The sequence below is a fragment of the Marmota monax genome, unplaced genomic scaffold (genome assembly GCF_021218885.2).
Source record: "Marmota monax isolate L192 unplaced genomic scaffold, Marmota_monax_Labrador192_F-V1.1 WCK01_AAM20220418_F8-fsc00089, whole genome shotgun sequence".
NCBI classification, from domain to species: domain Eukaryota; kingdom Metazoa; phylum Chordata; class Mammalia; order Rodentia; family Sciuridae; genus Marmota; species Marmota monax.
The window spans coordinates 2,254,907-2,364,421 of record NW_026694744.1 but is presented as its reverse complement, the minus strand read 5'-3'; the positions used below and the strand labels follow the sequence as shown (position 1 = coordinate 2,364,421).

At 38.5% G+C, this 109,515-nt stretch overlaps 2 protein-coding genes across 2 annotated transcripts in view; both read left to right on the top strand.

Annotated features, from left to right (window-relative positions):
* Positions 1-34,429: 34,429 nt before the first annotated feature.
* On the top strand, positions 34,430-87,574 carry Ca5b (carbonic anhydrase 5B). The gene is made up of 8 exons (XM_046424278.2): positions 34,430-34,485; positions 47,022-47,216; positions 64,930-65,127; positions 72,900-73,018; positions 74,581-74,676; positions 75,896-75,958; positions 76,937-77,092; positions 83,256-87,574. Exons 2-8 carry the CDS (start codon positions 47,075-47,077, stop codon positions 83,433-83,435), a joined length of 954 nt encoding a protein of 317 aa, XP_046280234.1. The 5' UTR covers positions 34,430-34,485; positions 47,022-47,074; the 3' UTR covers positions 83,436-87,574.
* A 3,814-nt stretch (positions 87,575-91,388) lies between these two features.
* The window catches only part of Zrsr2 (zinc finger CCCH-type, RNA binding motif and serine/arginine rich 2), a 24,300-nt gene continuing 6,173 nt past the window's right edge, over positions 91,389-109,515 (top strand). The window contains exons 1-8 of the mRNA XM_046424236.2: positions 91,389-91,517; positions 91,918-91,997; positions 94,218-94,308; positions 97,489-97,597; positions 98,152-98,238; positions 101,250-101,288; positions 101,828-101,946; positions 108,187-108,400. Coding sequence (XP_046280192.1) covers positions 91,480-91,517; positions 91,918-91,997; positions 94,218-94,308; positions 97,489-97,597; positions 98,152-98,238; positions 101,250-101,288; positions 101,828-101,946; positions 108,187-108,400 — 777 coding nt within the window. The 5' untranslated portion in view covers positions 91,389-91,479. The remainder of the gene's footprint in view (positions 91,518-91,917; positions 91,998-94,217; positions 94,309-97,488; positions 97,598-98,151; positions 98,239-101,249; positions 101,289-101,827; positions 101,947-108,186; positions 108,401-109,515) is intronic.

The following is a 109,515-nucleotide window of genomic DNA, read 5'->3' as shown; positions in this document are numbered from 1 at the left end:
GTTTTACTAGACATTATCATATGCTTTCTTTCAAAGTTAAGTGTTTGTTGGTATTTTATATAATAGTAATAATAATAGTTTTGTTTTATTAGTGATTATCATATGTTTTCTTTCAAAGTTAAGTGTTTGTTGGTATTTTATATAGTAGAAATAATAATAGTTTGTTTTATTAGTGATTGTCATATGTTTTCTTTCAAAGTTAAGTGTTTGTTGGTATTTTATACAGTAGTAATAACAGTTTTGTTTTACTAGAGATTATCATATGCTTTCTTTGAAAGTTAAGTGTTTGTTGGTATTATATATAGTAGTAATAATAGTAGGTTTGTTTTACTAAAATAAAATGGTTTTGTTTTGTGTTTGTGACTGGGCTTGTCCTATGCATTTTGGAGGGTCTGATCAGTATCCTTGGCCTCTGACACATAGGTGCCAGTAGCACACCTACAGCTGTGGCTACCTACAGTGTGTCCAGGTAATTTCCAAAGAACCAAATCGCCCTTCGTGGAAGCCTCCAATCCAGAACTAAATTAAAAAAAAAAGAAAAGGTTAAGTCTCAATAACATGCTTCCAAATGAAAAAGCTTAGTATATATATCATAATGTCATGTACACACGTTACATAATTATTATTCAATGTAATCATGATGTAATTTAATTCATATTCATGCAAATATCTCTACTTTTATATAGTATAGGTATATCAATTAAATATGAATTAAATTAATTACACTTACTAAAATATTTTAATATATCATTAGTAAATATAGTGTAGTATTAAATTTAATACAATTAATATTATTCCATTATATGAATTATATCAAAAGAAATACAAAATTGTATTTCTGACATAATAAAGAAGGTCAGAAACTAGGCACAGGGTCATATGTCACCGATGCTGTTCTCTCCATCTAAAGTCTCTTGATACATTGCTCAAACATGAATTTCAGGTTGTTTTCCATTGGAGGGCCAGGGAATACAGCTATGAACACAGCAAAGTGCCTTTGCCTGTGGAGCTTGCTTTCTAAGGGTATAGAGGCAGAAGATAAACAAGTAAATACATAAAAACACTTTGGGGTGGGGATAGAAGAGGTGGTGAGCACTCTAGAAACAGTGGGGCTGGAGTAAAACCACAAATCAAGGTTTTTGCTTGAAATTTTCCACTCATTCATCTGTGAGGTTAATAGGGCGATACATGTAAATGACATATAAGTAGGGGCTTGGACTCTGATTGCATTAACTGACATGCTTTTGGCATTTGGGGTGGGATGTCCCCTCTTCGGTGGGACTGTCCTGAGCCTTGGGCTACATTATTTATCTCCACTCTCACCTCTAATTCCTCCGCACTCTCCAGTCATGGATGTAGGTCAAACCCCTGACACCCACTCTACTCTGTCCCTGTGACTGCACACACGCAATTTCCTGGGTGGAGTCAATACCATCCATACCCAGGTAAAGACTTTATATTACTTCCTTCTCGTTATTTTACATTTAGATGTTTTATTCTTTTTTTAATTTTTTTTTTTTTAGTTTTAGGTGGACACAATATCTTCATTTTTTAATTTTTACGTGGTGCTGAGGATTGAACCCAGGCCCTCACACATGTTAGGGAAGCCTCCACCACTGAGCTACAGCCCCAGCCCAGAAGTTTTATTCGTTAGATAGCTTTAGAGTTTACCAATCAGTGATTTATTTGAAATGCTGTCCTGATTTATGATGTAGGTTTTTGTAGACATTAATCCCAAGGCTCCTTTCCACAAAACTTCTATTTCAGCTGTCTGTTAAGATCATCCAGTGGTATTAAACTCTAATAGTACAGTAACAGGTATCCACAAATCCCTTGGCACTTGTCCCTTCCAGGGTGAGGCCCAATTCCTCTTCCCTGAGTGAGAGGCCTAGAGATTCCCTTCTAACTGATACAGGTTTGGGAAGGGAAACTTGCAGATGCCACCTAGTCCAAGGGATGAAGGTGAACATAAAGCGAGGTCCTGTGGACATGATTTACCTGACACTGTATGCTCTCTCATTTCCTTCTTCAAAATCCCAATGTCTTGGCTAAATGATGAGGAAACAGCAGCCAATATCCAATTGAGAACTTTTACATAATACCTGAACAGCCCTCTTTAGAAGCATCAAGGTCATGAGAAACAAGGAAAGACTAAGACATTGTCACAGAGAGGGGGAGGAAAATAAATCCCAAGATGAAAGAGGACATTAACAGAAAATCTGGGGAAATACAAATAAAGTACTGAATTTACTTAATATTAATCTGGCAATAATTTCTTTAATTTTGATGACTATGCTGTGGTTAGGTGAGATAAGAGCCTTAGGGAGAGCTGGGTGAGCAGGCTTTTCTATATGGGTACGACTGACCCTTGGAGGTAACTTATTGCTTTGGGGACTGCCCAGAGCTTGTGGAAGTTTAGCAGCCTTCCTGGCCTCAACTAACTACGTGTCAGCAGCACTTCTCTTTCACAGTATCCTGCCCAACCAGCCATTACTGAAAGCTAGCAATGTTTCCATGTAGTTCCAAAGTCCTGGGGCAGCACTGAGACACACAACCACCCCAGGAATGAGAACCCTTGTTACACAGGAGCTCTGTATCTCTGCAACTCTTTTTTTAATCTAAAATTATTTCGGGGGCTGAAGTTGTAGCTCAGTGGTAGATCATGTGCATAGCAAGTGCAAGGTCCTGGGTGCCATCCCCAACACCACCAAAACATTCTTTTAATCATTTCAAATTAAAACGTGTGTGTGTGTCTCTCTCTCTGTGTGTGTGTAAGTACATAGACAGATGTAATTTAACAAGAGCTAAGCAGTTATTGATAAAGTTGCATGGGTACTGTAAAGTGAACTACAGTTATGACATAAAACAAAGCCATGGATAAATTACAATTTCTAATTAGCATCATTGAAAATGACATAACAGGGTTGGTCTCCTGGTAGGGGGGGTGAGGCACAGACACCCGAGTCTCCTCAATTTGTCGTCGAGCCAGAGGGGAGGAGCCGGGCCGCCACCAGCGCCCGGAGCAGGCCCAGCAGCTCGCCAGCATGGTGACCGCGTGACCCCAATTGGAGAGGGGGCGGAGCGGAGCCGCCACCCGCACCCGCAAGGTGGGCAGACCCGCGACCCAGTGGTACATGGGCGTGGTAGGAGGGGCAGGGCAGAGCCGCCGTTCGCACTTGCAAGGTAAACAGACCTGTGACAGCCTGGCGGGTCAGGCCCAGTGGCCTGCCAGTGTGGTACACACATCACCCCAACTGGAGTAGGGGCAGAGCAGATCCTTCTCCCACGCCCGGATCAGGCCCTGCCGGTGTGGTGGTCACGTGACCCCAATTGGAGTGGGGGCGGAGCGGAACCGCCACCCGTGCCCGCAGGGTGAGCAGACCTGTGACCAACCTGCAGATCAGGACCAGGGGTCCGCAGGCGTGGTAGAAGGGGCAGGGCAGATCCGCCGCCCGCGCCTCCAAGGTAGGCAGACCTGCAACAGACCGGCGGATCAGGCCCAGGAGCCTGCCGGCGTGGTACACACACCACCCTAATTGGAGTAGGGGCAGAGCAGAGTCGCCGCCCGTGCCAGGAACAGGCCCAGCGTCCTGCAGGTGGGGTAGTCATGACACCCCAATTGGAGTAGGGGCAGAGCAGAGCCTCCACCCGTGCCCGAAAGGTGGGCAGATCTGCGACCGACCAGCGGGACAGGCCCAGTGGCCTGCCAGTACGAAAGACACGTCACCCCATTTGGAGTAGGGGCAGAGTAGAGCCGCCGCCCGCGCCTGCAGGGTAGGCAAACCTGCAACCGACAGGCGGATCAGGCCCGGTGGCCTGCCGGCGTGGTACACTCATCACCCCAATTGGAGTAGGGGCAGAACAGAGCCGCCGCCAGCGCCCAGAACAGGCCCAGTGACCTGCCGGCGTGGTAGCCACGACACCCCAATTGGAATAAGGAGAGAGCAGAGCCGCCGCCCACGCCTGCAGGAAAGATACGCAAGCAGTATGAAAAGACAAGGAAAGAAAGGACCACAAGCAATGCAGGTCAACGCAACTTTAGAAGAGGTAACAGCTGCAGCAGATGGAATGTCAGATAAAGAATTCAGGATATACATGCTTCAGATGATCTGGAGTATCAAGGAAGACATTAAACAGCAAAATCAGACAATGAAAGATCACTTCGACAATGAATTACGCAAACAAATCCAGGAAGCAAAGGATCAACTATACAGGGAGATAGAGGTTATAAAAAACAAACAAACAGAAATCCTAGAAATGCAGGAAGCAATAAACCAACTTAAAAACTCAATGGAGAATACTACCAGCAGAGTAGAACACTTAGAAGATAGAACATCAGACAATGAAGACAAAGTATTTCAACTGGAAAAGAACATAGACAGTTCAGCAAGACTGTTAAGAAACCATGAGCAGAACATCCAAGAAATATGGGATAACATTAAGAGACCAAACTTAAGAGTCATTGGGATACAGGAAGGTACAGAGCTCCAAACCAAAGGAATGAGCAGTCTATTCAATGAAATAATACGAGAAAACTTCCCAGACTTGAAGAATGAGACAGAATCCCAAATTCTAGAAGCCTACAGGACGCCGAATGTGCAAAATCATAAGAGATCCACACCTAGACACATTATAATGAAGATGCCCAACATACAGAATAAGGAGAGAATTTTAAAAGCTACAAGAGAAAGGAAGCAGATTACATTTAGGGGTAAGCCAATCAGGATAACAGCTGATCTTTCAACACAGACTCTGAAAGCTAGAAGATCCTGGAATAACATATTTCAAACACTGAAAGAAAATGGGTTCCAACCAAGAATTGTGTATCCAGCGAAATTAAGCTTCAGGATGGAAGATGAAATTAAAACCTTCCACGATAAACAAAAGTTTAAAGAATTCGCAGCTAGAAAACCATCTCTTCAAAACATCCTCGCCAAAGCATTACAGGAAGAGGAAATGGAAAATAACAATGAAAACCAACAGTGGGAGGTAGGACAGTAAAGGGGGGGAAAATAATCAAAGAGGAAAACAAACCATGTTTAGTAACAGAAATAAACAAATATGGCTGGAAGAACAACCCATATCTCAATAATAACCCTAAATGTTAATGGCTTAAACTCACCAATTAAGAGACACAGGCTAGTAGAATGGATCACAAAACAAGACCCAACAATATGCTGCCTACAGGAGACGCATTTGATAGGAAAAGACATACATAGGCTGAAGGTGAAAGGTTGGGAAAAATCATATCACTCATATGGACTTCGGAAACAAGCGGGAGTGTCCATACTCATATCAAATAAAATAGATTTCAAGCCAAAGTTAATCAAAAGGGATAAAGAGGGACACTACATACTGCTTAAGGGAACCATACACCAACAAGACATAACAATCATAAATATTTATGCCCCAAACAATGGTGCAGCTATGTTCGTCAAACAAACTCTTCTCAAGTTCAAGAGTCTAATAGACCACCACACCATAATCATGGGAGACTTCAACACACCTCTCTCGCCACTGGACAGATCTTCCAAACAAAAGTTGAATAAGGAAACTATAGAACTCAATAACACTATTAATAACCTAGACCTAATTGACATATATAGAGTATACCACCCAACATCAAGCAGTTACACTTTTTTCTCAGCAGCACATGGATCCTTCTCAAAAATAGATCATATATTATGTCACAGGGCAACTCTTAGACAATATAAAGGAGTAGAGATAATACCATGCATCTTATCTGATCATAATGGAATGAAACTGAAAATCAACAATAAAAGAAGGAAGGAAAAAGCATACATCAATTGGAGAATGAACAATAGGTTACTGAATGATCAATGGGTTATAGAAGACATCAAGGAGGAAATTAAAAAATTCTTAGAGATAAATGAAAACACAGACACAACATATCGGAATCTATGGGACACATTGAAAGCAGTTCTAAGAGGAAAATTCATTGCTTGGAGTTCATTCCTTAAAAAAAGAAAAAACCAACAAATAAATGATCTCGTACTTCATCTCAAAATCCTTGAAAAAGAAGAGCAAAACAACAGCAAAAGAAGTAGAAGGCAAGAAATAATGAAAATCAGAGCTGAAATTAATGAAATCGAAACAAAAGAAACAATTGAAAAAATTGACAAAACTAAAAGTTGGTTCTTTGAAAAAATAAACAAAATCGACAGACCCTTAGCCATGCTAGCGAAGAGAAGAAGAGAGAGAACTCAAATTACTAGCATAGGGGATGAAAAAGGCAATATCACAACAGACACTTCAGAAATACAGAAGATAATCAAAAACTATTTTGAATCCTTATACTCCAATAAATTAGAAGATAGTGAAGGCATAGATAAATTTCTTAAGTCATATGATCTGCCCAGATTGAGTCAGGAGGATATAGAAAACCTAAACAGACCAATATCAATTGAGGAAATAGAAGAAACCATAAAAAGACTACCAACTAAGAAAAGCCGAGGACCGGATGGGTATACAGCAGAATTTTACAAAACCTTTAAAGAAGAACTAATACCAATACTTTTCAAGCTACTTAAGGAAATAGAAAAGGAGGGAGAACTTCCAAATTCATTCTATGAGGCCAACATCACCCTGATACCTAAACCAGACAAAGACACTTCAAAGAAAGAAAACTACAGACCAATATCTCTAATGAACCTAGATGCAAAAATCCTCAATAAAATTCTGGCGAATCGGATACAAAAACATATCAAAAAAATTGTACACCATGATCAAGTAGGATTCATCCCTGGGATGCAAGGCTGGTTCAATATACGGAAATCAATAAATGTTATTCACCACATCAATAGACTTAAAAATAAGAACCATATGATCATCTCGATAGATGTGGAAAAAGCATTCGACAAAGTACAGCATCCCTTTATGTTCAAAACTCTGGAAAAACTAGGGATAACAGGAACATACCTCAATATTGTAAAAGCAATCTATGCTAAGCCTCAGGCTAGCATCATTCTGAATGGAGAAAAACTGAAGGCATTCCCTCTAAAATCTGGAACAAGGCAGGGATGCCCTCTCTCTCCACTTCTCTTCAACATAGTTCTCGAAACACTGGCCAGAGCAATTAGACAGACGAAAGAAATTAAAGGCATAAAAATAGGAAAAGAAGAACTTAAATTATCACTATTTGCAGATGATATGATTCTATACCTAGCAGACCCAAAAGGCTCTACAAAGAAACTATTAGAGCTAATAAATGAATTCAGCAAAGTGGCAGGATTTAAAATCAACACGCATAAATCAAAGGCATTCCTGTATATCAGCGACAAATCCTCTGAAATGGAAATGAGGACAACCACTCCATTCAAAATATCTTCAAAAAAAATAAAATACTTGGGAATCAACCTAACAAAAGAGGTGAAAGACTTATACAATGAAAACTACAGAACCCTAAAGAGAGTAATAGAAGAAGATCTTAGAAGATGGAAAAATATACCCTGTTCATGGATAGGCAGAACTAACATCATCAAAATGGCGATATTACCAAAAGTTCTCTACAGGTTTAATGCAATGCCAATCAAAATCCCAACGGCATTTCTTGTAGAAATAGAGAAAGCAATCATGAAATTCATATGGAAAAATAAAAGACCCAGAATAGCAAAAACAATGCTAAGCAAGAAGTGTGAATCAGGCGGTATAGCGATACCAGACTTCAAACTATACTACAGAGCAATAGTAACAAAAACAGCATGGTACTGGTACCAAAACAGGCGGGTGGACCAATGGTACAGAATAGAGGACACAGAAACCAATCCACAAAACTACAACTATCTTATATTTGATAAAGGGGCTAAAAGCATGCAATGGAAGAAGGATAGCATCTTCAACAAATGGTGCTGGGAAAACTGGAAATCCATATGCAACAAAATGAAACTGAATCCCTTTCTCTCGCCATGCACAAAAGTGAATTCAAAATGGATCAAGGAGCTTGATATCAAATCAGAGAGGCGCCGTCTGATAGAAGAAAAAGTTGGCTACGATCTACAGTCGGTGGGGTCGGGCTCCAAATTCCTCAATAGGACACCCATAGCACAAAAGTTAATAACTAGAATCAACAAATGGGACTTACTCAAACTAAAAAGTTTTTTCTCAGCAAATGAAACAATAAGAGAGGTAAATAGGGAGCCTACACCCTGGGAACAAATCTTTACTCCTCACACTTCAGATAGAGCCCTAATATCCAGAGTATACAAAGAACTCAAAAAATTAGACAATAAGAGAACAAACAACCCAATCAACAAATGGGCCAAGGACCTGAACAGACACTTCTCAGAGGAGGACATACAGTCAATCAACAAGTACATGAAAAAATGCTCACCATCTCTAGCTGTCAGAGAAATGCAAATCAAAACCACCCTAAGATATCATCTCACTCCAGTAAGATTGGCAGCCATTAGGAAGTCAAACAACAACAAGTGCTGGCGAGGATGTGGGGAAAAGGGTACACTTGTACATTGCTGGTGGGACTGCAGATTGGTGCAGCCAATTTGGAAAGCAGTATGGAGATTTCTTGGAAAGCTGGGAATGGAGCCACCATTTGACCCAGCTATTCCCCTTCTTGGTCTATTCCCTAAAGACCTAAAAAGAGTATGCTACAGGGACACTGCTACATCGATGTTCATAGCAGCACAGTTCACAATAGCAAGACTGTGGAACCAACCTAGATGCCCTTCAATAGACGAATGGATAAAAAAAATGTGGCATTTATACACAATGGAGTATTACTCTGCATTAAAAAATGACAAAATCATAGAATTTACAGGGAAATGGATGGCATTAGAGCAGATTATGCTAAGTGAAGCTAGCCAATCCCTAAAAATCAAATGCCAAATGTCTTCTTTGATATAAGGAAAGTAACTAAGAACAGAGTAGGGACGAAGAGCAGGAGAAGAAGATTAACATTTAACAGGGATGAGAGGTGGGAGGGAAAGGGAGAGAGAAGGGAAATTGCACGGTAATGGAAGGAGACCCTCAGGGTTATACAGTGGAGGGGGTAGAGAGAGAGGAGGGGAGGGGAGGGGAGAGGTGGGGAGGGGGGAGGGTGGAGGATGGGAAAGGCAGCGGAGCACAACAGACACTAGTATGGCAATATGTAAATCAATGGATGTGTAACTGATGTGATTCTGCAATCTGTGTATGGGGTGAAGGTGGGAGTTCATAACCCACTTGAATCAAAGTGTGGAATATGATATGTCAAGAAATTTGTAATGTTTTGAACAACCCACAATAAAAAATTAAAAAAAAAAAAAGAAAATGACATAACAGATAGAAATGTGCTTTGAAATAAGCAAGATGTTTTTAAAGCCAAGAAATAAACACCCCAACATTATAAGAAAGGTCAAAACAATTAGTCCAAATTTTTAAGTATAGGCAAGGGAGAGCTACATCTATGACGGCTGCAGGCCATATCCACTGCCCCACAATATGAAGGTGTAAAAAGAGAAGAAATGGTTGAGCAGGGACACTGTTCTCTTGTATCCACTGCACCCCAGTAGACAGGTTGTTGGTTTAAGAGTCGGGAAATTAAGTGATATTAACTCATTCACCAATATTTACCAAGAATTAAGTGGAAGTCAGTATGTTTAGGAAAAGTTCCTACTAAAAGGGCATTTGAATTCCATGAATCTTTGCAAATTATCAGGTGCAAGAATTTTATGATGCTGAGACCTTTGAAGATCAGGGCCAGTGTCTTGATCCCATGAGAATATTAAAAACCAAGGTGGAAGCCCATAATTCACAAGATCCCAAAGGTCACACATAATTCTATGTCCCATCTGAGAATAGACCCAAGACTCAAGGAGGGCAAAGGACTTCTAGAATTTAGGTGACTTAAATGATGTCTTTATCAGGAGGGTCTGTAATTCCTTCCCTGCTTTGAACTTCATGGTATGCAAGCAAAGAACAGCATTTTAAATGTTATCAGCTGCAGGATGATCAGGGTGACTATCAAATAGTTCTTCCACCTGAAACAGAGCAGACTTCTCTGGGCCCTAGGATATGAGAACAAAGCCCAACTCCATCCTGTTCTGTGAACTCCTTTAGGCCTGAAGGGTGGCCCATGTTCAACTCAGTTGTGAAGAAATGAATGAATGAGTTAATTAAAACAATGGATTAAAGGAGATTAACATCTACTCTTTTTACAATTTTTCCCTGTAAGACTCTGTAAAAAACTAAATTGAGCAGGGATTGCAATAAGAAATAAGGGCGGGAAGGAAGGCAAGTGTTTACTTCCTGAGACTTCCCTAGCCAGACCCAAATATACAAAAACTATAGTGAAAGAAGAATCCTGAATAAACTGTGGGTTAGGGTAGCCAAAAGGAAGTATAAATGTGAGGAGAGAAAGTCAGTGCTAAAAAGAAAGTAACATGAAGTATTATTGCACTGGTTTAGTTGTTAGTTTATTAAGAAATAAAAGGATACCAGTTCCTTCCAATTAAAGATTATGTGTGACTAGTGACTTTTCCGTGGTTTTTCTTCCAAATGTGACTAAATGGAATGTCCTCCAAGATTTGCACACAATGTAAATCTACTAGACCAACAAGTACTTATTGAGTAAAGCATGTCTTTTAAATGTGTGTTTTGAAAGAACAATGCCAAAGGCATCACAATTCCCAATTTCAAAATACACTATAGAGCTGCTATAACAAAAACTGCATGGTATTGGCATAAAAATAGACATGCAGACCAATGGAAAATAATAGAGGGTCAGAAATAGATCCACACAACTACAACCATCTGATTCTCAACAAAGGAGTCAAAAACATACATTGCAGAAAAAGCAGGCTCTTCAACAAATGGTGCTGGGAAAACTGGACATCCTCCTCTAGAACATTGAAACCAGATCCCTATCTCACCAGATTAAAAAAAAATCAACTCAACATGTATCAAAGCCCTTAATGTAAGACATGAAACTTTGAAATTATTACAAGAAAACAGAAGGGAAACACTACAATATGTTGAAATAAGCAACAATTTCCTGAATGGGATTCCAATACGTCAGGAAATAATAACAAGAATTGACAAATGGGGTTACATCAAGTTAAAAAGCTTATGCATAGCAGGGCTGGGGATATAGCTCAGTTGGTAGAGTGCTTGCCTCACATGCACAAGGCCCTGGGTTCAATCCGTAGCACCACCAAAAAACAAAACAAACAAAAACCTTATTTATGGCAAAGGAAACAATCAACAGAGCAAAGAGACAACCTACATAAAGGGAGGAAAATATTGTTTACCTGTTCATCTGATAGATGATTAATACTTAGATAAATATAAAGAACTCAAAATATTTAACACCAAAAGAACAAGTAATCCAATCAATAAATGGGCAAATGAGCTAAACAGAGATATTTCTCAAAAGAAGGACAAGTGACCAATAAATATATTAACATCTTTATTTCCATCAGGAAAACTCAAAATCAAAAGTACATTGATGGGGGACTGGGGTTATGGTTCAGCAGTAGAGCACTCTCCTACCACATATGAGGCCCTGGATTCAATCCTTAGCACCACATAAGAATAAATAAAATAAAGGTATTGTGTCCAAGTACAATTAAAAAATATTTAAAAAAAAATTAAGTACATTGATGGAGTAAATTATGTCATATACATTTATGGATATGTCAAAATGAACCCCATTATTATGTATGACTAGAATTCACTAATAAAGAAAAACTACCCTGAGATTCCATATTACCCCCAGTCAAAATGGCTATTATCAAGAAAATAAGAAATAACAAATGCTGGTGAGGATGCAAGGGAAAAGGAACCCTTACACACCATTGGTGAGAATTTAAATTAGTAGAGCCACTATGAAAATCATTATGGGGGTTCCTCAAAAAACTAAAAATAGAAGTACCATATGATCCAGTTATACCACTCCTAGGTATATATCCAATGGAATCAGAGTCAGATACTACAGAGATACCTGCACACCTGTGTTTATAGAGGCACTATTCACAATAGCCAAGCTTTGAACTCAGTGTAGAGGCCCAGCAGTGGATGAATGGGTAAAGAAAGTGTAGTATATATAGACAATGGAGTATTATTCAACCATAAAGAAGAATGAAATCATATCATTTGCAGGGAAATGGATGGAACTGGAGATTATCATGTTAAGTGAACTAAGCCAAACTCAGATGTGTATCACATGTTTTCTCTCATGTGGAATTTAGAGGGGGAAAGGACAACATGAAAGTAGAAGGGACAGTATTAGGGAAGGGGAAGGAAACCAGGGGGAGGGGAGTAAAAGAAGGAATAAGAAGGTGGATACAATCAAAGCCTGTTATATGCATGTAATGAAAATGTCATAATAAAACCCATTATATGATTGATATGAACCAATAATTATAATAAAAGGAAGAGTGAGTTTGAGGTAATATACTACAATGTCATTAGCATAACTAAACACAAAATCTACATTTTCAAGATGATAAATAATAAATGGGTCTGATGAATTCACTTCAGTAATCACTTTGACCAAAGGTTTTTTTTATCAATAAATTATATTAAGATGTACACGAGTGGCTTTTTAAAACAAATCTCTACAAAAAAAAAAAAAAAAGGGAAAATGCTCCCTCTGTCTCAAGTGTGAGAAGCCCTGGTCTGAAGGTAATTCTCTAAGAATTGGCACAACTGCCATTTCTCATCAATGGGGCCAGAAAAAGCCAACGGTATCCAAGGGGTGGTAAGAATCAGGCTCTTGTTTCTGGAAATCAAAAGGACTAAATGAGAGCTGGGCTACTGTTTTACAAGCACAAGACCATTAATCCCCTTAACTTACGGTGAATACAAGAGCACGTTGTTCCTTTTCAGATCACAAGATTCATCCTTGAATAACTAAGCAGTGGAAGAAACCCATTATATGTCCTACACCATTTAAGAAAGAGAAAGCCAGGTCTCAATTACACTTCTAATTCTCCTGCTAATGGTAAATTTTCTAAAAGCCAATAATGAGTAAACTAGGTAGATAAACCTCCCAGTTTGCATGAGAAAGAGTAAACTTTAAACATAGATTATAGAGTCTGCAGAAAGTACTTCCAATATTTTGAAACTGCCTTGAAATCATTTTAGTAGATCTGGTCTAAATCTTAATGTAAATAGTTGAGAATACCTGGTTGTCATCTTTAGTCTAAGTCACAAGAAAACTTCAAGTAGCAAGTCCTATAAAAATGGGAGTATCAAGGCTCTTTCTATTCATCCATCTTGCATTCTGCTTTTAAGAAAAACTAGCAAATAATGAAAGAACAATTTGACATCAAGATTTGGAGCCAGCAGCAATGGTGCAGTCCTGTAGTCCGAGCAACTCAGGAGACTGAGATAGGAGAATCACTTGAGCCCAGGAGTTCAAGAACAGCCTAGGCCGTGCAGTGAGATAGTGGGACCCTGACTCAAATAATAATAATAATAATAATTTCAAGGAAATTGTCTGATTTCTGTTACACTTAGTCCATCTTTCTGTAATTTCTACCTAGGCTAATTTCTTGGGCATATAACCTTTGTATTTGCAGAAGCCTCTGACCCTAAAAGGACTCTACCCTTGGTTTAACAACCTGCTGTTACAGTCTTGAAATTGTTAATCATTTTTGAAGAAGGGGCCTTCTGTTTTCATTTTGTCCAGGGCCCTGCAAATTGCATAGCTGCACCATGAGAATTCCATACAAATTAAGAATATGTGACACTCATGCATTTCTCCTTTATGCTTCAAAGTATTTGACATATTTACTTAATTTCTTTGAAAGATAAAATTGATAGATGCTTAGCTTTTAATGAAACATAAAGTCCAATACACTCTAAGAGCAAAAAAGTAAACAACATTACAGATTCAAGATTTCAAAAACACATTACAATTTGTATTTCAAATGAGCTATCTTTATGACATATGCCTTGCTAGACTGATTTCTTTTAGTATCAGAGACCCTGCTCTCTGATACTAAACTTTTCTTAAAGGGCCAGATGCTACAGCTGTTCAGCTGTGCAGGCATGTGGCATCTGTTGGGACAATTCAACTCTGCATTTGTAGCAGGAAAATCTCCATGACAGGAGATACACAAAAGCCTGAGGGTGTATTCCAAAAACTTTTACATGTGGAGATTGAATTTGGAAATTCAGATAATTTTCAGGTATCATAAGTCTTTTTCTCTTTCATTGTCAAATCACTTAAATATATAAGAATTAATGTTACCTTGTAAGTTGTATCAGACTGGATTGGGCCTTTATGCCATGATTTGCTGATACCTGGTATACGCATGCTTTTACGCTCATGCCCAGCACACAGCAGGACTTCAGTGTAGGTTACTCAATTCCACAGATCTGACTTCCTAGATGGCAATGAAGGAAGAAATAGATGTTTCTCACACCATTGCCTTTGGCCCCTCTGTCAGTGCTTTCTTTCTCTCCAGAGGGCATCTGCAGCAGATGGTGTAGCCTTCCTGTCACTTCCGGCTCCTAATTAAAACTGGAACCTGCAGGTGCTCTCCTTCCAGCATGTCTGGCCCAAACAGGGGCGCTGAGTGTGGGCCCAGCCCTTCACCCTCTGGGCTCTGTTTCTGCCCTGCACACACTCCCCACCCCCAGCTTCATTCTGGCTCATTTAGAAGTGGGGGCAAGAGAGGTGGGATCAGACAAGACAAGCAAAGAAAGGCAAAATGCATTCTCACTGCCCAGGGCCCTCTGTGGCTCCCTCTTGCTGTTGGTGGTCCTTGTCCTGGTAGGCATCCACAAGCTGTCTATTCAGAGTGCTCCTATGGGGTCTTCGGGGAGCCCTCTGAGATCTTCTGCACTGATGGTGTCCCAGAAAAAGGTGCTGCACTCTGACTTCTTCCAGTCCCCCCCTCCCAACCATGACTTGGCCTCCAATGGTGCACCTGTGGCCTCACTCCACCACCTTGCCTTGCCCTGCAGTTGATTTTCTGCTCAACAGGCAGTGACTTCATCCAATTCCTCTTGGAAGATTCCTCTTAGCCACAGGAATGTATTCAGGTACTGACTCTTGAGAGAGTTGCCCTCTCTCACCCCATCTCCATATTTGGACCTCTCCAGCTGAGAGGCTAGTGGTCTTTTCTGTCCCACTGCACACCCAGTGACTTGGGATGCCATCCTGTCTCTAGAACCCTAGCTGCTGCTATTCTGGTGGCAACTGGACAGAGTCCTGAGAATGTCTTTGATTGGGGAGCAGCCAACCAGGAGATAATATGCCATCTCCCCTCTCACAGACACCTCCATCCTCTGATTCTATCAGTTCTCTACCTGGCTGGAGGTGGCAGGCAGAAGAGAAGAGACATCACCCCATACACATGAGCTGTGGTGTGCAATGGGCACCATCTAATCCTCATGGACCCAACTGTCCACACCCTGACTGGCTGCATTGGTGTCTGCACAGGAACCCATTCTGCCCTAAGCTCCCTGGGGAAGGGAGTGGCACTCTCACAGCCCTCTCTGCAGGCCCACGCCTGCTGGCCCTCTGATCCTCTTAGGGAATCCCAGGCTTGCCTTCTACCATCTACCTGCTCACGGTGCCCTGACCAGATCAGCTCTTCAGCAAGTTCTGCATGGATGCAGCCAGGACCTCTCTTCAGAAGTCACATTCTCTTTCTGAGCCCACCGTATACTCATGTCTTAAGTATATACCAATTCTAGATCTTGACATATGAACTGGCTTCCTCAGGAGAGAATGAGCTCTGTATCACTAATGGTAATCAAACCTAAGGTGAGTTACTGTAGTAAGGAGGGGGTCAGAGGTGGGTGAAAATGAGAGAGGATTCAGCATTCTCTTAGTTACCTGAATATCTTTAATAAGTTACTCTTTACAATTTGAATTCCTGTTATTTTTGTTTAATTCTTTGTACATTTCAGTATCTTAAGTTTTCCGCAATATTCATACAATAAGAAATATGGGGGGGTGCTGGGGTTGTGGCTCAGTGATAGCGCACTTGCCTAGCACATGTGAGGCACTGGGTTCGATTCTCAGCACCACATACAAATAAATAAAATAAAGGTCCATCAACAACTAAAAAAAAATAAATATGGGGGGATAAAAGACAACAGCCAATGTCTAAGATCCATGTAGTCAATATCTCTGAAAGGGATATTTCTATTTCTATAGTGTCCGTTTCCTGGGGCTACTGTGGCAAATACTACAGATTGAGTGACTTAAAGAACAGAAATATATTTTCTCACAGTTCTGGAAGCTGAAAGTTCAAGATCAAAGTGACAGCAATGTTGATTTTTTTCCTCAGGCCTCTCTCCAATATCTTCATTGTTATATAGGTGTCCCCAGCCTGTCTTCCCAGGGTCTTAACTTTGTGCACATCTGTATCCTAAACTCCTCTTTCTTTAAGAACACCACTCTTATTGGATTAGGACCCACTCTGATGACCTCATTTGACCATAATCACCTCTTTGAAGATCCTATCTTCAAATACCCTCATGAACTGGGAGTTAGGACTTCAACATGAGCTTGGAGGGGACACAATCCAGCTACAATTCAGATGGCACTGTGTCCACATTGCCAAGCTATTGATGTCTTCCATCCATCTGCCATGCTCAAGAGAGGCAGCCTGTGTGGGAAGCTGTTTTCAGTCCTGTCTTGCCTTATGTGGTGCTCTTCTCCAGAGGGGAAATCTGTTCATATAAGGGATGCAGCCTTGTTTACATGAGTGCATGTAGAATCCAGCCCAGCACAAGGAGTGCATCTTAAACACGCCCTGCCTTGTTAAGCAGCCCTCATTACTGTCGCTGGATTCATACCCCCCGGCAGCATGATCAGCATGTCTCTCCATTCAGGGCATCCTGCCAACAGCCAAGTCCTCCTTCCACAAGCCCTCTTCTCCTTAGAGACTTCTTTTTGTTAATCCAATCTCAGCTTAAATGGCACCTCCACAGAGAGGCTGTCCCCTGACCACCCAATCAACAAGTCTCCACCATTGCATCTCAAGGTCAAGGAAGTCAATATTTATTTTTCTTTGTCACACATATTTACCACCAGTCTTTCCATCAGTGTATAGACACCATGACAGGTCACTTAAGTACACTCACGGTGGTCAACCATGTGTTCCAATTTTGGCTTGAGAAATTTCGTGTACCATAAGCCTAGCAACATCTGTTATTTATGTCACTGTGCCTTACACAGTTTGTTGCTGCTTTTCCCTGAAACTTCACACAAGTAAAGGTATAGGTAGGTAAACAATGGTGGCTCCAAGGGATGGGGTTCTTTAGCCCATGTGGGTTTAGTCCATGCTAATACCCCTCAGTACCACTCTAATAGCCACTCCATATAAACATGAGATTTTGGTGAAAGGGGAACATGCTGTCAAAATGTAATTTCAACATGAATCCCCTATATCCTCCCCAACTATTGGCACAGGAAATCTAAAGTCAGCACTGTCCCTGAGGATAGGTCTTCTCACTGGCTACTGAAAACCAAAAGATAGGTCTCATAGTCAATATGAGATGGATGTTAAAAACTAATTTACATTGCAGTTAAACAACTCCCTTGAGTGTGAAGGAAAAGCTAGCTTTAGACAGATTCCTTTGTACTATCTTCAGACAGGAAAAGGTGATTTTCTGAAAGACAAGTAAAATTCAAATCCTCATTTTAGTTAATAATTTGAACATTCTCTTTCCTCAAAGCTACTTTCATAAATAGAAGGAAAAATAAGTTCAAGCATCGCTCTCCCCTGGCTTATTTTCCTGTTTAAAGAGCAGAATTATAGAAAGATCTTAAATCTACAAATTTAAAAATCAAGCAAGGCCATTGTTGATAAGGGTGGACATTGACTATTCAGACAGGGAAGGCTTGTTAATGGAATGCAGGAGGTAAAAATGAAGATGTTAACCAAATTTCACCCAGAAAGTGAATTTAAATTGCTTTTTAGGTCTTGATGATGATTTGACCTGATCTGCTCTTTGAAGCAGAAGGGCTCCTCTTTAAACTAAGAGCATGAACTGGCTGGTGATGGGTAGGAGTCCAGTTTTGGTCACAGAACCAAGTCCAAGCTATTTAGATCAGAACAGGATAGACACAGTTCTGGGCTGGTATCTTGCCAGTAGAAGTAACTTATGTTTGGTAAATGTGAAAGAATTGAAAGCTTGTGCATTGGGAATTACATTTTTCTACTAGAGAATTCAAAATGAGGAATTGAGTACATGAGCTGATGAGAAAATGTATCTCTCAGGAGAGGATGAGGAAAGACATGCTGAAATGAAACATATGAATACTGTGACCCACAGTTCTACTCCTGAGTAAATATCCAAGAAATGAAAAATATATATACAAGAATGTTCATAGCAGCTTAGCTACCTGCTGTTCATATGCTTGACACATAATTAGTTCTCAGCAAATTTAGGTTATTGGATCAGACATATCTTTATATTCCACATGTGGCTTCACAGGTCAAGTGGCACATATTAGTTATGTCATCAGTTCAGATTTCTAGTGTATACTATAGACTAAATGCTTGAAGCAAACCTATTTTATTAATACTTTCCATTTTAATCTATTTTACTTTAATAAAACATCAGATTGTGATCTTCAGGAATAATGTATTCAAGCTTAAGAAAATAACTATGTAGAAAGGCCCATTAATAAAGAAAGCACAATGTTATTAGAAAATTACATTTTAAATGAACATGCTAGTGCCCTACCTCCTGCTTTATCTTCCTGAGCTACTCTGACACTAAGTCTCACTTTAAAAGCATTTTCTTGGAAGAGGCTTGGTTTGGGTCATTCCTAAAGTCTGGTAGTTGTGAAAATCAAAGTTAATGACATATAACAGAGCTGTCCAATGGAACTTTCTGCAATGATGGAAATGTTCTAGATTTGGGCTGCCATTATGGCAACCACTTGATGTAGGTAGCTTGAGCACTTGAAAGAGCAGATGATAACAAAATGTGCTAAACAGAGCCAAATAAGTCCTAATACTTAATGCAACTGGAACAAACAGAAGACAAATCTACAATTAAAAGGCCCCAAGTATTCCTGAACATTTACCCTCAGTCATTTTGGATGATTTAATATTTTCTTCCCAAACTCATAAAACAGTCACAGTCCTAAATTTCAAGGCTGAGCTTGTCTGCAGATTTAGAGAAATAGAAAGTCCTTTAAGCCAAAGGCTTACACGACAGAAAACTTTTCATCTCTTATTAAGTTTCAAGGCTACATATCTGTTGACAGAGTTCAGCAGAAATAGCAGTCACCAGAAAAGACGTCACAACATTCCTCTGGAGGGGAAAACACAAGGCAAACAGAAGACGGAAAAAAGAAAAAATTCATCCTGTACTGACTTAAAGCTGCCTTACCTGTTCTGTGGTCTGGATTAGAAAATCAGAAAAACAAGTGAAACCTCATCTGAAAGACTTGGTGATTAACACACATCATTTGAGCTAATAACTCGCATTAGAGCAGACCATCTCCTATCAGTTACTCATGGAAATCTACAGATTAGTTGTTTTTTCCAAACTCTACCTCAGAAGAATGTTTCCTCTGCTGAGAGAATGGGGATCCACCCCCCACCTCTTCTGCAGCCGCCTGGTTAAGTGCACAGTGGAAGGAAGGGAGTCCTCAATGGAGGTTTTCCTTGGCATGAACTCTCCACCTTTCCAGGGCTAAACTACCTGGTTCACAGATAGGCTCTTTGAATTTGGGAAGCAAATATCACTCCTTTCTATCTCTGGGGAACAAAGGATGCACTTCCCTGAATGTCCTCTTCTGACTCTTACCTTGGCAGGTAAGCATCCCAGGACAGCTTCCACTTCAAACAAAGGGGATGGTTTTGTTTAGCCCTAGGGTTTGGCCATTATTGAAAATCCAAGTTAGTGATATGGAGCGGTGCTGCCCAATGGACCATTCTGCTTCTTTGTTTTGTTTTTGTGACACTGGAGATGGAACCCAGGCTTTCCACATGCTAGCTAAGACCTCTACCACTGAGCTGCATCCTAGCCCTAAATGAAATACCATTTGATGATGGAAATGCGCTGTGCCTGTGCTACCCAGTATGTAGCCCCTAGACATAGGTGGCTGTAGAGCACTTGAAATGGGGCTGGTGCTGCTGAGAAACTCAACTTTTTGTTTAGTAGCATTTAATATAGTTTAGCCACAGTAGCTAGTGACTGCATTGGTCAGTACAGCTACACAACTGTGACCTAGAGCTACCTACCATGAACTAGGCTCACTGGATTATTCTGCTAAGCCTCAAAACAACACCTCAGTTATTATAATCACCTGACCTGTGAGAGAACCAAGGATCTGGTGTCCAAATTGGCAGCAATGCCTTGAGTGGAATGGGTTTACTGCCTAGGCTGACTACAATGGAACCCAGGCCCACCCCACTGAGCCACACTGCATCTCCGGTCCCATAGGTCAAAACAGAAATTGCAAAAAAAACCTCAGAGATGGTCTGAGCATTAACATTCTGAGATGACCCATTCCTGTTATCTCAACCTAACTAAGGAAGCTTTTTCTCATCTCCTTCTCTTCTAGCTGCAAGGACAAAGTCAGGAAAAGCTGTACAACAGGGCTAGGGAGGCTGAGGCAGGAGGATCACAAGTTCTAAGTCAGCCTCAGCAAATTAGCAAGGCCTAAGCAACTTAGTGAGACCCTGACTCTAAATAAAATATAAAAAAGGGTTGTGGTTGTGGCTCAGTGTTTAAGCGCCCCTGGGTTCAATCCTTAGTACAATAAATAAATAAATAAATAAATAAATAAATAAATATATAAAGCTGAACCACAGGGAGGGGCTGCCCAGAGTCAGCCCAGCCAGTGTGGCAATTTCACTGTGACCTGTAGTGGAAATTTCCTAGAAGAGCTCACTTAACTACCCCACCCTGAAAAAAATGCAGACTGAATGAAGTTAACTGGGGGAAGAAAAGTCAATACATACAGAGATAGAGATTGTAACAAAGTATTTTATTTGCATCAAAGCCAGGTAGGGGACACAGAAATGTGATTCAGCAATATTTTAGCCACTCTTAGCAAAAGGATCATGTCTCATTTGCTTTTATTGAGCCAAGTACATGACTAGGATCAAAGACAACAAAATACTAAGTTTTAGTGTAATTCCTTTGAGAAGGAAATATCTTCCCCCTTTGAATTATGATTTTTTTCAATTTGTTATCTCATATGTTTTGAAACAGCAAGAGAAATCCTTTCTAGGAAATACAGAGAAGCAAAAAGAAGAAAGTTAAAAACACTTGTAATTCTACCAGCATCAATGACCAAGGCTAATGTTTTCTAAATACTTAGAACCTATGTTTTCAGCCTTGTTTTTTCCTTTGTATGTATGTGTATAAATGCAGATTTTTTGGAATACTGAAGACTGATCCCAGGAGCACTTTACCACTGAGCTAAATCCTCAGCCCTTCATTTTTTTTGAGTCAGGGTCTCCCTAAATGGCCAAGACTGACTTTGACCTTGTAATCCTCCTGCCTTAGTCTCCCTAGTTGCTGGGATTATAGGCATGCACCACAATACCCAGCTATAGATACATTTCTTCTTCTTCTTTTTTTAATTATGCTTATATCTTTTTAAGTATCTTTATTTTATTTATTTATATGTGGTGCTGAGGATCGAACCCAGGGCCTCACATGTGCTAGGCAAGTGCTCTACCGCTGAGCCACAACCCCAACCCTAGATACATTTCTTCTTAAAAACAAAACTGAGATCATACTATTATACTGTTTTGTCCTCTTCTTTATTGAACTTAATGGTGTATTTTGGATGAATTTCCAGATCCTTAAATATTCTTCCATAATATAGTTTTAATGGTTGTCTAATACTGCATTCATTTACAGATCTTTCAATTTTGGGGGGTGGGGGTTACTGGGGACTGAACTCAGGGACACTCAGCCCCTGAGCCACATCCCCAGGCCTATTTTGTATTTTATTTAGAGACAGGGTATCACTGAGTTGCTTAGGGCCTCGCCATTCCTGAGGCTGGCTTTGAACTCACGATTTTCTTGTCTCAGCTTCCCAAGCCTCTGGGATTACAGGCTTGTGTCACAGCGCCTGACAGATCTCTCAAATTTTTAAAATCTAATTTATTATTTTGGGTTTTTTTCATTAAAATAAATAGTGCTATTGTAAATATTCTGCAACCTAACCATTTTTTTTCACACGTCTATTAATAAAATATATAAATTTTATAAATTTTAACTTGGAGGTCCAACAATATGCAAAAATGTAAGGTTTTATACATGTCTTTTTTTTTCAGAAGAGTTATGTCATTGTGCATAATTTTTGCACTATAGGAGTGTCCCTTTTCCAGTATGCTTCATTGGTCCTCAAAATTCATATTTTGGCAAAACAAATGGCACAGAAGTATAAATCCTGCTCAGATTTGCAATACTGCGTTACATAGTAAAGCTGAACATTTTTACATGTTGAATGGCCATGTGTATTTCCTTCTTTATAAATTGTATATTTTATCTTTTACTCTTTTTTTCTGAAGTATTTATTGTTCTCAATTTTTTTGCACGAATTTGTACGTGCACACTTTTTGCTGATGTTCTGAGTTCACTTTTCAATTTGATTTGTGATCATTCTCTTTCATTTTCCCAGAAAGCAGCCCTGCATTTCATGTCGTCTACACATACTTTTAAGTTTCTCCCCTACTACTTTCCAACAGTAATATCTAATACTTGTTTTCATTGTATTGTAGTGGAACTAACAGAACAGGGTGAGGTCTTCTATCCTAATGGGAATGTTTCTCCTCCACAGAATCTGGTGAGTCACTGTTAAATTATGATGTGTCTTGTGATTAAAATATCCTTTTACCCCCGAGTTTACTAAAATTCTTTTTATCAGTAGTTGAAATTTAACTGTCTTTTCAGCATCTGTTAGTATGACCAATGAGTTTTTAGCATTTGGTGCAATGTACTAATAAATTTCTTTACATTCTTGGAACCCTTAAATAAACCATTTTTATTTGATTATTTTTAAATTTTTATTTGGATTGTTTTAAATATGCTAGTGGGACTTATTTTACTATTCCCCTTCCCCAGGATTTTTAGATCTGGTTTCATAAGAAGACTTGCATGTAGGTTTCTTTACATGTGGTCATTCTTGAACTTTTCTGTTATTATATACCACATAGAATATGGTACAGGAATATTTCCAGCATTTTGTCCTTAGAAATACTTTAAAAAGCATAAGAAATAAAAACTTTTAGGGGCTGGGGTTGTGGCTCAGTGGTAGAGTGCTTGCCTAGCACGTGAGAGTGTGCAACTAGAACTAAAAAAATTAAATATTTTTTTTAGAAAATGAAAACTTTTAGGTAAATCATCTGCACAAAGCATATTTGGGGTGAGTTCTCTGAAAACTTTCCATTTCTTCTATTGTTATTTTATATTTCATACTTCTTTCTAAATCTATTTAGATTTTTTTCAGTTTCTAATAATTTAATTCATTCAGATTTCCCAGTATTCTCATGATCATTATAGAATATTTCCCATAAAATACCTATATTTGTTGCTATGTCCTCTCCATATTTACTGCTGAATATGTTAATTTCTTCATTTTCCACTAGACTTGCCAGAATTTTTGCTGCTTTTTGTTATTTTTCTTGTTTTAAAATTGGCAAAATATAATTATCTTATTTAAAGTATAATTCAAGTACAATATTTTTATAAATACAGATATTAAATGGGAAGAATAAAATTATTTTTTAGACAAATAATATTTTGTGTTATTAGTTTTTCAAAGAACATGCTTTGGGATTAATTTTCATTTCTATTATCTCTTTTTTAAATTCATCCATTTAATTTGCATTTATTAAGTCCTTTTTCTAATTTTGTACTTGTTTTGATGTTCTTTTTATAACTCTGTGTTGACTAATGAATTCATTTATTTTTTAGATTTTTTATTTGTTTTTTGAAGTTTTACATGACAGTAGAGTGTATTTTGACATATCATACATATATGGAATATAACTTCCCATTCTTGTGGTTGTACATGATGTAGCGTTAACACTGGTTGTGTATTCGTGTAAAAACATACGAAAGTTATGTCTGATTCATTCTACTGTGTTTCCTATTCCCATACACCCTCCGTCCCCCCCAACCCCCCTCCAATCTGGTGAACCTCCACTTTCCCCCCTCCATTGTGTGTTAGCATCTACTTATCAGAGAAAACATTCAGCTTTTGTTTTGGGGGGATTGGCTTATTTCACTTAGCATGAGAGTCTCCAGTTCCATCCATTTACTGGCAAATGCCATAATTTCATTCTTCTCTATGGCTGAGTGATGTTCCATTGTGTATATGTACCACATTTTCTTTAGCCATTCATCTGTTGAAGGGCACCTAGGTTAGTTCCATAGCTTAGCTATTGTGAATTGACATGCTATAAACATTGATGTGGCTGCATCACTATAGTATGCTGATTTTAAGTCCTTTGCATATATGTGGGAATTAATTGGGTCAAATGGTTGTTCCATTCAGGTTTTCTGAGGAATCTCCATATTGCTTTCCTGAGTGATTGCACCAATTTTCATACCCACCAGCAATGTATGAGTGTACCTGTTCCCCCACATCCTCTACAACATTTATTTTTTACCTGTATTCTTGATAATTGCCATTCTGACTGGAGGAGATGAAATCTCAGTTTGGGGGTTTTTGTTTGGTTTGGTTTGGTTTGGTGATGCTAGAGATTGAACCCAGGGCCTTGTGCATATGAGGCAAGCACTTTACCAACTGAGCTGTATCTCCAGCCCACTCAGTGTAGTTTTAATTTGCATTTCTCTAATTGCTAGAGATGTTGAACATTTTTTCATGTTTGTTGACCATTCATATTTCTTCTTCTGTGAAGTGCCTGTTCAGTTCCTTTGCCCATTTATTGATTAGGTTTTTTTTTTTTTTTTTCTTTTTTGGTGTTAAGTTTTTTCAGTTCTTTGTATATCCTGGAGATATACACAATGATTGAAACTGCTTTGTTTGTCATTGTTATCATAGTTACTAATAAGTTATGAAGCCCTTATATGTGAACTTGCTGAAATGAGTTTATGAAGCAAGATATACAGACATGAATCCTCTGAAGTTTACTACTTTTTGTACATCAAAACAAACACTAAATTTGTGCAAGGTTTTGAAAAGTGTGAGATAAGACAATTTGTTGAGAACTCCATCAAATAAAACATTTAATCACTGAATATGAAAATCTTTTATAGGATTGGAAATCTTATACTTTTAAAACTGGCATCTAAATTTTTTTTCTTGTGGTACTAGGGATTGAACCCAGGGCCTTATGAATGCTGAGCAAGCACTCTACCATTGAGCTACATCCCAGTCAACATCTAAATTACTTAGTACCACTTGGCAGCTCTCTAGATTCAAAATTGTAGATTTTTTTTTTTAATCAAAAGTGATTTGTCGGGGCTGGGGTTGTAGCTCAGTGGTAGAGCACTTACCTAGCACATGTGAGGCACTGGGTTCGATCCTCAGCACCACATAAAAATAAGTAAATAAAGGTATTCTGTTCATCCATAACTAAAAAAAAATATTTTAAAAGTGATTTGTCACAGTTTAATTGAAATGATATTAATGTGTACAGAATAAACAACTTCAAAAGTTTTATAATAATTATCCCAATATTTTGTGAATAATAAAGAGGTAACAAAATGATTCTACAATCTTCAAGCTGTCATTCATATGTTAACAATTATACATACAATATAGATACAATTTTTAATATGAAATTTGTACTTAGATTTTACCCCCTTTAACTATCACCCCCTGCCAAGTTTCTGTTCATGACTAAAAGGCTCAGGGGTCAGTCCAGGTAAACTGGGCTAACTGGGCTGCACAAAATAACCACACAAGAGACACAAATACCTTTTTCTTTGGGGTCGCTGTGACGGCTCCTCTGACCTTAAGGGTCTACAGGAAGAGAGAGAGAGAGCGAGAGCACGCGCTGACCCCTTTTATTGAGGAGAAGCTATTCAAATGAGGTAAGGGGCCAGGTTTTAGGGGGATGAGTCTATCTTCATGATGTCCACTGTCAGCAGGTTGACTGACACCTGCGTAGGCCACACCCAAGGGCACAGTAAGAGAAGAGGACACACATAAGGCACTTCCATGGAAGATTCTATCCTAAACAGGGCAAGGGGTTATATTACAAAAGAACAGGTGAGCATAGCTCCACCCATGGGGCTGTAGCAAGACACACCCATGCACTAGACACCGTCCCTGGAACCCAAGAAGGGTGGGAAAAGCTCTGCCACATTTCTGTGACTGAGCGCCTCAGCACCCAGCCGGAGAGTGTGACTCAGTCATGTGCAAGGTTGGTCTCCCACACCCCCCCCCCTTTTTTTTGATACCAAGGATTGAACCCAGGGGCTTTACCACTGAGCCACATTTCCAGCTCTTTTTTAATTTTTTTTTTTTTTTTTATTTTGAGACAAGATCTTGCTAAGTTACTCCAGGCCACACTATGTGAATGGCCACGCCCTGTCAAAATGTCCCTTTCCTTTTTTCTTTTTCTTTTGCGAGTGGGTACTAGGAATTTAAACTCAGGGGCACTCGACTACTGAGCCACATCCCCAACCCTATTGTATTTTATTTAGAGACAGGGTCTCACTGAGTTGCTAAGCATCTCGCCGTTGCTGAGGCTGGCTTTGAACTTGCGATCCTCCTGCCTCAGCCTCCCAAGCCACTGGGATTACTGGTTAGCGCAACAGGGCTAGCTGTCCCTTTCTTAAGTAAACATTTACTGCTAGATTTCCACTACTCCTTTATAAGATGAGTCTATATGTTTGCAGTACTTTCCTCCTGGGAGCAATGGGTTGATTCCCACAAATATTTCTTGAGGAGGTAGCCACCTCTCTCTTCTTTTTGTCCTCAGGGAGATCCTGCCAGCCCTCAGTTTCCATGACATCTTCCAGTTTATTACAATGGGACTGTTTGAAAACTCCTTTAACTAATGTACCTGGCCATTGCCATATCACCATGCAATCCATTCACTATTTTGCATTAACACCTAAATATTTAGTCATTGCATGTAATAAATGCTCAAAGATTGTTTATAATAATAATAGGAAATTACAGATTTTTGATGGAAAAATGGAGTTTGTGTGGCTTTCAATGTATCGTGCGGTTCCAAAAGATTTAGTTGGAAAATAAGAATAATTGACAATAGGATCAAGAAAATTCTTGCTTAGGAGATGGGGTCTTCATAATAACTTTATATTTTAAATAAGATTGGAACAATAGCAAATTTATTAAAGACTAGGTGACATATATTCTAACTATGGGCATGAACTGGCTATGTAAGAACTGTCACAGCAACTTCAAGGGTTAGTAACATCTAGGAATAGGATTGCTCATCTTGGTTTCATCTGAGTGAGGTAAGAACTAGCTCTTGTTGCAAAATCTTGCTTAGTATTACTTTAATTGTAATATGGGTATTTTTATTTTGAGACAAGATCTTTCTAAGTTGCTAGATTTTGTGAGCATCAAGTAAGGTCTGTATGCTATGTACTTATATATTTCCTGGAACATGATAGGCACTCAATAAAAGCTAAGTATAACAATACTAGTAATAAACTATATAACATGTTCACAGTTTGAGGGGAAAAGATGAGAATAAAAGTTTGATTTGGGTTGTTTCCTCTCTTTTTCCCAGCTGCTTCAATTTCAATCTCTTCAGTACATGTAGGAAGTTATTCATAATGCAAGAACTACTTTGATTTATGGGGGAAGGGAGCCCAGAGTTACAAAGTACAGTAAATACAGTCTTCTTATTTAAACTATCATGATGAAGCTTGACTTGCTCCCTACATCCTTAAGCTTATACCATTTTAGGGTTCACTCTAAGACTAATAGTTTCACACTGAGCCTTTGTGATTAATTATCTGGTGTATTCTGTTACTAACTGGGCACTTTACACAAGTTAACTGAATTTGATCTTAGACAAATCTTCACTAAGCATCTGCTTCCTGGTTAGCACCATTTCAGTGAGCTGGGATGAGTATCTTTGAGGAGTATAATTATGAAAGTCCACAAATAAGTAAGGACAATACTAATTTTTATTTAAAAAATCTGCTGAGTGTCAAAGGAACACTGACTACATTGGATTTTGAAGCATTGGTGAGAATTTCTGGAGGAGGGGACAGTCAGACTAGGTCTTACAAGACAGGCCAACATGAGAGAAGAGGGGAAAGATGACTTGAAAAAGAACCCGTATCAACACATAAAGAACCCGTATCAACACATAAAGCACAACATTTGTATGTTGTTTGGGGATGGCCACAGCATGCGATTGGAATGGAGGGATTGGGAGAATCAGGGTGGGACCAGATGACAAGGGCTTTTACAGGCTCTGCTAAGGAGTTTGGACTTCATCAGGAGACCAATGACAGGCTAGCTAAGGTTTTTTTGTGGGTTTGTTTTTTGGCTTTTTTTTTTTTTTTTTGGTACTGGGGACTGAACCCAGGGGCACTTAACCACTGAGCCACATCCCCAACCTTTTTTTGTATTTTATTTAGAGACAGTCTCACTAAATTGCTTAGGCCTCACTAAGTTGCTGAGAATGGCTTTGAACTCGAGATCCTTCTGCCTTGGCCTCCCAAGCTGCTGGGATTACAGGTGTGCACCACTGCACTGGGCCCAGCTAAGGTTTTAAGAAAAGAGATGTACACTGAGATTTGCTTATAGGAACCAGCGCAGTGCATGGGTATGAAAGGGCCTGGGGCTGAGGCTTCAGCCATAACCAGTGATGAGTCAGGGAGAGGACGAGATGCCTCAATAATGGCCACAGCAAATACAGAAGTGAGGACAAGCTTGAGGAAACCTTCAGGAAGTGAATCCACAGAGGTTTCTAGCCATTGACTATAGGGTATGAAGAAGAGAAAGCAGTATTGGACCATTGAGCTTTGAAGTCCAGGGAAACAGAATAGATGGAAGCAACTCTGCTCAGTTTATAGAACACAGAAGAAGCAACAGAAGGGAAGGGAATGCAGTGATGTCAGCAGATGTAAAGGGTAGAAGACTCCAGAATAGGAAGGTGGGAGGGAGCAGCCCAGAGGCTCAACTCTGCTTTGTGGCCCTTGAGCCTGCTCATCTATTATTCCAACTCAAAATTTGTTCCAAAGATCCCTGTATTAAGATCTAATCTTCTGCCATTTCCACTGCCTCCTTTTCACCCCTATCATATCCTAAGAAAGTTTTCCTTCTTTGTGTGCTTTTCTGTCCCTGAGTCCTGAGGGTTTTTTGTTTGTTTGTTTGTTTGTTTGTTTTTCTCCCAATTCTGGCATCTGTTAGTTCAGGAACTCATTTTCAGATGACCTAGCACCCACCTCAAGCCCCTTGCATTCTTTTCTCACATTTGTTCATAATTTGAAACACCACAGAGAGGTGTAGAATTAGCAATCCTGAGAGAAATCTCACATATCCTTTAGTCCAGGGCGTCTGTTTACAATGGAAATGACCAGGGTCCAGAAAGGGTGGCACAAAGTTTATACCAGCTGACTCTGATTTCTAAACTCCCCTTCTCTTGCTTTCCCCTTTCATTCATTCCTTTTGTAAATTATCTGTTTCCTTTCCCTTTCTGCTGCCATAGCCACAGTGACCCTCCCCTGGGTGTTTGAAGCAGTATGTCCCACCTGTCCAAGATCCCTTGATTAGAAGGGCTCACTGTCATTGAGTGCTCTCTAACTTCCATTGTCCTTCTCCTTGGCATTTATGCCAAAGCCATTCTCACATTGCTATCTTTCTCTTTTTTAAAAAATATATTTTTAGTTGTTGATAGGCCTTTATTTTATTCATTTACTTATATGTGGTGCTGAGAATCAAACACAGTGACTCACACATGTGAAGCAAGCGCTTTTCTTTTTTTAAATATCTGTTTCTTAGTTTTAGGTAGACACAATATCTTTATTTTATTTCTATGTGGTGCTGAGGATCGAACCCAGTGTTTCATGCATGCTACGCGAGCACTCTACCACTGAGCCACAATCCCAGCCCATACATTGCTATCTTTCTTAGCACCCTAGAGCCAATGTCAGTGAATCCCAAAACTTTGTCCCCTAAATCTGGACCCAACTTGGCTTTTTTTTTTTTTTGGTACTGGGGATTGTACCCAGGGGCACTTAACCACTGAGTCACATGTATCCCAGCCCTTTTTATTTTTCAGGTTTCAGAGAGGGTATCACTAAGTTGCTAAAGGCCTTGCTAAATTGCTGAGGCTGGTTTATGAACTGGTGATACTCCTCCTTAGCCTCCCAAGTCACTGGGATTACAGGCTTGTGCCACTTCTCCTGTCCTAACTTGGCTTTTCAGATGCATCTACACTAATGCTGCCTCCCCTATCCTCTTCTGAGCCATTGAATCTGCAAGTTGGTCCCATCTTACCTTTGTCCTTTGTATGTGTTTTCACAGGATTTCTTTAACTTACATCCTGCAAGCTTTTACTTTTTACCTTTAAACATCATGGCTGTTGTTTTAGATCTAACTTGACTATCACCTCCTTTTTTTTCTTTTGTTCAACAGTTTTATAATTGATTTGTGAACCCACTTTTTATTCTCTCCTCTTGTGTTCCCAGAGCATTTTGTTCACACTTGTACATGCATCTATTTCCAACATGATTTATTTTTATGCCCTGTAAAACTGTGAGTTCCCGGAGGGCAGAGACTATATTTGGTTCATTTTTGTTTTTCTCATAGTTGAAGAATATTTGTTGAATATAATTGAATCAACTAATCCTAACCACAAACTGGAGTCCTAAGAAGCCCAAAACTATTGGGAATGAAATGTCTTGATCTATATTACACTTTTTTTTCTCATTCATGGCCAGGCAAAAAAGGAGAACCAACTTCCAGAATTTATTAAACAAAGAAATTTGGATTTTGGAATCTTTTTGTCTCCATTCTTATATTTTATTCCTATTTTGAGGTGGGACAATCTTATGAAATTAGCATATTCAAAAGGCTCATCAAAATTTTGTAGGTGAATTAATAGCATAGCTAATGTGAACTTTGATTTTTTTTCCCCCTGCAGACTAACATTATATTTTACTTCATGGAAAGTTAATCACTACTGCTTGGAAATAAAAATTAACTCAGACAAACTGAGTGTGTGTAATTTTGCCACCTTTGTATTCGTAATATGAGAACTGACAGGATAGTTTTCTAAACTTTGATGCTTAAGTGCTTGTATGTGTGTCTCATTATGTGAATGAACACCAAAAAAGTGAGTTACATACAGTAAAAGCAAGACTGGACTGAATCTTCTGATATTTCTTCTTAGATCTTCAATTGTTTTTTTTTTCCTTTAGATTTTCAATTGTTTACATTGCTTTTTTTTTTTTTTTTTTTTGGTGGTGCTGGGGATTGAACCCAGGGCCTTGTGCATACGAGGCAAGCACTCTACCCACCAAGATATATCCCCAGCCCTGTTTACACTGCTTTTGTGTGTTATGTTAAAATTTTTCCATGGTCTTGGCACATAATGCCTGTTTTTCTAGGCTAAAATTCTTACAGCCATGCATGGAAATAGGAGTTAGGAGTTCTGATCTTTAATCACTTATTTGGCCACCTGTTAGAATTTGCTCAATATTATTTAGCCCTGCCCATACAAACTTTCTTTGCCAGCTTTTATAAAGAGGTGTAAGTGGCATTGGGCCATATGCCACTTTTGTTAGATGCTCTCATTTTCATAACAGAAGTTTCTTTCATGGAACATGGGAGCTTGCTTGAAATGCAGAACTCAGGTTGTGGTTGCCAGAACCACTGCGTCAGATCTACTTTAAAATGTGATCTCTAGGTGGTCCCTATGCACAGTACAGATTGAGGGGTTCTGGATAAACCTTCAAATATAGTTGTCAGGAAAGATGTCTCTAAAGAAGTACAAGTTAGCTGAGAATAGAATGATGTAAACAATTGAAAATCTAAAGAAAAAAAAAAACAATTGAAGATCTAAGCCTTGTAAAGATCTGGACAAAGAGTGGTCCAAACAATGAGAGTAACTAAGGGAAATGTTCTGGAACCAGTGTGGGTGGCACAACTTGAGAAAGAGGTCTTAAGTCTTCTACTGTCTGATATTTATCCCAGGGAGACATCATCTAATTGCTATCCTGAATTCAGCAGACCACTGAGGGCCTATGTATTCAAGTGAACAGAAAAGTTTTGATGGTTTATAGAATCAATTTAATGCACTTTGCTTTGTCATTGTGCCAGCAGTTTCCATTGAGGGAATCTGGGTACAAGTCTTTATAACACTGAATTTCCAATTAGCTTACTGCATCAATTTTAAGAGGAAACAGGATTTCCCTCAGGACTAAAATTCAAGAAAAACTGCGCATCTATAAAAATAAAACAAAAACAAATAACCCAGTTGATTTTTATCTTATGAACACCGGAAACCCTTAAAATGATTGCTGTCTCTTCTTTTCTGTGGCTAAAAAGCTTAGGTTCAAATTTCTGTCCTGCCTTTGACAACCGTTCTGGATCTGATAGAATACAAGCTTAAATATTAATTTAAAAAAAATTTTTTAGTTGTAGTTGGACACAATACCTTTATTTTATTTATTTATTTTTATGTGGTGCTGAGGATCAAACCTAGTGCCTCACACGTGCTAGGTGAGCACTCTACCACTGAGCCACGACCCCAGCCCCTTAAATATTAGTCTTATTAGCCACATTGTTCTCCTTCCACTAAACTCTCCTCTCCCTGGTTCTGTCAAGTATTTCTTTCACCTAGTAATGTCTATATCTTAGTAATGTGCCTCAAGTAATTTATGGAAGAAGATGAGGTAGAATTATGTATATAAAAACCAACTCAGTAATGTATACAGGATTTATTTGTACCAATTTTTTGTGAGTTCATTTTTCAGACAAAAAAATGACTGACAGCTGAAACATTTTATAAATGAGGCAGAGTTCTTAAGGTCAGAGTGAGCTTAATAAAAGTGTTCTCTTGAAACTTGTTCTTTTCCTTGTGGTCCTTCTAGGGCAACACTTCAAATATTCTCACTGTCTTCAAGCCAGAAATGGAATGGAGGGTGAGAAGAAAAGAAAAACGAACTAGTATGTGATCACAAAATCTTTGTTGTTGGCATATGAAGAAACGTAAGTAGCAAAGCTTACAAAGAGAAAATTCTGATTATGTAAAAAGTAAAGATATTCAATAAAAAATTTATTGTATAAAACAGTGTACTAAGTATTATAGAAATTGCTTCCTATGGCCAAGTGGAGCATGCCTGTAATCCCAGCGACTCTGGAAGCTGAGGCAGGAAAATTACAAGTTCAAAACGAGCCTCAGCAACTTAGCAAAGCCCTAGCAACTTAGTGAAGTCCTAAGCAACTTAGTGAGGCCCTAAGCAACTTAGTGAGACCTTGCTCCAAAATAAAAATTTAAAATGGGGGGGCTGGGGATGTGGTTCAGTGGTTAAGTGGCCCTGTTCAATCCCCAGTGCTCCCTCTCCCCAATTGCTTCTGTCAAAAATGTTCCTGACAACGGGATCAAGAAGACTTGTCATAACCAAGTCCTTTTTCACCTATCAACTCCTTGCTACAACTTCCCTCCCTTTCTCATCATTTCTTTCTTTTTTCTTTTTCTTTCTTTTTTTTTTTTTTTTTTTTTTTTTTTTGGTCACATCCAAATTTAAGTTGGGGCAACTTCAGACTGAAAGGTCCTTTAAGCTTGTCTTGCTTGTCAGGAGAGCATATGCTTCATAAACATGGCTTGAGTGAATGAGTCAGAGATTTAAGAAAGCTGGTTATAACTTCTTCACGGTTTTCTCATGGACCCAGAGTTGTAAAAGGAGACAGCAAGAAGGTACTGAATGCCTAGGAAAAGTCATCAGAAGGAGACACCGGAAAATACAGCGTTTACTCTGTGCATTTTTCTAGCATTTAAGGTCGACAAAAGTCAAGGGGCTGGAAGGAACACGATTCTACAGTTCTGGTTGAGAGGATATGAAAATTGGTTGGAAGCAACACGGATCCACAGTTCAAGTTTAGAGGATATTAAGAAACTCGAGTAAATAGGACATGAAATCTAAAGGGAAAGTACACGTCCAGTGTGTGTTTCCCTATTGAGTCATCTGTTCCCAGCACATTAAGTCACGGTGTTTGGAGATGGGAGAAACCTGAGGAATGTCAGTTTTTAGACGAGACTCACTCTACAAATGCCGCCAGCGGTAGGCAGAGGGAAAGAGGTGGGGTTGGTCCTGTGGGAAAGGTAGAGGTGGGGTCAGAGCGGAGCTCAGAGGCAAGGCTCGAGGCTCAGAGCGGAGGGGCTTTGGCGAGGTGGGAGGGGTGTGGCCAGGGCGGAGGGCAGGGGCTGGCACAGTCTGGTGGGGCGTGGCCAGAGCGGTACGTAGGGAAGTAGCGGGACGCTAAAGTTTGGAGGGGGTGTGGCCTCGATGAAGGGGCGTGGCCCGAGCGTCTGGGGCGTGGCAAGCTACAAGTGGGCGAGGCTAGGACAGCCCAGTTTATGGGTCCCGGGTCCTGAGAGGCGAGCGAGCTAAGAGGTTAGTGCTGTAAGGAACCGTTCAGGTAAGGATGGGCGGCCGAGTCGAGTAGGGGCCAGAGCGGGGACAGGCAAACCCAGAGAAGGCCGTGACGCTCCCCACGACCCTCCGCCCCGCTGCTAGATGTCTCCGGGCTGGGACAGCTGTTGGTCCTGCGAGTATTTTCTGGGTTCCCCTGGGGTGCGCCGGACCAGGAGGGCCTAACTGGGCAGTCCTCTCCACCCCAGCCCTCTTCCTTCACCATGGATCACTAGACGGCCAAACCTCCCTTAGGGTTTTTTTGCACTTGACAAGTGAACACCTGTCCCAGAGCATTTGTTGGGGACGGAGGGCAATTCCTTAAGGAGGGCAAGTTGCCAGAGTTGGTTGAATCTGAATAACTCAAACGAATGTCAGTAGAGGGGGCAGAGAGAGAAGAGGGGAGGGGAGGGGAGGGGAGGGGAGGGGGGATAGTAGAGGATAGGAAAGGCAGCAGAACACAACAGACACTAGTATGGCAATATGTAAATCAATGGATGTGTAACTGATGTGATTCTGCAATCTGTGTATGGGGTAAAAATGGGAGCTCATAACCCACTTGAATCAAATTGTGAAATATGATATATCAAGAACTATGTAATGTTTTGAACAGCCAACAATAAAAAATTTAAAAAAAAAAAAGTACAGCCTATTATAAAATAGCCGGAGACGAGGATAAAGGCTACAAATCTGAGGTTGCAGTTCCAGAAACCGAGGCGCTGTAAGCTAGAACTCACTTGGCTCTTCATTGTATTTTTTTCCCCACCCCACCCCCACTCTGCCAAGAGCTGTGAACAGAATTGCAGCCGCCCCCAGAGCAGATCAGCATCATAGCTGTAACAGTGGAGAAATCTGAGCCTTCTACACTCGCAATTCTTTCTTCTGGACTTTTGTGTGTGTGTGTGTGTGCGCGCGCGCCCCACCCTAGACCTGGAGGAGAGGAACCTCCAAAATGCAAACCTTGTTGGTGGCTGAGATATATATATTTTTTTAAACTGCATTTGTTGTTAAATGCTTCTGTGCTGAAGCTGGTGGCAACTTGTTAATATTAATGCCAATGCCCTCCCCTCTTGTGAATTTTCTCTGGGAAAGTTTGAGAAATATGGTGAGTTAGTGAATACACCTTAGTTTGGATAAAACTTATTCTTTCTGAGCAACTGAAAACCACATTGCTTTCTGCTTCTTCTTCCTTTCTGATAATCTGGCCATCTCTGCCCTGCTGTTTAAAAAGTTTGCTGGGAAATAGAGAGAAGCTGCCCTGTTTCTCCAGTGAGAGAGGAGGGGTCCAGCCCCCTGAGCTGTCCCCGAACATTCCTCAGAGTGGCCACTATTTGCGAATCTGTTGGAAATGGAAAAAGCTTTCAGCTCTTTGTAGAACTTTTCTCCTTTACTCAGATAATTTTTAATAAGTACCTGGACTGGAAAGCACTGGAAGGCCAAAAGCAGCAAGGGTACAGTTCTCTGTGCCAGTACACTTCTGCCATGTTCTCCCTGAAGCCAGGCAAGAGGCTGTGACCACTCACAGTTGGAACACAATAAATTTTGAGTGAATTGTGAGTAAATGAGTGAACGTGAGCGTTTTGGAAACCTAATAGAAAAGGAAAACGTATTTCATCTCATTGGCTACAGTTAGTTGTAATATACAGAGCAATTATTAGACATGTATTTTGAAACCTTTGACTATCTCAGATTGGGATCATGTTCCAAGGAAAGAAGTGGGTGAGAGGAGGAAGCTAAGCTATCTCAGTCAAGACATGGCAAACTCATCTCAACTTTAGATTTCAGGGAATTGCAAAAGGCAATGCTTCCTTTTGATATTGGGAGGTGAGAAAACGAAGGGTCAATCTGATGAGGATCAAGTAATTTCTTTCAGTGTTATTGTAACCTTTAGGGAGAGTACATGTCTCTTTTTTGCTGCCCATTTTGCATAGATATAAGTAGTTTAATCAGGAAGAGTTCAAAACACTTGTCATATAACAAACACACAATTTATGAATGATTCTTTAAGGATTTTCAGAATCTCTGATTTTTCCATATATTTCTAAGTCTGTAAAACATTGTAGAAGGAACACATTGATCAAATCCAAAGATAGAAATAAATAATCAGTGATAGCAAAGGGTACAGAAAGCTTGGCTTCTCTGAGGCCTATTGAGCCCATGTATAAACTTAAGCACAGATTTTTCACGAACTATGGTAATGTATGATAGCAGTTCGTTGTTATGTGCTATGTCTAGTAAACATTATTTATGATTCCACAAGCTTGAACATTATGACTTCAGTGAGTAAGTTTTGAATAACTGACTCTCAATAAATTCTTACTTTTAATTTAACAGAAGGGATTGGTCTTGGACCTGAACATTAAAACACCTTGTGTATTGTCATAGGTGTTGGAAACTGAGTTTCTGTTTATTTGGATTTTCCAAGAACCTTATTCACCCCTGACCTCCAATGCCCTGTTCCTTTCTTGGATATCTTTATTCCTTCTTAGTCTATTGACATCCTTAATTGCTTCTTTTTGTCTGTCTCTCTCAGAACATCTGTAACTCTGGGAGGGAGGAGTTATTCCTTTTGTTTCTTTCTAGCTATGTAATCATTCCTGAGCACCAGAGTTGTGTTCATCAACTCCCAGACCTTTCCTCTTGCCCGGACCATTGGGCATCTCAAATCCAGTATGATAAGTGGTGCAACTACTGTCTTTTCCTTTCCTCTTTCTCATGCTAGGTTCTGTCTCTTTCTTCAGGAATTCATCCTCATTCTATCAGCATTGCTCCAGTCATAAAATCACAAGATTTTCTTCCACTTCTTTGATGGGTGCCAAGCCCTACTTTTTTTTTTTTTAATCAAACTGGCTTTTTTCTCTTTTTCTTTTTTTTTGGCGGGGGGTGGGGGACATACCAGGGATTGAACTCAAGGGCACTCAACCATTGAGCCACATCCCCAGCCCTATTTTGTATTTTATTTAGAGACAGGGTCTCACTAAGTTGCTTAGCACTTCACTGTTGCTGAGGCTGGCTTTGAACTCGAGATCCTCCTGTCTCAGCCTCCCCAGCAGCTGGGATTACAGGCGTGCACCACTACGCAAACTGGCTTTCTCTTGAGCACAATGTATCTTGCCCATCTCTACCATCGCTGCCCAGTTCAGTGCTTCGTATTCTGTCACTTGGATTATTGGAATTTCACTTCAAACTCTGGATGACCAAACCTGGTCTCCTGGTTTCTCATTGAAAACCTGTTCCACTCACAGTCTTCCCTATCTCAGTTCATGGAAACTCTATCCTTCCAGTTGCTTAGGCCAAGAATCCCACCATAATCCTTAACTACTTTCTTTCATATCTTATAGACTATATCTATAAGATATATCCAAAATCTAACTACTTCTTACCACCTCCACTTAGTTCAAGTTTCTGAATTATCCTAAACACTCTTCCTGCTTTTTTCCTTTCTGTCGCCACCCCACTACCCACTACCCAAGGTGATGTTTTTGTTTTATTTTGTTTAAAATAGGTCAAACCTAGGGCCTCACACATGCTAGGCAAGTGCTTCACCCCAAGTCCCCCCAAGGCGATTTTTTTTTTAAATATTTATTTTTTAGTTTTCGGCGGACACAACATCTTTGTTTGTACGTGGTGCTGAGGATCGAACCCGGGCCGCACGCATGCCAGGCGAGCGCGCTACCGCTTGAGCCACATCCCCAGCCCCCAAGGCGATTTTTAATAGGTCATACTGAGTTGATCTTTTTAAAAATGTAAATCAGAGTGTTACTCTTCTGTTCAAAAATCTTTAAATTATCCCCATTTCACTTCAAGCAGTAGTTCTCAACCCAGGGCAACCTCTCTCACCAAATTCTCAGGAGACTTTTTTCCCTTCAGCAGTCCTTTTTATTTTTTACTTTGAGATAGGATCTTGCTAAATTGCCAAGGATGCCCTCGAAATTGCGATTCTCCTGCTTCAGCCTCCCTGGTAACTGAGATTACTGGCATGTACCAGTGCACCTGGCTGGAGTCATTTTTTGTTGTCACACTCTAGTGTAGAGTGCATCTAGTGGCATCTAGCGGATGCTAGCCAGTAGGGATGCTGCTAAATACCCTGTAATGCAGAACAGAACACCTGTCACAACCAAGAATCATCTAGTCAAAAATGTCAACAACATAGCCAGGTGTACCACCATGTCCAGTGCACTTCAGGGTCTTGGCATGAGCATTGTCCCCTGCCTGGAATGGTCCTTCTTCTAGATGGCCATGTAATTCTCTACCTCTTTCAGTCCTTTGATCAAATTTTACTTTTTTTAATATTTATTTTTTTAGTTGTAGTTGGACACAATATCTTTATTTCATTCATTTATTTTTATGTGGTGCTGAGGATCGAACCCAGGGCCCCATGCATGCTAGGTGAGTGCTCTACCCCTGAGCCACAATCCCAGCCCCAAATTTTACTTTTTTGATGGGGCCAAATACAATACCTCTCTCCCCAATGGTACTCCAGATTCTGCTACTTTTCTTTGAATATGTTCTAATTGTCTCTACAAGTGGCTTATTTATTACATTTGTTGTTAATTGTCTGTATCTTCTGACTAGAAGATAAGTTTCATAGAGTTAAGATTTTCTTTTTTTCCCCAAGGAGCCTAGATGAGTGTCCGACATTTAGTAGATGTTCAATTAACATCTTGAAGAAAGAAAGAATAAAAGAGTGATAGCCGGGCTTGGTAGTACACAACTGGCAGCTCAAGAAGCTGAGTCAGGAGGATCTTGAGTTCAAAGCCAGCTTCAGCAACTTAGCAAAGCCTTAAGCAACTTAGTGAGACCCCGTCTCTAGATAAAAAATAAAAAGGGTTGGAGATGTGGCTCACTGGTTGAATGCCCTTGTATATGTATAACAAAAAAAAAGTTATGGATTGATGGAGGATGATTCAAAGAATCCCCTGCTTCTTGACTTGTAGCTCTACTCTTTCCCTCTCCTATCTGTTCAGCGCTCTGCTGTTAGTCATCAGAAATGATCAGTTCTTCTTCCTACACACATGGAATAATATTTGAAAGCCTTCCAGCCTCTTATTCCCCAAATTTATCTCAAATCCTCACCCAGACTCACTTTCCAATGAATCCTTTGGGCATCTACTCAGCTAACGCATTGACAAATATTAACAGCAGACTTGGAATGGTGATAGCAGACAGGTTTGGGAATTTGTTTTTCTTTTGTTTGGTCAACAGGGTGTAAAAGCAAGTCTGCAGAAGTAGGGTCCCCTGCAGTGAGGTCAGCGGACAGAGGTCCAGACTTCCAGACCACTACATGCAGGCCACCACTTGGTGATGGGCTTTGTAGAGAATGACTGAGCGAGGGAAAGTGATGTCAGGCACTCAGGAGCCTTTTCCTCCTATCCGTAAAGAGCCAATACACTTCTAGGCCACATGTCATCAGCCACCAGCCTTGGCATTGTTTGCAGACAGCATGAGTGCTGAATGGAGGTCAGTCCCCAAGGCATGAGCACAACCCTAGTGTTCATCCCAGCTTGTGGGGCCAGCTCAGCCTTCCCTCAATGCTTTCTTGATGACTGTCTGTCGGGCGGAGCCAAAGGTCATTTACTCACACTTCCTCTGAGAGTCAGGCTAACAGGCCTAAAACCTCCAAACAGCTTCTAGTGGAGCACCCTGTGCTCTGGCCACATGTGTGCCCACTCATCTGTTTGATCAGCTTTCATGGCCAGTTAGCATGCCCTTGGCCTTGCTTATCACAACCTTTCCTCTGAAGGCTGAGCCGGTACCTCCCTTCTGTTGAGTGTACATTGTACCTGCCATTAGCTTCCTGAAAATTACTAGATTATAAAAAAAGAAAAGAGTCTTTTTCACTTGTTTGCCCAGATCTCTCTGACTCTGGAATTGTTCCTTTAATAATCCTAAATTCTGCTTAGTTCAACCTCCATTGTCTTCTTCAGGCTTGATGTCTAATCACCCTACCATGTCCTCATCATTCCTGAAGTATCTCGTCTATCCCTCTGCCTTTGCCCCTTGAAAGTGTCTCAGATGCCACCCCTACTTCAAGCCTCTACTCTTTTTAAAAGTTGTTCTAATTAGTTATACATTAGAGTAGAATGCATTTTGACATGTCATACATAAACAAAGTGTAACTTCTCATTCTTCTGGTTGTACATGACATAGAGTTATACCAGTTGTATAATCATATATGTACGTAGGACCCAAGGAAGAAGAGGAGGCATTATTATTTAATGACAGAGTTTTTGTTGGGGGTAATGAAAACATTCTAAGTATAGATGGCGGCGACATTAATTAAATACATTGTGAATGTATTTAAGACTGATGAATATGTCTAATTACAATTGATTAAAATGATAAGTATTATGTACATTTTACCACAGTTTTAAAGAAAGTAACTAAAAAGAGCAGTTATTTGCTTAAATAGTTTTGGCATGTAGATTACAAGCTTTGGAGAGAGGGGAAGGGCATGGCTTATTTCATATTTATTTACACCAGTACAGTGCTGTACATAAGATAATCATTGATTATTGCTTTGATTCAGGATTGAACATCAATGGAAGAGAAGCACAAAGCTGAGGCACCTCTTCCCCATATCTCTTGTCAGGTTTTGAATTTTCATTTTAGTGTCAAATCAACTAAATTCTGATTAGTGGCAGTTGTTTGAAGTTATTGGCTTAAAATGATATTCAAAGTCATTCAAAACTGCTTTCTATTTTCTTAGTTTTGGCATTTATAGCATGGTGGCATTTTGGCATTGAGTAATAATAACTTGCATTTATCTAACCCTTCACTGCTTTTTCCAAGAACTTTCTGATAGTGTGCATTATTTGAAGTCACAGAGTCAACTTCTTACCGTGTTACTAAATAAATATTTTTCTGTTCTTCTGGTTGTAGATTCTTGCATAAGTTCAAGGGTGTGTATTATGCTTTAATCTTAAACACTTCAGTTCATATGATCCTTTTATTCTGCCATACTGCAGTTATAAATTATGCACTTTCATCTAAACATAGACTTCCAAGTTAGAACCTAAAGTTCATCATTTGAACTCTCATCTGAGATGAAGATAGTAATCCCAAGAAAGAAGTGAAGACTTTACATTAAGGGTCAGGTTGATGCCAAGAAAGTCTATAGTGTTACTGGGCTTTGGCTATTTTTGAATTTTGAAAAAAATTGAAAGTTTTCATATTCTGTAATAAATTACTACCAGAGGCTGTTTTATAAGATAATTTTTATGGAGAAGAAACTGTGCATTAGGGGGATATTTTCCTATGAGAAATATAATCATGGGTAAGTTAATACAGATATGCTGAGACTTGCTTCAAAATAACCCAGGGAGGGAAAGCAAACAGGAAGTACAAATAAAACATGATTGTCTATGAACAGGTAATTGTTGAAAAGGAATAATGGGTGCATGGATGGTTTTAGTATAGTATTCTCACTCTACTGTTGTCTCTCAATGTCCATGGAAGATTGATTCTAGAACCTCTTCAGATACCAAAATCCTCAGATGCTCAAGATATTCATATAAAATGGCATAGTCACAATGGAACCTCATAATTATGTCCAATTTTTATGTTTTTATGTATCAGTAAAAAATAAATTTAGATGGCCTCTAGATTACTTATAACACCTAATACAATATAAATGCTATGTCAACAGCTATTATACTATATTTTTAGGGAGAAATAAGGAAAAAGGTATGTATGTGTTCAATATAAATACAATTTTTTTCAAATATTTTCAATCTGCAGTTGACCAAATCCATAAATATGGAAGGCCAATAGTATTGTATTAGTTTTAAATTTTCCATAAGAGAAAATTAAGAGAAAGAAAGCAGAATCATATTCTGAATTGAGGTAATCAATAAACTATTGTTCTGTAAGGCTGCTCAGTTAATTCAGTTAAGGGAGGTATTTGAAAACAAGGTGCCATTATTCGTCTCAAGATACTATCAAGACATGGTGGCACATGCCTGTAATCCCAGCGACTCCAGAGGTGAGGCAGAAGGATCTTGAGTTCAAAGCCAGCCTCAGCAATTTAGTAAGGCCTTAAGCAACTTTGTGAGATCCCATCTCAAAATAAAAAATGGGTTAGGGATGCGGCTCAATGGTTAAGCACCTGTGGGTTCAATCCCTGGTACTAAAAAGCAAGAAGAAAAATGATACTATCAAGATAATCTCATGAATGTTTATTATGAGATGTGTTTGAAGTCCCGAGTCAAACTTTTGCATATCTTGAATATGGTACATTTTGACATACATACTTCCTCCCAAAGTGTATATCCACAAACACACAAATAAAACTATAGGCAAAACTGATCTTAATGGGTAGTGAAGTTCAAACACCTTTTAGGCAATGTACACACACTTTAGATGTCACTGGTCTGCAGACTCCAGGCAGAGTTAGTCCTGGAGGAGAGGAACCTCCAAGAGATTCACAGATGTCCTTTCAATCTTGTAAAGGCTGCAAATCTCCACCTCTGAGTCCAGCGTGTTCGTTGGCAAACTGATGCATACTCAAAGTGTGTAGGACCAGGCCAAAAGATTGGTCCAATTCTGGTCTGGGAAGATGGCTTGATGGGAGCCAGTTTGAGTTCTGCCTGGAGCCCTCAATTGTTCCTTGGAGTCTAGAGATAGGAAGTAATTTTCCTGTCTGTTTTCATTGGACGTGGCTTATGGGGTAATTTTCTCTCCTTTCACTCAGGTGGAGTCTTTTCCTTTCTAGCTCAGAAGGAGCAGGGTCAAACAGCAATACAGAAAAGAGTCAGGTCACAGGCAATTAAAAATAGGGATGTGCATAAAGAGAGAGGAAGATGGAATCACACTGTTTGACTCCTTGCTCAGCATTGATGGGGATCGTGATGTGGGGTTTTGTTTTGTTTTTTAATTTTACACTCAGAAAGAAAAATTCAAGTCTGTATACTAACTGCATCTTTAGTGTCCCCTGAGTTTCTCTTGTGCCTTGGCTCCCCATCCCCCAAGTCCAGGCCAAACTTCTGAGAGTCCTCCTTTTGACAGGAGAAGGCAGAATCTGTGAACTCATTTACTGTGTTTTCCTTATTCATCTTCTTTAAAAATAAGGACATTATTGATGTGAAATTTAATGTAAAATGAACCTCTCTTGCTGGGCATGGTCGTGCACAACTATAATCCTAGCGGCTTGGGAAGCTGAGGCAAGAGAATCACGAGTTAAAAGCCAGCTTCAGCAACTTTTCGAGGCCCTAAGCAACTCGGCAATACCCTGTCTATAAATAAAATTTAAAAAGGGCTGAGGATGTGCTCAGTGGTTAAGTGCCCAGGGTTCAATCCCTGGTACCAAAAAAAAAAAAAAAAAAAAACTCACTTAAGTGAAGAATTCAGTGGCATTTAGTAATCATAAGTGTTGTGCAACCACCTCTTCTATCTAGTTCCAAAACATTTTCATCACCCCAAAAAGAAACCTGGAGCCCTCTCAGCAGTCACTGCCGGTTTCCCCTTTCACTCTCCCCCTAGCAACCTCCAGTCTGTCTTCTGTCTCTGCAGATTTCCCCTAAGCATTTCATGTGCTTTTTTTTTTTTCCCAAGACAATGTATTTAACTTTACAACAGATGGAAAACTCCCTGATTGGTTTCAGTTGTGACGCACAGATGGTTTTTAGATTGCCTTTTGGTGGACACCCATGCTGAGCAAGATTTTTCAATCTTCAAAACACTCAAGACTCAACAGAGGTTCTGCATTTCATATTGGTTTATAGTTCCAAGTGTCTTCCATTTTGGCACAGATTCCCTTTGAGGTACAGGGACACAGACAAAGCCATCTCTTTTAAAAATGAGTTTGTTCGCCTTAATTTCTTTATGTGACAAAAGCAGATGATGATAGCATAGTCTTTAATTCTTATTTAGTCAGTAGCAGTAGTGGTGCCAGAAATTAATAACATCCCTTGTGTGTGGCTTCTTTTACTTTGGCATCATGTTTTTTAGATTCATCACATTATAGTGTGTCCTTTTTATGACTTTCATCATCTTAGACTCACAGCATCCAACACAGTGCTAGAACAAATGAAATGATAATAAATGTTGAAGTGAAAATGTGCACTGAGAGAATTCCCATCCTTGAGAGACTAGGATAGTTTATACACAGGTAAGTTCTTCTTTTAGATCAAACAGGACTTTGTGAGTCCTTCAGGTCCTATAAGTAGAAGTATGAGACTCTCCTCTTAAAGAACAGTATTTAAAAGCATATAAAAAAGTTCAAGTCGGGCCAGGTATGGTGGTGCAAACCTGTAATTCCTGTAATTAAGTCTCGGGAGGCTGAAACAGGAGGTCTGGGTTCAAAGCCAGCCTCAGCAACTGTGAGACACTAAGCAACTCAGTGAGATCCTGTCTCATTGGGGATGTGGCTCAGTGGTTGAGAGTCCCTGAATGTTCAATCTCAAGTAACTCCCTCCAAAAAAAAAAAAAAAAAATACAAGCGGGATGTGGTGGCACACACCTATGATCCCAGAGACTCTGTGGGAGGATCGCAAGTTTGAGGCCAGCTTCAGCAACTTAATGAGACTCTGTCTCAAAATAAAATGTGCTCTGGGTGTCAGTAACTCAGTGGTAGAGTGTCCCTGGATTCAGTCCCCAGTACCTAATAATAATAATGATGATGATTATAATAATGATGCAAGCAACTCATGTGGGCTGAGGGTATAACTCAGTGGTAGAGCACTTGCCATATTAGAGGCCCTGGGATCCCCAGTATTGCAATAAAGTAAAATACAAGGTAAAGCAAAACAAAATAAAAACAACCCTACAAATGGGTAATGGTACCAATTGAAAAAAGGAAAGACCTTTAGTACTGTCCCCAAACATGCAGGTAGTCACATCACAGTTCTCTATTCTTGAAATTAGAATCAACATCTTCCCCATCACCAAAGGAGCCTGCTCAGGTCCCTCATCTTGCACTCCCCGAACACCCATTGTGTATCAGGAACTGTGTCCCTAAGAAATGAAGCTATAATGCTGTGTCTCTAAGAGACACCACCCCTCCCACTATGGAGCTTAGGTGCTGGGGAGGATGGGTCGCAGTCTGCCTTCCCAATCAGGTACTTAATTGAATTGCAGTAAGCACTCTGCTGCAGAAGAGTGCCCATGCCGGGTTAACCTGGGGAGCACATGGTTGGGGGAAAGTTTAAAGCAAGTGGCTCTGGAGTCAGTCATCTGAAGGAATCAACCAGACACAGAGGTAAGGAGAGTGGCCCAGGGAAAGAAGACCATCTTCACCTGCTGCAGAGGGCCTAAGGAGCTGGAGAAACTGAAGTCCACCTGGCTGGTGGGCAAGCAGGAGAACAAATGGACTCAAAGGGGCTAGGAGCTCAGTGGGGCCAGGTCTATGCAGTCATACCAGTCATGGTCACTCAACATCAGTCATGTCCCCAACAGCTGTCTGGAGGCATCCCAAGTAATCACACAAAACACTCGAAAAATCTATAGTGGAATGAATAGGGAACCAAGAGAAGTGTTTGTTTTCAGTTTCAGAACTTGTTTATTCACTTGGGACAGGATTTTGCAGGAAAAGTGGATGAAGCAATAATGGAGCAGGGGTACAGGGCTGGTAGGCGAAAAGTGTTCAAAGTTAATATTACCAATTTCAGAACCCCATGTTGGATACCTTGCAAAGCATCATCTTCTGAGATTTTTACTGGGAGAGGTGCAGAGAGTGACAGTTCAAGAGTAACATTGTCTGTTTTTCCCATGTTCTGGAGCCATAACATTACAACAAGAATGGGCAAAGAGTCACAGATTGTATTTAAGCTTAGATTTCAAAACCACCCATGACTATTTTGGCAGTATATATTATTTTTAAATTTTTTTTATTTCCTTCCTTCCTTCCTTCCTTCCTTCCTTCCTTCCTTCCTTCCTTCCTTTCTTTCTTTCTTTCTTTCTTTCTTTTCTTTGTTGTTGTTGTTTTCAAGCAATCCAAAAGCAGATGATTGTTTTTATTCAGCCTGGAGGGAATTTTAATCATTGAATCCTTCCTATATGGAAATACCATGCTGGGTAATGAATTGGGATTTCAGGGAGTAATTTTTTGTTTGTTTGTTTAAGAAACCAGCCACTAACAGTGGTGCATGCCTGTAATCCCTGCAGTTTGGGAGGCTGAAGCAGGACGATCACAAGTTTGAAGCCAGCCTCAGTAACTTAGTGAGACCCTAAGCAACTTATTAAGACCCTATCTCAAAAAATAAAATAAAAAGGGCTGGGGATGTTGCTCAGTGGTTAAGCACTCCTGGGTTTAATCCCCAGTACCAACAGTTTTTTTATTCATGTAGATGAGGAGAATGTTTTCTCTGGGCCTCAAGTATTTGCCAGCCCTGAAAGGCAGGGCATATAAGTCATCTGGACACAGCCTAGTGAGGAACAAAGAGTTTGAAACACAAAAGTGAATAAAACTATTGACTGTCCCTTGCCCTCCCCCCCCACCTCAGGGTGTGAACTTAGATGTTTCCACATGATTTTCTTTCTCTATTGGTCACAGCTTTTCCTCTTCTGCCCTCCTCCTCTAGGTTTTGAGGTTCCTGCAAACTATTTGGAAACTGACAGAGATTTCCAGCTAGAGATGGTGGTGATGAATAGCTTGAGGGTCATTCTTCAAGCCTCTCCATGCAAATCACCGTGGAGAAGTTTCCAGGTTCTGCGGTCCACGCCAGTGAGGCCCTGCAGTCTCTACACCTGCACTTATAAAAGCCGGAACCGAGCCTGTGAGTACATTTTCCTAAAGAGAACAAAATCGCTTGTTTGGTTTTTATAACGATCATTTGTGTTAAGCATTTGTAGATACGGCGTCATTGGCAGTCTGGTGTGATTATATGTTGTAATTTTGAGACAGGGTCTTGCCAGGTTGCTTAGGGCCTTGCTAAATTGCTGAGGCTGGAGTTGAACTTGTGATCCTCCTGCCTCAGCCTCCCAAGTTGCTGGGATTACAGGTATACTACTATGCTAACTTTTCTATTGATCCTCTAAAATAAATGTGGAAAGTTCTTTCTTGGTCAGGTTTAGTATACTAAAATGGTGCAGAAATTGGACAAATAAGACGTCCAGTTTCAAATATCTTGGAATCTGATTATCTTGGGAAGCTGAGGCAAGACGATAACAAGTTCAAGGCCAGCCTCAGCAACTTAATGAAACCCTAAAAAACTTTTTTTTTTTTTAATGGTACTGACAATTGAATTCAGGGGTGCTCTACCACAAGCTACATCCCTAACTCTTTATTTTTATTTCAAAACAGAGTCTTGCTAAGTTACTAGGCTGGCCTCCAATTTGTGATCTTTCTGCCTCTGCCTCCCAAGTCACTGGGCTTAAAGCTGTGGACCACCAGGCCTCAGAACCAGCTGTTTTTATTGTTTCTTGTTAGTAATGATCTTTTTACTAAGGGCAATCCACAGAGTACAAATTATTTCAGTAAATCTTAAGTTTCTGGAAGTTGCTTTAATTTTTGCAAGCAAGTCAGTGGCTTCACACTAAGGGATATTCTAACCGGAATTACAAATCCTGGAGTTAATTCTAGCTGACTAACTTGATAGTATGTATTCTGCTGTAAACACAGAAAATCAAGTGAGCCAGAAGGTGGTCTCTCAAACCTCTGATTCTTGCCCTGGGAATACAAATTAATGTCCACATCAGGATGTTGTAGGGATTCTCAACCATGACCTTGACATGGTAGGTGGGTCATTGTTGTTGGGAACTCTCCTGAGAATGGCAGGGTGTTGAGCAGCATCCCTGGCCTCTTACCCACTAGATGCCAGTACGACTCCCACCCAGTTATAAGAACCACAAATTTCTGCAGGGAACTGAGGATGTAGCTCAGTGATAGAGCGCTTGCCAAGTATGTTTGAGGCCCTGAGTTCAATCCCTGCCACCAGAAAAAAAAAGTCAGCAGACATTGTCAAACAAGCTCTTGGGGACAAAATTGCCCCCACCATTAAGAACAGTCAAGGTGCTGGGAGAGGATGTGGGTATTTGTGGAAAGATGAGTTTGAGTTTATGGAGAGATGAAGTGGCTAAGCATAGCATTCAAGAGAAATTTTTCATGTTTTCCATTATTAAAAGAAATTGACACAAAATTTTCAAATGTGGGCTTGCATCCAGGTTGGTCTGGATTTCTGTTTGTTGTTGTTGTTGATCCTCTTTGACCCCAAATATATACAATACAAAGAATGGGTAAAAATTGAATGCTTATAAATTAGTAATGCTAATCTAGCTAAATTCAAAGGCTTGAAACTGTTTCATAAATATAATTTTATTGTATGTTTATTTTCTTTCCTTCCTCATTGACTGTATTCTCATTAAATTAAACTGGCCTGAGTCATAATAAATTTCTGGTTGTTAGGTGTGGCTTCCTACCAGCATGCCCACATCCTACTCAGACTGGCGCTCTATGACCTAAGGCTTAAAATGGAAAAAATTAGTCATATTTAGTGAGTTACCAAAGATTTCCTTTTTTTTTTTTTTTTTTTTTTACAGAAAGATGAAAGTTAAACATCTAAAGTTCTGCATGCTTTTGTCTTTAGGACAGTTGAGGTACTTCTTTTATTTCTGACAAAAAAAAAACTGCAGTGGTTTGGGGAGGTGGGGTTTCACTAGATTAATTTACCACATCATATGACACATTCTTGTTTCCAAGTTGGTAGGACAAATGACATGGTCACCATTTATTTGGCTTTTGGTATACTGCACTGTCCTGACTTGCTTTCACTCAGGAGAACATTATCGTCTTTGCTTTCTCACTGACCATTTCCTCTTCTGTTATCCTGACCCCTCGCCTACTTACCTGTGTAGACAGCACTCGTTGTTTTTGGAAGGCCGAGAATACACTGGACCAAGAACCACCTAAGATTGTTAAGGGTTAGAAACTCAGTGTTAGGACTTGCTTAGTATGGGTGAGGCCCTGATTTCAATTTCTAGCACCAAACAACAACAACAAAAACTACCACCCCCTCCCCCCCCAAAAAAAACCCTTTAGTATTACTAAATTCTACAAGTACTACTACTATGGTTACTAATTCGACTAGTACTGCAATTGTTATCATTAACTGTATTATCATTATCTTTATTTTCATCATAGGCTCAGTGCCTGCCTCAGGTGTTTAAATCTGACCATTTTAAGATGAAATGAAGCAGAGTAAGGAATAAATCAAGTGGGAGGTTGTGAAAAATTCAGAAAACAACATTGTAGGTCAGCCTTGAGATCTGTGCCTTTACCTTAGCTCCCTGCCCTCCTACCAAGTAATCACTGGCTGTCAACTCAAATTGCTGTTTGCTGTTATCTCAAGAAGCAGGCAGCCTTGTTGGGGACTTACGGACTGTACACCAGTTACCCATGATGGAAATCAAATCAGTTTCACCTAGGGTATCATCTAATGACATTTAGCCTAATCATTACATTAAAAAATTTAGGCACAAGATCTTGGACCATAGAAAAATGAATTTGATAATTTAGTACATCTTAATAATTATATATATCAAGAATACAGTCTAGGATGGAAATGGTATATATTTGTTATTATTACAATGATTTTTTTTTTTTTTTTTTTTTTGCCGGAGGACTGGGGATTAAACCCAGGGCATTTACCACTGAGCTACATCCCTAGCTATATCCCCAGCCTCCCCCACCTTTTCTTTTTTTTTTTTTGGTACCGGGAATTAAACTCAGGGGCACTCGACCACTGAGCCACATCCCTAGCCCTATTTTGTATTTTATTTAGAGACAGGGTCTCACTGAGTTATTTAGCACCTCACTTTTGCTGAGGCTGGCTTTGAATTCGCGATCCTCATGCCTCAGCCTCCTGAGCCTCTGGCATTACAAGTGTGCACCACTGACCCCGGCTTATTTTTAATTCTAAGACAGGGTCTTGCTAATTTGCTGAGGCTGACCTTGAACTTGCCATCCCACTGCCTCAGTCTCCTGAGTTGATAGAATCGTGGGAATGTACCACTGTGCCTGGCTTCCAGTGATTCTTTTTTTTTTAAATATTTATTTTTTAGTTGTAGTTGAACAAAATACCTTATTTTTATGTGGTGCTGAGGATCAAACCCAGAGTCTTGCACTCTATCGCTGAGCCACAACCCCAGCGCCCCCAGTGATTCTTAATGTTCAAGGTCTCCCTACTTTTAGAATGATGACAAACATTTTAGGATAACTTGAACTAGAACTGCAGTGTACAAAATGTAGCCAATAGCCCCATGTGAATATTTATATGTAAATTTAATTTCATTCATATATTATAGCCACATACACTTTGTTTCCACCACACTGGATATTCCCATCATCAAAGTTCTGACAGCACTGATCTATATTATAACTGAACAGTTACAATGTTGTTCTATTATTTCTCTATTTAATTTTGAAAAATACAAATAAAGCCTGGAAAACAATATTAAAAAGCCTGTCAGTGTTTTCTCAAGGAACTCTGATAATCCCTAGATAACTTACATCCAGGATGTCCCAGACTGTTGTATTAATATTCAAATACCTTGAGAAACAATGGGCCCATTAAGATCACCTTAAAATTGCATAGTGGCCTCAGAGTTACCTTAGGCTCTCTAAGACCAACAAATAACCCTGGAACTGACCACAGGAAGTTTGGGCTTTATTTTCCTGTGCTGGTCATGACATGGGTATCTTGTGGTTAATGGACTCAGCATCAAAGTGCCTTTTGCAGCCACATGCTGCAACATGGCAATTTATGATTCTCTCATTGTCCTCAACAAAATCATGTGCAGGATCCCTGCCTGCAACTGCACTAAGGCCAAAGATGGTCTTCAATTACATGAGAAAACAGCACACTCCAAGGGGGAAGAAAAGAGTCCAGTGGCAAGGCACAGGCTAAAAAGCCACTGAGGGTATAGAACGATGCTGTCCAGTAAATAAATAATGTAAGCCACAAATATGACCCATATAGGTAATTCTATATTTTCTAATAATCACATTACTAAGGTGGATACACAGATAAGATTAATTTTACTGTTGAATTTTATTTAACCCAATAAATCCAAAATATTATCATTTTAACATGAAGTGATGATAAGAATTATAAATGAATTTTTAAGTCTTTATTTTATGCTATGTTTTCAAAGTCCCTAGTGTCATTCATTATAGCACATCTCAATTTAGACACATGGCAAGTGGCCACCATATTGATAAACTCAGGTATAGAAAGTGGGGAAGTCCTAAATTTTGATGTTCTAAATTTAATTACAGAGGGCCTGGGGGTGGAAGGGAAAAGAGATAGAGAAGGTCAAATGCTTCTCTTGTGGGCTGTCTTCCTATCCCAAAGCTTCCCCTATCACAGGAGAGTGGAGAGCTGAAGTTCTAAACCTCGATTCTTGTGTCTTGATGAAAGAAAATTTAAAGTCAGACATGAAAAGCCAAGTAAGATAATTTTTTTTTTTTTTTGGTATTGGGTATTGAACTCAGGGGCACTCAACCACTGAGCCACATCCCCAGCCCTATTTTGTATTTTATTACAGACAGGATCTCAATGAGTTGCTTAGGGCCTCCCTGTTGCTGAGGCTGGCTTTGAACCCGAGATCCTCTGCCTCAGCCTCCCCAGCTGCTGGGATTCCAGGTGTGTGGCACTGCACCTGGCTAAGACAGTTTTATTAAGTGAAAGTAAAGTAAGGCTAAAGGAGAGAGAGAGAGAGAGAGAGAGAGAGAGAGAGAGAGAGAGAGAGAGAGAGAGAGAGAGACCTTCTGAAACACATTGAGAAACCTGTGGCCATAAATCCTAACTTTACAATGAGTCAATAGATGATCTTCCTTTCTTGACATATTTATTAATTGTTTTCCCTTGTTTCCACCTGCTTATTCTCAGGGTTATCATACCTGTTGTTGTTCTACAAGTTACTTGATTGTTCACTAAGGCTATTCAGAGAAGCCCCATGACCCTCCTGTGTTATTTGTTTACATTTCATGCTCATCACTAACTACTATCTAACATCCCTGCTTCAGATAATCCTGCCCCTTTAATCTGTAGCCAATGTAGGTTTGATGTAAATAATTTATGCCTTCCTTTCTCAAAATTTCATTTTAAAGTACTGTGTATGTGTGTGTGTTGTGTTGTGTTGTTTTTTTGGATCCAGTGACATTTTTCCAAGTGCTTTCTAGTCTTGGTTTTGGGAGCTTCAGAAACTTGTCCCAGGACTGCTACTTTATTTCTGACTAACACCTAACCTGCATTGGTGTGGTGGACCTTTTTGCTTCAGAGATCCTTTGGTCTCTTCCAGGTTTGGTTTAACAAGGGAATGGGTGTTGAGAAGTCAGAGCAGCTAAAGGGATGATTAAACTTAGGATAGAATTGGCAGGGAAGGGGAAAGAACTGACTTTGAGAACCTGCAAGTATTTTTTAATATTTTGAGAAACAGGTAGATCTAATCATGAGATCCCAGGAGCTATTTGGGTAAACCAGTTTGCCTGGTAGAGAGATAATGGGTGTGAGGTAAGAATGGACAACCTGGCATTGACTCTGTTTTTTCTCTATCAGTAAAATAACCATTTAGGGGCTGGGGCTGTAACTCAGTGGTAGAGAACTTGCCTAGCATGTGTGAGGCACTGGGTTTGATCCTTAGTACTGCATATAAATAAATAAATATCCATTGACATCTTAAAAATTTTTTTTAAAAAATATCATTTTAAAAAAGTTGTAAAAATATGACTATTTAGTGCCTCCTCTGTGCCTAGTACCAGGTTTAGCCCTGGAAGCTACAAAAAAAGTGCAGGACATGGGCCCCATAGGCTTGGGGTTGACACAGGCCCTTTGAGCAGATAAAGCAAACACACATTACATAAGGGATTCTGGGTGCTAAATGGTGTGAATGAATGCACTGTGAGTTTAAAAAATCAAAGATGAGAGTGGCTGGAAAAAGTGTCATCCCAAGGAGAAGATGTGCAGTGGAAGATCTCCTAAGTGGTAAGGAGAATGAAGGTATCTAAGCACAAGCAAAAAGAGCTCACTCTGTGCAGGTGGCAGTTGTAATAAAAGTGGCGCAGTCAAGGGTGGTGGCATGATAAGAAAAGCAGCAGGGGAGACAAGGGCTTGGGAAGGAGGAGGAGGAGGAATGGGATAAGTGAGAGAAGCTTGAATAGGAGCACTGGGGCCCTTGGACACAAGTTACAGGTTGATGTACAGTTGTTAGCATGAATGCAACACGGCAAAGCTGATGATTTAGGGAAACTGCTGAGGGTCAGAACACAGGATCCAGGGGTGTGAGGGAGGAGGGAGAGCCCCCAAGAGGCTTCATATGAAGTCTGGGGTTTAGGGGCCTCAACTTGGGTAGTGATTATGGGCAAGGCAAGGAAGAAATGACCTGAAAGATTCTTCAAGAAGAAATAATATGGTGATCAGTGGGGTAAGAGGAAATAAAGCAAGAAGGAGAATCAAACTGCCTTAGTGTGTTCAAGCTGCTATACAAAATACCTTAGCCTGGGTGACTGATGAAACGTTGGATTGAACCTGGAGTGCTTTCTCACTGAGCTACATCCTTAACCCTTTTTATTTTTTATTTTGCTAAGTTATCTTGCTAAGTTGCTGAAGCTGGCCTTCAACTTGTGATCCTCCTGCTTCAATCTTCCAAATCACTGGAATTATAGGCATGGGCTACCATGCCATCTCAACTATGAGATTATTATTATTATTTTGGTACCAAGAATTGAATCCAGGGGTGCTTTACCACTGAGTCACATCCCCAGCCCTTTTTTATATTTTATTTAGAGACATGATCTCAGAGAGTTGCTTAATACCTCACTGTTGCTGAGGCTGGCTTTGAACTTGCGATCCTCCCACATCCCTCGGCCTTCTAAACTGCTGGGATTATAGGCATGCACCACTGTGCCTGGCTATGAGATTCTTAATGATAGTGTTATTTTGCTCACTTAAGCCATGGTTGATACAATCACTATCTTTGTTTATTTCACTTTTTTCTACATAAGAAAAACTTGAAAATAAAGCCTGTATTAGAATACAAAACAGCTTCCTATTTTGAGGGAAAATATGAGCAACTACCAGGAAATTATTTCAATCTGCTTTTTGTTTAAGGAAGAGAAAGGGGAGGGAAGAACAAAAATGTGAGTTTATCTTTAGAAAAACAAACCCTTGGCAATGCTGGCTTCAATAAGGGGACAGTGACTAAGTCCCTCCACTTCCAATGGGGGATGGTCTAGGGTAATAAAAGAAGAGGTGGTCACAGGAAGGAAATTCCTCTGGGAGCTGAACTTGTAAACCAAAGGGCATAAATTGATGGCATTATGGTCATAAAAGGGCAGTGAAGGAATGAACCCAGTTTTCTTGTGTTAGTTAATTTTCTGGGGTGTAAGAGTTGATGATTTCCATTTCCTGGATGAAGTGGCCAACAATTAAGGATGACCGAGGGCATCATTTTAGGGACCTGATCACTATTCCAGTTCTTCCATAGTCTTCAGAGGAGACCCTCATGAACTGGCTTTGAGTTTGAATTCTCTAATTCTCAAAGTCTGAGCATCTTAAAAAAAAGGGGTGGGAAGCGCAAGCCCTCATGCTGTGTCCGTTGGAGCTTGGGCGGTGTTTTCTCCTGCTGGGTGTCGGAACCCGGAGCTCTCCAGACTTCAACACTCTGGAACTCACACAAGTGACCTTCTAGGCTCTTCTGCCTTCGGGCTTGGGACTGAGAATTGCACCATCTCCTTCCTTGAGGCAGAGGCCTTGGGACTTGGGCTCTGTCACGCCACCGGCTTCTCTAGAGCTCCACCTTCTGGTCTTCTTTTGAGACTTCTTGGCCTCCCTGACTAAGCTCCAGGGAACTTTACAAGATCAAGAATATTTCATTCAGAAGAAGATGGCCGCTGCGCACGGGGGTTGCTGAAGTGCTGAGCGTGGTGCTCAGAGCAGCGGCTTTAATCGAGATTTCGCACAGCGTGTAAGAGCTCCTTTCACCATTAATCTGTAGCGGACCAATTTGCCAAGCAGCAGGAAGAACAAAGAGATCGAAAAAGAGACGCTTGGCTCCCGGACGCTTTGCCACCCAGAGCTGCGGGCGCTTTGCTCCCATCTGCTTCCTCTTTCGCTTCGCTCCGGGCAGAAAAGGTGAATGTGTAATCAGCAGTGGATTAGAACTGACATCAGGGGCAGAGGAGATAACTGCATTGAAACCAGCGCAACAGGGCTCCCAGGAGCAGCAGACATGGCGTGTAGCCAGCATTGTGGTGAGCGTCACAGGTGAGCGCGGCCTGGCTTGAGGAAACACAAGAGAAGGCCCTAGACACTCAGGATTGGAGACCCGCCCAGTCTAGGAGAAAGAGCTGCTACACAGTGATTGGTTCCCACTTAGTGAGAGGAGAAGCTTGACCCAGTGGGCACAGCTCCACCTACTGGAAGAGAAATTAATCGAACTCTATGACTGCATTTATTATTATTATTATTATCATTTTTTTTTCTTTTTCTTTTTTTCTCTTTCATTTTCAATTTTTTTGTTGTTGTTCTTTAACTTTTTTTAATGTTTCTAATTTTTTTAAATTCTTTTATTTTTATTATTATTATAATTTTTTTAATTTTAATTTTCATTATTTTTATTATCATTATTATTTTTGTAAAAAAAAATTTTTTCTTTTCTTTCTTTCTCTATTTTCTAACTTTTTTTGAGTGTGTTTTGTTTTTGTTTCTTTTGTCTTTTCATTTCTTTTTAATTTTCTTATTCCCCCTTCCTTGAATTCTACCTGCCTACTCTCATTCTCTTTAGTGACTTCTTCCCCTCCCTTCTAATATCTTTCCTCCCAAGCATCAAATAAATTTATAAGAGTAAACAGTAACTCAGCAGTCAAGCAGAACAAGAAGTAACATGAGCAGCATAAAAAAGCAAGGAAGAAAAGGGGTACAAACAATGAAGGACAGCCTAAACATTCAGGAGGACCTAGAGTCAGCAGAAAAATGGTCATATAAAGAACTCAAGGAATACCTTAGACAGATGGAATGGAACCTTAAAGAGGATATGAGACAGCAAATCCAACAGTGAAAGAACACTTTGAAAATGAATTACATAAACAGATAAAAGAAGAAGTTAAGCATCTTTATCAGGAGATAGAGATTATAAAAAAAATCAAACAATAATTCTAGAAATGAAGGAAACGATAAACCAAATTAAAAACTCAATTGAGAGTATCACTAACAGAGTGGAGCAAGTAGAAGCCAGAACGTCAGATAATGAAGACAAAATATATCATCTTGAAAAGAGCCTAGCCAACTCAGAAAGGCTGGTTAAAAATCACGAGAGAAACATCCAAGAGATATGGGATAACATAAAAAAACCAAACCTACGAGTCATCGGGATAGAAGAAGGTACAGAGATTCAAACCAAGGGAATGAGTAGCCTGCTGAATGAAATAATTACAGAAAACTTTCCAGAAATAAAAAAGGAAACAGATATACAAATTTTAGATGCATACAGGACACCGAGCACACAAAATCACAGTAGACCAACGCCAAGACACATTGTTATGAAGATATCCAATATACAGAACAAAGAGAAAATATTAAAAGCTACAAGAGAAAGGAGGCAGATTACATTCAGGGGTAAACCAATAAGGTTAACAACGGATTTTTCATCACAGACGCTGAAAGCGAGAAGATCCTGGAACAACGTAATTCAAACACTGAAAGACAATGGATGCCAACCAAGAATTCTGTATCCAGCAAAATTAAGCTTCAGGTACGACAACGAAATAAAAATCTTTCATGATAAACAAAAGCTAAAAGAATTTGCAGCCAGAAAACCAGCATTGCAAAGCATCTTGAGCAAAACACTACATGAGGAAGAAATGAAAAACAATAACCAAAACCATCAGTGGGAAGTGCCTCTATAAAAACAGAGGGCGGGGGGAAAGCTAACCATGGAGAAACAAACTAAATTAAATTAAAAAAAAAGAAGATAAATAATCAAACATGGCTGGAAGTACAAACCATATATCAATAGTAACTCTAAACGTTAATGGCTTAAACTCTCCAATAAAGCGACATAGGCTGGTAACATGGATTAAAAAAACAAATCCAACAATATGCTGCCTCCAGGAGATACATCTGATTGCAAAAGACATACACAGGCTGAAGGTGAAAGGTTGGGAAAAAATATACCACACACACAGTCCTCGTAAGCAAGCAGGGGTGGCCATCCTCATATCGAATAAAATCAACTTCAAGACTAAGTCAATCAAAAGGGATAAGGAAAGACATTATATACTGTTAAAAGGAACCATTCACCAACAAGACATAACAATTATCAATATTTATGCACCAAATAATGGTGCTGCGACGTTCATAAAACAAATTCTCCTCAAGTTCAAGAATCAAATAGACCACAACACAATAATTATGGGTGACTTCAACACACCTCTCTCACCATTTGACAGATCCTCCAAACAAAAGTTGAATAAAGAAACTATAGAACTCAATATCACAATCAACAACCTAGACTTAACTGACATATATAGAATATATCAACCATCATCAACTGGATATACTTTTTTCTCAGCAGCACATGGATCCTTCTCAAAAATAGACCATATATTATGCCATAGGGCAACCCTCAGTAAATATACAGGGGTGGAGATAATCCCATGCATTTTATCTGATCGTAATGGAATGAAACTGGAAATCAATGATAAAAGAAGGAAGGAAAAATCCTACATCACATGGAAAATGAACAATATGTTACTGAATGATCAATGGGTTACAGAAGACATAAAGGAGGAAATAAAAAAATTCTTAGAGATAAATGAAAATACAGACACAACATATCGGAATCTATGGGACACAATGAAAGCAGTTTTAAGAGGGAAATTCATTGCCTGGAGGTCATTCCTCAAAAAAAGGAAAAACCAACAAATAAATGAGCTCACACTTCATCTCAAAGCCCTAGAAAAGGAAGAGCAAAACAACAGCAAATGTAGCAGAAGGCAAGAAATAATTAAAATCAGAGCGGAAATCAACGAAATTGAAACAAAAGAAACTATTGAAAAAATGAACAAAACTAAAAGTTGGTTCTTTGAAAAAATAAATAAGATCGACAGACCCTTAGCCATGCTAACGAAGAGAAGAAGAGAGAGAACTCAAATTACTAACATACGGGATGAAAAAGGCAATATCACAACAGACGCTACAGAAATACAGAAGATAATTAGAAATTATTTTGAAAACCTTTATTCCAATAAAATAGAAGATAGTGAAGACATCAATAAATTCCTTAAGTCATATGATTTGCCCAGACTGAGTCAGGAGGATACTCACAACTTAAACAGACCAATATCAGTAGATGAAATAGAAGAAGCAATCAAAAGACTTCCAACCAAGAAAAGCCCAGGACTGGATGGGTATACAGCAGAGTTTTACAAAACCTTTAAGGAAGAATTAATACCAATACTTTTCAAGCTATTTCAGGAAATAGAAAAAGAGGGAGCTCTGCCAAATTCATTCTATGAGGCCAACATCACCCTGATTCCGAAACCAGACAAAGACACCTCAAAGAAAGAAAACTACAGACCAATATCTCTGATGAACCTAGATGCAAAAATCCTCAATAAAATTCTGGCGAATCGGATACAAAGGCACATCAAAAAAATTGTACACCATGATCAAGTAGGATTCATCCCTGGGATGCAAGGATGGTTCAATATACGGAAATCAATAAACGTTATTCACCACATCAATAGACTTAAAGATAAGAACCATATGATCATCTCAATAGACGCAGAAAAAGCATTTGACAAAGTACAGCATCGCTTTATGTTCAAAACATTAGAAAAACTAGGGATAACAGGAACTTACCTCGACATAGTAAAAGCTATCTATGCTAAGCCTCAGGCTAGCATCATTCTCAATGGAGAAAAATTGAAGGCATTCCCTCTAAAATCTGGAACAAGACAGGGATGCCCTCTATCACCACTTCTATTCAATATAGTTCTCGGAACACTGGCCAGAGCAATTAGACAGACGAAAGAAATTAAAGGCATAAAAATAGGAAAGGAAGAACTTAAATTATCACTATTTGCAGGTGACATGATTCTATACCTAGAAGACCCAAAAGGGTCTACAAAAAAACTACTAGAACTAATAAATGAGTTCAGCAAAGTGGCAGGATATAAAATCAACACGCATAAATCAAAGGCATTTCTGTATATCAGCGACAAAACTTCTGAAACGGAAATGAGGAAAAACACTCCATTCACAATATCCTCAAAAAAAAATAAAATACTTGGGAATCAACCTAACAAAAGAGGTGAAGGATTTATACAATGAAAACTACAAAACCCTAAAAAGAGAAGTAGAAGAAGATCTTAGAAGATGGAAAAATATACCCTGTTCATGGATAGGCAGAACTAACATCATCAAAATGGCGATATTACCAAAAGTTCTCTATAGGTTTAATGCAATGCCAATCAAAATCCCAACGGCATTTCTTGTAGAAATAGATAAAGCAATCATGAAATTCATATGGAAAAATAAAAGACCCAGAATAGCAAAAGCAATTCTAAGCAGGAAGTGTGAATCAGGTGGTATAGCGATACCGGATTTAAAACTATATTACAGAGCAATAGTAACAAAAACAGCATGGTACTGGTACCAAAACAGGCGGGTGGACCAATGGTACAGAATAGAGGACACAGAGACTAATCCACAAAGCTACAACTATCTTATATTTGATAAAGGAGCTAAAAGCATGCAATGGAGGAAGGATAGCATCTTCAACAAATGGTGTTGGGAAAACTGGAAATCCATATGCAACAAAATGAAACTGAATCCCCTCCTCTCGCCATGCACAAAAGTTAACTCAAAGTGGATCAAGGAGCTAGATATCAAATCAGAGACTCTATGTCTGATAGAAGAAAAAGTTGGCTCCGATCTACATATTGTGGGGTCGGGCTCCAAATTCCTTAATAGGACACCCATAGCACAAAAGTTAATAACAAGAATCAACAAATGGGACTTACTTAAACTAAAAAGTTTTTTCTCAGCAAGAGAAACAATAAGAGAGGTAAATAGGGAGCCTACATCATGGGAACAAATTTTTACTCCTCACACTTCAGATAGAGCCCTAATATCCAGAGTATACAAAGAACTCAAAAAATTAAACAATAAGAAAACAAATAACCCAATCAACAAATGGGCCAAAGACCTGAACAGACACTTCTCAGAGGAGGACATACAATCAATCAACAAGTACATGAAAAAATGCTCACCATCACTAGCAGTCAGAGAAATGCAAATCAAAACCACCCTAAGATACCATCTCACTCCAGTAAGATTGGCAGCCATTATGAAGTCAAACAACAACAAGTGCTGGCGAGGATGTGGGGAAAAGGGTACTCTTGTACATTGCTGGTGGGACTGCAAACTGGTGCGGCCAATTTGGAAAGCAGTATGGAGATTCCTGGGAAAGCTGGGAATGGAACCACCATTTGACCCAGCTATTGCCCTTCTCGGACTATTCCCTGAAGACCTTAAAAGAGCGTACTACAGGGATACTGCCACATCGATGTTCATAGCAGCACAATTCACAATCGCTAGACTGTGGAACCAACCCAGATGCCCTTCAATAGATGAATGGATAAAAAAAATGTGACATTTATACACAATGGAGTATTATACAGCACTAAAAATGACAAAATCATGGAATTTGCAGGGAAATGGATGGCACTAGAGCAGATTATGCTTAGTGAAGCTAGCCAATCCCTAAAAAACAAATACCAAATGTCTTCTTTGATATAATGAGAGCAACTAAGAACAAAGCAGGGAGGAAGAGCAGGAAGAAAAGATTAACATTAAACAGATACATGAGGTGGGAGGGAAAGGGAGAGAAAAGGGAAATTGCATGGTAATGGAGGGAGATCCTCATTGTTATACAAAATTACATATAAGAGGTTGTGAGGGGAATGGGAAAATAAACAAGGAAAGAAATGAATTACAGTAGATGGGGTAGAGAGAGAAGATGGGAGGGGAGGGGAGGGGAGATAGTAGAGGATAGGAAAGGTAGCAGAATACAACAGTTACTAATAGGGCATTATGTAAAAATGTGGATGTGTAACCGACGTGATTCTGCAATCTGTATTTGGGGTAAAATTGGGAGTTCAAAACCCACTTGAATCAAATGTATGAAATATGATATGTCAAGAGCTTTGTAATGTTTTGAACAACCAATAAAAAAAAAAGTCTGAGCATCTTAGAGGTGAAGATCTGTGGTTTGTTTGTTTCGGGAATCTTTGAAAATGAATCAGGGCTGTTAAGATTTTCCAGAAGATTAAAAAGATAGGGCAGAGGGGTGAGAGGGGAAGGGAGGGAGTATGGGGTTATTAATGATGGTGGAATGTGGTGGACATTATTCCAAAGTACATGTATAAAGACACGAATTGGTGTGAATATATTTTGTATACAACCAGAGATATGAAAAATTGTGCCCTATATGTGTAATAAGAGTTGTAATTCATTCTGTTGTCATATATAAATAAAAATATTAATAAAAAATTTACTTGCATGTAAAAAACATGCAAAATATTATTATATGTTTTGCATGCTGAAGCATGGTCCTATGGAGATTACTTTTAAAAGAGAAGAAAATTTAGCCTAAAGGAATTAAATGATTAGTTCATCATTAAATCCCTTTAGTGTATTCATATCAAAGACATCAAATGGACCATAGATGCATGGAGGGTTAATCAGGAAGGACTTGAGTCTGATGTCCTTAAGTGACAACAGAAGTTTGCCTGTGTAAGAACTAGAGTAATAGCAGTGACCAATGTCCTTTTAAAATTACACAAGCAGACAGGATTGCTTCATTTGAAAATAATAACACAGGATAAATGTGTCTCTCCTGAATAGTTAGAACAGAATAATACCAAACATTTCCAAAATAATTCAGAAGAGATGTATTAGTGTTATTGTAGCCATTTTTCCTTTAAAAAAACCTGAAGTTTAAAGTAAGTTCTAGAAGAAAAGATTATTGACAATGTTGCTTCAGACACTTAAAATAATAAGCCATGGTAAAACAACTATCTTAGCTCCTGCCAAAACATTCTCACTTCTTTGTGGTCAAACTTATCTACCCTGACTGCTTCAACCAACAGTTTTAAAACACAATTATGGGTTAAATAAATATTTTTCAAATAATTGATATGAGAAATTTATCAAATTGAATATTTTTTTCTGATAGAACACATTGTATGATAAAAGAGCCAAACCAGAATCTCCTCCATTCTGTGTGGTATAGAGCCATTGCATGCCAATGGCCTTTATCTTGGCAGTTAGTAATCATTTACTCTCCATGTGATTTAGCAGACAGCTTGTCAACTTTCATGAAAAATCCTGTTGAGAGTTTCATTAGAATTCCATTTAGTTCATAGCCAATTTTGGAGGAGAATTGCTATCTTTATAATACTGTCTTATTTTATACAGAAATTATGTTTTATTTTCATTTATTTATGACTTCTTTAATGATCTTTAGTAATATTCAGTAATTTTATAAGGAGTAAGTTTGTTGTAGTCCATATTTTATGCATTATTTAGAAAAGTATATGATTTCTATTTCAATTTCACTTTTAATCATGTTGTATGGAAATTATTTCATTTTACATATTAATATTTTATGTAGTAACTTTAATGAACTTTTATTTCTAAAAAAAGACACAAGTTGGTGTGAATATACTTTGTATACAAGAGATATGAAAAATTATGCTCTATATGAGTAGTAAGAATTGTAAAGCATTCTGCTGTCATATATAAATTAAAAATTAATAAAAACACACAAAAGAATAATTAAATAAAATACATAAAATTTTAAAAAAATCAGCGTGAGCCAGGAATGGTGGTGCACACCTATAATCCCAGCTGCTCTGGAAGCTGAGGTAGGAGAATCACAAGTTCAGCCTCAGCAACTCAGTGAGGCCCTAAGCAAGTTAACAAGATCTTGTCACAAAATAAAAAATAAAAAGGGCTGAAGGAGGCTGGGGTTGTGGCTCAGCGGTAGAGCACTTGCCTAGCATGTGTGAGGCACTGGGTTCGATTCTCAGCACCACATATACAAATAAATAAAATAAAGGTCCATTGACAACTAAAAAATATATTTAAAAAATCAGTGTAATTTGAATCAAATGTAGCTCCCCCAACCCAACAATAGCAGTTGGGTAATCAATAACAAAATTAAAGGATATATATTTAATTAGGCAGTATAGGGTGACAATGAAAGTAGTAAGATTTCACTCCTGTCCACAACATTGCAGTCTCATCAGATTAGAAGATGATGCATTGTATCAGTTCATATGCATTTTCTCTTTTACAGTTCTGAAACAGATCTTCTCTAAAGGAAATTCTTGTTCTTCACAAGTTCTTTTAGACTAAGGTGGAAAAAAATTCAAAGTTGGGTTTGGACCTCTCCAGAGATGAGAGTACTATATTTTATGGGGGAAAAAAAGGAAAGAAAAAAATACTGTGAATCCTTACTCAAATTCGAGTAATCCTTACCCGAATCTTACCCCACCACTCGAATCCTTACTCATTCTTAGTGGTGGGGCAAGATGCAGGGGCCATATGCAATGACTTCTGTCCATTCACATTTCCAGTTGGTTTTGATTCTACCCATCCATGATGCTTCTACAAGGCTGGGAACTGGACCACCCCAAACCACTAGATGAGGGTTCCATTCATCACATGTGGGTGTCTCAACAGGTCTCTGTTAGCAGGAAGTCCACTGATATTTATTGCTGCAAAGCCCTGGGGCTTGATTCTGTGGGAAAGAGTCAGCATCGGTCACATCGTCAGTGGCTGTGGGGGACAAACCACGTGTACACACCATCATAGATGATGTCCACATTTGAGTGACAGGCCGGGAACTTGAGGGACCTGGGCAATGTTGATATTCGTCCTGGCCTTGCAGGGCGGCTGCCTGATGACTGGCGCAGGGGTGAGCTCAGCGTGCACACTGCGCATGTCAGCAGTTTACCCTAGCCACCCAGCTGAAGTCGCTGCACTCGATGAAAGTTTGCTTTCCAAAATTCTTCCCCCATTCCCTTGGCTCAAAATGAAGTCTGTCACTGGAAATTAAATTGACTTGAATTTGTGTTTAAAGCCAGTTGGGGGCTTGGGACATTAGCCATGAAACAAAGAAATTCACTTGTGAAAACCCCATTTGCAGCTGGCACTAATCATTTTGCTGTTGTGACAGGACTTGACAGCACTGAGTTCAGGTGAGATTAGTAGGCAGACTGGGACATGTTGGCTTTTCAAGATGTCAGACATGAGCCCATGCAAGGTGCTCTCTCTGGTCTGCCTTTATCCTCTGCTTTAGGCAGTTGAGGCTCTGAGTCGCTAATTCCAAAGACTTCCAGTTGCCATTGGCCTGTGCTGGTTCTCCCCAAGTGGGACTGCCTCCTGCTCTTACTAATGGTCCCACCCTGCTCTCTCCTAGTGCATCCACTCTGGGAGAGTGTGGACCTGCTTCCTGGGGGTGATCGACAGTCACCCATCAATATCCGGTGGAAGGATAGTGTTTATGATCCTGGCTTAAAACCCCTCACTATCTCTTATGACCCGGCCACCTGCCTCCACATCTGGAATAATGGGTACTCTTTCCTTGTGGAATTTGAAGATTCTACAGACAAATCAGGTAAGAACAAGGTATCAACATCAGACACATCACACTGTTTCTGTGACAGTGTTGACTTCTTTGTTAGCAAAGGAACTCATTGATATTACTTTTTAAATGTATAAAAAACTTCCTTCTAGTTTTTATTCAAATTTTCTCTGATTAGTATAAGTAACATTTTTATTACTAAATATATATATATATATATATATATATATATATATATATATATATATATATATAATTCCTATAGAAAAGAGGATGTGAAAATGAAACTCTACCAGAAGTTTATTTGTTTTTTTTTTTTTGTCTTTTTTTTATTGGTTGTTCAAAACATTACAAAGCTCTTTGAATATGTACTTTTTTTCCTGCTTGCTGACTTTACATGAACTATTACACAAAACAGTAATATTATTAATAATATTTAAATTGTCAGATTGTGGTGCTGGTGATCAAACCCAGGGCCTTGTGCATGCTAGACAAGAATTCTACCTCTGAGCTACATCCCTAGTCTGTCCTTAAAGGCTTAGGTGTCTCCACATCCCCATTTTCTGCTTTCTCTCCATGGTATGACATGGTACCAAAACCCTGAGTACCTTACTTAACATATCTCAAACTAAGAAGAATTGCTCATTTTTTCCCCTAGATTCATGGGCTTCTTTCTTAATTTTTCCAAAACACTGGAGTGTGCCCTCATCTTAACTAGAAACCTATAATATTATCCTGTGTATAAGAATTCCAGAAATCCTTAAAACAGCAAGCTAAATTTCCATGTTCCAGATGACTATTCTGTACTCTGGCAAGCTTGACTTGTTTCCCTTGGAACTCTTAACATTACCCCTGCCAGACCTAAACTAATTGTGTTGTAGTTTGGATGTGAGGTATCCTCCAAAAGCCAAGTGTGAGGCAATGCAAGAAGGTTCAGAGGAGAAATGATTGGGTTGTGAGAGCCTTATCCCAATCAGTGAATTAATCCCCTGATGGGATTAACTGAGTGATAACAGAAGGAGGGTAGAGTGTGGCTGGAGGAGGTGGGTCATTGGGGGTGTGGCTCTGTATATTTGTATCTGGTGAGTGGAGTCTCTCTCTCTCTGCATACTGATCATCATGTGAGCTGCTTCCTCTACCACACTCTTCAGCCATGATGTTTTGCCTCACTTTGAGCCCTGAGGAATGGAGCCAGCCTTCTATGGACTAAAAACTGTGGGCCCTCAAATAAACTTTTCTTCCTCTACAATTGTGCTGCTCAGGTCTTTTAGTCACAGCAGCAAAATAGCTGACTAAAACAAATGGATAGACCCAACTATGAAGCACCAACTCTCATACGTTCATTCTGTATGCATAGTAGTTCCTTTAAGTCTCAGACCTGTCTAGGTCTGTGATAATCTTCTTTCTTTTCTTCTGAGGATCCTAGGTGTTGTTCAGCTTTTAAAGCCCTTGATAGTTTAGGGACCTTGTATTGCCAATATACCATTGCTACACCGAGTTAGAAATCTTAGGAAGTTGTTTAATGGGTTTCTTGAGAGCTTTCTAGGTAAACAGCTGTTTGTTTTATTTTTCAGTCTCTTTTTCTTTTGAATAATAGATTTAAGATTATTTTCTGTGTGTGTGGTATATGGATCAAACCCAGGGCTTCATGCATGCAAGGCAAGCACTCTAGCACTGAACTACAGCACTTTTTATTTTATTTTGAGACAGGATCTCACTAAGTTTCTCAGGCTGGTCTTGAATTTGGGATCCTCCTGTCTCTGCCTTCTGAGTAGCTGGAGTTATAGGTATGCTGCACCCAACTGATTTAAGGATTCTTATCCATCCATTTGCATGAAAAATTTCTGATGGATAACAAATGTTTTCATCATAATAGATCTTTTAAAAACCTTAGTCTTCTCTTGATCCTACCTTCCCTATGTGAAATCAATTTCATTAAAAAAATTTTTTACAAAATGTGTAAGAAAAATTGTAGAGAGTTTGATAATTTTTCACTTGTTTGGTCTGAGTGAACTAAAACTGATAGCCCCATTTTATTATGCTTTAATAATTATTTTCTATAGGACACCAGTAAGTGCCTTTCTCCATCTCTTTTTTCCTTTCAGTGACTGCCTCTTATTTCCTGCTTTTTCTTCACTACTATTTCTCCATGCAGTTGCAAAACAATCAATAGTGGGGGTGGGGAGAACAAGAAAAATATAAAAGTTAAAAAAGAAAGCAAAGACATCCTAGAAATGAAGACAAGGAAGGAACAATTCTAGAAAAGGAAGAATCTAACAAGTATCAATGTCTATGAGTTTCAAAAAAACAACAAAAACCAACAAACCAACCCTAAGAAATGTGCTACTACCGTGTGCTTTATAAAGATCTGGAATAAAGTGAAGGAAAAGGAGTCAGGAAAGGTAACAGAAGCATTATAACAAACCTTATGGAATGCGGCTAAAGCAGTGCTTCGAGGGAATTTTATAGATGAAAATGCATGTAACAGAGAAGAAGAAATTTCTCAAATCAGTAACCTAGCTTTCCACCTTAAGAAACTATAAAGAGAAGAGCAAACTAAATCCAAAGCAATGAAGAAGGACATAATAATTGAGAACAGAGCAGAAATCGATAAAATTAAAAGTTGGTTCTTTGGAAAGATCTACAGAGTTGACAAACCTTTAGTTAGGTGGACCAAAGAAAAAACAGGAGAGAGAGACAGAAAGAAAGAAGACTCAAATAACTAAAATCTGGAATGAAAGTGGGAACAACACAATCTCTCTTAGAGATATTAACAGATTTCTAAGAAGGTATGTGCATGTCTCATGTCACTCTCTTCTGATTATTGTGTTGTTATCTAGTTCCCCAGAATAGGACACAATTACTGATTTTAATAAGTGCATGTGAGAAATAAGAAAATATTATAGGGAAGGGCAATAAACTATCCCTGGGCTAACATGGTCGACCCTGTAAATTATCACCTTTCCTGAAATTCCTTTTATTGACACTCAAAAGGCATTAAATAGAAGGAAAGGAGAGGAGAGTCCCTTTGTTCTCCTCCTAAGGGTGTTTCCCGTTTCAACCTGCTTCACTCCATGCTTTTATAGGGGATCATAGGCAGGCAGTGAACCTAGTAAGAATGCTTTCATAAAAATTTTAAGTTCTCCTGCCCCATTTTTGGTTCTATATTTACTTAAAAATATAATTTTTTTTTTTTTTGGTAAATTTACAGAGTTGAGCAAACATCACTACAATCCAATTTTAGAATGTTTTCATCACCCCTAAAGAGTTTTCATGCCCACTTCCTGCACTTACTCATTTTTGTTGTTGTTTCTTTGTCTTTTTTTTTTTTTTTTTAATACCAGGGATTGAATCCAAGGGCATTTAACCACTGAGTCACATCCACAGTCCTTTTTATTTTTTATTTTATTTTTTTTATTTTGAGACAAAGTCTCACTAGATTGCTTATAGCCTCACTAATTTCTGAGGCTGACTTTGAACCTGCAATCCTCCTGCCTCAGCCTGTAGAGCTGTTGGGATTCCAAGGGTAAAAGTCCAGCCTTTTGCTTTTATTTGTATGGGTTCTGTGTGTTCCCTTTCTTTTGATCATGTCTCTGCTAGCTCCTTTTTTTTTTTTTTTTTTTTTTTGCACATTGAAATGCAAAAGAAGGAAATGAATATTACAGAGATTGCTTGCTGGGAGCCAGACTCCATGTTATTTTTTTCCCCATACTTTTTATTGATGTATTATAATTTTACATAACATGCTCCATGTTATATATTTTATTTTATTATTTTTTAAAAATGTCTATTTTTTAGTTGTAGTTGGACACAATACCTTTTTATTTTTTTTTAATTTACATTTTTATGCAGTGCTGAAGATCGAACTCGGGTCCTAAGCGAGCACTCTACCGCTGAGCCACAACCCCAGACCCAAGATGTTTTATTTTTGTTACCTAAAATTCTTTGTAAGTTTAATTGTTTCTCATCTTAGAGCACAGAAATAACAAAATACCAATGTCAAATACACATTTGCTACATTGTTTGACTGTTCTCTTCTTTTTTCTTTTTCTTTTTTTTTTTTTTTTTGGTACTGGGGTGCTCTACCACATGCCCAGCCTTTTCTTTTCTTTTTAATTTTGAGACAGGACCTCAATAAGTTGCCTAGACTGGCCTCTAACTTGCAATCCTCCTGCCTCAGCCTCCCAGGTTGCTGGTATTACAGGTGTGCACCACCACATCTGCTTGTTTTCCTCTCTGATTTACTATCTTCTTTCTTCTCTGTTCAATTCCAGGTGATAATTCTTTCCCTCCACTCATATGCTATACCCAACCCCCACCCTTTCCCTTCCCATTTGTTGAGGTTACCAGTGATATCCCAGTTACCAGTGACAGCCACATGACAGTCTATTTCTTTAGTTCCTGGTTTTATTGTGAATCTACTAAGTGCCAGACACTGTACTCAGAATAGAAAGAGGAAGAGATGATGGACCCTGCCTTTAAGGAGCTTATAAGTGTGATGAGGAGACAGACCCTAGGAGAGATGATGCCATTGCAAAGTGCTAAGTGCTATGGCAGAGGTGTATACATGAGTCTGGGGAGAAAGGTTCTTGATAGAGTTGACATCTGGGTGATCTACATGGAGGTAGAAGTGAGAGGTGATGTGATCCTTGTGTTAGGTGTTACTGTGATTTAATGTGTAAGAAGGAGGTGACAGAGAGCAGGGCCAGAGGCAGGCAAGAGCTGATTCATGGTGAATTTTGTAGACCATGCTCATAGAGTGGGAATCTGGGCACAATTTATCTGGGTGTTCTGGCTCTGAGTTTCTCATAGGGCTGTGATCAAGTTATCAATTTTGGTTAGGATCTTATCTCAAGGCTTCTCTGGCAAAGGATCCTCTTGCAAACTTACTCAGGTGCCTGTTAGCTTGATTCTGTTTCTTTCAGAACCTCCATTCCTGGGTGGCTGATGGCTGAAGGCCACCCTCATTTCCTTACTTTACAGGCTTCTCCATAGGACAAGCAAGCAAATGGGGGAAGGTCAGAGAGGGCAAGCAGAACAGAAGCCAGTCTTTTTTGAAAGCTCATCCCCAAAAGAGACATCCTCTTACTTTTGCCCATAGGAAGCAAGTCTGAGGTCCAGGTCACATCCAGGGGAGGAGATTATATAAGGTTGTGAATACCAGAGAATGGGGATCACTGGTCATTGAGTTAGAAGCTGCTGGCACATGTGGCAAATGACACATAGCCAATTCACTGAAACAGGGTTTTTTTTTCCTACAAAGTGTGTGCTCTTAACCACATTCCACAGAAGAATACTACACTGTCTCATCTCTCCCCTAGTAGAATTTATATAGGTATGATACCCAGCACATGGTAGGGACTTAACTTTTCCAGGTAGCAAGTGTCAAAGTCAGATGCTGAACCACTAACCTTTTATCTCCCAGGGATCACAAATGCAGTTGTACCTACAGTCCAGGGAGGGAATGAGAATGAGTTAGATTGGGAATGAGGGAAATGGCAGAGGTGACCATGGTGAACAACTGGTGGCCTACTTAAGGGGGTATCCATTTCCTCTGCCAACCCTGTAGCCCCGGGGGATTGTGTTCCCACCATGGCCATGGCATTTAATTCTCATAAATGAAGTTGGAAACCTAGATTGGCCAGCCTTAAATGTTGGCAACTAATTTTAAAATTTGTTTAGTAGCTTGTGCACCACCAACACTATGTAGGTGAATCAAAACTCACCTGAAGACCAATTCTGTCCCTCAGCCACCTGTTGGTGACATCTTCTCTTTGCCCTGTTTATCATCTTTGGAGGAGACACACAGTAAGGATCTAGAAGATGTTGCCAGGATTGTTCTAGGGACAGGAGAGGAGAGCTGGCCCTTAACCTGAGACCAGAACTTCAATTTTGTTCAACAAATTGGATTCAGTATTTGCCAAAATCATTCTCACTATTTGGAGTTTGTGTAGAAAAGTAAGATTTTTTTGAAAGATATTTTATTTTGACTTCATTTCATTTTAGTACTATTCTTTTATTACCTAGTGAATCATGTGGTATTATTCTCTGCATCTCTCCTGCCCCCTAAAAAGAAGAAGTCATTGGTGTCTTCACTCGCCTCTTACAAAACTGATTTTTAGAGGAAATTATGTAAGAATTTTTCAAAGTCAGTAAGATACATTGCAGACCATTTCATTTCAGTGTTATTTAGGCCTTGGGATTTCTGTACTTGATCATTTGTGTACATAAAATTCAACTGAGGATCATTAAGATAAATAGGATGGATGATTTTAATGATGCTATATTGGTTTGACTGTGTACAGATATTGCCAGGGTCTGGTCAGAGAGAGGAAATGAGGAACTAATATGCATTAGCAAATTCAAGGGGGGAAAATCAGCACGACTCAAAGTCTAAGGTGACTTTAACAGCTTACTTTTTCTGAATATTCATTTTCTCTATACTATATTGATTTTACCAGTTCCAGAAAACTAGTCTTGTTTGGCATATTAATTATTCAACCCCATAAAGGCCGCAGTAAAGTGTATAAATGGTTCACATTGTTCACTCTCTTCAAAGGAAGATGAATGATAATTTCTGTGTTTTTTAATTGACAATAGTTATGTGTATTTATGAGGTACAGTGTGATGCTATTTGTGTGTGTGTGTGTGGTGCTGGGGATTGAACCCAGAGCCTTGCACATGACATGCTAAGCAAGCTCTCTACCACTGAGCTACATTCCCAGCCTTTTGTTATTTTAAGTTAGGGTATAGCTAACTTGCCCAGGCTGGTCTCCAACTTGTGATCCTCCTACCTCAGCCTCCTATGTACCTAAGATTATAGGCATGTACCACTATAGGCCACATGTGATGTTTTGATATATGTATACATTGTGTGATGTTATATCAAGCTAATTAACATATCCATCACTTCAAATACTTCTTTTTTTTTAGTTGTAGATGGACATAATACCTTTATTTTATTTATTTATTTTTTTAATGTGGTACTGAGGATTGAACCCTGTACTTCACATGTACTGGGCAAGTGCTCTAGCCCCAGCTCCACTTACTCTTTTTTTTTTTTTGTAGTGAGAACATTTTAAAATTTACTTTTAGAAATTTTGAAATACACAATACATTATTATTAACTGTGGTAACCATGCTGTGAAATAGATCTTGAGAACTTGTTCCTCCTGTTTCACTGAAACTGTGTACTCTTTGGCCAACATCTCCTGGGCAATCACTTTTTAAAAATATTTTTTAGTTGTAGATGGACACAATACCTTTATTTATTTTTATGGGGTGCTGAGGATCGAACCCAGTGCCTCACACATACTAGGCAAGCACTCCACCACTGAGCCATAGCCCTGGCCGGCCCCCTAGGCAATCATTTTTGACTTGTAAATTTCCTATTTCATTTCTGTGAAAGGAAAAGAAATATTAATATCTCCAAAAGTTAAAAAGCAAATTGTTATTGCATAAAAAAGAGAGTATCTTTTGTCACTGTATTTGTTTTATCAGATTGGATTGAATAAATATGCTAAGAGAAACTTGCATTTTATTGTGCATCACAGAAACTATAGTATATAGAAATAAGTAAAAAATTGGCCTTAACAGTTGCATGTAGCTTTGCTGGTTAAATCTTAATGCCATTTGATCTTGCCCTTATACATGTATTGACTGCATGGAAATCAAGTTATAAATACTTATATATAATATGGTGTACTCCATTTCAGACAGTTTACAAAGATGGTCCACCTGCAGGTTCAGCCTTTTTCCCACAGGGTAAATAACTAACCCCTGAATTGTTGGATGTTCCATTTCAGTGATTGAAGGAGGACCCCTGGAACACATCTACAGACTGAAGCAGTTCCATTTTCACTGGGGGGCAATTGATGCCTGGGGCTCTGAGCACACTGTGGACAGCAAATGCTACCCAGCAGAGGTATGTTGAGAAGGTCAGGAACTGAGACAACTGTGGAGAAGTGGGGATAGTTCTAACGTTTCTAGTTCTAAGAAGTTAGCAGAAAGAATGAGGTTGTTCCTATAAATGCTACATAACTCAATCAGGGGCATATTTGATTATTTCTAGCCTAGACATGTAAAAATTACATACATCTGAAATAAAATGGTTGAAATGAATCTTAATATTCTGAAACTGTCTGACATGGTATCACACACCTGTAATCCTTGGTAGGCTGAGGCAGGAGGATTGTGAGTTCAAGGCCAGCCTGGGCAATTTAGCAATACCCTCAGCAATTAATTGAGATCCTATTTAAAAATAAACAATAAAAAGATGAGCTGGGAACACTGGTGCATGTCTGTAATTCCAGTGAGTTGGGAGTCTGAGGCAGGGGAATCACAAGTATGAGGTCAGCCTCAGCAATTTACTGAGACCCTGTCTCAAAATAAAAAATAAAAAGGGTTGGGAATGTAGCTCAGTGGTAAAGAGGCACTGGGTTCATTCTCCAGCACCAAAATAAATAGATAAATAGGACTGAGGATTAGCTCAGTGGTAGAGTGCCTCTGGGTTCAATTTCCTGTACCACAAACCAAAATAAACAAACAAATCCTGAAACTGAATTCTTCCAGAATTCTAAACTAGGCTCAAACTATTGCGTAAAGTACTAATCCAGGAAACAATGCACAGCCACAGGTTGAATTAATCCAAATGAGAAATGTGGGGCCTAAATGAAGTCTATCACAATAGAAATAGAAAGAAAAAAATTTATCGAACATTTCTGAAATAAAAGCACTAGGATCCTCTTCAGGAGAAAAGATGACAAAGTTAACTGTGACCTTGAGGTGTCTCATTTGGAGGCTGGGTGATAATGCAGTCATATTCATGAATGATAGATGAGGAATGATTTATAAGAAAATATAAAGAGAGCATAAGGAAATTGAATTTCTTCTTACAACTTTCCCCCTAATTCTGTTTGAAATGTTAAAAATGAAAACATGGGCTGGGGATATAGCTCAGTTGGTAGAGTGCTTGCCTCGCATGCACAAGGCCCTGGGTGTTCAATCCTCATTATCACCCCCCACCCCCACCCCAAAGAAAAAAGAAAACACATTGCAAATGGTTATCCTGCCAAGAAGAAATCTGTCTTCAACTCCTGTCTAATTTCCATAGGGAGGATCTCTTTCTGTTAGTATATAAACATCTTCTCTCCCTTAGATGCAAATAGATTTTAGATATTAGTATTTCATGCAAATCAAGATGGGAATGAACAAATGTTGATTCCTTACGAAAATGTTACTTTGCTATGTGAATCTATTTTTCTCCATTAATAAATCTTTCTCTTCCAAAGTGATATTAATTGTTCTTGCCTAAATTTTCCCTGTTTTCAATATCTCATTTTATACACAATTGTCGTATGCTTTTCTCAGTAGCTTTATTTGGGATGAAGAAACATGATTAAATGTGTATGTTGAAAGAGGCTGTCAGTTTATTTGGGAATGATCCTGTAGGGTTATATGTTAAACTCACTTTTAACGATGTTCCAGCTGCACTTGGTACATTGGAATGCAGTCAAGTTTGAAACCTTCGAGGATGCTGCGCTGGAAGAAAATGGTTTGGCTGTGATAGGAGTATTTTTAAAGGTAATAAACACACCAAAAAAAAAAACATATTAACTTTAAGTGATATCTTGTACTCAAGAAATGCAAAGATAGCCGGGCACTGTAGTGCAGTGCATGCCTGTAATCCCAATAGCTCTGGAGGCTGAGGAAAGAGGATAACAATTTCAAAGCCAGCCTCAGCAACTTAGCGAGGCCTTAAGCAACTTAGGAATACCCTGTTTCTAAATAAAAAATATTAAAAAACGGCTGGGAATGTGGCTCAGTGGTTAAGTGGCCAGTACTAAAATAATAATAATAATAATAATAATAATGATAAAATTTAAAAATAACTGGGCACTGTGGTGCATGCCTGTAATCCCAAGAACTCTGGAGGCTGAGGCAAGAGGATCACAAGTTTAAAGACAGCCTCAGCAAAAAATTGAGGCGCTAAGCAACTCATCGAGACCCTGTCTCTAAATAAAATACAAAATAAGGCTATGGATGTGGCTCAGTGGTCGAGTGCCCCTGAGCTCAATCCCGAGTACCCCCCACCAAAAAATAAAATAAAATAAAAGGGCTTTGGTGCGGCTCAGTGGTTAAGCACTTCTGGGTTCAATCCCAGTAACCAAAAATAAAAAAGAGGGCTGGGGTTGTGGCTCAACGGTAGAGCTCTTGCCTAATATGTGTGAGGCACTGGGTTTGAGACTCAGTAACATATAAAAATAAATAAATAACATCTACAACTCAAAATATTTTAAAAATTAAAAAAAAATTAAAAAGTTAGAACATTACGATATAGGTTATTTATTTTAAGAGTATTAGGATCAATAGTCTGGTAAAATAAACAATGCTTAAAACACAAGGTTATTATGAATGTATTTCAAATGATATAAAAGTGCACAGTACTATAATCACAAGCCATCTGTGTCAATTGAACCCTTGAAATGTAGTTAGTGCAAGTGCAGAATAATTTCTAATTTTAATTAATTTAAATTTCAATGTAAGATCTGATACTTAATAGGGCCTGGAGGCACCTTTCCCTGCAGGCACCTGGCCTTTCAGCAAACAGCCTACTCATTTGTTTTGTATCTAATTGAATTCAGTGATGTTTATAACATTCTCAATTAGCAGCTTAAGTCTAGTTTCAGTCCTGTGGTTTATTTATATGTAATCATCAGGTGGTTAATTTTAATTCCCATTCTGTTACAGTTTCTACAGTGAGATGTCTGTTGTTATTAATATTTTTGTCTTTGTTCTTTAGCTAGGCAAACATCATAAAGAGCTACAGAAGTTGGTGGATACTTTGCCATCAATTAAGCATAAGGTAATATTTTTTTCTGGCTCACTTGAAATATACTTTATTTTCCAATCTCAGAGTAGAGACATTAATAGGCCCTTTGTACCAGAAAGTGTAATTAGGTGACCTGTGTTCAGGTTCTCCTTCAACACTGCCGAGGTAGGGAACTTGGCATTTATGATGCTTGTGTTAAGAGAGCCCCTGCCCCTGGGTCCCACTGGAGGGCACAGAAATGACTTCATTGATGGGCACTGAGCTCTCTAGTTTTGCTGCCATGCTGCTTGGGACTCTGGACTCAGGAATATACTACTTTCCCCTCCTTTGTTCTTGACACCAGCTCCTTGCAAGTCCTTGTAAAAACACCCAGTCTTCTTTTCTATAGTCACCTCCACAGGGAAGGAGCAAGAAAAATCCTTTAGAGACTTGATTTGTCTTGCTGTAAAAAACAATTATCCTTGTCCCTTGTCCAGTCCCCAAGATGAAGTCCTCCACATTCAGTACCCCAAAGATCTGCAACCTGGAAGTCTGTTTATCATTCCTCTCTTCTCCTGTTTCCCTCCCTCATTTTCCATCTCTCCCCCTTTCCATCCCTCTCTCTCTTTCTCTCTCTCCTCAGTCCAGGATTTTGGCTCCTCCTGATTTAAACTGCATTAGTCTGTCTTGATTAGGAGAAGTCTCCTTGTTTATGCAGCAGTCACTACCTAAGATCTCCCAATAACAGAGGGGACCACCTGCTCTAGGCTCATCAAAATTGAGGGAGACAATGGTTTTGACTGTTTTCCCACTAAGAAATATCAGAAATACACAGGTGATTGTGGAAACAAAGCCTGGACATGATTCTGTGTTAAGCAGTGATGATTCTTCAGAAAGCTGCCCAGGGTGCCTGGAGCTCCCTTGAACCACTGCTAGTCCCCAGACCCCCTGAGAATCATTGCCTGAGTGGTTTTCTAATTCCTGAGTGTTTTTTTACTACTGAATAATAGCTGGGTAACTTCTTATGGCCAGGACACCCTTGTGGAATTTGGGTCATTTGACCCTTCCTGCATGATGCCTGCCTGCCCGGATTACTGGACCTACTCCGGGTCTCTGACTACCCCGCCCCTCTCTGAGTCTGTCACCTGGATCATTAAGAAGCAGCCAGTAGAGGTTGATCATGATCAGGTATGTTGTTTTCACATTTTCCACCTGTGGAGACCCTAGTCTGCCTGTCTAAAAAAAAAAAGGTTGGGTTCAAACTTTGACAGTTTTAATACCGTATCTTAATTTGGATATGATTTAGGAAATGCTTCAGATTAATTTGAAAGAAGAGTTCAAACAAGGAAGAACATAAGCTGCTTGCTTCTGTATTTAACAATTACTTATGTTTTATACATTGTGCATTTTATATAGAGCATGAATCTCTATATAAATTCAAGACCCATTTAAAAGGAAGAATGGAGGCTGGCAATCAGATATATTCAAAGATCTTTAAAATTCTTAAGGGAATTTTGCAATAAAATCGCAAGATAAAAAGAATCTAACAATGACTGTCCAGGAATTTTAATGTAAGTTACTTGTTTTAAACCTGGGATTAATTTTTTCCCTAGAAAATAAGTTTGAGTGGTAGCTATTATGTCAATAAACAGAATCCTGTTTAATTCATAATATAACTAAAGTAGAATAGTATTTGCTCATAATTGCTTTATGGGATTTAAAAATTTGACTATAAACCATTTTCACAAAAAATGAAGCCTTCTAAACTCTTTTTTTATGAAGTCAGGATTACCAATACTAACATCCATTGAAAATTGGACCCTTCCTCAAGAGTAAACTCTGAATTGGTATCTCTGAAGAACATACAAGCTAAAAAACAACAAACAAACAAAAAAGCCCTAAAATATTAGAAATAGAATACAAAATAAAAATCTATCAATACATTAGAAGAACTATATACTTTGTCTAAGTCGTGTATATTGTAGTAATGTAGGAAGAATGATTCATTATGAATGATATTAATACAATTCATTATATCAGTGAATCTAATGTTTAAAAGTCATGTTATTTCCATAGATTCTTTTTTTATTTTTTTGTACTGGGGATTGAACCCAGAGGTACTTTACCACTGAGCTGTATCCCCAGCCCTTTTTATTTTTTTATTTAGAAACAGGGTCTCTCTAAGTTGCTTAGGGCCTCACTTAGTTGCTGAGACTGGCCTTGAATTTGCGGTCCTCCTGTCTTAGCCTCTCCAGTTGCTGGGACTACAGGCATGCTCCACCACACCTGGGTTCTATAGAATCTTAATAGACATTTGTAAATTTTTCTATTCAGTATTTATTTATTCTGCATTACTGCGGATTGAACCCAGGGATGCTCTACCACTGAGCTATATCCCTGGCCTTTTATACTTATTTTGAAACAGGGTCTGACTAAGTTGCCCAGGCTGGCCTTGAACGTGCAATCCTCCTGCCTGAGCTTCCCAAATAACTGGGATTACAGGCATATGCCACTGTACCTGGCAGTTTTTTGGGTTTTTTTAAAATATCTTTTTAGTTGTTGATGGACCTTTATTTTATTTATTTGTATGCAGTGCTGAGAATCGAACCCAGTGCCTCACACGTGCTAGGCAAGTGTTCTACCACTGAGCCACAACCCTAGCCCACTCCACCTGACAGTTTTAAATAATTTTTAATAAAATATAAATGAATAGAGACTTATTTAATATGATAAAAGAGATTGATCTCAGTTTAAAAGTAAATTTGAACAGAGCTAGGGATGTGGTTCAGTGGTAGAACATTTACCTAACATGAGTGAGGCCCTGGGTTTCATCTCCAGCACTGAAGGAAAAAAAAAGAAAACAAAAGAAAGAAAAGTAAATACAGTTGTCACTTGGTATCTGCAGAGGATTAAGACTCCCCATGGATACCAAAATCTGCAGATGCTCAAGCCCTTACATGGAATGGCATAATATTTGCATGTGACCTACATACATCATCCTGTATACTTTAATCATCTCTAGATTACTCATACTACAATGTATATCCTATGTACATGGTTGTTATAATGTATTGTTTAGGGAATAATGACAAGAAAAAAGTCTGTACATGATCAGGACAGGTACAATTTTTTTCCCCCAATACTTTTGATCCACAGTTGGAAGAATCCACAAATGTGGAACCCATAAATTCAGGGGACCAACTATAGTATGTTTAATATAGAGAGGATTATTCCAATATTAAATTTTATATTAAATTATATTCTGGAATTAGCAGGGTTTAGTGGTGTGTGTCTGTTGACCCACCTAAGGCTTAGGCAGGGGAATCTCTTGAGCCCAGGAATTTTGGGCCAGCTATGGGAAACAAAGCAAGACCCTGTCTCTTAAAAAAAAATGTTCTAGAAGTAGCTAATACAATTAGATGAGAAAATTTTTAAAAAAATAGGAGAAACAATAAAATATACTACAAAAAATAAGTTAATTTGGTGATTACTGGAGTACAATATTAATTTTTTTTACATTTTTTTAAGTTATAGATGGACACAATACCTTTATTTTATTTTATTTTTATTTATTTTTTATTATTAGTTGTTCAAAACATTACAAAGCTCTTGACATATCATATTTCATACATTTGATTCAAGCAGATTATGAACTCCCATTTTTACCCTGTGTGGTACTGAGTATTGAACCCAGTGCCTTATGCATAGTAGGTGAATGCTCTACCACTGAGCCACAACCCCAGCCCCTACCATATTAATTTATATAAATAAAAAAAATATTTGAAATATGTAAATCACAATCAGTTAAAAGATATAATGGAAGAAAGAACCCTATTTAAAATAGAAACATTATAAAATAATGTTTAAAATATAAAATACTTTGCAATAAGTTTAAGAAGAGAGTTCAATAAGAAAATTTAAAATATTCCTGCAGGACACAAAGAAGATGAGTTAGTAAAATTCACTCTATATTATTGGACAGGAAGATATCATAAAAACACCTTTGCTATCTATTCTCCTGAAGTTGTTATTCTTCATGAATTGTTTATTCTCCATAAACTTAACATAGTCTCAATAAATATACCAATAAAAATTTTAGTTGTAGATGGACACAATATCTTTGTATTATTTGTTTATTTTTATGTGGTGCTGAAGATCAAACCCAGTGCCTCACATGTGCTAGGCAAGTGCTCTACCACTGAGCCACACCCCAGTCCCTATACCAATAAAATTTTAAATAGGTATGTTACTTCTAAATTCAAGTACAAACAGATAAGTATAAACCAGGGAAAATTCTAAAAGAGAAAATGAGGAATGATTATATTCACAAAATTATAAAGACTCAAAAATTAAATACTATAGTACTGATGCATGAATAAAAAGAACAATTAAGTGAAGTGTGCTAGGGATCTGCAGAGAAACAGAACCAATGGTGGGGAGGATGAATTAGTATTGGGGTCCTCTAGAAGAACAGAATAGAATGTATATATAAGAGGAGATTTATTAGATTGGCTTACATGATCAGAAGCTGGATGCAGGCTGGAAAACTGAGGAAATAAGTAACTACTCAGTCTAAGAAATTGGAAGTCTCAGAACCAGAAGGAACAATGATGCAGCCTCAATCTGAGGCTGAAGGCCTGGGAGCTCCCTGGAAAGTCATTGGTGTAAGTCCATGTTCAAAACCTGAAAAATCTGGAGCCGTATCCACAGCAATGGCAGCATCAAAAACTACATCCACTGTAGAAGAATGGAGTTTGCACAAATGTGAGCTTATGAGCATCCCCTTCTACTGCTTTTTGTTCTGTCCGGGTCCCCCAGTCTATTCAAGGTAGGTCTTCCCCCCTCAGTTCTCTGACCCATATGCCAATCATTTCTGAAAACACCCTCATAGATTCACCCAGAGTGTGCTTCAACAATTTCAAGGCATCTCTCAATCCATCAAGTTAACAACCAAGATTAACCATCAGAAAGATGGAGATAGAGATTTATTTATAAGATATTTTCTCATGTGATTATAAAGGCTGAGAGTCCTAGGAAAGCTGGTAGGGTAGCCCAAAGACCTGAGACCTGATAAGCCAATGGTGTAGATTCCAGTCCTGGTCTGGAGACTGAGAATCAGGAGCTCCAAAAGGCATAAGATTGATGTCTCAGTTAAAAAAAAATAGTCACAGAGCAAATTCAGCCTTATGCCTTTTTGTTCTATTCAGGCCCTCAGTGGATTAAATGATGTCCATCCATGTTGGAAAGGCCATCTGCTTCACTCAGTCCACCAATTCAAATCTTAATTTCTTTAGAAAACACTCTCACAGACATATCCAGAAATAGTGTTTAACTAGCTATCTGGGCATCCCTGGCCCAATCAAGTTGGCACATAAAATTAGACATCACAGGAAGAAAACAGTAAGTTCAAAATTATATCCAAATACATATGAGAATTTATTTTAGGATAAAGGTAGCATCTCAGCTCAGTGAGGGGAAATTATACAGCATTCAGTAAGTGCTACTAAGGAACAACCGAGGAGTTAAATGAGTGGGGAAAAAAGTTGGATCCAGCATTCAAACTATTAAATGCAAAAAATACCATCATAAAAATCCTAGAATAAGCATAGGAAAATCCTTTCATACCTTCAAATGGAAGAAGCTTTATCTAATTATAATACAAAACAAGAAGTCCAAAAGAAAACAGCTAGTAACTGAGACTGTGTATTTTTTTAAAATTCTATAAGATAAAAACCACCATAAATAAATGACAAATAACAGATTTTGGTTGCCCATAAGCCTAGGCTTTGTGGTTTACACATTTTCTGCTACTAATCTTCATATTTATAATTTTCATAACACTAAAAAGTTAAAAAATAAATAAATCAGAAGGTCAGTAGCCCATGTAAGGAATTTTCAAATAAAATCTCAACACAGGAAATTCAGTTAGAAAACCATTTCCTGTCAACTAATCCTAGTAACCTGGAATCCTACCATTCAGTGTTATTCATTGTTTGGGGGAAATCCTGCTGGTCTTTTATCTATATAAATATATGTAATTTTTGTAACAGAATCATTCTGTGCATACCATTTTACTTGTCTTTTTGCTCAGTGATGTGCACAACATTTTTAGATAATAACCATTATCTTCTATATAATTTTTAATGGATATATACTAGCCCATTTTATTGATCTCATGTCACTTTTTATTACCTACTTTATGGTACTTGGGTTGTTCCTAATCTTTTTCAATTAGCTGAATAAAAAATTAACATTAACTACTTGTATAGTTTCCTAATTTCCTAAGGCATATGTGTAATTTGCAAGTACAACCACTCTGTTGGTACTTGCCTCTGATCATGTCCTACTTCTTCAGTTTTATTTGGTCTAAAGTCTTTACTTCAACAAACTAAATTCTCTTCTTTCTTTTTCTCTTTTGTTGGACCTTGTGCATGCTGGGCAAGTGCTCTACCACTGAGCTACACCCCCAGCCCTCCAAACAAATTTTCACATGCTTTCTTACTGTGTCCCAGGTTATTCTATGTAGCCACAGTGGGCCAGATTGACTGAACAGATTTTCTGGCTAGCTTGAAGTAGTATGCTATAACATGGTTGCTAAGAAAGACAGGGGCTATTGCTGCATCAAAGAACAACATATTGCCTTAATATTTTGGGTTGCTGCTTCTGTATTGAGCTATACTATCCAACACAATAGCCACTAGCCACATATGGCCACTTATATTTAAATATGAATCAACTTAAATAAAAAATTCAGTTTCTCACACTGGTCACCTGGTCACATTTCAAGTGCTCAGTAGCCATATGTGTCTTGTGGTTACCAGGATGGACCATGCAGAGGATATTTCTACCATTAGAAAAAGTTCTATTGGACAGCACCAGTATGAAGCATCTCACAAGACCTCTATGTGTTATTTCTTTGCTCACAATACAAAGTGCAGTGAGCAATCAATTACACAATTTTATGTTAATGATTTGGTAAATTTTTTAAAAACATACTTTTTATGCTGTTACTGTATGTATCAGGCCTTTCCTTTATTATTTGGCTGTTTTGTTCAATTAAATATTAGGTTCTTGAGAATCAAAGAGATAAAGTAACTCATCTTTGTCCTCAGTCTTCTGATTCAAAGTGCATGGCTGGTTTCATCACCTTCTCACATAAGGATGGCAAAACATAGTATAGTATTTTATTCCTTGTGGAGGGTGAAGGTATCTTACTTAGAAATAACTTCTGCTTCTGAATCCAGTTTGAGACAAAATGTTTTAGAATTAGAAAAATGAAAGTTATTTATTCATGAGACAAAGCTGGATTTCTACTAAATTTATTTGTCCTTTTTCAAAAATTTTTTTTCAGCTTGAGCAATTTCGGACCTTGCTTTTCACTTCTGAGGGGGAGAAAGAGAAAAGAATGGTGGACAACTTTCGCCCCCTTCAGCCCTTGATGAATCGTACTGTCCGCTCATCTTTCCGCCATGATTACGTGCTGAATATACAAAAGAACCCCAAGACAATTGCCAGCCAAATGACTCCCTAAGATGTTCATATCTAGGCAATATTTTGCTTTAATACATATTAGCTTTAAAAAATTGTTAACTAGACTATTTTAAGTACCTTCATTTAATAATATCTTTAAATATATATTTCTTTCTTTTTTTAGCATTTCAAAGTCACTATCCTAGCAAGGCAGGGACAGGGAAACAGAACAATAGAAAAATAACAGATTAGTTAATACGAGGTTACTTTAAGTTACAATTTTTTGTGTGAAATAATTAAGGCAGAGGGAACTTCATTACTATACCAATTGAAACTGGCCTGTTTGAGAAATTTGGCTATTATTTTTCTAGTCCTGGTTTCTCAGAAAGTGAGATAAAGAGTTTTGTTTCTGCTTGGTCAGGTGGAACTTTAGTATGAGTGATTCCATTTTGATTTTTAGCCTGGTCTGTTGGGGCCTAGCACAGGAACTTAGTCCAAAACAATGGCTTCCTATAATTTTTGTTGAACAATTTCCACCTTTTAGTCAGACTTTTACCACCTTTGGGCATTAGTGCTCCTCTTAGTTACCATCATCTTGGGCTTCTGGTCTCAACATGTCATTCACAGGTTAGATGTGTGTTTATAGGTATGAGAGTACTTAACCAATTTTTGAGAAATATTATTTGGTAAACAAATTATTTATTTGATTTATAACAGTGTTTATCACTGAAGTACCAGCAAGAGATACAAGTTTTTCTTAGGCAACCTGTTGGTAATTGTAATTTTTTTTTTTTTTTGGTACTAGAGATTGAACCCAGGGATACTTAAACACTGAGACACATCCCAAACCACAGCCCCCTTTGTTTTTTATTTTGAAACAGGGTATCACCAAGTTACTTAGGTCCTCACTAAGTTGCTGCAACTGGCCTTGAATTGTAATCCTCCTGTCTCAGCCTCCCAAGCTGCTGGGATTACAGGTGTGCATCACCATGCTTGGCTGTATCTGATGTTTTTGAGCTATCTTTTTATACTTATCAATTAATGGTTCTATAGAGTTATAGGTAGGAATTATAATCAAGTGATTAATAACTAGTAAAGGCATAAATACTGACATCACAGAACACAGGCTTTTCAGAAACAGCCACAGGGCCCAAACTGGTCCTTACTGCTTGAACAATGCCATGGTTTTAGGTCTACTTCATTTTAAAATGAGAATATTCTTTTATTATGGTTTCTCAATGAGTGTATTTGCCTTTATTTTTATTTGTTATTAGTAGTACATGATATACTTATTATCATTGTATTATACAGAAAATTTGTTTTGTAATTATAAGAATACAATATCTAGAATCCTTTATATTTCTGAAGACTAGATATTTTACTTAATTGTTTGATCTCATAGAAAGCACTGCAGAACATTGTAAAGAAAAGTTCTTAAAGTGCATATAACTTAGAATTCTTTCATGGTACACTTACAGAAATAATCTTCAAATGCAAATAGTATTATTTTGCAATATTTATACACCATTACATAGATTATGATATTTTCCCAATGACAGAGCTATCTTCTTTTAAAGCTTCCCTTAAAAGTATTCAAATTTAGGGTTGGCAATAAAGCTCAGTAGAGTACTTGCCTTGCATGCATAAGGCCCTGGGTTCAATCCCCACCACTGCAAAAAAAGTATCTGAACTTAGTCTAGGGATGTAGCTCAGTAGTGGAGAGCCTACCTTGCATTTGTGAGTCCCTTATACTTTATCTTTAGCATTACAAAAATCAAATAAAAAACTTTATGAACTTTATTTACTTATTAGTTAAGGTTTTTTGCAATACATGTGATCAACTTAAATGTCCCAATTTATACAGTTGTTTGGAAGACTTTTGTTATAGTAATAGGAAGAGGGCTAAAATCTGGATAATTCTCCATAGTCTGAGGAATCCATGCCACTGTTGCTCTTGCTTATAAATATCTTAGAATGTTTCCAGTTGCCACTAAGGTTGTTTTCAGATGCAATACTGTATCAAAAACTAGAAGTGTTTCATTAGTATGCTCGTCGTCTAGTTTGTAAGACAAGGTTGGATGAATATACACTACCATTATTCAACTGTACACTTAAAGATGGTTAAGATGGAACTGGGATTATACCAAAATTAAAAATGTCTGCTTGTCAAAGAAAGCATTCAACAATGTGAAAAGGTAACCGATGGAATTACCATGAGATCCAGCAACCCCACCCCTACGTGTATGTATGTATATATATATATATATATATATATATATATATATATATATCGCAAAGAATTCAAACCAGGATCCCAGAGAAAAATCTGCACTCCCATATTCACAATAACCAAGAGGTGGAAGTGACCTAAATGTCCATCGACAAATGAATCAATAAATAAAATGAGGTAAATACATAAAATGGGATATTACCTTTAAAAGAAGAAAATCCTGTCACATATGTAATGTGGCTGAACCCTGAAGACATTATGCCAAGTGAAATAAGCTAGTCACAGAAAGATACTGCATGATTCCTCTCATATGAAGTATCTAAACTCATCAAAATCATAGAAACAGAAAGTAAAAAGGCGGTTGCCAAGAGCTATGGGGGGCGGCTGGGGTTGTGGCTCAGTGGTAGAGTGCTCACCTAGCATGTGTGAGGTACTGGGTTTAATCTTCAGCACCACATAAAAATAAATAAATAAAGATATTGTGTCCATCTACAACTAAAAAAGTATTTTAAAAAAGTTAAAAAAAAGAGCTATGGGGAGAGAGGTTAGGAATTTTTGCTTAGTGGATATAGAGTTTCAGTGTTACAAGATAAAAGAGTTTTAGAGATATGTTGAATGTGAATATAAGTAATACTACTGTACTGGACACTTAAAAATGCTCAAGATGATAAATTTTTAAAATGGTTAAGATGGTAAATTTTATGTGTATTTAACCAGTTAGAAGTAAAAAATAAATTCAGTAGGAAAAAATGGATAGACTTGGAATTATATATTCAAGTTGGAAGGGTATCTCTTCTCTAAGCAAAGAGGGGTGGTGAAGGCTTTTGCGTGTTGTCTTAGAAAAATGCATAAAATTCTTAAAAAGATAAACATAGAAGGCTAGGGATGTGTCTCAGTGATAGAATGCTTGCCTAGCACATGCCCTGGGTTCAATCCCCAGCACTGCAAGAAGAAGAAAAATAAAGATGAACGTGGTATAAAAAAAAGTTAGTTAGCTTTATGTAGTTCATCTATTTCAAACTATAGTAGTTACCTTTTGTTATGGTTTGGATCTGAAATGCCCCCCCCCCCATGTTGAAAGCTTGGTCCCTAATTCAGCAGTGTTCAGAGGTGGGGCCTTTGAGAGGTGAAGGCTGTGACCTCATCAATGGATGGATTGAAATCTTCATGAGCTTGAGGGGAGGAGCTTTGTTATAAGTGAGCTCTCTCTTTGCTCTCTGGCTGCCATGAAGCGAGCAGCTTTGCTCCCCTATGTGTTCCCTGCCATCATGGTCTGCCAGGCCACAGGCCTAAACTCCATGGACCCAGTTGGCCATGGACTAAAACTTCTGAAACTGGGAGCCAGAGTATATCTTTTGACCTTGAAGTTGATTTTTTTCAGGTATTTTGTCAGAGTGAAGGAAAACTGCCTTAGATGCCTTTCAAAAGGTAGACATAAGCTATGCATCTTCCAGGGTACACAGACTTTCCTCCTAACCTCTTACAAACACTTAGTGCAAAACTCCATTGTGTTAAATCTGCCATTTTGGAGCAGGAATCAAGGTATAGAATGACTGTCTTGCCCTTATGTCTCACAGATAAAAAGGATGCATTTATAAGATGACTGTGTATTCTGGTTTCCAACTCCTGATTTACTTATACCTGGTGTTCTGGTGTAATTGTAATGGCACCCCCTTTCCCTCTCAACCATACTCTGGTTTACATGATAAATTCTCAGTCACCTTCTGTACAGAAGTTATGGAAATTGCTTTGAGGTTATGGTCTCTTCCATCTTGTCTTTGTCATATGATTCTCTAAGGGCCATTACAGATCCTCTGGCAAGAAACTTTATGTCTTTTATGACTTCAAAAGTGATACCTTCCTAAATATAAAGATGGGAAGTGGGCCTAAGATCTGTCAAAGGTCTTGAGAAAGAGTTTTGTATTAAAATTGCCCCTCATCTTCATTAAACAATCTTTTTACAACATTAATGCTTGTTTAATGACTTTTCTTTCATATGTTTCTTATATGTTTCATATAAGATGTTTGTAAAATTAGCAAGACACTCTTTAACGTGTAGATCAGCTAGCAACTGGAAAATTCATAAGGGATTTACTAGAGGAGCAGTAATGTGAAGAACCAGCTAATTTTGCACAGTTCACCTCTTTTCTGTGCACAGTCCAGTGCACACTTTGCTGACATCACCACACAGGGCAAGCTGCCAGCCCCTTTCTTCTTTCCCAGGGTACGTGGTGTGGAGCAGGTTCAATGTGTGCTGGGCACCCATTTGTCAGGGTTCAGTGAAACAGAACACAGTGGCAGGCAGCAAGTTATATGAAGCAGATGCATTACTTATAGATAGGCATCAAGGGACAAAAGAAGCCTAGGATCATTTATGAGCTGGTCCCCCATGACTTGAGGCTTGAAAAAGCCACCACAATGTAGATGGAGGCTTGATTACATGGCCCCACTTGCATCACAATGTGAGGGACCCCAAAAAGCAGTCCACCCCAGGTATATAAACCAGGGGCCACAGGACCCACAGGACCCACTGGGCAAAGTTTCAAAAGACATTCCATTTCCAGAGGAGAGTGGAACAAAATCTGGCATTCTAAGACTAGTTCCTCCCTACCTCAAGCTGGTATATTCCCAAAGAAGGACATGAACAAGGTCTGGGTTGTTTCTCCATATCTCAGGAAATTCATTGTGTTCCCAGAATATTCAACACTTATTCTGGAGATCTACAAGTGAGAATGTGGGAACTGGGTTAGTTTGAAATCACCTGGACAACTGTCTTGCATGTGGGTTATGGTAAAGTTGGTTCTTCTAAAACCAGGCATCTGTTCCTCAAAAGTAAAGGAAGATGTCTTTACTTATTGAATTCAAACGATGGTAATTATAGTTTGGAAATAGAATTGGCTTTTAGAGTTCCTTCTGTAATGAAATTAACTTGAGCAATTCAAGCTTGTTCATGAAAATGAATACAGTGGTTAACTGTTGAAAATAAATGTCAAACTCCTATAAAAGGAAATTTACATTCACTTATAAATCATAATAAAACAGAACCTACATCTGTATCTTTTTAAATTAGGAATATCTTCCCAGAGGATATTCTTACTTATTGTTCTAAAGTAAAAGTCTGATCTGATTCAATGTTATAGCAACCCAAACACTGATGCTTCCAGAATGGCAGAAACTCTCAGCATAAGTCCTATAGGGACCAGCAAATTGATGACTTATATAATTACGATATTCTATGCATCTCAGGGTATTCTCTAGCTTGGGGATATAATGGCCAACCACAGCTTCAAAATGTTTAAAATTTAGTGCAAGAAATATAAAAGAAGGCACAAAGTCCAGTACACTGTGTTAGGTATTATAAAAGTGAAATATTTATACTGGGAATGTACTCACAGCAAGTACCTAATCCATTCGTGGGGGGTGGGGGTCAGGAAGCTTTCATACTGATGATGGTGATGATAGTGGTGGTGATGATGATATAACAGCTAAAGTTTTGGGGATACTGTTGCCAGGCACTGCTCATAAATAGTCTATGTTATCCAATCATCACAATAAAAGGTGTATAAGATGGGAAATAACATTATTATCTTGATTTCTACAGATGAAAAAGTTGAGGAGTAGACATTAAGGAATTTACTTGAGATCAAAGATGGTCAAAGCTTAAGTTTCCTGGCCCATTCAACTCTAAAGCCTATGTCTCCATGGAGCTTGGTGTTGCATACCTACAATCCCAGTGATTTGGGAGGCTGAGGCAGAAGGAACACAGGTTCTAGGCCAGCTTTGGCCACTTAGTGAGACCCTCAGCAACTTAGCCAGACCCTGTCTCAAAAAAATAAAAATAAAAATAATAAATAAAATGAAAGGACTGGGGATTATAGTTCAGTGGTAAAATGCCTCTGGGTTCAATCTCCTTTACCAAAACAAAAAAAAAAAAAAAAAAAACAAAAAAAACCCCAAAACCCCACAAAGCCTACATCTGTAATTATGGAGGCACTGAGTTGGAAAGGTCAACCTGGAGGTGAAGGGGGCATTGAGTTGCTCAGATTGTAAAGGGTGAAGTTTATGCAGGGCTTGGTTTTCAGCTGAAAGATTCTAAGAAAAGATTGGGGGAAGTGAGGGCAGTTTAGTAAGTGGGTATGTCTGTAATTTTTTGGGGGGAGAGGGGTACTGGGGACTGAACCCATAGGTACTTACATTGAGTTACGACCCCAAGTCCTTTTTATTTTTTAAAAGACAGTCTCACTCAGTTGCTGAGGTTGGTCTCAAACTTGTGATCTTTCTGCCTCAGCCTCCCCAGATGCTAGGATTACAGATATGCTCCACCAACTGGGGAAGGTATATCAATAATTTAATTTGGAGAGGAGAAAAACAAAGCTAAGCCAGGAAAGTTACTGAATCACTCAAAAGACTGAGGTCGTTAAAGTATACTAGGAAGAAAAGTTTTTTCCTTGTCCTTGTTCTTGGCCTTGTATGTGTATATCACAGTCTTATTGCTAGCAGGGCTGTTTTACTCTCTCAGTCTTTAATCTCATCGATCCAGTTTAGTTTCATCACCCCTCTCCTAGATTATGTGGTACTGTATTTCAATTTTATGTTCATATTGTTTGAGAGTGGGTGGGGGTCTCCCTACTTTGTGGCCCAGGTTGGTATTGAACTCTGGGCTCCAGCGATCCTCCTGCCTCAGCCTCCCAAGTAGCTGGAACTACAGGCTTGTTCCACCCTGACTGGCTGCAGTTTTATCTTTTAATCCTTTATATTGCAAACCACAGTAATTTTCCTAAAACACAAATACCACTACAACAGTCCTCTGCTTAAAAGAGATAGTTCCCTGTTGTTTACAGAACATAATTAAAGTGTTTTAGCCCTCATCCATAAGCTAGGCCCAGCTCACCTCCACGGCTGCATTCCTTGACACTATTAATTTGCGGCTGAAATTCCATAAACGAATTTCTCGCCGTTCCCAGAACATTTGTTTCACCTCTTCATACCTTTGCTTATAATCATATGCCTGCAACCCTGTTCTTGCCCTTCTCCACCTGGATAAAAGCCATGTTCCTTGGAAAAATTAGCGAGGTCCTAGCAATTTAGTGAGACCCTGTCTTAAAAAACAAACAAACGAAAAAAACAAAATAGGCTGGTTCAATCAGTGGTAAAGCTCAGTGGTAAAGCACTCCTAGGTTGAATACCACCGAGTACAACAAAACAAAACACAATAACAAAACAAACAAAACAAAAAGCAGTATCAACACAAGCATCACTAAACTCCCTGAATTCCCAGGTGGACTATTTTAATTAAACTTCATCTTTGCCGGCAACATATTCACTTTTCTATGTAACGATCCTTCTCTGCACCTCAAATTGTAAACTCCTTGGGTACACAGGGTACAATTTTGCAACCCCTGAGTTAGCTCCCATTACAGGAGCTCAGCTTAGTGAATGGAAGGGGGTGGAGCCTAAAGCCTTGCCTGAGGCGCTGATAGGTGGAGCCGCGGAAGGAGGCGCAGCCTGGAGAAATTCTAAGGGAAGCCGGGCTAGCAGTTCAGGGGAGAATGAGTATTCGTGAGTGAATGAGAAAACGGGGTTGTGGGGGAGGTACGGCTTTAACCTCCTGGCCTCCACACTCCCACTAAGATGTATCGAAGCGCTGAGAAGAAAATGATTACTTCCTGGGCGGAATGAGTGCTCCAGAGGTTTCGGGAAGGAGACATTTATTTAGGCAGGATTTTGGCAAACCAGTCACAAAAAGAAACCTCCCGCCTTTGGTCTTTGGTCCCGCCCGGGCTGATGCCGCGCAGCACAGACGCCTGCGCTCGCCTTCTCCATTCTTAATCCCTCCTCTTCCGGTCAAATCTTGGGGGTGGGGTGCGCCGGTAAAATGGCAGCATCCGAGACGATGGTTCCTGAGAAACCTAGGTAAGCTCCGCTTGAGGAGATGGGCTGGAGAGCAAAAGGGACGGAGCTGGCCAAAACTGTCATAGAGGTTGAGCAGGCTGGAAGGAAAAGGGAGCTGGGCCCAAAGAGGGAGCCACCGCGCTCGTTTGGACCCTAACCCTTTCCCTGGCTGTCAGCCGTCGTCCGTGGGCTTAGGGAAGCGAGGAGGGGAACAAGTAGCAAATTGGAGAAAAACTGCTATTTGGGTGTGGAGGGATGAGGTAATAGTAGTTACATGTTCTGGAATTAAAACACTGGAAGTGCGATTTCTCTCCCAAGCATCCGAACGGTCTCCTGTCAGTGGGCGCCGGGAAGAGAGGATCCCGGGCAGCGCTGCGGGTGCGGCTGCTAACATTGATGTGTTTATTTTTCGATCTTCCAGTCACAAAAAGTACAGGGCCGCCCTGAAGAAGGAGAAAAGGAAGAAGCGTCGACAGGAACTCGCTCGATTGAGAGACTCAGGTATCAATAGGCTCCCTATCCGGTTTTTCTGGGTATGAAATTGCTCGCTCTATTCCCGCCCAAGTTAGGGCCCCAGTGTCGGAAGTCAAGTACTGCATCTGATGAAGAATTGCTGTGACTGCTGTCTTCCAAGTAAAGCTATTTTAGACCCATTTCACAAACAATGTTAATGCCCGAGAGGGGGAGAGTCATGGTTAATCATCATCAACCGATTTTGTATTTATTAAGTACCTAACAGTACAGGTGCAGGAATTATGAATTGCAGCAGCTAGCAAAGCTCTTGTAAATAGTTTTTGGTGGCGAATATATTTCTTTGTAAGCCCAGCATGAGTTGAAAGTTTTAATTAGACACTTTGCAAGTTTTCCCCAAACTTCAGTAATATAAGAGACCCTTTGTTTACTCAAATTATTATTATTATTGTGGTGGTGCTGGTGCTGGAGATTGAATGAACCCAGGGGTGCTTTACCGCTGAGCTACAACCCCAGACCTTTTTATTTTTTATTTTGAGACAGGGTCTTGCTAAGTTGCTGAGGGTCTCACTAAATTGCTGAGGCTGGCCTGGGACTTGGGATCCTCCTGCATCAGCCGCTTGAGTCACTGCGATTATAGGCACGGGCCACAGTGTCCGGTTTGTAGCATAATTTTAGGTATACAGTTACATATATAATACAATTAGATATATTGTGTTTATATGTATCCTCTCATATATTTTGATTGTACATGTACTGAAAATGCTACACTCAGAACTGTTAATGAACACCTCTGTGGAGTGAGTGAGCTTGTTTGGCAGCAGGGGATGGGGAGTTGAGTAAGCCATTCAACAGATACTTGTATCAACTAAATGCCGGCTCTGCCTAGTCTGTGGGCATACCTCGATGCAAGTCAGTCATATCTCTGGTCCTTTACATGCATTAGATCTTAATTTAATTGTCTTAATAATTATGTTAGAACTTAGCCTAAATTTTTTGCCTATTTTAATTACAAGTGCTGAAATAAAGTTTACTTAAGAATAATAAATTATTGTAGTGATCTTGGACTGGGTGAGTCTTTGGTTAGACCTATACTCAATATATGACAGACAAAATCTTTTTCCTTTAAGTTTGTGTTTTTCTGTTACATTTCCTCAAGATAACTTTATCCCCCCACCCCAATTTCACTGTTTTTTTTTTCTCAAAATTAAATTTTTAATAGAAGATGTATTTAAAATTATTTTACCATGTCTTTATTTTAAAATGGTTCCAATGCACAGAAAGTTGAAGAAACACTACAGTAAATACCTATGAACCCTTCTGCTAGTTTTGTCAATTGTTAACATTTGGCCTTATTTTCTCTCTCTTTATATATAGAGATACATACAACATTTTTTCTGAACCCATTACATAGCACTTCACCCCTAAATCCTTAAGCCTGCCTGTTCTAAGAATAAGGATGTTTTCCTGCAGAACCACAATACCAAACTTGTACCTATGTAAATGAAGAGTAATTCAATAGTATGCATGGGTCTTATTGAAACTTTCTCAAACGGGGATTGACTGTTTTGAAAATTTCAAGCCAGTTTTCTTGTGGAATGCTTTGCATTCTGGATTAGTTCATTTTCTTGTTATTAGCATCAGGTAATAAAATTTTTCTCATTATTAGCATCTTTATGCCAAAATGCTACAGAATGCATATTATAAACTTCTTATTGCATACATCATAAGAGCTATAATGACAGGTTGTTCCACTCTGAGTGAACAGAGTGTGCTACTGTAAGTGCACATTTCCCCCTTTACAATTAATCCTCATCTGTGAGATGACATTTTTGAGATGATGTAAATATCCTCATTCCAAGAAACTTTCATCCAATGTTTTTAACATCTTTTTCTGAGTTAAGTAGGAGTTGTAAAAGTGATGATTTTTCTGCTTCAGTCTTTCTACATTTTTTAGTTGCCATTCTTATGTAAAGATGGATGTTCCTTCTTTACATCCCACCACCTTTTTGAGTATCACTAGGGAACCATTGATTAATTTTAAAATTTTGATGTGTTTTCCACTACCATTATTATTATTATTTTGATGGTCACTTTATACCAAATTTAGGCAATTAAAGCCCTTATTATTAGAAAAGCTTAAAAAATTTTTAACATAAAGTTTATAAAGATTATATGTATGTTTTCCCTGAATTATTGACCAAGGATTTGCAATACCCAAAAGTTTAATAAACATTTGAATTTTCTCAGGAGTCTCACAGAAGGAGGAGGAGGAGGAAGAGGAGGAAGCTTTCATTGAAGAACAACAACTAGAAGAAGAGAAGCTGTTGGAAAAAGAGAGGTTAGCACTAAGTGAAATAAAGTGAACTCTGTTATTTTATAGGAATATTATAAGTCTTTAGTAGCTAGTATGGGTTTGTTTTCTGTATAAATTCTTGTATAAAATGGGTCTTATAAAATACTCTGTATAAACTATTTAAAACTAGCTGATGGGCTAAAATTACTTAATATCTTTTTTAAAAATGGAAATATTTTGTACTGTGTTTGCTAATTGATCAATGTTAAAAAATATATAATTAACAAGCATAGGAAGTGAAAGGTCTTTAATAAACAGCACACCCAAAGACAGCCACTACCAAGAAAGAAAATATAAATATCCTGTTCAATTCTCAAATGGCATGATATTTATGCATATTTTTCTATAAATTGCTTTCTTGTTAGACACATAATACATATATTTCATGTTGATACAGGGATCTAATTCAACCATTTTGATGTCAACACAGTATCCATTGTATGGATGTAGCATAATTTATTCTTTATTCATAATATATAGTTCTCTATTGGACTTTCAGGTTATAATGGATTTTACTATTATATAAAAAGTTGCAATAAGCATTGATGCTTATGTATCCTTGGTAATTGTCCTATTGTTTCTTTAGGGAAATGCCATGAAATGAAATTGTGATCAAAAGGATAAGTTCATGTAAAATGAAATTGTGATCAAAGGATAAGCAGAGTTGAAAGGGTATACTGGTTTGCAATTTGTATCACTTTCAGCAGTGAATCAAGGTGACTATGTCCCTATATTTTCAGTCACACTACCAGTTTTTTTAAATGCTGTAGTAAAAAGTTATATTTCATTGTTTCAAAGGTACATTTCCGAATTAGTAAAATTGAATATATTTATGGGTGTTTATTTATTTATTTTTTTTAATTTTTTTTTTGGTCAGCACTGGGGATTGAACACAGGACCTTGTGCATACTAGGCAAGCACTCTACCACTGAGCTCCATCCTCAGGCCTTTTTATTTTATTTTTGAGACAAGTTCTCACCAAGTTGACCAGGCTGTCCTTGAACTTGAGATCTTCCTGCCTCAGCCTCCCAAGTAGCTGGAATTACAGACATGTGCCATTGTGCCTGGCCTTTGTATACATCTTAGATTGCTTAAGTCTTACAGCTTTCTTTTTGGGGATACTTTTTTAAAAATGTATTTTATAAATAATGTTATTACTTGATTAAAGATACTAATTCTTTAACTGTCATGTGTGATATACATTTTTCTCCATCATTGTCAGTCCTAACTTACCTTGTAATTACTTGCTATGATTCGATTTTCATGTTGTCAAATTTCATTATAATATCTGCCCTTGTTGCCTGACTTTAAAAGGTCTCCTCTGTCATGTGATGATGAAAACTTCTATTTTTTTTTTTTTACTATTTTTTTTCAGTGAATAGTTTGTGGCACACACCAATATGAATGTATTTAATGCTATTCAACTGTTCACTTAAAAATGGTTAAAATGGTATATTTTATGGTATGTACTTTTTAACCACAATAAAAAGCAAGCATGATTTTTTTTTAAAAAGAGAATAAACTTTATAGGCATTCTTTAGCTATTTAGCATGATCAGTGGAAGTGTTGCTTGTTTTCTTGTAATTGATTCCTGTTATCTACCAAGGTACAGAAGTAGATGGAATTATCAAAATGTCAAAATATGTATGGAATGAAATAGGGAAGTAATTTTTGTTTTCCTACTTGAAATCCATCTTTTAAATTATATACATGTGTCTTTGTTGTCCTTGGATCTTTTGTTTATTCCTATATGAATATGCATACTCTAACTAATGTTGAAAAACAGGGAAATTAATGATAGGAAAGTACCATATGGATTTATGTCCTATTTTAAAGCAGATGAATAGTATATTCAAGTTATTAAATACTAAAATTTTTAACATCTTAATAATGTGGTCCTAAATTTATATATCATTTGGTTCAGTTATATACAATTAATATGTTTCTCAAAAGATTCGTAAGTCAGAGTTCTGCACACTGAAACATCTATATGGTTCCCTAAAGCACACATAGGAACTTTAAAATATGTAATTCACAGCCTCTACTATAGCTAAAATATGTGTTCCTGGAATCTGCAGTTAGAAATGGAACATATTTTCTTAGAATATTTGAAATTGTGGTTAGGTCCCCAGGCTAGACATAAAACCATATATAGCTCCTAAAGTTGCTGTAGTAATAATAGAACAATTTCTCATGTTCCATTTCTAGTCTTCAAAAATCAGTGGGAAAATGAAATCTAAGTTCTAAACACCTGATTAGCAAATAAACTTTGTAAATATAACCCCCTTTTAAGTTAGAAACTTGTGATATCATATATCTGAGACTCTTGCCACTTTAAGATAACATCACTTCTTATAATTAGTCATTTAAAAAAAAATCAACTAGACACCATTTTTTTAAACTTCTTTTCATCTTAAAACCAATAGCTTTCTTTATTTTAAAGACATGCTCATAGTGTAATTTTTTTTTTTCTTTTTTTCAGCAGTTTAGATGTTTCAAGGCAAACCACAAGAATCTCTTAACTATGTGGAGTAGTAGTCCAAGGTTCATGGCAAACCAGGTTTTCATAGTGCTACAGTCATAGAGTTGCCATATTTTTAAATGCTTAGAATGGGAAATATAGTGCTTTCATAATGTGAAAAGCTAAATGTTGCTTCAAAACTTGTTACCCACTTGTTTGCACCTAAACATTAGTGTGATTAGCCTAAAGGGGAAGTCATAGTCTTTTTTTTTTTTTTTACATAGAAGATGTCATAGTCACACACACTTATGAAACAGAATGAGTGATTGTAGCTTATTACTGTCTAGGAAGATACTTGCTGATAATTAGTCCTTTTTTTCTTTTTTTTTTTTTTTTTGTAATTGTAAATGGACAAAATGCTTTTATTTGTTTATTTTTATGTGGTGCTGAGGATCGAACCCAGTGCCTCACACATGCTAGGCAAATGCTCTACCACTGAGCCACAGCCCCAACTCCTGATACTTAGTTTTTGTCCAAATTTTTTAAGATATCTTTTTGTTCTCTTACCCCATTTTACTGATTTATAGAAAATACATTTCATGATATTTTAATCATTCTCCAAACATGTCTTTTTTGTTTCTTTTTGCTATCTTGTGTGTGTGTAGATTAATTCCCATTTATTTGATTACATCATTAATTAATAGGCAAAAATTACATGAGGAATGGTTGCTAAGGGAGCAGAAGGCACAAGAAGAATTCAGAATGAAGAAGGAAAAGGAAGAGGCAGCCAGAAAACGGCAGGAAGAACAAGAGGTACAGTATTAATCAAATAACCAATTAACTAAATAGTTAACCAAAATATCTCTCAGTTGCATATCTGGGCTGGGGTTGTAGCTCAGTGGTAGAGTGCTTGTCTAGCATCTGTGAGGCACTGGGTTCAATTCTCAGCACCATATATAAATATAATAAAGGTCCATCAACAACTAAAAAAAATATATTAAAAAAAAAAGAGTTGCATATCTTTCCGGCTATGGTGGTGCATACCTATAATCCCAGCAACTTGGCAGGCTGGGGCAGGAGAATTGCAAGTTCGAGCCAGCCTCTGCAATCTAGTGAGATCCTGTCTCAAAATAAAAAAATTTAAAAAGGCTGGGGATATAGCTTGGTGATAAAGTATCCCTGGATTCAATCCCTAGTACCAAATATATATATATATATATATATATATATATATATATATATAGTCCTTTTTACCAATATTTTTAGTTTTTCTTTTCATTTATTTGCTCTCTATGTTAAATGTTTTTTAAAAGTAAGTCTGAAAAGAAATGACCTTTCCTTCTCTCTTTTTTTTTTTTCCTTTAAAGAGAAAGTTAAAGGAAGAATGGGAAGAACAGCAGAGAAAAGAGAGAGAAGAGGAGGAGCAGAAGCTACAGGAGAAGAGAGAAAGAGAGGTGATTCCTGTCACAGGAGGATAGGCGCTGCGTATCTTCTTAGTGTGCACATGTGCTGGGTGATGGGTTTGAAGAAAAAGCTGTGGGCATGTCAGGGTTTGGATTTTTTTCTTGTTTCTTGTTTCATTTGTTTGGAAAGAGACTTTTCATCTAGAAACACACTAATTTCTTTGTGATGTTCTTCTTTGGGTCATTCAGTGACAGATTCCTTAAATTAAGGTTTTCTTTAGCTTTTACCCAGTTTGCCCTTTATACCAGCAATTAGCAAATTTTTTCCTTGAAGGGCCAGATACCAATATTTTAGGCTTTGTGGTCTATATGGAACCAGCTCTGCCAGTGTACCCTGAAAACAGCCATAGGTAATATGTAAACAAATGGTTAAGGTGTTCTAGTAAAACATTTCTACAAAACAGTCAGCTGGCTCATGCTTTGTTCTGTGTACCACTCTATAGCAAGTCATGTTTTTTGAGGTTTTGTTGTATATGTGTTGACTTCTTTAGAGAATATTTATATTGTTTCCACATTTATTTAGTTCTTAAGAAATTGAACAGCTTATGACACATCAATAAGAATTAGTTGACTTAAAGAAATCAGGAGCTCAAATAATGAGGCATTATTTAAACATTTTTTTTTAAACTGTTATTAAATCATGACTTTCTAACTTGGGCTATAAAGATAATTGTAGCTAACACACAGTTGTCATTTTAAAAAAATGATAATATGTTTGTATGTATGTATTATCTATATTTTCCAGGATTCTCTTTTAAAGATTGACTTTGTTTGCTATGCTGTTATTCCTTAACAGTGTATTTATTTCAAAGATAACACAGCTCATCTTTCCTTGACTGATTCATCAGGATGTATCTTTTTTGGAATATTGCTAAATTTGAATAGAGTCAAATTGGGTAATCAACTTATAATGGGGAAAATACATTTGTTTACATCCTAATCATGTTGGGGTAGAAGCAGCTTCCAATGCCTATATTTTTTGAGTCTCAGGCATTAGTTTCAGTGCAAATTTTTGATACCCTTATTTGAACACTGCTTTTGAGATGAAGCAACATAACATGGTAGGTTTTTAGGGAGGTGCAGAAATTATTTGGAGCTTATCATATTTTATAGAGAGAAATCAATTTCTGTCTTAATGGTAGAATATTCTTTTAGGGATCAAATAAAAACTAATGCTTCTTTTATGCTTTTGTTTCAAAGGAAGTCTGGTTAAATATTAAAGAGAAGTGGGTCAAACAAAATAAATTCTGAGCATATATGAAGGAATATGGGCTGTGGATATGGCTTAAAAATGGAGCTCAGCAGTAGAGTAGTGTTTACCCACTATGTGTGGGGTTCTGGGCATGATCCCTAGCATGAGGGGAGAACATGCAATGTATGTTTCTGTTGTATACATTTCTGTTGTGTATATGACACTTCTCTGGTGGACAGAAATAGAGCAGTGAAAAAGCACACAGTCTGTTCTCATTGAGGTACTTTTCTAGATGGGGAGTCAGATGATAAGTAAACAAAACACATAACTTAAAATACAATAAGATAATGTTAAATGCTATAAAGGAAGAAAGCAGAGAGTCATGTGATAGAGTGATGGGGACAGGGGAGTACTTATTTAGATTGCCAGGTTTAGGAAGTCTCTGAAGAGGTAATGTTTGAATTGACACCTGAGTGCAGAGATCTTGGGGAGAAGAGGCTTGGAAGTGGAAAGAAGGGCAGGGTACTCAAAACATAGAGACTAAAGAAAAGTGAGTCAGGGTATCCTGAGAAGTCAGGAGGGTACGAAGTCTGATTATGCAAGGCCTTTTGGATTTGAAGGAGTTTGGATTTTATGTTAAGTGTAATCAATGGAAAGACATTAAAAGGATTTTTTTTTTTAAGCCAGAAGTGACTTCATCCCATTTGTAATATTATATTCAATAGATCATTCTAACTTTTCATACAAAGAATGGGGGATGGTGAACAGTGACCAAGGAAGCGAGAGGGAAACAGTGTAACCAGTTTCAAGGCTGCCATTCCAGATGGGAGACAACAGTGGTTTGGATGAGGGTACTGCTTTAAAAAGATAAGTTCACAGATTTGGAGTGCTGCGAGGCAGAGTTAACAGAACTCTAGCTGGCAGATTGAATGGGAGAGAAAGAGAAGGAAAGTGAGGGGAATTCACGTCCTATTTTTAGTTTTTGTTTTGTTTAGTTTTCAAGTCCTAGTTTTAGTTTTTTTGTTTGAACAGATGGGCAAATGGCAGCACCAGTTAGTGAGAGGGATATTTAGGTAGGCGGGTGGAGGAGGACAACCAGTTCTGTTTGGGGTCTAGCATATAGCATATGGCTCTGGGTTCAATCCCTAGCAGGAGGGGTGGGTAGACCTCTGTTGTGAGCCTTTTAAGTTACCAAGGACTCTTCCATGACCAGGTAGGTATCAAGTAAGCAGCTAGATACATAAGTCTTATGTATTGCTTTAAGGAGCTAGTAAAGAAAAGTCTGTAGAACATAATTTAAAGCTTCTTCAAATACCAATTAGGTAGAAATTTACTAGCATATTGCAAGACTCCCTTTGCCTTATTTAAAAGTTTGAAATTTCTCATAAATCCTAGTTACTACTGGTCATAGTTTAGCTTCTGTTAAATATTTATAATGTTTTACCTAGTATTGTATTTTATAATATTAATTAATAAATTATCTTAAAACTAGAAGGTGATATAGATACTCAAATATACTAAATAATACTGTTACTGAAACTATTATATTTTAAACCTTTTTCAATCTGATCTAGTCAGTTTTCTATTTGAATAAAAATTCTAAGCTATATGTCCTTTGAAAGCTTTTCAGAAGATTTGTGCTTAGAAAGAAAATCAAAACCTAAAACCACGTGTATGTAGGTAGGTGTGTGTGTATGTGTATGTGTGTGTGTGTTTTAATTATTACACATTAGATTCTTAACCAGAGAAACCAGATGTGACTTACCTGACTTCCAGGTTTTCATTAGTCCTATGTTTGCACCATTTATAGGAAGCTGTGCAGAAGATGCTGGATCAGGCTGAAAATGAGGTATTTTCATAACCTTTCATTAAGAATTTGAGATCAGTTTATATTTCATTAGAAACAATAATTTCAGTAATGTTAGTTTGGTGGTAGGCTATTTAGATCACACCTGGATATCTGGAATCACTTTTGTGGCATTTTAGTGTATATGACAATAAGTTTATTAATGAACAAAAACAAGTGGTATTGAATCACCCTATGAACTATACTTATTTTGAGTCCTTAAGTGTGTATAAACAACATCACATACTATTAGCCTCAAATGGTCAGTTTACCTCGATTGAGAGTAACTTTTACTTTTCTCATGTTGGCTCCGTAAGTCTTTGGGTCCTCTTCAGAATAGATGAACAGAAAGGAAACCTGGTAGCAGTAGTGATACCTGATCAAGCAAAGTGACTGGGCAGCAGAGAAATTTATAACTTAAATATGAATGATTTTAACTGAAAACATTTTAATTTTTGATGGAAGCATTTGAATATTTTTGGAAACATTGAGTCTTTCATGGGTTTTTATACCACAAGTAAAGTTATGGTTATTTTCAACAGCTGGAAAATGGTACCACCTGGCAGAACCCAGAACCACCAGCAGATTTAAGAATAATGGAGAAAGATCGTGCCAATTGTCCATTCTACAGTAAAACGGGAGCTTGCAGATTTGGAGATAGGTAACATATTTTGCTTTATCATGTCAGAATGAAGTGATTCAAAATGGGAGGTTTTTGAGTACTCCTTTGGGGAGTGGCTCAATTTGAAATCATCAGGCCTCTGCTGCTTTTTTGCTGCCTCTGTCTCCTAAGCTGGTCATCCTCTGTACCCACCCTCTTCCCTAGGTGGGCTGAGCAGGGTGTGTCCTTTGTATTCTCTCTTTAACCTTTTGTTCGTTGGTTTCTTCCTGTGCTCATGTGAGTCCACAGTGAACAACTTGGACAGGGAAATTATTGGAGCAGCTGGCCTTTATCTTTCGAATGGTAAACACTGTGCCCAAAATAGACTTTTAAAACTTGACATGAGTAAAGGGACTCAGAAACAGACTCCTGGGTTCAAAAACTGGCTTCAGTAGCCTTCTCTTCAGAATCGTTATTTAAACAATCTGTGATTTAATTCCCCTCATGTGTGAAATGGGGTAGAAACACAGTATCATCCTTCTGAGGGGGCTGTGAGGCCGGAAGGAGTGAAGGAGTGAATGCCTGGCAAGCGCAAGGGACCACAGTGAGCACTGGGTGTTCTCTGGTGTTTTCATTATTGCTACGGTTGCCATCATTCTCTGATACATTCTTGCTCCTTGCCTCTTTTGGGATAATGATTTTGAAACAAGACATTCATTCATGTGGAAACCTAATGTTGATCTTTTCAGTCATTTAGCAAACATTTAAACACCTAGCTTATGCCAGGTAATGGTGATTTTTGTAATTTGGCTTATTTATGAATGAACAACTCCAAATTTCTAAGGGTGAATGAGTCTATTTGAAGCAAAATCTAATTATTTATCCTGTGGAAGAGAAGATCTAATGTCTTATTAATCCCTAAAAAGGGATATGAGTAGGGAAATTCATATGTATTTAATAAATATCTATATGTTGTCTCAGGTTTTTTTTGACTCATAAAATTGTCCATGGCCTGAGCCCCCCACCCTCCTGCTTCTTTGAAAATATGAGCTTTCTCTAGCTTTGTCTTTCTTCCTTTCTTTCTTTCTTTCTTTTTCTTTTCTTTTCTTTCTTTCTTTTGTTTTAATTTAAGCCTTCACACCATTTTTCATTTTTTAAGATTAATGGTTCTCAACCCTGGATGCATATTAGAATCATCTAGGAAGCTTTCAAAACTTATGTCCCCCACCTCAAATTGAATAATTCAGAATCTTAGAGACTCAAATGGCCTTAGTTTTGAAATGTCCTCATGTATTTCTAATGTGCCCCGGGATTGATGTCCAATATGTAACTCCCTTTATATTTTATGGCTGGGATTTTAGATGCCCAGAATACCTATAAAAGGACTTACAGGATCTGATATCTAGTAGAAAACCTCCTCTTGAGGAACTAGGGACTAAGGAAACTTTGTTCCCTTTGGTATCTTTAGAAGCATTTCCCATATGTACATTTAATCTTATCAAGAAACAGTAATAGGGCTGGGGATGTGGCCAGTGGTAGAGCGCTTGCCTAGCACATGTGAGGCACTGGGTTCAATCCTTAGCACCACATAAAAATAAGTAAAATAAAGGTATTGTGTTCATCTACAATTAAAAATTAAAAAAAGAAACAGTAATAATTAATATACAACAATTCCTACCAAAGAAAAACATACAGCAAATTACCTTTGTTGAGACAACTGAGTCAATTTGAATTCACATTTATGTGGGTAGTTGAACCAAGTGGTCTTTTCCAGCCCAAGGATCCCTTGTTATATATATATATTTTTAAAATATATATATATTTTTAGTTGTAGTTGGACACAATGTTTTTATTTATTTATTTATTTTTACTTTATTTGTTTATTTCTATGTGGTGCTGAGGATTGAACCCAGGGCCTTACACACACCAGGCTACCACTGAGCCACTACTCCAGCCCCTTATTTATTTATTTTTATGTGGTGCTGAGGATCGAACCCAGCTCCTTGCATGTGCTAGGCCAGTGCTCTACCACTGAGCCACAATCCCAGCCCTTGTTATATATCTTTAACACTTCTTTGAAATTTGAGACTTAAGGAAGCCTGAATCTGGATTCTTCTTCTGTTGGACCTAAGTGAGAGAAGGGGCAATGTCTTAAATGGTTGACACCCACTTCTTTGAGGAAAGGGGAGTGGCCTATTAGACTCTGATCCCATCTGAAAGTCATTTCAAGGAAATATGGACTGTAGTCACATTAGTTTGTGACCAATTTTCTTTTTCCTTTCTTGTGGTAGTAAAGATTGAACCTGGGGTATTTTACCACTGAGCTACATCCCTGGCCCTTTAAAAAAATTTTTTTAATGGTGATATTAAAAAAAAAAAATCTTCTATTTATTTATTTTTATGTGGTGCTGAGGATCGAACCCAGCGCCTCATGCATGCGAAGCAAGCACTCCACCACTGAGCTACAACCCCAGCCCAGCCCATTTTATTTTGAATTGCTGAGGCTGGCCTCAAACTTTAAATCCTCCTGCCTCCAGAGTTGCTTGTATTACAGGTGTGCACCACTGCACCCAGCAGTTTGTGACCACTTCTTACTGTTTTCATAGGCTATGAAATTTCACTACTATAATTATCAAAATATGAGAGTGATTCAGGTATTTGCATTGTTTAAATGATGAGTTGTGACATAAAATTCTGTAAAATTAGCAGTTAGGAAACCTAGCCCCATTGCTTCAGACAAGTACATTGTCCACTTTTACAGAGAGCCTTGGTGATTTGCTTCAGTTGATATAGCTGTTCTTTTCTTTAAGATTTGTCAGATTGTCACAGAAACACTTCCTTAACCTACACATTTCTTTGGTTGTTTTTGTAATTAGTACGGAATCCAATTAGAACATTTCTAGAACTGATGTTTTTTTTTTCAAATGACAACTCCTTTGAAAGGAATTTTATTGTTGTTTTCTTCTTAAAACAACATAATCACTGAGGAATTATTTACACCCCACCTACTTCCAGAAGTGATTTAAAGAAGGCTCATGATCAACTACATTAAGTTAAATTAAATAAAGGAAATTGAAAGCAAGGGAAGGAGGGGAAAGTGAGTTATTGTGAATGTATGATGCTTCTGACTCTGGATTTTAATGCATCCCATGCAGATACTAAGCTGTATGTTTCTTACTAAAAAAGAAGAATGAATAGTATCTCTGGAAAGACAAAATTTTCTTGGCACCCGATTCTTTTTTTTTTTTTAATTTTTAGTTGTATATTGACATGATACCTTTATTTTATTTATCGATGTGGTGCTCAGGATCGAACCCCGTGCCCCACATATGCAAGGTAAGTGCTCTATCACAGAGCCACAACCCCAACCCTTGGCACCTGATTCTAAATGTGTCTCCCATGGAATCTTGGATAAAGGCATTAGATAGGAAGATGGACAGTAACTTTGATAGATTTTTTTTTTTAACACAATGCCTTTATTTATTTATTTTTTTTATGTGGTGCTGAGGATCGAACCCCAGTCCCGCCCGTGCTAGGCGAGCGTTCTACCGCTGAGCCACAATCCCAGCCCCAAATTTTTTATTTTTATTTTATTTTATTTTTTTGGTGGTGCTGGGGCCTTGTGCATGTGAGGTAAGTACTCTACCAACTGAGCTATATCCCCAGCCCTGATAGAAGTTTTATAACAGTTGATGTGTAGTTTTCATGAGAATGTTTCTTACAGTGACCTTTGCTAAATGATTACAGCCCACCTTTCACATGCAGCATAGTGATTCTATGAAAGACAAAGGTTGTGAGCACCAGAAATGCTCCCTTGAGATAAGGAAAAAGAAGAATAGCCAGTTAGTTGTTCCTGAGGGGTCCATTAGATACCCACACAATTTATTGGCATGCTTGGGCTAAATAATGTTCAACTCTGTGTTTTTGTGGCAGTTTGACTTGATTCAGGTATCAGTATCATGGGTAAATAGCATGCCAAATCTGGCTAATCATCAGGACCTGGTGAGGTGGTATTTCAAAAATATGGGTTCTCTACCCCTTGAGCTCTGGGGCAGACTGGAGAAATCTCTCTTCCAAGTAATTCTGAGAACCACACAGCCTTGGTACCATAGCATTAAACTCCTTCCTACATATTAGCTTTTTTAGCTGACCTTTCTGTGGGGGGTCTAGGGCTGCCTTTTGAATACCCTCAGATTGTAATGACTGTCTCCAGGCCAAGCGGGGATTTTCCCTACACAGGGACTTTGACTCTATTCTAAAACTGATGAATATTCATTTGACACCCTGGGAACTAAGGCCAGTTTTATTCAGATCTAACAACCCCGTCAGCAGAATTTTAACCTCGTTAAGTTGTTTCCTTGTCTAATTCCCTCTATATGTGCTTCATACTTATAAAATTTAATTTACCACAAACATTGCTGGCCAGGTTGAATCCTTGCTCTTAGTGCTGTCAGTAGCAGTACTTGGGAATATGGATCTAATTACAAGGTCTCTAATTGAATAATCAAGAAGGTCATTTGGAATATAGAAAATTTCACATTAATGAGCATTGGTGGAACATTTCTAAGTTGGGCATGGTGTGTGTTGTGCATTCTCACAGGTGTATAGATGGATATTACAGCTGTGGAAAGCAAGCATGAGTAACAGTCACTTCAGGGTCAAGGATTTTCCTAAATACTTGCCTTATTCTTTAACTTTTTGTCTTACTGATTTAAAAAAAAAATTTTTTTGTTGTAGATGAACACAATACCTTTATTTATTTTTTAAAAAATATTTTTATTTTTCAATTGTAGTTGGATACAATACCTTTTATTTATTTATTTATTTATTTATTTATTTATTTATTTTTATGTGGTGCTGAGGATCAAACCCAGGGCCTTGCACATGCTAGGTGAGCGCTCTACTGCTGAGCCCCAGCCCCAGCCCCACAATACCTTTATTTTATTTATGTATTTTTATGTGGTGCTGAGGATCAAACCCAGTACCCACATGTGCTAGGCAAGTGCTCTACCACCGAGGCACAACCCCACTCCTGTCTTATTGATTTTTAACTAGAAGCCTAACAAAGAAATTTTGTTTATTTAGAACTTTGAATTATATATTTCTTTCCCACTTTAGAAAAAGGAAGCAAATAAAAAATTAAATTCATATAAAGGATTTTAAGAAGAATTGTTCACATGGAGTCTCATCAGCTTTTCCTTGTTCCAGTTTAAACTGTGAAAAGAAAATTCTTCATAGTGATTAGCCTTCATTAAATAAAAATTATATTTATTGTACTCTATAATGAACAGGCACCAGATTGTAGGTTAACTCAGATCTCCCAGATCTGTCTCTTCCAACCATATGACCTGGGCAGATGGGCTTCTCTAGGTTTCAGTTTCTTTCTTTCCAAAGTGGGGATAGTACTAGTACCAATTGTCCTGAAGGTTTTAAGAATCAGAGGTAAAAATGGAGTGAAAACTCTAAAGTGCTAATCATAGATGAGATTAAAATTCTCTACTCATTGAAAATTCTTAGATTGCCCTATTCTCTATGCATGTAAATTAACTGAAGATCATGTAGTACCAAGATTCTATTGTTAATTTTGCTATCTTCCCAAGAGTCCCACGTGTGGCATCTCATGCCTGTCACCATACTCTGTCATACCAGTGGGGCTTTCTTTTTCCCTATAGCTCAACATATAAAAAGCTTTCTATTTACTTTCTTTTGGTGTTGGTGGTGGGGTACTGAGCATCAAACCCAGGGCCTCATGCGTGCTAGGCAAGCATTCTACCCATGAGACACATCCCCAGCATTAAAAAAAAAAAAAAATTACTGAATTTCATGGCATATGAAGTTGAAAATCATTTACAGTCTGAGATCTGTGTGTGTGTGTGTATGTGTGTGTGTGTGTGTGCGTGTGCGCGCTACTGGGAATTGATGCAGGGGTGCTGTACCACTGACCTACGCCCCCATCCCTTTTTTATTCTTATTTTGAGACAGGGTCTCGCTAAGTTTCCGAGGCTGGCCTCGAACTTGCGATCCTCCTGCCTCAGCCTTCCAAGTTGCTGGGATTACAGGTGTGTGGATTACAGGTGTACACCACTGCACCGGGCCCAATCTGTCATTTTAATGAGAAGCCAATATATTGGTCAATCTTATAACAGTTTTCTCACATGCTGAAACTTGACATCTGAGTAGGATTTATCTTCCAGGCAAGTCAAAACAGCTAAGTTACTTGAGTCTTTATCTCTTAAGTTTTTTACAAATGATTTTTAACTATTGGACTAGTGAATTGTTTTTTTTTTTTTTCATATGCAGGTGCTCACGTAAGCATAACTTTCCTGCATCAAGTCCCACCCTTCTTATTAAAAGTATGTTTACTACATTTGGAATGGAGCAGTGCAGGAGAGATGACTATGACCCTGACGCAAGCCTGGAATATAGCGAAGAGGAAACCTACCAACAGTTCCTAGACTTCTATGATGATGTGCTGCCTGAGTTCAAGAATGTGGGGAAAGTGATTCAGTTCAAGGTGAGTGTATGTGGAGAGGACTGTTGTGCCTCCCTCTGAAGTATTCAGTGCATGAGAGAGCTGGGGCCCAGGCTGTTTACCTGGGTGGAGCCGTGTGCCAATACATGCCTGGCCCAGGATCAGGCCCTCAGTAAATGTCACTTACTTCATCACTTTTCCTTTTCCACCTCCACTCTGGTGCCATATAGATGCCATAAAAAAAGGAATCATGCCATATAGATACCACATGAAATCATAAGTGTGTATTAGTGTGAAATTTCTGGACTAGTGGGGTCTGGGTTGGTGAGGATTTTTTGTTTATTCAGTACCTTTGTGCTGTTTGAATTCTTTTCCTGTTGGAACTCTGTATCAGGTCCTTGCACATAGCTGCCCAAGCTTTCACTTAAACACTGCCTTTGGTGGGCAGTGTATCCCTTCCTTCCTCTGTAGGCACTTTACCTAGAGCTGTGGTGATGCAGCAGGACTCAGCTTCACTCCCTGAGCATGTTGGTGCACTGTGTTGATGGTGCCTGCTTGCATCTTCTGCCCAAGATGCTCGTTCTTGGTTCTGGAACTACACAAGAAACATAGATCTTTTGATTTCTTTTCTTTTTTAACATTATTTTTATTCATTGGCTACTTTCAGTACTGAACATAGCATCACCAAAACCATGGTTTGTGATGACGTATACTAGATAAGAAAGAGGCATTCAGATGACACATAATTATTTTAAAACCTTGAAGGTCAGATGTGATCCCTGCTGCTCCTGGGACCCATTAGTTGAATCCTAACAATGAAGCCTCCTAACCTGTTTATTTGATCAGATTTGAACCTGAATGACTTTGTTTTGTTAGGGCAAGAAAAATGTCCCTTAGCTTGGGAAAAAAAAAACAAAACACAAATAAATCTATGATATTTGTCTGCAATTGGAAATGACAGTAAAGAGTTGGAACAGCTGAGAAACAGATATATTCATGAAATTCAAGGCCATGCTTCTATTAACTGATGTGAAGATCTTTCAAAATTCTTTTAAGATTTCTTTCCCACTTAACCTTTTGTTTCTGTGGAGTATGCCTTCCTGTCTTGGTGCTGCTCAGCACAAGCAATAACCAGTAAGTGGAAGTGCATGGTCACA

Excerpts from the sequence above, each read along its gene's own strand:
- Ca5b (XM_046424278.2), top strand. The coding sequence starts at position 47,075 with ATGGTGGTGATGAATAGCTTGAGGGTCATTCTTCAAGCCTCTCCATGC. Across the intron at positions 47,217-64,929 it reads TAAAAGCCGGAACCGAGCCT|TGCATCCACTCTGGGAGAGT; the intron begins GTGAGTACATTT and ends GCTCTCTCCTAG. Across the intron at positions 74,677-75,895 it reads TGATAGGAGTATTTTTAAAG|CTAGGCAAACATCATAAAGA; the intron begins GTAATAAACACA and ends TTTGTTCTTTAG.